The 144179-nt window shown below is 43.4% G+C and overlaps 1 protein-coding gene across 3 annotated transcripts; it reads right to left on the bottom strand.

Moving 5' to 3' along the window:
• Nucleotides 22511–77393, bottom strand: WDR11 (WD repeat domain 11). 3 transcript variants are annotated; one of them, XM_005698549.3, is made up of 29 exons: nucleotides 77232–77393; nucleotides 76129–76240; nucleotides 70387–70540; nucleotides 69269–69442; nucleotides 66685–66871; nucleotides 63925–64090; nucleotides 63425–63539; nucleotides 60821–61016; nucleotides 60426–60526; nucleotides 57000–57176; nucleotides 53973–54057; nucleotides 47355–47461; nucleotides 45314–45389; nucleotides 42393–42501; nucleotides 40241–40365; nucleotides 39388–39535; nucleotides 35554–35660; nucleotides 35021–35135; nucleotides 34479–34650; nucleotides 32067–32175; nucleotides 30722–30784; nucleotides 29514–29579; nucleotides 28577–28754; nucleotides 27849–27944; nucleotides 27074–27239; nucleotides 26249–26346; nucleotides 25656–25801; nucleotides 24832–24911; nucleotides 22511–23457 (listed from the first exon to the last, which is right to left on the bottom strand). In XM_005698549.3, exons 1-29 carry the CDS (start codon nucleotides 77315–77317, stop codon nucleotides 23303–23305), a joined length of 3669 nt encoding a protein of 1222 aa, XP_005698606.2. In that variant the 5' UTR covers nucleotides 77318–77393; the 3' UTR covers nucleotides 22511–23302. The 3 variants fall into 3 exon arrangements, with proteins under 3 accessions (XP_005698606.2, XP_005698605.2, XP_005698607.2); XM_005698548.3 differs by having other exon boundaries at nucleotides 60426–60529; nucleotides 77232–77392; XM_005698550.3 differs by lacking the exons at nucleotides 70387–70540; nucleotides 76129–76240 and having other exon boundaries at nucleotides 60426–60529; nucleotides 77232–77389.

The raw sequence follows: 144179 nt of genomic DNA on the forward strand, positions 1-144179 counted from the left end.
AAAAGACTGGAAGACATGTGATGTTACAAAGCCTCCTACAGAGGCAGGAAATGGCCACCAGGGGCCCCATGTGGCCTAAACCCTGCACAGTGAAAAATCTGACTCTCCAGTAGAAGACCTGTTTTTACTTTCTGACCACTGTGCTCCCCAAGTTCCTAAAACCCAGACTCATTTACATCCTGTGGCTCAGTGGTAAAGAATCCGCCTGCCAATGCAGGAGACTCGAGTTCAATCCCTGGGTCAGGAAGATCCTCTCGAGGAGGAAATGACAACCCACTTCAGTATTCTTGCCTGGAGAATCCCCATGGACAGGGCAGCTTGGTGGGCTACAGTCCATGGGGTCCCAAAAGAGTTGGACACGACTCAGAGACTCAACAACAACTAGGCCCTAAAGGCATTTGATTTTGCAGCTTTACTTGTTTGCGGCAAACCAGTCAAACAGCAGCGATCTGCCCGGCAAAATTGAACCCCTCAGAGTTTAAAGAAAAAGCTCAGGATCTCTGAATAGTCCTAATTGGGAACCAGCCTCCTTAAGGCTTGGAGAACCCCTGAATCTTCGAGGTCTCTACCATCTTTCATTCAAACTGATGCCCCAGGGTCTCCTCCCCTCAAGCTAGTAGATGTGGGACCCCTGGGTTCTCATCCACGGATTCCCAGTCCAGAAGCAGCATGCAGGCAGTGGGGGGCAGCATTTGGGGCGAGGGGAGAGTTGGTGAGCTCAGGGTGGGTTGGAAGCAGCCTCTGTGGCTGGGTATCAACCACTGCAGCAGGTTTGTGGGGTGATGTCAGGGTTGGCAGCGGTGAAGAACAACTTTGTTGACAAGAAGATTAATTAGACAAACGTGGTGCCCATCAGCTATTACCACCCCTCCTCGGGGTCAGCTCTACTCAAGCCTTTGCAAGAGACTTATTTTGTTCATCTTTTAAAATGAAAGCCTAATCTCCTCACAAGGCAGCCTGAAAACAATTCATGGTGTGCCAGAGAGCAAGTACCTACAAGCAAGGACTGGAGAGGAAGGGTTCCTGCAAACTGCCAGGCCTCAGGCTAGCCCCGCCTGGGAGCGACCCGGCCTCTTCCTTCTGCCTGTACAGACCCGGCCCCAGGAAGCATGTTGAGCCCTGAATCCCTCCTCACAAGGGAGGACTCCCCGCTGGTGAGCTCTCTTGATCTCGCTTCCTCTCTCCCTTTCATGGGAGAGAGTCCCTGGAGTGGGGCTGGCAGCCAGCCATACCAGGTCTGCAGAGCTTGGGGCCTTCCGCCACCTACACCTTCCCTCTTTTCAAATGCCCTCTTTCTCCCAACAGGAGCCTACCCCATTGTCCTATTACTGGAAGAGACAATGAATCAGTAAGTCGTCATGGCCTCATTCATCATCCGATAACTGTTCCTTGAGCCTCTTAAGTGCTAGCAACACCAGGGAGGAAGGGCCGATCGTGATATGTCCCCTTGCTTTGGGGGCAGAGGCTTATATTCTGGAATGAGAGACACAGCAGTGAGTAATATAAACGCACACAGGCACCTGTGGTAAAGGGCCAGATGGAGCAAAGTGAGGGGATGTGGTGGAGAGGGCCTGGAGGTGGCAGCCATTTTGGCAAGGGTGTTCCAAGGAGCTGAAATTGCAGGTGAGATCTGAGGAGGGAGGGAAGATGTGGGGGAGAGGTGGCATTCTCTCAGCTACAGGGGACAAGAGTCCGGTGGTGCCAAGGGAAGGGACTCTCTGTAAATACCTATTGACTGAATGAATTAAAAAATATTTCTGAGTTAACATTTTAATGTGAATTAGAACCTTCTGGGGACTTGCAGCCCCGTCAGTCCGGTCAGGTCTCCCTGAGGTTCTGGAAAGCCCTCACCGTCAGGCTGTGCAGGGCTGGGCTTAATCGCTCAGTAATGTCTGACCCTCTGTGACCCCATGGACTGTAGCCTGCCAGGCTCCTCTGTCCATGGGGATTCTCCAGGCAAGAATCCTGGAGTGGGCTGCCATGCCCTCCTCCAGGGGATCTTCCTGACCCAGGGATCGAACCAGGGTCTCCTGCGCTGCAGGCGGATTCCTTACCAGCTGAGCCACCATGGAAGCCCCCAGAGTCAGGCTATGGACACCCAAAGCTCATGGACTTCAACAAGCCAGTCCTGGCAGCTTGTCAGAGCCCAGGCAGGCCTAGGGGAAGGCCCAGGCCCCAGGCTGTGCGTGGTGGGGGCAGCTGAGCTCATGGAGGCTCCAAGGCCCAGAGGTCTCCTTGGTGAGGCAGATGAGCTGGCCTTCTCTTTCCCGGGCCTCTGAAAGCCTCCTACGGCTGGGCATGGCTGATGGCACTTGATGGCTTTGTCAACCATTTTCTTATTAGACTCCCCAAAGCTCCACAGGTCCCCCCGCAGCCTCCTGAAGCCATATCTACTTCCTTTTGGACAAAACTGAGAATCCTGCCTGCAGGAATCAGCTGAAGGTCTACATTCTGCTTTGATAGCAGATGGGAGCCTGGGACTGATGGGCGTCTGCACCCAGGGCGATCCTGGGAGCCCAGAGGTGCGTCCCGCCCTTTGAGGAGCAAAGCACAGCGGTCATTGCACAGTCCTCCTTCTTCCACGGAAGGAGGAGCCGGTTTGCGGCCTTGAGGCTGTCCTGTTGGAGACCCAAGTGGGAAGGGGCATTTGCGCTGCCTCCTGGGGCCACGCCCCTCTGTGGGCGGAGTCTCCGACCTGGGGGCGGGGCCTGAGTCCTGTCCTGTCAAGGTCATCTTGAGTCCGTGGAGCCCTGAATTGGCCCCAGGTCTGTGTGCCTGACCCCCCCATCTGTTTTCCTCTGGGTGACACAGCAGCTGTGTGTGTGTGTGTGTGTGTGTGTGTGTGTGTGTGTGTGTGTGTGTGTGTGTGTGTTGGGGCAGGGGGGCAGACAGAACTTGGACACGTGAGGCTGATGGGCACACACTCATGTGCCCTCGCACACATGCACAAGACCCCTTCAGTGGGCCCACAAAGAGCTGGGGGTGGACCTCCAAGGGATGGGCTACAGCCTGGCTCCCCGCACCACTGTGTCCTGACAGCCCACTCCTGTGCTTCGTAAATTCAAACCTGGAGGAAGATGTTTATCAAGGTAGAAAAATAACACATGTTATCTCACAACTTACTATCTTGATTAGGAATGGCAATCGACACATGGCAGAGGGCCTCCACATTTACTCTTCTCCTGGCCTCCAAAATGTCAGGAAGTCTTGGAGTAATTTATCAGAACCAAGGAATCCTCCTCCTGGGGACAGCTGAGTCCGCGCCCCTTTTCTTGCATCTTCCCTGAATGAGCCTCTGCACCCTGATCCTCCAGGTGAGGGCCAGCCTGGGTTTAGCATGAGGTCCCAGGGCCGCCCCCAGATCTGATGAACAGGGCCTCAGGGGAGGGTCTTGGGTAGCTGTGTCTTTCGCCCCCGTTCCCCTTCCTCCATCAAGTGGCTCAGAAGTGTGAGCCCTTCGTGGGGAAGGGGACAGGAGTTCTCTGTTTAAAGCCCAGCAGGGGGCTTGCCTGCTGTCTCTGAATAGATGTTTGGGGGCCCTGGGGTCAGATCCTTGTAGGGAACCCCCTTTTCCAGCTGCACATGGAGGGGGCTCCAAACTCATGGGGCCTGACTGAAGAAACCACTCTTGTCTGTCGTACACCCTGTCTGGAGGCCCCCAGAGCCCCACCTGGCCTGATTCTCCTCCAGGAGGGTGTGCAAAAGTTAGAACAGGAGGCAGTGAATGGCCTGTGTATTATGCTGACCTGCCACCGACGTGTGACCGTGGGCCTTTTTTCCCCCTCTCCAGGCCTCAGTTTCCCAGGGTTATATAAAGGTCATTTCAGAAAACAAACAAACAAACAAACAAACAAAAAACCTTCCACATAAGGAATCATTTCACCTCTCCTAGTCACAAGACAGGGCAAATGGATTAGAAAGTTTTTTGTCCTTTGGTCTAGTGGTTTTTGGAGTTGCCAGAGGAAGTGAAGCCACTCAGTCTTGTCCGACTCTTTGCGACCCTTTGGACTGTAACCTATTGGGCTCCTCTACCCATAGGATTTTCCAGGCAACAGTACTGGAGTGGGTTGCCATTTCCTTCTCCAGGGGATCTTCCCAACCCAGGGATCAAACCTGTGTCTCCCATGTTGCGGGCAGATGCTTTATTGTCTGAGCCACCGGGGAACAGATGTTCAAACAGAAGACTCAGTGCCCGCACACTGTTCAATGGGCTCATCCAGCTGCCCGACTCTTCTCGGTTTCCTGGTCTCTGCTGCCCTCTGCTGCCCAGAGCAGGCTGGGCCAGGCCGATGCAGTCAGCAGGCGTGGAGCCCAGGAGCCCTTTCTAAAGGCTTCTCTTTTCACTTGCAGGAGACCTGAGGCTCAGAATGGACAGCGTCTTCCTTTAGGCCACACACCAGCTCAGCAGGGCAGAGGGTCCTCTGCCCCATGGCCCCTTCTGGAGCCTGGACCAGCCTCCAGAAGGGCAGCTTCTCAGGCCTCATTCCAGACCTGACTGAAACAGGTGGCTGCCGCTCAGCTTTCAGCATCTTCATAAACCCTCCACATGATTCTCATGCATACTCCAGATGAGAACCTTTGCTATGGCTCTGGACCTGGAATTTCAGAGGAGGAATAGACTTTTAAAACGAAAATCATATTGTGCATCAGAGGAGCCTGGCAGGCTACAGTCCTTGGGGTAGCAAAGAGTCAGACACAATTGAGTGACTAAACACACACACACACACACACACACCCCTTTAAAATTAAAATGAGACATGAAAATGCAGAAGTTCAACTGCTTGGTTTTTATTTCATCCTTAAGTTCAGCGCTGTGAGAATGTGGATTCTCATAGCACACAGGCGGGTTTCGTTCAGGCTTTTGCTGAGACTCCTTGGGGACACATAGAAAGTTTTCTCTGATCTGGGTGATGTGTGTGTCACTCCAGTGAGTGACAGAGAGCTTCTGCTATCGAGCAGGATTTCTGAAGTCTGGAGGGAAGCATGTGATGATCGGCAGCATCAGGGGAAAGTCTTTGGACTTGCCAAGACAGTCCCGATTTGAATTCATTCGTCTATATATTCACCCCTTCACTTACACAACAACTGTTTATCAAGTGCCAACTATGAATTCTGCAGACTGTGCTGGTTGTTCAGCCTTTGGTCTCTACCCTTACTGATACAGTCCAGTGGGAAAGACAGACAGGAGGCCAAAAATTACACAGAAAAATGAATTCCACTGAAATTAATTAGTCATAATGATAACAAGCTCCCTGAAGAGGACTTTCTGGGTGTCCTGATAGTCAGGAGGGCACAGCCTAGGGAGAGGATTATAAAACAGGGTGACGATATGTCTTATGAAGAAGGTGGTCCCGAGGGATATGGGAGGGGAAGGGATGCCCTCTTCCCATGGGAGCTGCAAGGGGAACCCAGAGAAAAGACCTCACGGAGGTTGAGGGTTGGTGGGCTGAGTCTTTTTACTATGAGAATTTAAACTTGACTTTTATTATGAGACAACATTTTATTCTTAAAAATGTTTTGAAAATAGATAATACAGTAAATGTCTTAAACCACAGACAATCCCACTATGTAGACATAACCACTGACAAGAGTTTGCTCTAGAGACTTCTGAATATCTTATGTCAATCTGTGTGATACTGAGTTATACTATGTGAAAGTGTTAGTCACTCAGCCATGTCTGATTCTTTTGTGACCCCATGGGCTGTAGCCCACAAAGCTCCTCTGTCTGTGGGATTCTCCGGGCAAGAATACTGGAGTGGATTGTCATTTCCTTCTCCGAGGGGGTCTTCCTGACCCAGGGATCGAACCCTGGTTTCTTGCGTTGCAGGCAGATTCCTTATTGTCTGAGCCACCACTAGCCACCATACTATGTATTGTTTGGTGAGTTGCTTTTTAAATGAACAGTGTACATGGGCATTCTTTGTTCCTGCCTGCTCTTCATGTGTGAATACCTCTCTGCTAGTAGCTGGCTGTTTCAAGTACATCCAATGCTGCTTTCATTTTAATACCTGTCCAGTTGTCCCCCCTCCCCTAAGTGTACCCTGAACACGTCAGGCCACTGGGAGGCGATTTTTCTTATGAAAAATGCGGTAGCTTTGGGACTTTCCTAGTGACCCAGTGGTTAAGATTCTGTGCTCCCAATGCAGGGGATCAGAGTCTGTTCCCTGGTCAGAGTAACTAGATCCTGCATGCTGCAACTAAGACCAGGCACAGCCAAAAAACAAAAAACAAAAACAAACAAAAACCTCAAAAATAAACATGTGGTAACTTTAAGATAGCAGTGGCGGTGTTCTGGGGCTTACTGTGGAAAAAATCGTTACACACTCACAGAGATAATAATCCCCCAAGGGCCAGAAGAGCATAAAATCGGACCAGAAGCTCCAAGCAAGAGGTGGAGGGGTTCCTCCCAGGCACAGACTAGGAGGGAGGAGAAGGGAGACAGCGGTGTGGGTTTGGGGTGTGGGGGGTCACACTGGGATAGGCAGAGCCCGCTTGGGAGCAGAGAGATCGGGGCTGAGGCGCTCACTGCCCACTTGCTTTTCTGGGTGGACACTGAAGGGACCAACGTTGTAACAAGGATCAAAGTCTCCTCCCCACAGACTGCCAATCCACAGTGGAGCCGTGTGCCCTCACGGTGCCCTGGACCAGACATGGCCCCGGGACTCAGCGCCTGAGGGTGAGAGTCTTCCACAAGGTTCTGGTGACAAGAGGCAGGAGCCGGGGTGGAGGGCGGGGAGAGCTCCCAGCACACGGGTCTGCTCCGGGCAGCGTGGGGGTGCTCATGCAGAGGGCAGGGTGAGAACTCAGGCACAAAGAGAGACTAGGAGCAGGAGAAAGCTCAGAGACGGATGTGTGCACGTGTGCTGTGTCCACAGCGACCAGCTGCTCAGAGCATTCTGTATCAGTGTCAGAATGATGACTGCGCTTAAACTGGGGCAAACCAGATCACATGGCAAAGCGCTCCAGCCAGCCAGCCAATGACGGAGGAAGCCCCTACCTGGGTCTTCACCCATCTCTGAAGGGTCCAGAGACTCGGCCAAGGGGAAGAAGGGGACACACCCCTGTGCTGAGAAGACAGTCCTTTGTAAGCCATCGGGGTCTTTTATGAAGGGGGTAGTCTGGTAGGCATTTCAACTCTTAGTTGCCTTCACTGTGATGGGAGGAGAACAGAGGGATAAGCAAATAAACTCTTTCCTGGCTACATACTAAAGTCACTTGCGGGCAGTGTGCAAACCTCAGATGCTCAGACCCCAACTCTTGAGACTCCAACTGAACGAGGCTGTGTGGTTATATGATTTTTTAAAAAGAAGTTTACACACACATATCTGATAGCCAGGCGTGAGGCAGAACAGCCTGGAACCCTACTCTCAGAGCCCAAGTATATCAGGGAGAGGCCTCGGTAGTTCAGAGAGACCAGGGTACTCCAAACAGCTGCATATCTTTTAGCATTTTTTTTTTTTTTTTTTTTTGCCTTTTAACCTAGTAAAGCTAAGAGATGAAGTGTGGTGCTGATTGTTTCTTATTTTTATGATTATGGAGTCACAAACTGTCGGCACAAAAGCTGATTTTGGCCCAGAGATGTATTTTGTTTGGCATGCACTGGATTTTTTAAAAAACTCAAGCCAACTTTAAAAATCTGGATATTTCATGGAGTTATTTGGACTTGCAGCTTCTTTTGAAAGATCAAAAGGTCTGACATTTGGTGCCCCAATGGCACTGTCTCTGTGCCAACAGATAGCAGGTGCTGAGTAGTGGCTACTACTTACTTCCCTGAGCCTGTTGCCCTGGGACCCTCTAATACAGGCTGGGCTTCGGCACTGCGGTAAGACTGCAGTAAGACTGCCAGTCTTACTGGCACTTATGGTTGACTTTCTGATTTGTTCTGGAGCATGTAGATCCCAGAAAAATATTTGGTGCATCAGAACCTAATCTGTACTAAAATCAAGCAACAAAAATCGAGTTGCTCACAGTTCTTTGTGCAACACCAGAAAAGTGTATACACTTCGTTTTGCCCCAGGAACCAGCCAAACAACACTAGCCAACTAGTCAAAATTACAGCAACACCGTAATTCACTGTGAAAAATTAAAACACTTTTCATTTTTAAAATATCATAACCACAAACATAACTAGAAAAAAAAAAGCTGCTGACTTTGACGTTGTTGGTCATTTCCAGTTCCCTGTTGTACCCTGTGTCTGCTCCTCTGCTCACTAATGCAAGCTAAGTGTTATCAAAGCCAACGGGAGATTCGACAGTGACATGCTTTCTCTGGCTGCCTTTGGGGGAGGGTGCCTTATGTGGCATTTACAGTGTGCAGTGAGGCCCGGAGATCATGCACGTGAGGGACCAGGGCTGCTGAATCTCATCGTTTTCTTCAAGCAGCCAAAATGTTTTTTTTCTGGGTTTATACCTGGAAGGACTGATGTTGAAGCTGAAACTCCAATACTTTGGCCACCCGGTGAGAAGAGCTGACTCATTTGAAAAGACCCTGATGCTGAGAAAGATTGAAGGCAAGAGAAGGGGACGACAGAGGATGAGATGGTTGCATGGCATCACTGACTCAACGGACATGAGTTTGAGTAAACTCCGGGAGTTGGTGATGGACAGGGAGGCCTGGCGTGCTGCAGTCCATGGGGTTGCAAAGAGTCTGAGTGACTGAACTGAACTGATACCTGGTGACAGAGAGGATGAGAACCAAAGTGAAACTTTCAGCAGACAAAAGGGGATTGAGGGACCCTGAGAGGCTTGGGAACCTGATATAATGTGTGGGGCTCAGAGGTGGGGCACCTGATCTGGGTCGTGGGGGAATGGGAGGCGTGAGGTGGGAGAGGTTGCTCAGCCTTGACGATGTGAGGATGGGTAGATGTTCTCCAGGCAGATGAGGCAGGAAAAGCATCCCAGAGAGCAAGGACCAAGCTGTGACTATGTCACGTGATCAGGAATCACAAGTGTCTTGGGTTGGTCGCGTTGTAAGGTGCAGAGAACAGACGCTGAGTGAGAGGCGTGGCCTGACCCTGGATGATGAAGGGTATTTCATGTCATTTAACCTGAGCCTAGGGGGTTCAGTGACATAGTTACACTGATTTATGGGGAAGACTGGAGGAGCAAAGTGGCTTCCTAAACTTGGAAGAGAGAGCTCTGGTAGCAGAGAAGGAAGGGAGGGACATCTTCATTGTTGAAATTCAACAAAGCACAACTGTCTAAAAGCAAGCAGAATGTAGACAGAACCTGTGATCAAGCAGGTTTGGGAACCCTGAATACTGTGTCCTTTGCTTGAAGGGACTCAAAGTCCCAAGAGGGTCTGCAGTACGGTAATCTGCTTAACTATGTTTATTTTGGCAGTTCCCAAACTTATTTGACTATGATGTTTAAAACATTTATTAATATTTTTGCAGGACATTACAGTTCTAAGGAACACGTACTGGGATAAATTGGCAAAATGGATTTTCAGTTCCAGAAGCCTGGAAAGCTAAAACCACAGAGAATCCTGGACTCTAGAATCTTCCCCGAGCCAGAATCATGGGTCTGGATGGCTTTGACTACCCAGGGCTTCCCTGAGCTGTGGGTGCTGAAACTGTTGCTGTCCATGGTTTTCCCTGATCCACAGTGGGCCTCGGAGAGAAATGCCAGCAAAGCATCACGAGGGCTTCTGGAAAGATGGAAATGGAAGGCTGTCAACCTGGTTGACAGTGAAATTTCTAGTCCAGAAGAAAACTGAAAACCATTTCTCTGTTTCTGGAACCGTGGGCTCTTCCCTGACAAAGCAGATTCAGTAAAACAAACATAGGCAGAAAGCCTCCTCCAGCTTGGCCAGGAGACGAGGACGGGGGAATGGAGGCAGAATTCTTACCGTTCCGGGTGATGAAGGGGAGCATTGGCCCTACAGCTTGAGGCCCCTGAGGAATTCCCGGTCCTCCTTTTTGCTCAGAGGAGGAGGTGTCTTATTTGGCCAGGATTGCCATTAAAAAAATAAATAAATAAAGCACAAACTTAGTGGCTTGAAACAAGAGAAATTTGTTCTCCCAGGGTTCTGGAAGCCAGATGTCTGTAATCAAAGTTGGTAGGGCCATGCTTTCTCTGCAGGTTCCAGGGAAGAATCCTTCTTGCCACCTCCCAGCTTCTGTCCTTCCAGTGAGCCTCAGCGTCCGTGGCTGGCAGCTACATCACTCCAATCTCCATCTGTCTTCACAAAACCTTCATCCATGTGTGCCCTCTCCTCCTCCTATAAAGACACCATCATTGTCTGATGATGTCATCTCAAGGTCTAATCACTTCTGCAAAGACCCTATTTTCAAATAAAGTCACATTCTGAGGTTCCAAGTGGAACCTCAGAATTTAATGGGAGGGGGATACCATTCAAGCCCCTACAGGGAGCCAGCAATTACCCAGCAGTCTCCAGCAGGCCTCCCCCTTGGCAGAGGCTGACATATGTGTCTGTGGGGCCCTCTCTTTCTATTTTGATTTGGATTCGATCATGGCCTGAAGGTCTGGGTGCTCAGAGGCAGGACTGCAGCCCTGAAATTGACCAAGCCTCTCTGTTACTCTGTGAAAAGGCAGAGCCCCCACCTCTCAGACACAGCAATGCCATTCACATCCCCACCAGCCGGCTGAGGCACGAATGATTGAAATCTCATGGGGAGTCAAGTTTGGCTCAAAAACTTGAGTGGGCAGGAACTTAGGGTAGTGATGGAGCTTAGAGGTTTTCCTTTGTCTTTTTGCTTTTTTAACCTGCCATCGTGTTCTTAAAGTTGTGAGCTGGCTCTGTTTCTAGAAGTGGTTGGAAACTCCATAATCACCTTGGGGATGGACTTTCTTTATTGCTGGACAAAGTGGCTCCAAGGGTCCTGGGGAGCCCTTTGGGGTATTCTGTTCCTTCCCCAGGCCCTGAACTTGGAAGCTCAGGGGGAGAATTTAGGAGAGGCTTTGAAGCAGATTGGGGGAGAATTTAGGAGAGGTTCCCCACCATTGATAGCTACAAATGCACATAGGGTCCCAAGAGATGGGGAGGCTCATGTCCAATTCTGCAACCCCATGGACTGTAGCACGCCGGGCTTCCCTGCCCTTCATTATCTCCTGAAGTCTGCTCAGGTTCATGTCCTTTGAATCAGTGATGCTATATAACCATCTCATCCTCTGTCTCCCCCTTCTTATCCTGCCCTCAGTCTTTCCCAGCATTAGGGTCTTTTCCAATGAGTCGGCACTTTGCATCAGGTGGCCAACGTATGGGAGCTTTTAGCTTCAGCATCAGTCCTTGCCATGGGTATTCAGAGTTTATTTCCTTTAGGACTGACTGTGGCTCAGACGGTAAAGTGTCTGTCTACAATGTGGGAGACCCGGGTTCGATCCCTGGGTCAGGAAGATCCCCTGGAGAAGGAAATGGCAATCCACTCCAGTACTATTGCCTGGAAAATCCCATGGACAGAAGAGCTTGGTAGTCTACAGTCCATGGGGTCGCAAAGAGTCGGGCACGACTGATCGACTTCACTAGTGGAGGGTCCTAGACTGCAAGGAGATCAAACCAGTCAACAGCCCTAGCGGGGCAAGTATAAGTCACCATCTCCATTTGGCAGGGGACTAAACTGAGGCTCAGAGAGGTGTAGCTTGCGGCCCGTTGGCACACAGCTACGATGGAGCTGGGATTCTGACTAGCCTGTTTGATTCAGAGTTCAGGTTCTCACCTGCTACACTGCACTGCCGCTGCCATGAGGGGCCTCTGGAGTCATCCTGCTGCCACCTAATGCCCATTCTAGTGGCAGAACTTATGATTGGCTCCCAGGGGACAGCCTGGGAGGTAGTGAGCACCCGTCCCTGGAGGCCTGTGAGCAGTGGCAGGACGGCCGCTTGGAAGAGACCACGGCAAGGCTGGCTTCCCACCCCCGGGGAGCCTGGGAAACGAAGTGGAAAGCAAGCTGCAGTGGCATGAATTATTCAGAAACTCCAAGGGCTAAGCAATCTCATTAAGTGTGTTCTGTTCTCAGGGTTTGTTCTTTGGTTTGTTTTTTATTTGAAGTGTTTTTGTTTTCTTTCCTTCTCATGAAACTTCTGGACCTGGAGGAAATTGTTTGATGATCTCAATCCTCGCTTTGTGTGTGTAAAAGAGTTAGTCTCTCTCTGGGAAAAAGACATTAAATTATTTTGCTTCAACTGAGGGCAAATCAGTTCAAGGGGAGCCCTGAGGCTTGTTCTGGGAAGGCTCCATCTGTGTGGCTCAAGGGCCAGCTTCCTGCAAGTCCTTGGGTCACCCTTGGTCCCTTCGCATTGGAAGTCCCAGAAATCCTGCTGAGAGTGTGGAGTCATTGCTCTGACCCCTGAGAATGACATCCCATAGCCTGTAGGTCTCCATGTATCTCAGGTGACCGAGTCCACATCAGTCCCTAGCACAGATTCCACGTGATGCTTGGAGACAGCAGAGGAGAAAGAGAGGACGAGCAAAGTGGGGAGACAGGCATTCCTGGTTAAGTGTGTTTAGCTATTGTTGGTTGAAACACAGTTATGCAGGATTCTTTATTACAGGACTTCTCAGAGCCTTTAGGTGCCTACGTGCGTTGTGACAAGGAGACTTTAGACTATCTTGTTTTCCTGAATTATTTAATTCCTGCCTCCTTTTTAATAGACTTTATATTTGGTGCCCCCATCCCCTGCTGAGTTTTTTCCTGAAGGATGAATCATGGGACTATCTCTTGCACGTATTCCTTGGCATTGCCTTTTGGAGGAAATAACCTTAGACTGTCATCTCTGAATTAGGAGCTTTGCTCTCCACAAATGTTTTTCTCCACAAATATTTATGGAGTCCCTACGGTGAGCCAGCAAGGACACCATTTGCTCTGGGAACATCTCAGGGGAGGATTCATCTCTCCTGTGGTTTTCTGAGTTCGGTTCAGAACTCAAGGCTAAGGCTTCTCATGGGCCTCTTTGCTCAAGGAGGGGGCACGGCACCCCTTCCCTCCTTCCACAGGGGCAAAATGTGGAGCTCCGGGCTAGACCCAGCGAAGGAGGGCCCTTTAAAGGTCCCCTCCCTCCTCTTTGGCCTCCTCCTTCTGTCTTCCCTCTCTTCCCCGACTCCACTTCATTCTCAAGCGTCCAGGCCTCCAACACCTCCCCAGGGCTGGGAAGCTGTTTTCAGGGCTCAATGCCGTGGGGCGCTCCGAGCCAGACGGGGTGATGAGACTTGGCTCTGGCTGTGGAGGTGGCCCCGGCAGGCACCACCCCAGTGAAGCAGGGAGAGGGCTGCAGGGCTGCAGGGAGCGGAGACCCCCGATGGCAGAACTGGGTCTGAAGGCGGGGGCTGTGTGGCTCTCACCGCAGACCAGTGCGTGTTATGGGGGAATGCTGACTCCCTGCCAGTTGTGCAGGGAGCAGAATGAGCATGTTGGTTCTCTCCCAGCTCCTTCCTGATGATTCGTGAGGCCACTGAGAACCTGAGGTTCCTGGGGCTACACAGGCAAAGTTACCCCTGCTCACGAAACACAGGACACCTCCCTGGGCTCCGCTGATGGAGAGGAAGAGGAAGTTTTCCAGGGACACTTGGAGGCTCACTAATCAGAATGTTAGGGATGTTCTGATCCTCACTTGGCTCTTTGTGGGGAGAACGCAGAGGAGAGGTGGTGAGTCTTCTCAGAATCCTCAGGTAAGCTAAGCATGCAGCTCCCCTCTGGAGCAGAGGGGCTCAAGACTCTTGCAAACAACCGTCTCCCCCGAGATAGTGCCAGAAAGGACAGCCAATATTCGTCAGTATTCATCCTGCCAAGCTATGTCCCAAGAGCTTTTCAACTTAACGAGGGAAGGACTATCATTGAACCCATTGTAAAGATGAGGAAACTGAGGCATAGGGATGCTAGATTCGCTGGTCAGGGATAACAGAACTAGCAAAGGCAGAACCAGGAGTGAGACGTGGGGTGGGGAGTCGGGGGACAGGGCCAAGAGTCCATGGAGGAGCAGCTCGGGACAGAGTGGGAAGAGCCAGCACACCAAGGTGGCAGGTGACAGCACTCAGGGGTCACTCAGCCTGCTCTGCCTGCGCCCCCTCCCCGCTTCCCCCACTCCCCACAGTAGAGAGTGAAGTACTGGCTTTCCTGGACAGATTGCATCTTGGTTATCTACAGATTTCAGAGAAGAAAAAGCAATGAGTATCATTTTCCTCTCTCAAAAGTGCTTTTTTTCCTGGACTCATCAGCCACAGTAGAGATACTGTCCAGTTAGTGACTACCCTTCAGTTGGTATCAGATAACCGCATTTAAATAAGATACCGTGTGCATTTGCTAGAGGAAATTAAATGTGAGACAAAGATGTGTGAGGAGGCTTGTCCTGCTGCAGGTGCCAGGGAAAAATGGAAATTTTTGGAACATGATTGCCCAACACCTGTCGGGAACATTTCTGGAACACTGGAGAATGTGGGGCCCACCCCAGGGCACAGTCAGATGGGAAGGCCTTTGGTGCCCTAGGGGTGAGGACCAGGCTGGTACCAGGCTGGTCTCAGAAAGCTGTCCGAGCCCTCTGGAAAGGCCCTCTGGGCAACCAGTGTGGCTGAGCCCTCCCCAGTCCAGACCTTCTCTGGGGACTTTAGTGTGAGCCTGTCCCCGTCTCGTGGGCCAAGGCTGTCTCAGTCCTGTACCAGCCTCCACTCAAATCCAGCCTCCTCCCTGACTTTTCCCAAAAGCCTAGTCGCATCAACCACAAGGTGAATTTCCTACTTTTATTAAAGATTTGTGGAGTCACAGGAAAGAGTGCATTGCACACGGCATTTCTGAGAAAAATCCCCATTTCATCTGTCTTCTCCCAAAGCATCTTGATGACAGCACTGCAGATGGGGCTCCAGACAAGGCTGGGTGAGCCGGGCTGCTATCTCCAGCTTGTGCTCCTGGAAAGGCAGCGAGGCCGGCCTGGCTCTGCCTCCGGAAAGCAGCCCTCTTCATCGTCCCCACCCGCCTCGCCCCCTGCCCCGAGGCAGTTCAGTTCAGTTCAGTTGCTCAGTCATGTCTCTTTGCAACCCCATGGACTCTCTGTCCATCACCAACACCTGGAGTTTACTCAGACTCATGTCCAAGTCTGTGATGCCATCCAACCATCTTATCCTCTGTCATCCCCTTCCCCCGCCTTCAATCTTTCCCAGCATCAGGGTCTTTTCCAATGAGCTGGTTCTTTGCATGAGGTGGCCAAAGTACTGGAGTTTCAGCTTCAGCATCAGTCCTTCAAATGAATATTCAGGACTGATTTCCTTTAGGATGGATTGGTTGGATCTCCTTGCAGTCCAAGGGACTCTCAAGAATCTTCTCCAACACCACAGTTCAAAAGCATCAATTCTTTGGTGCTCAGATTTCTTTACAGTCCAACTCTCACATCCATACATGACAACTGCCCCGAGGCAGGGACGGTGATAAATAAGCCGTCCAGGCTGGCTTCCTGCTGCGAAGACAGGGGCTCCCAGGACCCTCCCCTCTGGTATCCTGACTTTCTCCCTCAGTGGCCCACTCTGCCCTTGTGGCTGTCATTTCTCAGGCTCCTGGAAGGCTGAGGCCGGGGCCTCCACATCCTTTCCTCCGGGATGACAACAACGATGAGGTTTGGCACATGTTCACACTGAGCAAAGGCTCATTCACAGGAGAGGAGACTTTGATGGGCGTGGGCTTCCCGCAAGGGCACCTTGCCTCCACCTGCTTTTGTTAGAAGCCAGACAGGGCAGGCCAGCCCCTGCCTGGAAGGGGAGTCGCAGACCTGACACCGAGATGATTCTGCAGACCTCTCAAGGCCCTTCCTGGACATGGCTCAGGTGCCACTAAGAAGCACGGGCTCCTGGACAGGGGACCCAGGACAGAGACCCAGGGGGTATCTTAGATGACGGGGGGGTGGGGGGAAGAGGACAGGAAGCAGGTCTCAGGGGCTGCCAGGCCCCCCAGAGGAGAGGTTCTCTGCCAGCTCTCACCAGGACAGCCCAACCCTCTGCTTCTCTTCTAGCTCCCCCAGCCCCCTTCTTCATGCATCCTTTCACTCAGCATTTATCCATCAAGGGCTTTCTGTGTGCTCAACCCTCTGCTGGGATCTGAGGGTTCAGGAAATCACAAGACAGACCTAGCCCTGCCCTCGAGGAGCCTACAATCTCATGAGGAAGCCAGGGGTTCCGGAAAAAGGCAAGCAGGATCAGGGCTAGTGGAGTATGGGACCCTGCTTGTAAGAGAGGAGAGTGGCCCAGCTGAGGTTGCGGTGACATCTGAGCAGAGGTCTTGGGGAAGGAAGAGTGAGCCCTGTGAGCAGCAGGGGACGAGAGACCCGGGCAAAGGGCACAGCGAGTGCAAAGGTGCTGAAGTGGAATGGATTACATTCAAGGGTTGTGCTGTCCCGGTGAGAGCTGGCAGGGAGCTCTCCTCTGGGGGGCCTACATTCAAGGTCAGAGGTGAGTGGGCAGGGCTAGGCAACACATCTGCTGCCACTGCTTGGTCACTCAGCTATGTCCTGATTCGTCTGTGACCCTACGGGCTACGCCTCGCCGGGCTCCTCTACCCATGGGACTCTCCAGGCAAGAATACTGGAGTGGGCTGCCGTGCCCTCTTCCAGGGCATCTTCCTGACCCAGGGATCGAGCGTGCGTCTCTTGTGTCTCCTACATTGGCAGGTGGACTCTTGGCCTCTGCAACACCTGGGAAGCCCTTAGATAAGGCAGGGCCTCCCTCGCAGTGGCGGGGGCCACGGGAGGGATGTGGCTGGGGCGGCACTGACGAGACTCTTGTGCCTCAAGGATCACTCTGGCTGCTCTCGGGGCTTCCCGGGCGGCAGCAGTGGTGAAGAACCTTCCTGCCACTGCAGGAGACACAAGAGGCCCAGGCTCAATCCCTGGGTCGGGAAGATCCCCTGGAGGAGGGCATGGCAACCCACTCCAGTATTTTTGCCTGGAGAACTCCATGGACAGAGGAGCCTGGCAGGCTACAGTCCATAGGGTCACAAAGGGTTGGACACAACTGAAGTGACTTAGCACGCACGCACACACGCTCTATGACTAGACCTCCGGACTAACATGGAAGCAGGGAGCTGGCTAAGCTACTGTTCTCTCTACCAGTTTTGAACTCCCCTCTCAGGGGCAATAGGCTGGCCCCACCACAGCAGTCAGACAGACCCGCGGCCTCACAGGCCAGGAGCTTCTGCTCTTTCCTCTTCACCCCTCTGTCAGAGAAGCAAATGTCAGCTGCCACCTGGAACAGCTGGTGGGAGCTGCTGCCCAGCTCTCTGGTGAGCCGGCCCCCAGCTGGGCCCTCATGGGCATCCAAGCAGCTGGTCCACACATTCCTCCCACCTAGCCCTGCAGGAGGTCCCACATTCCTGAAAAATGGAACCATTTGCTCGGTTGTAAGCCTGCTGTCCTGACCACATCTTTCCTTGTGCTTTTTATCTGCCTGGAGGCCCTGGGCTTACCCTTGCTCATCTTTCAAGGCCATGATGACACCCCCCTCTTTGGGACCCCCCAATGAGTCACCTACTCCCTGTCCTTTCTGAACCCCAGTGCAGCTGCTGTGGGCCTCCCCGGCTCTGATGTCCACTGTTTGCTGTGTGTCCTTTCAAGGCCACTCCCAGTGGATTCTGTTCTGTCCTTCTCTGGTTGGGGGTGTCCTTCCCTCTTGGGCCTGGGGTTGCTCTTCACCTCCCCGCTCCATCCCAGCCTCCTCCAGTTTGAGGGAAGTGCCCCTGTCCCCTGACCAGGTGTGCTGAGTCGCTGGCAGAAGGTGGTGGCTCAGTCGGTACTTGGAATTTGGTGGTTCCCATAGGTAGGGATGCGATGGGAGATGGGGAGGCATCAAAGGGCTGGGGTGCAGGAAGGGGAGGTGAGTGTCAGGCAGGAGCAGGCTTGCTGAGTGTCCAGGAGACAGTCAGAGAGGAACCACTGGAAGTGGACAGAGCAGGTCTCCGGAGATGCCTCACGGAGAGAAGGAGGTCCGCCCTGGCTCCAGACCAAGTCTTTTCTGCTCAAAACAAGCTTTCCATGATGCCAGTGGGTGACGTTAGGGATGCCCAGAGTCACTTCCCTTCTTCCTTTTCTCTCTCCCTTCCTCCCTGTCCCATTCTGATCTCTGCTCCTGGTCTGCGTCACACAAGCAATGACTCTCAGTCCAACGACTCTCAGTCCTGAGTGCAAGCTGACAGTCTCATCCGTCTTCTCACGAACAGTGACGCGGGCAGATCACACATGTCCCTGAAGAACTTATAAAGACCTGAGCAGCCTCTAAACTAGTGAGCCCTCACATCTGTCACCCGTCATCTCCGCTCAACCATCTTGGGAGGCAGGCAGTATCATCCCCCTCTTACAAACGAGGCTCAGGTGACAGCTTGTCCAAGGTCAGTCAGTTAGGTGGCAGGGACACGCCATCCCCAGGCCACGCTTTCCTCTTTGTTCCACACTGTGGGCACTGGTGTTCAGAAGCACGGCTGAGCAAGTTTGCAGAGGCAAAAAGCAAAACTCAGAGCTTGACTGACAGTTACTCTGCTGGCCAGAGCGTGGCTCCAGTCGGCCCTCTGCAATGTGCCATGGCATTTCCAAGAACACAAATAGATCAGATTCTCAACATCCTGAATTAACTATCATTTACACTTTTGCTAGAATACTATCCTCCAGGACAGCTGTCAAGCTGCTTCATGGGACACAGTCTATTTTCCTTGGCCTATTCTTGCCAAACATTAGCACCTTTAGCAAGGGCCTATTGGTCAATTACATTTCCAGCTCATGTGAGCTCTAGACCACGGGGCAGTGAACTTAATCTGTAGAACTATATTTTGTCCTTGGACAGCTGGTTCTTTAAGAAAATAACCTGAGTGACTTGCATCCAAATCAGGAGACCTGGCTTCGATTTCTGGGTCAGGAAGATCCTCTGGAGAAGGAAATGGCAACCCACTCCAGTATCCTTGTCTGGAGAATCCCATGACAGAGGAACCTGGAGGGCTACAGTCCATGGGGTCACAAAGAGTTGGACATGATTGAGTAACAAACACTTTCACTTTCACCCTGCCTGAAGCACTAAGGCTCTAGATGGTAGAACGTCAAAATATTGGAATAAAGTGAGCTCTTACTATAGCAGAACACATTAGGAGGTGCCTGGAGTAAAACAGATTTATTTTAAAATGCTGATAATGAAACCGCTCCTGGATTTAAAATTTTCTATCACCTGTTGATGTCAGCTATCATCACCTACCATCTGTTTGCTCAGAACTGTCAAAAATAAGACTAGGTCAGCCAGAGTGATGCATGTTCTAGGCAGTTTCCCAGACCCACTGCCATGGGAATTGGGGTCCGTGAGTCAGATGAAAGTGAAAGTCACTCAGTCATGTCTGGCTCTTTGCAACTCCAAGGACTACACAGTTAACGGAATTCTCCAGGCCAGAATACTGGAGTGGATATCCTTTCCCTTCTCCAGGGGATTTTCCCAACCCAGGGACTGAACCCAGGTCTCCCGCATTGCAGGCGGTCTCTTTACCAGCTGAACCACAAGGGAAGCCCAAGAATACTGGATAGTATTCTATCCAGTATTCTGGCTAATAGGGGTAACCAGATAGGCTACTACTTGGTAGCCTATCCTTTCTCCGGGGGATTTTCCCGACCCAGGAATCAAACCAGGATCTCCTGCATTGTAGGCGGATTCTTAACCAACCGAGCTATCAGGGAGGCCCTGGGATGATGCTAGTAACACCCTTCTGAAAAGAGTGAAGTTATAGTGCGTCAGGGCCTCCCTGGTGTCTACAAAGAATCTGCCTGCAGTGCGGGAGACCTGGGTTCAATCCCTGGGCCGGGAAGATCCCCTGGAGAAGGGCATAGCTACCCACTCCAGTATTCTTGCCTGGAGAATTCTGTGGACAGAGGGTACAGTCAGTGAGATCACAAAGAGCTGGACACGACCGAGTGACTAACACTTTCACACCTAGTCAGAGGAGGACCACTGATCTGCACCCACAGAGACAACTGGGTGCCGCTGAAGTTTCATCTCAAGTTGGCATTATGGACCTAGAGTAGCAGTGGGTGAACTTTTTCCTATAAAAGGCCAGACAGTGAAATATTTTAGGCTTTTTAGGACATACAGTCTCTGTCCCAAGCACTCAAATCTGTCCAAGGAAAGCAGCCACGGGCAAGGAACAAATGGGCGTGGCTGTTCCAGTAAAACTGTTATTACGAGTCAGGCAAGGAGTGGGGTCAGCTCTGCAGGTTGCAGTTTGCAGTCCTTCACCTGGAGGGTCTTGACGAGAGGTCTCTTCCTGTGCAGCCCCCCACCGTCTGCCCACACCGGCCCACCCTACTTCAGTTTCAAAAAGGCCATAAACACAAGGGAAAACTGGTCCAAGCTACGTTTTTAAGGCAGCGACTGGAGAATATCCTTTTATCTCATCTTAAATTCTTAACTATTTGTTCAGTCCTTCTGAAGCTGTACATCACAGGGTTTTTAACAGCCTTCTTGCCTAACTACACTTGGCTTTGCTAAAAATAAACCCAAATCACCTATGGAACCTAGAATATCATTTCTTCTCTTGTACTTGGAACAGGTACTTTCACCTTCACTAAGTCGTAATTCTCAGTGTCCAGGAAAAAAAATAAGGAGGGTCAGTAGTGTTAGTTGGCCTTTTTAGGTAAAAGAGCCAAATACTGAAGCAAGATGCCTGCAAAGACTCATCTGAAAGCCACAGTCACAGAAAATCTCAGTGGGAGAGAGGTGGGACTTTCACGGTGTTATTTTGTGTGGGTCTTAATGTGGCTGACGGAGCAAACACATGCAACCTTTGACAGGAAAGACAGTGGGGCAATATGCTCATCCAAGTGCCCACTGGACCTGCCCATCTAATTGGATTCCAGCAGTTCTCAGGAGAACTGCATTCCTAAAGCCTAGCTCCTTAGCTTTTCTTCTTAAAAACACCAGCACATTCAAGTATTGATAGAGCTAATTTAGCGGAGAAGGCAATGACAACCCACTCCAGTACTCTTGCCTGGAAAATCCCATGGACGGAGGAGCCTGGTAGGCTGCAGTCTATGGGGTCGCAAAGAGTCGGACATGACTGAGCAACTTCATTTTCACTTTTCACTTTCATGCGTTGGAGAAGGAAATGGCAACCCACTCCAGTGTTCTTGCCTGGAGAATCCCGGGGAGGGAGGAGTGTGGTGGGCTGCCATCTCTGGGGTTGCACAGAGTTGGACACGACTGAAGTGACTTAGCAGCAGCAGCAGCAGCAGAGCCAATTTAAAATGCCTTTACATTTTAATTGAGGGACTTCTTTCATTCACAAAATGAGAATGAGTCAGTCAAATCAATTGTAAGCAAGATCCCAAAGAAATAAAGCCCTACTGGCTCAGAGAATATTTTCACTTGTCTGTCATTTATTTTCACCCTGCAGGATTCTTTTATTCTAGTACAACTGCCAGTGTGTACCTGAATACGTTACTTCAATTGCAAAGTGCTGCTGAGGAGCATGAAATACTCTGGGTGATCACAAGCTCAGGAATCACAGACACCTAAGACTGTCCTCATGCAAGATGGAATCTCCAGGCAATCAAGAGCCGAGAGAGGCACCGTTCTATGGAGGTGAGGGCTACTCTGTAGAGAACTTCTGATCCGGTGCACATGGGAGGGACGTGAGGCTGGTATTGACACTGCTCCACTATTGGTTTTGGGAGAACAAAATGTCCTGCTCCCACCTTCAAAGTGATGGAAAAACCTAAAGCAAGAGTGCGGCGAGGCCCAGGGCTGGTCACCATCTGCGAAACAATCAGCATCAGAACAGTGAAAGGTAACAGTGAGCGACTCTCTGGTGAGCTGCTCTGCCTGGTCCTGCCAGCACTCCCACAATCCAGCAAAGGACCACCGCCTATCTGTTGGCCTCCAGTCTCGAGCACACTGAGCTTTCAAACGCCCTCTGCTGGAATTTCTACTTCTTTCTCTTTGCTTACTAAGGCCAGCATTCTTTCCTCCCTTAGCTAGTTGATGGTTGAATTAATAAAGTCCATCCTGACAATCATTTTACTACTAAACAATATAAAGATAGACGGATTTGCCTGTGGCCTTTAAAAATTTGGTGGAATCTACCCAGGCAAAGGGCAGGCAAGAAGGTGACCAGTTATAGGACCAATGAACAGATTCTGGGTTTCTTCTAGGACATTTAGCAAAAGCACTGGGCTGGGAACAAGCATTCCTGGGACAGGCCCTTCCTCTCCATGGACCTCAGTTCCTTGTTCGAGGGGGGTTGATATCTAAGGGCAGGGACTCCAACTCTATCTAAAAACACCTCCCAGTGGGTGTTAGTACAGATGTCACCCTGGACATCCAGGGGAAAGACAGGAAGGCCATTTCCTCTCCTCTCAGAGCCACAAGCTGAGCCCTGCCCACCCAGGAACCCTGGCGGCAGGTGTTCCACCCTGTTCTGTGCCGCGGCCCTGAGTTCCTACAGCCCGGTTTCGGATTCAACAAAGCAGCGCTGGAGGGTGGGCAGCTGAACCAACTCCTGAGGCGCCAGCACAGCACCCAATGTGGTGCACAGCAGCTCAGAGGACACAAGGCCTGGCTGGGATTAATTCCCTTTTTATTTATGATTTCTGTAAGTTACGCACATTTAAAGTTTTAGCAATAATTTACAAGTCACATCTCATATAGTTCAGTCATTGGAAGAACACCAAGACAGAAAATTATTAGAGCACTGAGCCTTCAAAGAGGAGGTTACTGTAACACATCACAGCAGGAGCTAAAATCTCAAATATCCAAGACTCCACAGACAAAACCTAAAGCTTAGAATTTCTCTAAGAGCCTATGCACTTGAAATTACAAAATTCAGCAACTGCCTAAACCAAGATATGAACAGCTCTGTTTCCAAGGTAAGAAAACAAGGAGTGCTGTGGTAAGTCACCTTGACTGTTTCAATGTTTCTGCTCTGTTTATACCTGGAATGACTGTATATACACACAGGCATAATACATATTTCGGTACAGCTCTCACAAACTGCTTTTACTACAGATTTAAATCTAGTCCATGAGAAAAGCAATTCAATTGCTTGGATCTTAAGTTTTAAAAAAATGAAAAGTATTTCTAGGGACTCTTAAAGCTGTCTCCAAAGTATAAAATGTTATACTTTAAATATCTGAAGTGTGCCTGTCTTCCTCTGAGATGGATGCAGGTCCTGGCTTCTTACAGCATAAACGCTCATATAGGGTTGTGCATACATGGTGAAACAGCCCACGAGGGCCCTGGAGAGGACGGCACCCTCGTGGGTCTGGGCTGTGACTGTCCACAGCCAGACCAACACCCCGGCCGCTGCTCTTGAGGCCGGGTGCCCTGGGGCGCGGAGACTGGCCCCTCTTCAGTCAGTCAGTTCTTGCTTGGGGGATTCCAGTTCATTCAATAAATCTCTGCCAGCTGCTCCAGCCTTTGAAGCAAAAAGAACTGCTCCCTGTTTAAAACCGAGGTTCTTTAAACTTCGGGCATAATCTGCATATATAGCAGAGATGAGCTTCTGTAAACTGCAGTTAAGGAAGAGAAGGGCAGAGAGGGCTCCAGCAGGTTCCCACAGGCCAGAAACAAGGTCCAGCTCTGGAGAGTGTCCAGGGGAGGGCAGCGCAGGAGGAGCACTGGGGACTCTTCTCAGGGAGGGCAGCTGCTGGGGTTGGGGAGTGGGAGCAGGGAGGTGAGGTTTCAATCTGCAATGTCCCTGCACTGGCACCAGCTGAGCCCAAAGCCTGACCTCCTACAAGACCCAACTAACATCCCCTCAGATGCTCCAAGGTCTAAATGCACTTAAGGAGTGGAGAGGGACGGATGACAGAAGAGAAATACATGTGCAAACCCTTGGGCTATTTGCAAATCTGAGAGGTTGGCGTTTAAGGGGCAGATCCAACCTCACTGAGTGGCTCAGATGGTAAAGAATCCGCCTGCCATGAGAAAGACCTGGGTTCGATCCCTGGATTGGGAAGATCCCCTGGATGAGGCCATAGCAACCCACTCCAGTATCTTGCCTGGAGAATTCCATGGACAGAGGAGCCTGGCGGGCTACAGTCCACGGGGTTGCAAAGAGTCAGACACGACCGAGTGACTTTCACTTTCACTTTGGGGATGTTAGACAGCCCTGTTCCACTGTGTTCTGATATCCAAAACAGAGTCACTGAATCAGAGCCAGCTTCACCAGTGCCGAGGTACATGACACTGAGTTCAATTTTCTGTTAAAAAATATATACAGAAAAATTAAAAAACATGACATGTAGATATGAGGCCACAATGTAACAATTCAAGAAAAAGTGCAATGAGAACAACAAAGCCTCTGCAAACACAAGGACCTGAGAGGAGGATTCTCAAGCTCCTTCTTTTCCAAGGAAAACATGTGACTCAAGTGACGGGTGGCGGAGCTGAAACGCTCCTGGGCACACGGGGCCACCGTGACCTGCCTCCGTGACACGTCTCTCTGAAGCGCCGCTGCGTCTTGTTCCACGTTAGCCCGTCCCTGTGGGTGACAGCCAGTCTTTCTGTTTAATCTCTTCTGGTATGCATTTATTCCAGCAGAGCCTCCTATAGCTTTCCTATACTAGTTCCTCTATTTTCTTTTTAAGTTCGAAGAAAACATTACAAAATCTGGGCTCCCTCCACTTCACAGCCCTTCCTGGCTCTCCATTTCTCTCACAGCTGATGCCAGTGGGGCAACAACCTTCTTTCTGATTTGTCCCCTCCCCACCCCCACCCCCCACCCCGTTTCTCCCTTTTTCCTGGCTCTGGGCAGTCAGAACACGGATCTTTCTCCATACAATAGTTTCCTCCCATGCAGCACAGCCAATGGGGATGCTTAAAACCCACTCATGGCATCTGGTTCCCCCTCAGCAAACACGTCCCAGTAAAGGATATCTGTGTCCTCGCTGACTTCGATGGCTCCGTACTTGAGACAAGCTTCCATAAACAAGGCCGCTCTGTCGAAGTACCTCATGCTGCTCAACAGAACACAAAGCACGTCAGGAGCTGTGACTTTCATCATCTGGAGGTAGGACCATCCCAGGGAGTGTTTCTATACAAGGACGTGTGCACACTCTCCACAGAAGCCCGAGGGCTGTGTGAGGCACACCAGCGCTGTTCTCTGCCCCAGTTTAGAGGAAGGGGAATTCTCATGCCCCAACCCTTTGCTCTTTTCTATTAACTCTTATAAAAATTTTGTTAAATCACTGAAATAGAGACAGGACAAAAATCCACATACCCAGGGCCCAGATTTCACAAGTAACTTTCTGTCATATCTGCCTCAACCTACTTCCCTTAGTTTTAAATAAATAAAATGTCCTGTGGTAAGTGATTAGCATTAATTACCCTTCAAGGTTCTCAGAACGGACACCTCCAACTTGCCACACTTTCTTCCCCCGTGCTACTGCTTTTCTGCTTTTGTCTCAGTTGTTCTACTCAGAGCTAAATTGACCTCAATTCTTTTTAAATATTCTTTTTAAACAGGTAACTATTAGGTTTGACTAGCACATTGGCAGAGAAGTAGCAAAGTTCCTAGACCAAAAGAAGAATGAATAAGCATGGACTGTTCCACTCCCTTTAGGTTTTTTTCTAAAAACTAAACCTGAAGTATATGCTTCTCCCTTCACTCCCAACATCAAGGACTACCAGCCTCCTGGCAGAGCCTCATGAGCAGTGGTAAATCCTGGGTGGTTCTGACCAGCCATTGACAGTGGGCATACCTGTGAAGCGTCTCGGCCACGCTGGAAAAGCAGCCCAGGGAAAGGAGAACCAGGAGGGCCTTGGACTTCTGGTTCACTTGAGGGGAGCAAAGGTGGTCGACCCACCGTTTCAAAACATCAGCGCACTCTTCAGAATTTAAGCGGACCTGAGGAAGATGCCCACGTTAAAAAGGACACCCTGCACTACACAGAAGGAAAAAAGAATTCAGTTGAAATGGGATCTATTACCATGAAACAGAGCTCATCTCTGCTTTGCAACACAGCCCCTGCTGCTGCAACACTGTGACCAGAGGTGACAGGGATCCACACCTCGGGATCAATGGGCCCGGGACCACCTCTGGGCTGTATGTAGTCTGGACTCACACCCCAGCAGGGACAGGAGGCAGCTGCTTTCACTTAATTGCTAACCAATGCAACCTCCACTTTACAGTAAGAAGAAATGTAATTTATAGGCAAAGAAGAAGATGAAAGTTGCTAAGAAAATATTTGTAAAGCCGCTTTGCAGCCCCCCAAAATACCTCCAAATCATGAGTCAAAAATTCAAGACTGAACTTTCTCGCCCGAAGTTCCAGGCGCCTACTAGAATCACCTACTTTGGCAAGCCACGCTGCCCGGTTCCACTCGCCGTAGGTCTGCAGGTAGCGGCAGGCGTCCGCAGCTTTGTCTATCAGGCAGAGCAGCTGGACGCCCTCTGGAAGATAAGACAGCAGCCCTGTGAGTGACGCTGGAGCTGTCTCTCTGGCGAGTCACTGAAGGGTAAAACCACCATTTGACTTCACCTGGTCTTGGACATTTTATACCTACTGGAGACATGACTGACTTAAATTTTAAAATGAAGTATTAAAATAGGGTTTTACAATGTTATTACTCAAGTAACCTGGGTTGGCAGTACAAATACAGTCCAGGAAACAAACAAGTCAAGACTATCTCATTCCCTGGTTTTAACATTTAGGGTGCCCACATTTGTCCAATTTATGTCTATTATTTCAGCCATTATTAATAACACCCCTTTTATTCTTTAAAAATGCACTGGTCTAGATGACTAAATTATATGGTCATCTTATAATATGAGGGCTTCCCTGGTGGCTCAGATGGTAAAGAATCTGCCTGCAATGCAGGAGACCCAGGTTCGATCCCTGGATCAGGAAGATCCCCTGGAGCAGGGAATGGTAACCCACTCCAGTATCCTTGCCTGGACAATTCCATGGACAGAGGAGCCTGGCAAGCTATAGTCCATGGGGTCACGAAGAATCAGACACAACTGAGTGACTAACACTTTCATAATATAAACTGCTAGCAATAATTTATTTTTCTCCAGGGTATATAAAAAAGAAATATTCCTAATAACCAAATACTTTCCTAGGAATGGGTCTGATTTTTCAGAGTACTGACAAATATACCCCTAAAGCATGCCTCACCTGCCAGTTTTCCATTGGCGATCATATTAGTTGCCACGAGCTTGATGGTGCTCTGGGAGGGGCCTGACGAGGTGACGGTGGTGACCAGACAGGCTTTCAGTGAATCACAGTAATAATGCTGGTTGTCTGCGCTGGTTTCCAAAAGCAACTGCACAGCTCTGTCTGTCTAATAAGGGAAACAGTTCTAGTTATGAGGCCATTTTCCTCCAACATAACCTTTCAAGATTCATAATTTGGAACACTGAAGTTTTCAGTTTAAAGAAGATTTTCATTGTCAAAAATTATCCATAAACACCTTGATTACATGTATACAAGCTGAACAAAAGTGCAACACTGCTACTTTAGGACAAATGTAAAACCACAGGTACACCGGTTTACACAGGTACTTATTTAAGCTCTGTACTAGTCAGAGACAAAACCAAACCAAACCAAAACAAAACTAGGCAGGCCTCATGTGACATTCAGTTCATTTCAGGTCAGTCCCTCAGTCATGTCCGACTTTCTGTGACCCCATGAATTGTAGCACGCTAGGCCTCCCGGTCCATCATGTGACATTATGGAAGCCAAAATTACAAGTTGGTTTACCATGTATTTTTGCTTTCTCAGAACGTCTGTTGGTCTTATTTTGAGGGAAGGCATATATTTACACCTATGCTTTCAGGGAAATGCTATAGTGTGTGTGCACAGTGACTGTATGTGATATAAATGATGCTGAAAAATACTAATCAACTAGCAACTCCCTGAAACATGAGAAGAGTTATAAAAACTGACATACTTGACCCAAGAGAAGCAGCTGGTCTGTACATTTCCTTGTATGATCATAAGTTGACCGTTTTACTTCCTGGAGATTAACCCTTTCCAACTGAAATTTCTAGAGCAGGAAAAACAAACAAACAAACAAACAAAACAAAACAGAGAAAACTGAGCCTGGATTTTAAAACTTTTGAATTATTTAACTATTAGTAAACATTACTTTGACTTCTGAGTCAAAGAAGAAGTCCAACAATTTAATAAGAATTTGAGAAGGAAAAAATGTTGAAATGTACTATAGTCTATGCATAAGTCTGCCTGCTTACAGAAACTGGCACTTTAGTAGAGCTGGAAGAAAAACCCCTATGTGTAATTCAGTACTCTACTGGAGGTTAAACAAATTATGAAACTACCTTTATATATATAGAACAGCAAATTCAAACCAAGTAAATTAAGTATTTATTATTTATAGAAAATTAATAACATGAGAAAATTAAAACGAACCAAGTTAAAATTTTTTAAGACCCCCTCCCAAAATTAAAAGGCTGTTAATTATAAAATTTTAATGTCTACTAAAAACTCAGTAAGCGTTTATGAGCTTTTCAAGTCCTGAATCAGGCCTTTTTTATGTGACTGTGCCAAGGGACTCATTTCTGTTATGCGGACCTTTACTTAGTACAAAGTTTCCCAACTTTAAGATACTTACAAAGAAAGATATAGCTTTAAAGGTTTTTAATGTATGAAACATAATACCTGAAAATAGGCGTTTTCACAGAGGACGTCGTAACATATGTCTAGTGGGTTGTTCACTCTGTCCCGAGGAACAGCTTCTTTAACCACTGGTGTGCTTGCGGCCTTTTCCTGGGACAGGCTGTGCAGATAGTGGGCGGCAACAGTCCAGAAGTGCAGCTCCGATTCATCACCGTAAAGCCTGGCCAGGGTGAGACCACAGTCTCCACTGACCTCACGCAGCAGCGTGGGGCCTGGACGGGGGCTCCCCCAGGGCAGCCTGAAGTGCTGGGAGCATGGTGCTGGCCCATGAGAGACCAACATGCCAGCCGGTGGAAGAGCTGAAGCTGGAAGAGTCTCCAGACCTGTTGCTGGGTCTCAAATAGCAGAGGGCCCTGACTGCAGGGGGCCCCTTCCGACCCAAGCCTCCCTTTGTTCTATGTTAAGAGCCACACTGTGGTGCTGTAGCCTGCTATTATTTACCTGGTTTGGCATCAGCACATCTTTCAATCTGTACCAGTTAAGGAAGAAGTTCCTCTGGGATCACTGACTAGATAAGGTGTGGAAATAATATGCTCTTTATTCTCTGGGGAGTGGAGGGAAATGTCTTTCTTATAAGGGATGGCTCTACTCTAAGTAAGAATATATAGGTTATTACTTCTAAATATAATCTAAATATAACTTATGGGTATACTTAGGATTTGCCCCTTGTAGCTGATATTTATAAAGCTATCTGTAGAATGGAGTCTTTTCAATAGCGAAGGCCTAGATCTCCATGTCTTTTTCTTTTTCCTATTTGTAATACTACTTTCAAAATGATCTGTAAGCCAACTATAAAGGATGAACTGATATATTTTCTAAAATTCCAAAGAGTTTGGTTTTAACTAACAACTCTTGATGAAAGGAGTGAGTTAGCCTGAAATTCCCCGTCTCTTACACAGAACACTTCAAATAGTGTTACCTTGAAACAAGCAGGCATCTCTGCAGGAGAGTAAACTCCGGATCGAGCAAGAGCTTCTTTATGTCACTGCAGGCAGGAATCCAGACAGAGGTAAGACAAAATTTTTGAATCCAACAATAAAGGAGATAAATCAATACACTCTTAAAATGGAAAATTCTACCCAAAAGATGTGATAAGAACCTACAAAAGAAGTCACTTTGCCACGGCCCTGAAACTGCAAGAGCTTACAGGGTTTAGACAGTATCTAGGCTTGGAGAAGTGGAACCCATCAACTACCACAGCTTAAGGTTCTAATTCTGATTTACCTTCTTGAAGCAGCTCAACTCCCATTCTAAAAAATATGAACAGCTACCTAACTACAGGAATAAGAAGGTCATTGTTGATAAAATGATTTTACTAAATGATCATCAGGAACACTCTATACTTCAGAGAAGATACACTCAGAATTTATTCTTCAAAGTACTGAAAAATTAAAATATATAAGGAAGAAAGGATAGTGTTTCATAAATTGATATTTCTACAATAGCCCATTATAGACTACTTATAAATCAGGAAGAAGGGGAGATAGTCTTTAAATCTATTCTTTTCCATTTAAACATAAATGCTAACCTTGGGACAGAGAAGAGAAAAAAGTAATTATTTTGAATTCGACATCAATATAATATTCCTTTAGCATTAATTTATTAAGTATTAAAATATATGTGATGGATTTTAGATTGCCAAGATATGTTTTCCCAAGAACTCCTTGTGGAGTCAAATTCTCCTTCTTCCTTTCCAGTGTTATTCACAGTACCTATCTGTAAATGTTCTTGACTCTAGGGAGCATATTAATTTCTTAGAATTGTGCACACACAGCACCTGACACAGAGAACCTATCTTAGCAGAGAGAAGCTGACACACAAGAATTGCCCTGTGTACATCCATTCTCTAACGTGAGGCTTTGCAGGGCATTTGTGCTGGAGGCAGGCTGGCTACAAGGCGGCTTACCCCACTGCTTCTTCTCCTGCCCTGACATGAGACCACAGCAATCTGAAACTTATTTCCACAAAACAAAGACTCTAAAGGGAAACAAACCGAGGTAAAGAGAAGGGTCTCTCCGTGGGCCACTAATATTTTCCAAAACAAAGCTTAATTTTTAAAAGTCTAAATAATTATGTTTTTCTTTTTCATAGTCTTATTCTCTAATAAAACACAGTCAGAGTGCTTACTTAGACAATGAGTTCAACTGCTCTTGAAGGAGATTCTTTATTTCTTCATTTTCTGGATAATCACTGTACCAAGAAAAGATTTTTAATGAGTTAATTTTCTCTTTATTTACCACCATTTATTTCTTCACCAGGAAAAAAGTTGTGTTAATACAGAAATAACTTCTTTGTAGTCCTTGGTTAAAGCAACAGACCACTCAGGAACCGACCAATTATCTTTAATGTCTACTTTTATCTCATTGAAGCAAAACTGAGAAATGAGCACCAAAAGTTTCTCTGGCTTTCAAGAAACCAGAAAATTTATTAGTGAGCTGTTACTAAGGAACTTAGCAACGACTACAGGACTCTGCTAGTTCTGCTCTGCAAACTTAACGTTCATTTCTCTGAGTAGATACTTCTTGGAGAAAGAACATCTCATCACATTTATTTTTTTAATTCTCCTAACCCAGGGCTTCACTGGTAGCTCAGTGGTAAAGAATCCACTCGCCAATGCAGGAGATGTGGGTTTGATCCCTGGGTCGGGAAGATCCTCTGGAGAAGGAAATGGCAACCCACTTCAGTATGCTTGCCTAGAAAATTCCACAGACAGAGGACCCTGGGGGGCTACAGTCCATGGGGTCACAAAGGGTCAGACATGACTAAGTGACTGAGCACACACACAACCCATGCCTATCTGTGCATTCCACACAGCAAAGGTCCCATAACACTTGTGGGAGTTTAACTAACAACCACCAATAATGGTTTCTGTGACTATTTTTTGCAAGGAGGCAGGCTATAAAACATAAAACACTTCTGAAGTAGATTCCTTTATGCTGCTTCTAAAAAGATTTAATCTTGTCCCCTCACCCTCATGCTGGGAAAGCTTGAAGGCGGGAGGAGAAGGGGATGACAGAGGATGAGATGGTTGGATGGCATCACCAACTCAATGGACATGAGTTTGATTAAGCTCCGGGAGTTGGTGATGGACAGGGAGGCCTGGTGTGCTGCAATTCATGGGGTCACAAAGAGTCAGACATGGCTGGAGTGACTGAACTGAACTGAATCTTGTCCCCAAATTCCTCTTGGCCTCAGTTGGCCCTCTTCACACTCAGTATGCCATGCCCAGGGTTCAGACCATAAGATGACCACAAAGCCACCTGAGAGACCCATGTGTACTCACAGCTGTGCCCAGGTCTCCAGAGTGGGAAAGACAAGAGGCAGATCAGCGGCTCTTTCAGGGTCTCTGCCATCACTGCTTTAACTCAGTGTTAAGGTTCCAATCCCTGTAAGCCCTGCTACTAATTTTTATGGAGTGTCCTTCAATCTTAAATCAATTAAGAAAGGAAAACAACAATGCAAAAAAACTTACACATGAGAAATGTCCAAAGAATACTGTCCATTCCAAGGCTGATGTAATAAGAAAGCTTTCAAGGTGAGAGCAGCCCTGGGAACAAGGAGATATGGGCACCACACAGGCTCTAGACAAAAACACAGATTTTGCTTTTAACAAGTAGAATTGTATACAACTATAAAGTTTCCACTGTAGACAGTTCACAGAGAAGTCAGCAGAAAATGATGTATAAGTCTGGTGGTGGCAACTCAGAGAGCGTATTAGTGTAATCACTGCTTAAGACACAGGGGCTAAGTGTCAGGCAGAAAGTTAGACTGAAGAGTTTCTGACCCCACAGAGACAGTACCGAAAGTTCTTGGAAACAGCATCATATGAAATGTTATTAAACAAGTCTCATAGTTCTGGATTCCTTTTAGACACTGCTAAAAAGAATATTATTTTATGCCATTTTATGCCCCTGATCTAGGCAGCAGGTAAGAAGGATTCTCCAACTTAAAAACAGGGATTCCAATTTTCTACATTTGTCTGACTTCCCCTTTTACTGGGAGAAGAGGCAGTGTCAGAAAAATGTAAATAAGGGGCGGGGGTGGAGGAAGAAGACCAAGCTATCCTAAGAAAACAGATTTGAATCAACATATTATGATCTTCTCTACTTTTCATAAAGGAGAAATGAAGCAAATATACTAAATATTATATCAATGCATATGACCTCAAATGATTTTATTATCCTATATCAGTAAGGTCCAAAATACATTTCTAATTCCTCAGAATAGAAATATATTACATCAAACATATTTTTCCAAGCTCAAATCAGCACATATCTGGCAGCAAACACACAGAAATCTTAGTCTAACTCCATGTTTACACTCTCACCAGTCTGTATTCTTTAATATTTACTGAGTGTTGTTCTGAGTTTAAAGTTCAATTTGGGGGAATATATGCACAATTTCATTGACTTTCCCCATTATTATCTTAAAACTTGCCCTTTTTGGCTGAGGTTGCACCACTAGAGAGTCGATAGGATTTTTTTTTTATAAGGAAAATTTTAAAAGAAAAATGTAATCTAAAATCTGGTTGAGAGTCACCTGTTCATTCATGGTATTAAACAGTCATGGTACTAAACATGGTAGCCCATTAAGCTAACAATGGGTTCTCATTAATTATATAAATAGTTTAACTTAAAAACAAATACCTTGGCTTTGGAGACTTTTAGACTCAAATTTTAACATCAAGGTCAAAGAACAGCTTCTCGAACACCTAGATTATATTTGCATACTTCTTTACCTAGAACTAATAACTAAATTAAAATAAAAAATCATTCTTGAAATTCCCTTAATTTCCTCAATAACTTCATGTTTCAAGTTAGTATCTATGCTTGTCCTTCCCTAGAGGGAGGCTCTGCTACTTCTGCAGAGCTGGCAGGGATCCTGAGGACAGATGTGGCGATGCATGTTCAACTGCAGCTCACCAGACAGCACTCACAGCCGCAGAGCAAGAAGTGATGGCTCCCAATGCAGTGGCAGGGGTGGGGCAGCGGCACAAACAAAAGCACCTTCAGCCTAAGTTAAAGGCAGCCCAGTTAGCACACACAGCGACTCGGCAGTGCCTCAAGCACAAACGCAACAATGAAGGCTCATGTTTTTAAAACCCTACTGTCTCTGAATGTGCCAAGGACTGACTCTGCGAAGGTACAGACAACTCCCAGAGCCGACAGTTTCTATGATGAAACTCTGTAAATGACTAAACAATTCTCTTATGACTTTTTTTTACAGATCAGATAGCCCAGTGTATACGACAAAGGTATGCCTGGAAAAAATTTAATGTAGGGACATCTCATTTTCAAATAGATTGATGAGTGCCCTCACAAACTTCTCATTCATAGCTACTTTTTACTAAAACAGCTTTCATTCTCAGAAAAAAAAATCTCAAAACCACCATACAAAATAGGGCAGGGTAGTGCAATCATCTAACTCTGTTTTGACTGGCCCTTTAACAAGTCATAAGACAGGCATCACAATTCATGATACTTTCCAAAGTTATTTTTCCATGATATATGGTTGCAAAAGACACAAGACTCACTATTAAAAAACCAGCAGCACTTAACCACTAGATCCGTGTCCTCTGATGACCTCTCCTGAAGTCTGAGGAAGTCATTTTTATTCATGTAAACATCTTTGATCTTTTGACAGAGCACTCAGAAAGGGGTCAAGGAAAGGGCGCTGAGTAAATCAGCCTTGGGGAATGACTGACATCTAATTACAGAGTCTAGCATCTCAGTAGTATCAACATTCAAGCTTTAAGTTAAAATACATTCTTAAACGTAGATTCCTAGGAAGAATGAAATGAAACAGGAGAAGCTCTCTCCCATGAAAAGAACAGCTGATGCAAAATAAAGACACTTCCAAGCATCCTTCCCTTAGAACTCCATACCGGTCAACTCCTGCTCGTCCATCCTAAAGCACGTGGACTTCATGGACATCTCCAGGACCCTGATACACCCGTCATCGGAAGCCAGGATCACTTTATCTGACGTGCACCAGTCCACGTCCAATATCCGAAAGGTTACATTTCTTCCACTTCTTAAACTGCTCACCATCTGAACCTTCAAGAGTGAATTTGGTTGTCACTTTCAGAAAGAAAAGGAAGATGTTTATCATTCCAGACTAAACGAGCAAGAAAGACAGTGCCTGTGGCGAAGGTCCAGTTCATGTTTAAAACTGAGCAGTCGTGGGCAATCTATCTTCCACATGCAGACTACATTTTGAAGGTCCCAGAGATGGTGATAACATTAACAATCTGTTGAGCTGTCACCTTTAGAACAGAAATACTATAAAAGAAAAATTTTTAAAGGAAGAAAACTGCTCTAAGAAGCTTGACAAACCCATTTATAAATCAGAAGGAAGGAAAACAAGTACATAGTTCCTGTGACCAGCAGCTTCATTTGCAGTGAACCCACGTGGAGCTGGGCTTACCTCTTTAGAATCCCACACTTCAGCTCCATCATTGTACATTGCTATTAATTTTTGGTTTCCTTTACCAGGGGCGAAACGAATCTTCTTCACCCAACTTCGGTGTGTAGGTATTCCTCTGAGGACAAACAGAAACCAAAACACCAATATGAAGTAGAGTAATATCTTGTCATTTAGAGATACGTCCAATGTCTCTTTCTATTTTTGCTTTTGACAAGGTCTAGTGACATGACAGGACAACCACTCTGCTTTCTGGGACAGGGGTCACATACGACAGACATGGTCTGCTCTTTAACAGCAGATGGAATAGTGCCCCAGCACTTCTGTGTGAGCCCCCTGCAGGTAAGGGTCATCTATGAATATTCCAGAGTTTAGCTCAAGGCCGTTCCTCCCAAGTTCTATAACAAGAGACCCAAGGATCCAACCTGCACATGACTATATTTAATGACACTATTGCCAAGTGGCAAGCCTCTAATGGAACTATACCAAGACTTTTTGTTTCAGCCAAATAATACACTTGAATTCTTGACACATACCTGGATACTCTGCCTTTCAAATCCCAAAAATTTAAATTTCCATCCATATCTCCAAGAACTAACGTATCACCTTTCCAAGCAATGCAAGTAATGCTACCCATACTCCCCTAGAAAAGAACAGCAACAAACACACATCAATTTTACCACTTATAAGCAGTCACAACAGAGGAATACTTTTATTTAACAACTGTGCTGAAATAATAAAGATATCTGGCTGGTGGTTTAGTCACTAAGTTGTGTCTGACTCTACGACCCCATAGACTGTAGCCCACCAGGCTCCTCTGTCCATTGGATCTCCCAAGCTAGAATATTGCAGTGGGTGTTATCTCCTTCTCCAGGGGATCTTCCCAACCCAGGGATGGAACTTGGGTCTCCTGCATTGCAGGCGGATTCTCTATAGACTGAGCCACCAGGGAAGCCCCAAAGATATCTTAATAAAACCTAATTAAAGTATGAACATCATCAAACACTAACAGAGAGTAGTCACTAAGAGGGCTACCTAGCATTTCAATTTCAACTAAGAAGAAACAGAAGATTTCAATTCAATAGACATTATTATCAGAACTAGATTAATAGAGAAGGGATGTCTTTTGAGGAAGAACTACTTCAGAGAAAAGAAAATTAAAAGAAGAAAAAAGAGAAGGAAAGGACGTCCTTTCAGGAGCTCCTGTCTCCGAGTTATCCCGCACTGCTAAAGGATGAACACACTTATTCTGGGGGAACTCAGAGCTGTCTCACAACTAACTGTTCAGCAATTCCTCTACTGAGGATCCATCACTACGCAGTACACCTGAAACTAACATAATAGTGTATATCGACTATATTTCAATTAAAAAAGAAAAAAGATTCATAGCTTCGCTGATACCTTCATGAATAATGAAGGAGAAGAGATACTATGCACTGAAGGCATCTGTAAAATCTGAATTCACAGAAGGTTCTGCAGAGAAGTTACACAGGGAAACACAAATATAAGAATAAGACACGTCTGTAATAAATCACAGTGGGTTGGAAGGAGCATGCAGCTCTAACACACGCACAGAGGTATTGTGATGGAGAGACGTGGAGTTGGGGCTCTCAGAAAAGCTGTGCGGGCCTGAATCCTAGCTGCATCACTGAATCTGCTGTGTGATGTGTGGCATGCTTACTTAATCTTTATATGTCTGGATTTATAGTCGATAGAGTAAGGCAAGCTCATAAAATTTGAGGAGTTCCTATTAGGGTTAATAAATTTTTACAGGTAAAGGCCGTATGACAATGTTTGCCACAGAGTCAATACAATGCTAGCTATTCAATAATATTTCTCAATTACTTTTCTACTTATATTCTTATATTCAAAGAAATCTTATTTCCTCATTTATAGAACAATATTAAAAATTCACGTTTGGTTCTCACAATATTGCTAGTAAGGAGTAGGAATACTCCAGAGTTTTGCTAAATTGGCTGTTGAAAGACTTGCACATACACCAAATACTGCATAAATCCTAGTGGTAGTCAAGAAACAAAAGATAAAATTGGATTTAAAATAATTATTTTAATGATTCAATTGGTAAAAAAACTTAGAAAGCTATGTTAAATAAATAGAATTCAGTACAGTATAAAGCAATAGTCCAAGATCTTATTTTTATTCTTCTGATCATATTAACAGAATAGAATGTTTAAGAGTTTGCCTTTAACTTTTTTAGTCCTGAGAGCTTTTTTTTTTTTTAACATTTTTACATCACTTTCTAACTTCTAAAAATTAGAATATTAAAAGTTCAGTCCAGAAATCTGTCACCAGCTTAGAATTACAAGTGATGTATTAGAACTTTCTACCTAAGAGTTTGTTGATGGGATACAAGCCATATGAAGATTCTAAGGTGCTTTCGGAGAAATGTGGGACAAACTCGCTTTCTGACTCCAAATAATCCCGAGAACAAATGAAAGATTTAAAACTCAGTAGAGTATTATTAGTTGGCACTGATACGTTGCTTACATGTAAAACACGATGTTCAAAGGATCGAAGTAAAGCTGGCAGCAAACAGATAATCATTCTTTCCCACAGTTTTCTGAATAAAGGCAGTCAGTCAACTATAAACTCTCCATGGGAATTAATTTAAAATATATCAGGCTTCTTCTTTTTACCATTTTTATATGCTCTATTGTTTGGGGCCAAAATTTAAAGGTAAAGTTCCAACTCAAAATAAATGGCTTAGTGGCTTAGTACTTTATATTTGGAAGGAAGGTAAAGAAAAATATTAAGATTAAAATAAACAAAACCTCTGCCTCAATTCTACACACTGGTCATTGAAAAATATTTTGATTGCTAAAAATAAACATAATGAACCCACATCAATCGTTCATGTTTTATACAGTAGATACATAACTCTCTTCCTAAAATAATCTGCTCTAAAATATGCACTAATTTCACTGGAGGCTGGATCCTTATTAGGCTGGTCATTCTTTGAAGAAACTGCTTCCAGTTGTGGAATAAAAGGATCTGGCAGGCAGAATTAAGACTTGCTATATCCTGACCAGACCTCCATAAGAAGAGGCAGAATCTTAAAAGCTGTGTTGTGCAAAAATCCTGAAAGCAGCAGGACTTTTCCTTCTCCCTTTCTTCCTTACAAGAAGGAAAATTCATGTGTCTAGTGTTCAAAAGTTTTAAACTTTTTTTAGAGTGGAGGAATCTAGAATCTCAGAAATTATTGGATTATTTCTATTCTAATCTCAAACACAAATTATTCTTTATACCACAACTGAATGTTTACCCTGTACAGAAGAATGTAGTGATCTAGACTTCACATGGGAAAGGTGATGTAATCAGAAAACAAAGAAAATGAGCTATTTGCAAGTGGCACTAGAGGAGCTAAGGTGGGGCCTTCTCTGAGGTCTAGAGGAGGAGCTCTGCAAGCAAACTGATTTTCCGGAGTAGAGCTCTTTACACTGCAACTCTTATGGCCACGTTCTTAAACTGCAGTGTTTCTTTCTACGCACTTAAAATTAGGCTACTGCTCCTATTATAATGCCAAATATCAATCTTTCACATTTGCATTATTTTTATCCTTTCAAACTAGTGAAAACTTTTGGCACTATTAAGAGTTTAAAATAGACATTACTAAATCTCAGATATGACTCATTCTATATAACAGTAAAACTGGAATTACAGCTTGAAAAGCACTTTCACATGCTAGTTATATATAATAAGTTGTATATATATACACATATATATATAATCTCATCCTCTACTTAACAGTTATAGTAATATTAGCAAAAACATTTTCTTCATCCACTCAGTAAAAAAACCCCATGAGGTATATGCTGACACAAATAATTAACTATAAATCCTTAGAGAATTCCACAAGGCCATGAGGGATATATATGTTAGTAAAGATTAATAAATACCTTTACACCTATAACCTGATTACTGTTACCTAAAAATAATACTAGATTTTAAATAAAATCTTTCAGGGTAATACTTGAAATGGAAAGAGGAGAGACTATGAGTCCAACACATAGACCTGGGTTTAAACACTGCTCTGACATGTCACGAGGCTGGGCAACCTGGGGAAAGTTACTCATTCTCACTCAATCCTATCACAGATAAAATGGAAATAGTTCCTCATGAATTATTATAATGACAAAAATGAGTGGCACATGATATGTCATCAAAATAGTTATAATGCTATTCTCCAAAAATATGGGACAAATTTAATCAATGGTAATATCTCCTTAATAAAGTTTATTTAAACTTTTCTGAAATAGTTTTCCACCTTAACTGTGGCTTCAGTGGATATAGAACTAATGAGGTCTATGGTAAGAAATCTTCATGCAGGTTTAACCACAGTTTGGACTCACGTCTGGTGGGATCCGAGCACTGTCTTTCACTGAGTTTCCTTCAACAGTGAGATGATAGACTTGGCCGTCATTATCAGTGAACACAAAATGCTCCCGGGCAGAGATGTTCTGACTGAGTTCAGATTTACTTTCAGCCTCCTGCAACAAGCTTTGGGATAAAGGAAAAGAAGATGAAGATTTTTTTCCCTAGAGTGACATAATGAATTAACTCACTCAAAATACAGATGGATTAACAGGAGGTCAAATCATTTAAAAAAAAAAAAGGCTGAAACTAATCTTTGCCTGGCAATAATAGGAAAACACAAATTATTCTTTATACCACAACTGAATGTTTACCCTGTACAGAAGAATGTAGTGATCTAGACTTCACATGGGAAAGAAGCCTCTTTGCTGTTTCTGCTGCAAAACAGAGGCCTTACCTTGGCCCATCATTCTCTGAAGTTTTTCATTTGTAAATCTGGTGGGGACGGGGCAGTACAAAAGTTAGAATTCCTAATATATTTTCTGCGGTGAACATAGATGACAATAGGGTCTACCTGGGTGTTCACGCTACGTTCATTTGAACTTCAGAAGCTGAAGTCTATGCAGCCAAAGGGCACTGAGAATCGATCATGCTCACTAACAGGCTCTGACATGTAAACTGCACGCTGCTCCCCATGCAATTACTAACTAACTCTTCAGTCATCTGAGCGTGTACAGAACCATCAAAGTCTGCTCCAAAGCGGACTAGAGATGCCTAAGGATGCCACCCATCAAATTCCCAACCAGGACTTAGCAAATTTCCCAACCAGGAAATTCCTGGTTATCTGTAATAACCAGGTTATTACAAATGACAGTGGTGGAAGCAGGGCACCTGATCACAGATGACTCAACAACACTCAGCTCTGTATCTGAGACCACGGTCTGGCGGGCCATGGCCTCTCGGGTGGCCAGCTGTTTCTTCCGCAAGCTCTTCAAGTTGTGAGAAGGTGACCATTCCTGTGAATTAAAGGCAGACACACCCACAGGTGCTCAGTCCCTCTTTCTTCCAGAAGAGTGGATCATACTCACCACTGCCCAGCATCACTTCTTGTTACTACACATGAACTCACAATTTGTTCTTAGGTTTTACTTTAATTTTTAGAAAGGCTGAAGGCATGCATTTTTATTAAAGCTTATGATAGAAGGTTTCAATAATCCATCTCTATTTCCTTCCTCCTCGAATCTTCAATTAGAGCTTAAGGGAAAAGAGCTTGATGGCAAACTCCTAAAGACTTAAACTTTTGGATGCTTTCCATTTTTCAAAATCAAAATAATACATTTAGTTATGGTACCTCCCACTCCTTACCTCCCCACCTCCCCCTTAGATGAGCTGATCACACACTCCTCCAGTCATCGCCCATTATCACCTATAGGCCCACCCCAAAACTCTTTTATTTATTTACTCCTGTTTATTCTAAAGCATTTAATCTAATACCCTCTCATATGTATAAATTCTTAAACATGTAGTTATTTTACATGAAGGTATTTGTGGTCTGCATGAACAGCAGTGGATAATGTATCTCATCCCATTGCTCCTTTTACTGGGCACAATGTATTCAAGTCCCACCTCTGTTGTTTCTGTACGTTACAAAGTACTTCGTGGGCACATCTGCCAATTTTTAGTCTAGTTTTTAGTTTAGCTTTCCTAGGAAAGGACACTCAGATTGTCTCTATACTCTCATCATGGGAAATTACACTGCACTGAAATTTCAATGTCCACACAGAAGTTCCTGAATGACCAGAAGCTGACCAACTGGGGCAAAGAGGATGTCTGTGTTTGATTAAGCCAGCTTGCTCTGCAGAATGGCTTCACTGGTCTACATCCTTACCAGCAGTACCTAAGAATTCTTACAGCCGATATCTCACCCACATGGGATGCTACTGGCATTCCAATTTCTGTTTGTCTAAAAGGTTTATCATGGCCATTTTACTTTGCACATCTCAGACCCAGGATTCTGAATATTTTTCACATGCTTGTTGGCCTTTTAGGTCTCTCTGACATTCATTAACTGGTCACATCTTTCATCTTGTCCATCTTCCACTGGGGCTACTACTCCTTCATTGCAGGAGTTCCCATAGCAGGAGTTCCCATAATACTAACCCCTTAGAGAATTAGTTAGCCCTCTGTCCGTCTTAAAGACACTGGAAAAATTCTTTTTTTAAAGTTGTCTTCCATATTTAACTTTGACAGTGGTATAATTCATTGACTAGAAAGCACCAATCTTGATGTAATCAAATTCATTAATTACCTTTCTGCCTTTTGGTTTGAGCTTCCGATATTCTCTTTTGCCCCCAGAACAGGAAAATATTCTTCTGTATTTGATTATATTAATTTTATAGCTGTAGTTATTTTCACATTTAGGTCATTAATCCTGTGGAGCCCACCTCTGAATATGGTATTATGCATAAATCCAGTATTTCTCTCTATTAAGTGAGAGGTTCCCCAATACTTTCTACTAAACAGGCTGTTCTTCCCCTTAGGTTTGTAAGTTACTTTGCTGTACTGTAAGTTATTTTGCTGTACATTAAATTATCAAATACTTATGGGCCTATTAATGAGCTCTTTATTATACCGATCCATTTCTCTTACTTGGGCCAGTATGACATTACTTTATTTCTATGGTTTTATATCTACTGTATGGAGTGGGAAGGGGCCTACCTCCCCTATACCGCCTATATTACTCTCTTTTTTCCAAGGTTAACTTAGCTACTAGGACTTTTATTTTTCCATAAATATTTTATAATGTTTATCATGCTCCTCAAAATATCTAAATTAAATTTTAATTGGACTTTAACATAATATTAGCTTAACCCAGCCAAGAAAATAAGAATTATCTCCATTTGTTTAGATCATCTTCTCTGAATATACATTTTTTGCAATAAAACATACAGTAGTAATGATTTTAATTTGAGCTAAAGAAAAATATTCACCATGTATATACATACCCAAATAAACTGTTTACTTCTTTCAAACTGTAACTTACCAAAGCAGTTATTGCAGGGAAGTTTTTGGACATTTCTCTAAGAATGGTGCAAGTCCTAACATCCCATAACTCCAGGGGTTTATCTTTAAATACTACTGCCAAATACTGCCTAAAATAAACAAAATTACTAAATGAAGCTCTTTTTGCAGTGTTTTCACCATAAGTAGTACAAATAAAAAGTTCATAAAGCTCAGATGACACATTGTAAATGAAGAGAATTTAAACTAACTTTTAGCCCTGTTGATTAGTAGTTCTAAGAAGGTAAAGCTCTAAGATGACTTGCGAGAATCACACACACCATCAGGGCAAGGAGCCTAGCTCAGAATGAAGAATGAGAAAAGGCATGAATTCACATCCAAATTTTAAAATAACCCTCCTGAGGCTCAATTTTCTCATTGAGACATGAAAATACCACTATTTCCATCAATGGGCTGATTGGTATGCAGGTTATGGCAAAAACTAAGTGAAAAAGTAAGTAAAGTTTCTATCATGCCACCTGTGAGGAACTGTGACAGAGTGGGAAATGTGACTTGTAGCTCAGTGTATCTCAGGACTTAAGATTCTCCCACGTGAGAGTTATATGACCTCAGACAAACCATGTGACCTTTTGAGTTTTAGTCTACTTACCTTTAAAATGGTGTTAATAATACCTGCCTCATCAACCTCGCTAAATACTACAAGGATAAAGAAAAAGGGACAGCACACATGAAAGGATTTTATAAATCACAAGGGATTATGTAAATGAAATATGTCACACTTTTATTATATCTAATATAAAAACAAGTAGAGACATGCATGTAAATAACTAATATAAACAAAAGAGAACCTGGTAAATGCTATAAAGATTCACTATGAAAGCTGATATTAACTTTGACAATAGGGAAATGGCATTCTAGGCAGAGTTACAAGTGTGATAAATGGCAAAAGACAGAAAAGGAGACAGGGTGTGTGGGGGAAATGTGCTACTTGAAATGCCGAGTGTGTGAGATGAGAACAATCATCGTGAGAAAGAAGATTAACATGCGAATTTTGGATTCACATTAAAAGCCCTAAGACATCCTAAATGCAGTGCTATCGTGAATACAGATTCATTCTGTAGAGAACAGGGGATCCTTGAGTTTTGAGGCAGTGGTGATAATGGGACCAGATGTTTAAGACGTATTAATTTAGCAGGTTTGTGTACAGTCAAGACTGACGAGAAATAGACAAATCTGGCATCCAAATATTTTGAGCAATTATCAGACTTTTTCATGGCAGGACTCCCTTACATTTGAAAAAATTATTGATTATCTCCCCCAAAGAACTTTTGTTTATGTGGGTTTTACTGATATTTTGCCTGTGAAAAATTAAACCTGACATAATTATAAACTATATTTATTTGCTTAAAATGAGTAAAGAGAAAACAACTACCAAAATGGCAGATGAAAACATAAGCCATGTTGATAACTGCATTAAATATGAATAACTTAAACACTGCAATTAGAAGCAGAGATTATCAGATCAAATAGTAAAATAAGTCCCATTATATGCTCTCTTTCAGAAATCAACTTTATATACAAAGACAGAGATAAGTTACAAATAGGAGGAAGGAAAAAGATATACCAGGCAAATACTAATCAAAAGAAAGCTAGAGTGTCTATACTAATCAGACAAATCAGATTTAAGCTTCTGAGAAAAGACAAACAGGTTATTTCAGTAATAAAGCAGCCAGTAACAACAAGATATAAGCATGGCAGTCAGTGGAACAGAAAACAGAAAACCACAAAGAAAAATGAAAGAAGCCCAAAGGATTTTCTTTGAAACAGTTAACAAAATTGATTGACATAATTTACTGATATACAGAGAACAAAGTAGTGATTACAATAGGGAAAGACACAGGGGAGAGGGTAAAATGGGTAAAGGAGATCAACTGTATGGCGACAGAAAATAAAATTTGGATGGTGAGCATGTTGTGAAGTATAGATAATAGAAGTAGAAATATAGTGTTGTACACATGAAGCTTATATAATGTTATAAATAAACATGTCAAACTATTTTAGTGTATGAATAATTGAAAACTGAAATTAACAGAAGAAAATATATAATTTATAATAGCATCAAAGAAAAAGCAAAATATAATTCACAAATGATGCACAGGACCTGTATACTGGAAACTACACATTATTATTGAAAGAAATTAAAGAAGAACTAAATAACTGGAGAAATACACCATACTCATGAATCACAAAACTTGCTAAGATGTCAGTTCTTCCCCATGTTGATCCACGGACTCAATGCAATCACAATCAAAATCCCAGTAAGCTTCTATGATAAAACTGGTTAAGTTGATTCTAAAATTTATATGGAAATGCAGAGATCCTCAAAAAGCTAAAGCAATGTTAAAAACAATTTCATTGTGCTTACTAATTCTTTCTTTGTTCTTCTGATTAGTTTTCAGTCAATCTCTGTTGTCAATGATTCTGCTTTACATATATTTTTCCTTGGAACAAAAAACTTCTAGAATTAGAGCTAAGTTATAAATAAGGAAAATGAGTTCTTTCACTCAATAAGCACATACTGAGGTAGAGGCTGAACAAAGAACTTCACCAAATAACTAACATTTCTTAGTGAGTAACAGGTACTTCTATCAATATAGCTATAGTTCAACAAAATGGGGTTACTCGTTTTACCAATCTGATGAAATGTTAAGATTCAGATAAGTCATCTTGTCTTATGGTGACTTATCTGAATGGAGAATTAAAAGCAACAGCAACTTAATTTTACAATTAAAATATTTTCTGTGATACAGCTGCACAATTTGCTGCCACTAAGAAATTCTATGCACACGCATGCATGTTCTCATTTCCTTAAAGATAAAAAAAAAAGAAAATGCTTGAGATTCCTTTGTGATAACACCAGATTTTTTTTAAGCTGACACTTACTTCAAATGAGATACTTTAATCATTTCGATGGGCGACTCATCATTACCTCGTTCACCACGGAAAGCAATGCTCCTGCCTTTAATTGTAAAATTAAACAAAATGTAAAAACAACACATGAAACGCGTAAGAAACTAAAAGCTATACCAATGTAATTTGATCAGTGGTACCTTCTCGACTCCTCCTCACTCCTCCATTTGCTTTAAGCTGTTTCTAATGATCTAAATCCAAAACTAAATCAAAAGTATTATAAGACCAACACTGTATTACTTGCATTCAAATATCTACTTTATAAAAGGATATTTTCATTTTTTATAGAATTTCTTAACGCCCTTCTGTGGTACCTTTCAAATAATTTAATTTTAGAAATTTAGAAACATCAATTTCCAAAGTTCTAAGGCATCTATGGTAAAGCAATTATCTACTATAAAAACTACTTGTACATTCAAAGTATTATAAACATTTTCCATGTTTACAAATATTAACTAATGGGGAAAACACTCTTTGAATAGATATTTAAGATTTCTTGTCCCACGTGCAAAATACTCAACTACAATATTTTGACATGTTCCTCCAAAGGTCTCTATAAACTGAAATTGGGGAATATTAAGAATGAGTTAACAGCCAAAGAAGTTAAACAGTTTTCTACAACTAAAAAAAAAAATTAACAAGTTCTACCTTATGTTTGAAAAAATATTTTAATAGCATCTCCTAGATTTCTATTTACATTAAACAAAAGAGAGAAGAGACTCAATTCAAAGACAAATGGATGCCTACATGTCTCCCTGCTCTTCAAGGCCATCACACTGAATCTCACTAATATTATTCGCCAAACACACTACACCCTTTCCTGGCTCTGCTAGTCTGCTGGTCTCCTTAGAAGACAAGCCTGTAAAAATCTGTAATTTATAAACTTAAATGTCCTACCTAAAAAAAGTCCGTATCTTTTACTTAGAAATCTGTTTGTTCGTCAAAAAGAAATCTGTGAAAGACAGATTCTGAGTTATCTAAGAGTTCTGAACCTGAGCTGATGGGAAAAATGCACAGGCATGTTTTTAGTGGATGATACTACAGGACAGCATTTATCCCTGGGCTACCATGTGACTGCAGTGACCAGTGTCAGTTTACCGACAAATCAGGAATGCAGGGGTGCGGGTCACCAGGCAGGTCATTTCCAGTTAGACTGGAGCAACACTGGACTAACAGGAGCTAGGTCTCTGAGGCTTAGTAACATACTCTGATACGTAAGAACTATAAATTGGAAACATGTATTGACAATACAAGGAAGCAACCATAAACATGATTTACTACACACACATATAACTTCTGGTTGAAGCTACATACATTCATATTGCTAAGCCATTAAAAAAACTCCCCATAATTTTGTGAAAAAAAACAAAACAAAACAAAACTTGAAATCATTCCATGTGCTGTATAAAAAATAATATAAAACCTTCACCTTACTCTGCTTTTAAGTTCTTATTTTGAAACTCACTGGGTTGCAGGTTTTTAACAATTGTGAACAAGTTACTTTACTGGAATATTCCCTATTGTAATGCCTTTAAACTTCTAAATTAAGTTTTCCTACTAGTCTGCCAGAGAATATCAAAAGTTTCAAAGCTGAGCATTTTACAACGATCCTTGTAAGATTTTTAAGGGTTTCCTAAAAAGGCCAAAATTTTTTAAAAAGATTCGAAAGAAGTGTAACTACAAAGATTTATTTTAAAACTGTACTTCTGGTTATCTGGAACAATGTACTTGGAAGTAGAACTGATATCCCATTTATGAATCTGTCCATTTGGGCTAATGGTACTCCATGGACTTGTGTTAGCACAATTTGCAAACAAACAATGATGAGTCTTTTCTAAGTCAATTATTATAGAGCAACCAAAAAATGAATACATAAACATAAAATATATAAAAATGAATACATAAGAAAAAAATTCCAAGGTGAAAGAACTTAGAACACGTCTTCTAAACAGTAGCCTCTCTGATCAACATGATGGTACCATTTTAAATATTTTAATAGTCTAAATATACAAACCTGTTGGAAGATCAACCAGTTGAAGTTCATTTCTCACTAATCCCATGTTGTTTGGTGTTGAGGTAGCAAAAGAAAGAAAACCAGTTAAACTCGTCCATTCAATACCCCTATATAGAGAAATTAAACAAAGATTAAAATTCTTTGTTTGAAAAATTTATTTGAAAATTAAGTTTTTTCTATGTCCTAAATTTTATTATACAAGTTAATTAAAGAACAATATTAATACAATATCTGAGAATTATATATTTCCAACATGTAAAAAATTATTTCTAATTAAAACTTTATCTCCAAAAATAGCTCAGTTATCAGAAGTCATGGCATTAAAATGACTATTAAAATCTGGCAAAGAAGAGCACCAGATCATTGCCAAGAACTCCATTGTTTAAAACAAGTGGTATAGAAATATTCTGAGCAGACTGCTTAAAGTTAAGTACATGAAGGAACTTTATCAAATTTTATCAAAATTCCTAGCTGGTTAGGAAGCCAAAATTCCTGAAGAAATACAGACTGAACTGTTAGATTGGAAGAGGGTGAATGCTCGAACAGTTTATCAATTAAAGAAAAGCACAAAATAAAAAAAATAAACATGTATTACAAGGCACTAACCTATCAACCTAATGCCCTGTGAGTTCCATTTCCTTGGGACTGGCAGTGTGAGTCCATGTTTTTTTTCACTGACATAACTGGCTTAACCATCAATGGAAAATGAGGGGACTCAGGACATGTGAATTCATCACAGTAGTCACAAAAAGAAGGGAGAAACACTATTATTACTCTACACTACTTACAAGGTAATGGGGTTTCCCTGGTGGCTCAGCAGTAAAGAACCCGCCTGCTAATACAGGAGACGCAGGTTTGATCCCTGCCTTGGGAAGACCCCCCGGAGAAGGAAATGACAACTCATTCTAATACTCTTACCTGGGAAATTCCATGGACAGAGGGGCCTGGTGGGCTACAGTTCATGGGGTCACAAAGAGTCTCTACTACACAAGGTAACAGAGCTGGCTGGGAGACAAGTCTAAACCTCTGTTCTATATGCAATTGCTCATCAGCACTTATAAGACAATATAATATCAATGGCTGCTTTCACAGTACAACGGCAGGGCTGAGGAACTGGGCCAGAAACTTTATGGCCTACAAAGCTTAAAATATTTGCTTCTGTCCTTTATGGGAAATGCCTGCTGACTGATCTAATTTTTCCATGTCTACTCTAATTTGGAGGCTACTGCTCGAGTGAGCATGACTGCTCTGGCAGCCTCTCACCTGCCCAAGAAGAGGTGTGATGGCTCCTGCGTCACATCCACGCTGCTCTGTGATCTTCAAAGCTACCCAGCAACACAGGTACCTCCCAGTCATCTGAACCTGTCTGTTAGTTCAATAAGAGTAACTTTTTCTCACTGATCCCTGTGTATCTTATCTGTCTACTTGTCTTTTCTCAGAGGAGCAAAGATAATCCCAAGAGAACTGAAAATGACATTTGCAAGAGCTGGGAATTCCTGTTGTTATCAATTTATACCTCTTTAGATGTAAACTTATATTGAAACAATCAAATTAGAGTGCTGAAAACTGAGTACTCATCGGGATTTTCATGCCTGGAGTGGCCCCTTCTCCTCCTCTCCTCGACCACTACCGAGTTCAAGTCCCAGCTCCAGCACTTACTGGCTCTCTGCTCCTCTACACCTCAGCTCCCTCCTCTGCTGTGCAGGGGTGCCAACACTGGGTGCATTAAGAAGGCCGACACAGAGTCCGCGCTGTACGGACTCATCATCACCATCAATTACTCTTTATTTCGAGATCTCTAACTCAAGCCGTGTTTTTTTTTTTCATTAAGCCTCTCCATGAACTACACTCAAGCCACAGCCATAGTGCCTACAATCTAAGTTGGCTAATTATTCACTGGAACAGTCCCTTTGTCTCTTGTTTCTCTTTCTTTCCCCTAACATGGAGTACTCATTAATTTTTCTATTTAGAGTGAGCACAATGAGAGAAGCAGCATTTTGGACTTCTGCTCTCTACATAAGTCTGGTAGGTACAATCAGATCTGTTTACCCACAGAAACCTTAAGATATACTTTTCAAGTCTTGTTGATGGAAATCTGATACTCCGGTATAGTGATGCCGCTATCTCTAGATAGGAAAAATTTCAGTCCTCTCACTTTTCAATTATTATGTTAAGGATACATCTGTTAAGTACCCCATAAATGCTGTTGCCAGTGCTATTAAGTACCCAGGACATGTGACCAACTTGCCAGGCTAGGGAATACAGCTGCAAATGAGGCAGACTTAACTGCTGTCCTTCAAGAGCCCTGCGATCTAGCAGGAAAGAGAGATTATACAAGTGCATCTGGAGTTATCTATCACAAAAGGGAGCACTGCCAAGTTTAACGGGAGCTTGCACGAGTCACACAGAAATCTGGTCTCACGGGCCACACAGGGCTTCCTGGAGAAACATTAAAGCTGAGACTCAAAGGGCAAATAGGATTTTGCCCGAGAGCCTGAAAAGCTGAGGAAGCAGTGCAACTGATGGAGAAGCACTGCCCTAGACTGCGCTCTCTCAGGAGGGAGGTGCCTGCCCTGGCAATCCAAGCACATGACAGCTACTCAGCGAATTCTGTCAGATTAAAAGAATGATGTCCAAAAAAGCCTACCACGCCTCCTTATGTTTCTAAGTGCCGTTCATACCCAGAGAAGGGCTTTCCCCACTGTTTACAGGCTGCCCCAGTGCTGAGGAGATAACAGAACATGGGCGGCTGCTTATTTATAATTGAGCACCACAAGTATATTGCTTGTGAACAGATTCCAGCAGCAGCTTGTATATCTGACTCCTACTGATCGACTAAAAAAAAAAAAAATCGCGTTGGACTTCAAAGTGTATGAGATAAGGAGGAGATTATTTCTCAAAAGAAAAGAATGAAAACTCTTGTTAAACTGCTGAGCACAACACTGCTCCCAGGATTAGAAAATCACTGTCCATCTAGGTTTAATCATACACTGAGCTCTATTAAAAACAACTTGTAAGAACTGTAGCTCATGTTCTGACTCAGATAATCTAAGTTGGTTTTGTAGCATTCCTCACTATTGAACAACTATAGCCTTAAAATCTACCAACAGATGTTCAGGCTCTGGCTCTTACAGAGTCCCAAGTTCTACCTGCACTGGGGATGCTACACTGGCTACCTCCCAACACCAGGTAGTCTGAGGGGAGCACACACTTTCTGAAAAGCTTTGAAGTTCTATAATGATATGAAACTAAAGTCTGCAAATTTACAGATGAACAAAATGGAGATCATTTTACTTTCCACAAATAACTCAATGTACTCAAAGCAATACTGAGTCCATCAGTGTTCTGATACCCATATACATTTTAACAGTTTTTGACAATGAACATAGTATTGGGCTATATTATTGTAATTTTAGTCTACAGGACAAAGATACCAACTAATAATATAAAAACTCTAATAATCTAAGAAAACCTATATGTACCACTCCACATTGTTTACTTCTAGGTATCTTCCACTGGATTATAAGCCTCCAAGATTTTGTCTGTTTACAGGCATAGAGAAGAGATTCAATATAGATTTCATATTTATAAAGTGTAACTGGTTAAAGCATCATGGTTTTGACAAACACACAGATATAAACTATCTATAGTTAGGTAGTCCCAGGCCATGTGTATGCGTAAGACTGAAGTACTTAAGATTAGGTGGTTTTAAAAAACACATTTAGTACAGGGTAGAAAAACCGCCTTTTAAAAGTTGGCCTTTAATTTGCATATGAGTATCTAGAATGTATTGGGTTTACTGCTAGTAAGTTGAGCAATTTTTATAACACATCTGTGAAATTTTCATAATGGTTTTTAATTATAATACTATAATTGCATTAATTGAAACACAAAGACAGCAGTATTTTAGCATCCTCTTGAGCACCATCTCTGAATGTAAAATGTGAATTATCTTTAAAATAGCAATTAAGAGGAAAATTTATATTTAAAAAATGAGCATACTTACGAGATCATTCACAACACTAGCCTGACTGAGTAGCATACCCTCGAGAGTTATTTGGTACCCCAAGCAACACTTTATAAATAGTTTTTGTGTCAATAACAAATACTACCATAATGTGTAAATCATGTTCTTAGTGACATCTACAACCTGAGCAATCCAGAATAACCATCTTACTTATAGCAAACAGCTCACTGATTAACTAGCTATTATGTCTTTATTAAAGACTTCATATTGTGGTGATCATTTCACCACACATATAAGTATTATTACACTGTACATCTGAAACTAATATATCTTACTGCACCTCAATGTAAATAAATAAGATTTCAGTGTTCAGAAAAAGATGAAAATGTGCTTGATTTCCCAGAAGCATGTACCAAATTCTTGGTATTAATCTTGGCTCAGTCAACATTTTTATCTTACTGCCAAACTGTTTCCAACTAATCTACGTGAATTTTTTTATCTGAAGACCCAGCACAAGGATGCTACGAGCTCAGTTCTGAAGCCTAAAAGGCCTAGACTGAATTGCATATATCTTTTTCACAGATGACTCTATAATACTGTTTCTTCTTCTGTAAATTGGGAATAATAATAGAGCCTACTGCATAGAGCTGTAGTGAGCAATCAATAAAACAATGAAAGCAAAGTATTAACATTTAACATAATCCTCAGAACAAGTATTGATTAAATGATGAGTTTTGACTCATTGCTGTTTGCCATAAAAGGGAACGATGCACACAAAATCCAAGAGTGAGAGGAAATGTCAATACACGTGGGAAAGAAAGGGAGAGAAAAGGAATCAGTGGCAGCAGAGACTACTGAAAGGAGAGAAGATGACCAACAGTCTGAAAGGATCCCAACAGATACCTGATGCTTCTGAAGACATTATCCCCCATGTAGGTGTATTTAGGGAGATACTGGGGGGCGGGGGGAATAGCATAAAGTGGCAATAAACAGTCACTTAGGCTGTACCGAAAGATCATGCATTTGAAAGATTAAATCAACATTAACTCTCAGAAAGTGAAGAGGAACTAAAAAGCCTCTTGATGAAAGTGAAAGAGGAGAGTGAAAAAGTTGGCTTAAAGCTCAACATTCAGAAAACGAAGATCATGGCATCTGGTCCCATCACTTCATGGGAAATAGATGGGGAAATACAGGAAACAGTGTCAGACTTAATTTTGGGGGGCTCCAAAATCACTGCAGATGGTGACTGCAGCCATGAAATTAAAAGATGTTTACTCCTCGGAAGGAAAGTTATGACCAAACTAGATAGCATATAAAAGGAGAGATATTACTTTGCCAGCAAAGGTCCATCTAGTCAAGGCTATGGTTTTTCTAGTGGTCATGTATGGATGTGAGAGTTGGACTGTGGAGAAAGCTGAGCACCAAAGAATTGATGCTTTTGAACTGTGGTCCTGGGGAAGAGTCTTGAGAGTCCCTTGGACTGCAAGGAGATCCAACCAGTTCATCCTAAAGGAGACCAGTCCTGGGTGTTCACTGGAAGGACTGTCATTGAGACTGAAACTTCAGTACTTTGGCCACCTCACGTGAAGAGTTGACTCACTGGAAAAGCCTCTGATGCTGGGAGGGATTGGGAGCAGGAGGAGAAGGGGACGACAGAGGATGAGATGGCTGGATGGCATCACCGACTCGATGAATATGAGTTTGGGTGAACTCTGGGAGTTGGTGATGGACAGGGAGGCCTGGCGTGCTGCGATTCATGGGGTCGCAAAGTGTCAGACACGACTGAGCGACTGAACTGAACTGAACTCAAACTTCCATCACAATCAGAAGTTGTGATACTTCAAGCACTGACCCTTCCCATTTAGAAAATGCATTTATTCAGAATAATGTATACACTAAGGGTTCACTAAGAATTTTAATATATACATGAGGCCTATAATTTATATAATGCACAGAAGTAAGAAAATAGCCTGATAAATCTGTTCCAGAATCATCCATAAATAACCAAAAATTAATAAATTTATATTTTACATGTGTAACTTTATAATCCATCATTACCAGGGCAAAGAAAATAATATAGTCATGTGATCAGAAAAATAATGCTATGGAGCAGGTAGGTATGTACTTTTTTATTTTTATTGGAGTGATATATAATACTTTAAAACATAAAGCAAGAGGCTTCCTTCTGTCCTGTTAGCTTTCCCTCAGATACTTCTGCATTCAAAGAGCTCATGAAACAGATCATATATCAAATGAAAGAATAAATGAGATTAATTAAAAATTAAAGTGACTTTACTCAAATTTTTCATCAGAAGTCCTACTATAAGATCTTTACAGAAATGGAAAAAAACTATATAAACTGGAACAAGGGAAGAGAATTATATCCAGTAAGAAAATAGCCTAGAACTTAGGAGAAATAAATAAGATGTAGAAATAAAGTAAGGAAAAATTCTTCACTGAATTAAGGTCCTCTATGACTAAACAATTAGTACTCATCCTTGATGAACATAGCCATTAGTTGGACAAGAATATCTATTATTCAAAGCTTTCAGTCAAATAATCACTGCAGAGTATTCCATGTAGAAAAGTCCATAAGAACTTTTTTGATATTACATATGTTTATGAGCTCAATATCCCAATGACAGACTCACTTGACTTCACATGAATGGATGCTTAACTCCTTGTGCAGCAGCCCACTGGTGAGATGGTACACCAGGATGGAACCATTGCTTGTACCTATCAAAATGACATGATAGAGGAGATTTAATCTAGTGGAAGTTTCATATCTAACAAAAGTCTTCTCTCAAGATTTCAATCATTTTAAAACATCTATCTTTTATAAAAGGAACCTAAGGTAGGTGTGAAGGAAGAGTATATTTCTCTGTCTTCCCTCTTTTCAAAAATGGGTCTAATCTCACGGACTCTGTGCTGTGTTGTAATCAGTCACTCAGTCGTGTCCACCTCTTTGCGACTCCATGGACTGGAGCTCTCTAGGCTCTCCTGTCCATAGGATTTTCCAGGCAAGAATACTGGAGTGAGTTGCCATGCCCTCCTCCAGACAGTCTTCTCATCCTACGGATCAAACCCAGGCCTCCCACATTGTAGGCAGATTCTTTACCATCTGAGCCACCAGGGAAGCCCAAGAATACTGAAATAAGTAGCCTATCTCTTCTCCAGGGTATCTTCTGAACCCAGGAATCGAACCAGGGCCTCCTGCATTGCAGGCAGATTCTTTACCAGCTGAGCTACTAGGGAAGTTCCATGGACTCTGTAATCTTACCTAAACCCAGAAACAGCAAAATCTAATTCAATACACACAAAATTTGATGATGCACTTTCTTAAACTTTTTGAATGTTTATTATTATAACTGGTCCTCAAAAACACAACCGTGCAGAACTCATTAACCAGATTTTTCTAATTTTCTTTACAAAGATTTTTTGCTCTGTCTTTAACATTAAATACATCATAAAGAGATGATAAAGTACAGTGGCTAACTGTGGATTTTACAGTTAAAGAAGCCAAAGTTTAAGCCCTGGCTCTGCCCTACACTCTTGCAGTTTTCTTGCCTGCACTGCAAATCTATTTATTTATTCATTGGGGATTAAGTGAGAAACGTATGTGTAAAACACTTAGTACAACACTCACCACCATGTAAGGATGTGATTATTATTATTACTGTAATCACTGTATTATGATTTGTAGTGATTATTATACCTAAAGCTTTTCACAGTCTCACGTAATCAGTCTAAAATTTAACTAGAAGGGACATGGCCACTTGAGAAAGTAATATTTTCTTCAGAAATTAAAGTTTCAGCCCTTAATATGTTTTTATAAGTGAAGCAAGAAAAGTGAACAATGTTAGTGGTTGTACAATCGCTCTCTCATTACATATGACTGAAAGAATTAATGGATTCATACAAAGCAACAGATTGTAGATAATGTGAAAGTGAAAGAGAAAGTCACTCAGTTGTGTCTGACTCTTTGCGACCCCATGGACTACATAGTCCATGGAATTCTCCAGGCCAGAATACTGGAGTGGGTCGCCTTTCCCTTCTCCAGGGGATCTTCCCAACCCAGCATTTTAAAAAATGCTAGGCAAATTCCAATCTTGGCTAACTTGCTGAATAAAGCTTCAGAAACTTCTTGCAAAACTATTCAAGAGAAATATGGTATTATAACTTTATATTTATTACCTATGCCACAATATCTTCTAGTTCTAGTCCTGAGAAAATATCTAAATTACTCAAACTTTTCAATTAGCAAATGTTCAAAATAATTATATGATTTCTATATTCTGTACATTTTGATGTCAAAACTATGATTTACAGGCCCTAGAAGGAGAAGTAAATCCAGCTGAGCTCTGTTTGTGTTTCCTAATGACTCTGGAAGACTTCAGGCACATATATTTTTCGCTTTTACTTTGCTATTATACTAAATTCAATAAATGACTTGCTATTCACTATATACCACTATAATATAGCTTATTCTACAATAGAAATCTCAGATTCTGATCAACTCTTATTACCTAACTATCTCAAGACATAATTTTCACCAAGAAATTAATAAAATCCTAATTGACAAATAAGGTATACTGACATTCAGAGACATACATTCTATATACATTGACAAATTCCAACTGAAATTTCAATAAGAGGTTTAATATGAATCAATAGTTTCTAGAGCAAAAATTAAACATCTATCTGTATTTATATAAATCTGGATACCTATAAGCACAGATCACCGAATCTTAAATTCAAATCACTTTCAAAAGATGATAATGGAAAAAAATGGGGAAATAACAGTACCACCAAACAGTAATACTCAAATGAGCCATTAGGTCTCACAAGCCAGCCACTGAGCTAAGACACAAGGGCTGCAAGATACATGTGATCAGATTTTCATTTTAGGAAAAAAAAAACAAAAGAATCACAAATCACTTGTTTAGAGAACTGGGAAAAAACAGAAGTCAAACCAATAGCATCTTAAGAAAAGTAATGACAATTTCAAACAAATATTCTATTTTTCAAAATTTTAGAGAAATGAATTTTTAACCTTATATACTTAAAAGCAAATTAAAATTGGGTTTTCTCTGTAAAAGAAACCAGGTTAATCATATTACCATGAAATTACTGTGACAGTAAGCTGAAACCCAGATGTTAAAAAATCTAAAACATAAAAATTGCAATTTCAACCCAGAAGGCAAATTTTTAGTTTACAAAGACAAGAGCCACTTTGAACAAAATAAAACCAGATTTAACATACAATTCTTAGCAAATATAGATTCTTGCTGTTACTAAATATTAACTCTGACCACATTATTAGTTAACAAAAACTCAAAACAAAATGACACGTACAGGAGAGCTTGAGACGGTCCAAGAAAAGACAAGCAGTCTGGTTTCAGCATCACACAGGAACTACCCTCCTGACCTTTCAGAAACACATCCATGGTGTCAGAATCTCTGTCATCTGCCACCAGTGAATGAGTTACTGTTGTGATTTAAAAAGATTAACAGGAGAGGGGAAAAAAGCATTTCAAGATGAGTATTTACACAATTTCATGGAGCTTCTTCCTCCATTTAAAGCATTCTAAAGGAGAATACAGGCTTTTCTAATAATCAGGAAACTTTAATGTCTTAAAAATGTAAAATAGACATTAAGAGTTAAAACAAGAACTCACCAACAGCAAGCAATGGCTGATACATCTTGATGTTTTTTGTGGTCAATGGGGGGCACATCCGGATAGCGAACTGTGGGGAGGGCAGTCCTGAGAGCAGACCTGTTAGCAGGAACTTGAGCTGCACTTCCTGCAGAACGGAGCCTTTGGGATGTTCTTCCCCAGCAATTGCACTCTGCCCTGGTTTGTGATAAAACAAACAACAAAAAAATACATTAACTGCAACATATGCTAATCTTAAAATCTAAAGGAACTTCACAGTGGAAGTACTCTTCAGATGTCACATAGCACTCTGAGGGCGCAGCTATACACTGGGTCTTATTTAGCTACGGGACTTAATTTGCATCATCTAATATCTCAAAGGTTAAATTACTCCAGAGTATTGCTATCCATAATGAAGGGGCCTTGGTCTTCTAAGAAACACTGTTTTAGCCAAAGTTGCTGGCTTCAGGGCATCAAAGGCAAATCGAGAAGGACTAGGGTTAGAGAAGTTTCTGTACATGACAGATTATAGCATATTCCCGTCTCACTGCCTTCCTTAAGGGTTATGTTTTGATTTGATGCTCTTTAAAGTGCACATAAAATTGGTAATCACAAATAGGTTCAAAGAGCTCAAACCAGTCAAACCTAAAGGAAATCAACTCTGAATATTCACTGCAAAGACTGATGCTGAAGCTGAAGCTCCAATAATTTGGTGACCCGATGCGACGAGTTGACTCACTGGAAAAGACCCTGATGCTGGGAAAGATTGAGGGCAGGAGGAGAAGGGGATGACAGAGGATGAGAAGCCTAGGTGGAATCACCAACTCAATGGACATGAGTTTGAGTAAACTCAGGGAGATAGTGAAGGACAGGAAAGCCTGGCTTTTTGCAGTCCATGGGGTCACAGTCAGACACGACTTTGCAACTGAATGACAACAAAATGTGACAACAAAGAGTGCAGCAAAATTGAAACTTTAACTCACTGATAAGGGTTTAAAATATTTCTTCCTTTGTATGTGTTAAGTTGCTTCAGTCCTGTCCAACTCTCTCTGACGCTATGGACTACAGCCCACCAGGCTCCTCTGTCCATGGCATTCTCCAGGCAAGAACACTACAGTGGGTTGCCATGTCCTTCTCCAGGGAATCTTCCTACCCAGGGATCGAACCTGTGTCCCTTATGTCTCCTGCACTGGCAGACAGGCTCTTTACCACTAGCACCACCAAAAGACTGGGATAAAGTTATCATACAAGAATATGTGTGAGTGTATGTGCATGTGTGTTTATCACAGGTGGTGCTACTGGTAAACAATCCACCTGTCCATGCAGAAGACACAAGAGATGCAGGTTCAATCCCCTGGGTCAGAAAGATTCCCTGGAGTAGCAAATGGGATCCCACTCCACTATTCTTGCCTGGAAAATTCCATGGGCAGAAGAGCCTGGCTGGCTACAGTCCACAGGGTGACAAAGAGTTGGACAAGACTGAGCACAAGCACATATTAGTGCATATGTGTGTACATATACATATACATATATATATATGTACACACACATATACACATATTGTGAAAAGGAAAAATGTAAATAATTATTTAGAGTGGGTGATGGGATTCTAAATAAACCTCTTAAACCCGTCAAGTTGTTTTAGTAAAATGCTATTATAAAATCAGTAAGATATACACAAAAAAAGGATCAATCTGAATAAATGATCCCTTAGGATAAGCCATACAACTGATACTCATTTTTAGTAACAAAGATGGGGTCTAAAGCAATGGCAACAAGTAGGTGCCATGTTTACCAACTTTTGGCAGCTTAGAGCTGATTCCAGGAAACTGCATATTTCTCATCCAGCATTTTCTATGTGAAGTGATTCACAAAGTAGGGCAGATTAGGCCTTAATAAGCAACAGCCTTTATTCAATGAATATAAATCAGACCTCTGTACTTAACTGAATTGCTTTCAATTATCACTAAGTACATAGTGAATTTCAAATTAAAAGTTTAAAGTTTTAATTAAAATGTTTTCAAGTAACAAAGATTTAATTATTTAATACTTTCAAATCAACAACATTGTCAAGAACTGCTATATAATCTGTACCATTCTGTCCCCCCAAAAATGTAATTTATATCACTTAGATACCTAAACAGCATAAAATTTCAAACTCCTATGGGCTTCATATTACTGATTAGTTCTGTGCATGTGAGTTCATAATTCTTTTCACTTTAATAGTTTATGTTAAGTGAAGACAGGGTCAATTAACTCAGAAAATTATGTTACTGAAAATAAATTTTGCAAAACAATTATGTGTCTGAACTTCTTCATAGGGATTTATGTTTGAAAGGTGAAAAGAAAAAATTTTAAGTATGTAAGTTAGCATTAGTGAGCACAAAGAGTCCAAAACTGGCAGGAATTATGAGAATACCAGGGTATGGAGAGGTCAAACCTTGCTTTGGTCACAGTGAAGCAGCCAGGACTAGAGGCCACGGCCAAGAAGCAGACTCCAGACTGGGATGATTATGAGCACATTTCCACTGACTGGCTGTGTACTTTGGGGCAAGTTTTTTAATCTCTCCTGGTCTTAGTTCCCACATATATAAAATGGAAATAATAATAATAGTACCTAGTCCGCAGGCTTGTCGAGGTATTAAGTAGAGAATTTGGCACAGCATTTAATATAGTACTAAGCCCCCAATAAATGTCATCTCTGATTAAGATCAATAAGCTAACGCTCTTCTTTCTAGTATATCATTTATCTTCATAGCATTTAAACAAACAAAAAGAAACCTAGTAAATAATGTCCATGTTTAATTACATTATGGAATAACAAATAATGGTAAAGAAAATCCTTTATAAACCACTGGCCACAATTTTAAGTGAATTACATGTCAACTCCGTTTGGCATATTTATAATTCCTAGTTGTATAATATTTGAAATCACCAACCCTCATTCTTCCTTGACTATAATCTGGCTCTATAATAACTAGATAAGTTTGAAATAATATTTTATTTGCAAATAAATATTTGGTGAAAGTAAGAATTCCCAACATAAATATAAGAAAATGTAAGTCAAGAAGATGACTTTTTTCTAGTATTGCTCAGTTAATTATTTCTTCAATAACTATTTATTGTACACCTAGAATGGGCAACACCCTGTGCTGAGTGCTGGGGATGCAAGGCTGAGTTAAGCTCTGTCCCACCCTTGTGGTGCGTATAACCTACGGGAAGAAACAGACAAGTAAAATCACGATGACAATCGGCAGATAACTATTAGGGACCACATAAATTTTATTTTATACCCCTCTGGTTTATTCAGAAAAGAACAAAGTTACATTTTAGTTTTCTGAAGTACTAACTTTGATTTAATAGTAACAACAATTACTGACTATTAATTTTGTCCTTCAAAAAGTATACCTAACATGGAAGTCAGAAGGGGAAAAAAAAGTGGCTTACCAATCATGTTATCTAAGGAAAGGTCTGGGAGTTTATTCTGTAGGATTCCTCCAGGAATTCCACAGAAAGACACTGGTGAATACAGAGGTGACAGGCCAGAACTGCTGCAAAGATATAATAATTAGACAGTTCTTACATGTTTACAGTCTGCATCATATGTTAGTAACTCAGACTACTAACTTTCTATCATAGTATTCTATCCATTTGTTACACTAATCATTAATCTAAACCACAAGTGAAATATCTCTAGCAGGTTTACATAATCCACTTATAATCTAATGTCTAAATATTTTTTACAGAAAAAGGCCTTGCTATTTTTATATGATTCTGGCAATCTTAAAAAGGCAGGGAGGAAGCAAAGCAAAACAAAAAAGAGATCCTATTGGTTCATTTACCTGCTCCGTGAATTCCGATTACAAACAGCCGACTTCAGTTCCCATATCATGACCCTCCCATCGCTCACTATGAGGGCAGCTGCATTCTCATTAACCGGACAACACACCATACTGAAGGGACGGACAGTTTTTGTCACCCTGATTGCATCACACTGGCTTCGTAGGTCATAGGTAAGCTCCTGGACAGGATCTGGATCTTAACAAGAGTATTGTTTTCTTTAAATATTAGAAAGCAACCATATTCATGTCACTGCTACTTGTTTCAATGTAAATAATACCACAATCAAAAAGAACATCATCCCTTCAACTAAAGCAAAGTTTGTCAAAAATGGCTTCCCTGTGTTTACAATTACTAATTTCTTCAGGATATAAGACAATTAACTTAGTGACTGTCCACACCAAGTTTAGTGTCCAAAACAGCAATTATCAAAATAGATTATTTAATATTTTTTAAATGAAGAAAATCTTTCAAAAAAAGACCAACAGATATATGATTAAATAATGAACAGCCCACCTGTAGCCTATCATAATTTCCTGTGCTCTACATCACAATGGTGTGATCACTCACCTAGAGCCAGACATCCTAGAATGCAAAGTCGAGTGGGCCTTAGAAGGATCACTATGAACAAATCTAGTGGAGGTGACAGAATTCCAGCTGAGCTATTTCAAATTCTAAAAGATGATGCTGTGAAAGTGCTGCACTTAATATGCCAGCAAATTTGGAAAAAGCAGTGGCCACAGGACTGGAAAAGATCAGTTTTCATTCCAATCCCAAAGAAAGGCAACATCAAAGAATGTTCAAACTACCACACAATTGTACTCATCTCACACACTAGCAAAGTAATGCTCAAAATTCCCAGGCCAGGCTTCAATAGTACATGAACTGAGAACTTCCAGATATTTAAGCTGGATTTAGAAAAGGCAGAGGAACCAGAGATCAAATTGCCGACATCCACTGAATCATAGAAAAAGCAAGAGAATTCCAGAAAAACATCTACTTCTGCTTCATTGACTATGTGAAAGCCTTTGACTGTGTGGATCACAACAAACTGTGGAAAATTCTTAGAGATGGGAATACCAGACCACCATACGTGTCTCCTGAGAAATCTGTATGCAGGCCAAGAAGCAACAGTTAGAACCAGACATGAAACAAGAAACTGGTCCCAAATTGGGAAAGGAGTACATCAAGGCTGTACATTGTCACCCTGCTTATTTAACTTATATGCAGAGTACATCATGTGAAATGTTGGGCTGGATGAAGCATAAGCTGGAATCAAGACTGGCGGGAGAAGAATCAATAACCTCAGATATGCAAATGACACCATCCTTATGGCAGAAAGTGAAGAGGAATTAAAGAGCCTCTTGATGAAAGTGAAAGAAGAGAGTGAAAAAGATGGCTTAAAACTCAACATCTAAAAAATGAAGATCATGGCACCCAGTCCCATCGCTTCATGGGAAATAGATGGGGAAACAATGGAAACAGTGTCAGACTTTATTTTCTTGGGCTCCACAATCACTGCAGATGGTGACTGCAGCCATGAAATTAAAAGAAGCTTACTCCTTGGAAGGAAAGTTATGACCAACCTAGACAGCGTATTAAAAAGCAGAGACATTACTTTACTGAAAAGGTCCATCTAGTCAAAGCTATGGTTTTTCCAGTAGTCACGTTATGGATGTGAGAGTTGGACCATAAAGAAGGCTTAGCACTGAAGAATTGATGTTTTTGAACTATAGTGTTGGAGAAGACTCTTGAGAGTCCCTTGGACAGAAGGGAGATCAAATCAGTCAATGATAAGGGAAATCAGTACTGAATATTCATTGGAAGGACTGATGCTGACACCAAAGCTCCAATACTCTGGCCACCTGATGCAAAGAACTGACTCACTAGAAAAGACCCTGATGCTGGGGATGATTGAAAGTGGGAGGAGAAGGGGAGAACAGAGGATGAGATGGCTGGATGGCATCACCGACTCTATGGACGTGAGTTTGAGCAAGCTCCGGGAGTTGGTGATGGACAGGGAAGCCTAGCATGCTGCAGTCCATGGGGCTGCAAAGAGTCGAACATGACTGAGCGACCAAACTGAAGAGTAAGCCTGAAAATGATTGTATTTTACAAAAGATGTGAAAGTCACTTTCACCTTTACACAGCACATCATTCCATAAAGACATCAGTTTTATTCTCCAGGATAAGATTGGAAAAGACAGCCGAATGCCCTGAAGACTTATTACCCTCTGTCACCTTACCATGGAAGTGACACAGGTTTAAGACATTCCTTGCTAAAGCAGAAGAAAAGTCAAAGGGGTGTAATAATAAAGGTATATACAAGGTTGGACTCGTGTAAAAGAAATAGTCACAAAAGATAACATGTGCTTGGCTCATGGATACAGTCAAAAAGGGATTACAAAATACTACTATTTTTGCTGCATACAGGAGGTGCACTGTTATAATACCCAGAGATTATCTTGGGTTTGTGCTTTCTTATGTCTCATACTATAACTGGGATTATCATTAACTCCATGCTTTGGCTAGTATTTGCCACATAAAGCTTTAAAAAATAATTCTGAAAAAAAATAAGTGAACATTATTGTGAGATATAAACTTACCTGGTTCCTCATTTGAAGTGGTGAAAATACTACTGTAAGATCTTCGAACACGTAAGGTTATACAACCATTTTCATGTAGGCAAAATAAACCATCACGTTGAAAGCAGGGAATTACCTTTAAATAGATGATGTATTTATTTTTTAAAACCATAGATTTTAAAATTATATATACAGTGAGACTCATAAACTCATATTTACAGAATACGGGCAAAAAAACAAAAACACAAAAGCACACATATAATCCCCTAATTCATCAATCCTAAAAAATTTGTCTTTATTCGTGTAACTTAAATAGTTCAGTATCTATCTCCAGATCTGTCAGTAGAATTTCTAGGGTTAAATCAAACCAATCAGAAGTCCAGAAAAATAAGGAATGTAAAATAACATTGTCAATCTTTAAATAAAAAGAAAAGAAGTGAAACTAATGCAAAAGTATAGATTATTTTCTCTATATAATTCATAATCAACTTTTGGTGATGTAATTTGTAAGCTGTAGATACCTGCAGAAAAGGAACTCCTGTTCGCTCTATTGCAATCACACCCACTGTCTGATTCACCTCAAGATCAAGGATTAAAATCTCACGAGGATAGAGCAGCAACATGTGATTCCTTTTGGAAGGCAGGTATGCCAACTGAAGGCAATCATTGAGAGTTATGAATTCTGCACTGGAAAAAGTAAACATTTACTTCAGGCATCAAGAAATGAGTCAGACTCACATATGAACATATGTACAAAACAGATATAGACCCACAGACACAAAAACAAACTTATGGTTACCAAAGGTGGGGTGGCCGTGAGGGAGGGATAAATTAAGAGTTTGGGATTAGCAGATACAAACTACTGTATATAAAATAAACAAGGTCCTACTATATGGCTCAAGGAACTAGATTCAATATCCTATAATAAACCACAATGGAAAAGAATATGAAAAAGAATAGTAATATGTATAACTGAATCACTTTGCTGAGTGTGTGTGCAGGTGTGCACGCACGCGCTGCGTCACTCACTCAGTCATGTCTCACTCTTTGCAATCCCATGAACAGAGGAGCCTGGCAGGCTACAGTTCCTGGGGTTCTCCAGGCAAGAATACTAGAGTGGGTTGCCATTCCCGTCTCAGGGGATCTTCCTAATCCAGGGATAGAACCCACGTCTCTTGCATTGCAGGCAGATTCTTTACTGTCTGAGTCACTAGGGAGGCTCCATATAATATAATATGTATAAGTGAATCACTTTGCTGTATATCAGGAACTAACACAGCATTGTAAATCAACTACACTTCAATTTTTAAAGATGAATCAGATTTTATTCATATCAGAAAAAGCTAAAAAAGGATTGAATTTTGTACTTTTCATATAATAACCATCAACGAGAATGTACAACTGTCTCCTGAAATAACCAACATGAGCTAGCATCTAAATATTAGATCTCTCCTTTGTGCCAAAATCCAAATTATGACAATAACACTAGATAGGCTGGAGAGATGTTTCTAAATCATTGAAAGTTTAAAGTAAACTAGTAAGTCTACGATATGAGATGGTAAGTGACAATACTATACAGCACTCATAAGGTAGTACTGTCATTCTTATTTTGTAATCAGAAGTACTAGATGGACTGCTAAAAAGCAGCCTTGGGATTAAAACAAAAGCATTTAGAGTAATTAGGGCTAGAGAACTGGATCAGGAGTCAATGGACTATCTGTTTGGCCTTGAGCAAGTCACTCCCTCTACTCTGCCTTCCTTCACTCTTCAGCTGTCTTAAAGATTTTTTGGAACGAAGTTGGGTATTTTATTCACTTACCACAGAATTTTCTTCTGTGTAAATAAAAGAGATGAAACAATATGAGGATTGTAAAGACTGTTGAAGAGTCTCAAAAATCATTTCAGTAATTCGTGATTGTTGTATATACTTAATCACAACTTTGTATTTATAATAAATTTACATATTTATTTCAATAGGAATGGGCATATAATTATGTACCATCTTCTTTTTACATAACAATTTTATTAAGGTTTTGAAATTTAAAGTAAAGTTAGATCAGAGGACCATGGAGAGGGATGTGGACTGCATTAAAATTCTGGCTCTGCACTTCCCAGTTGGGCAAGCTTAAGTAACAAATTTAAAACAATGTAAGACTCAATTTCCTCACACAGATGAACATATGATTCATGAGAGAAAATACAGTATGTAGGTCTAAGTTATAAAACTATGCAGCTTAAAAATAATTATTTATGATACAGAGTTACTGAAAAAGAAATAAGTTCTCAAGTACTTAAGGAGTAATCTTCAATCGTTTCAGCATAGGGTGGGGGATAAATTAGGGATAAATTTAACCAGCCTATGGTTTAATATATAAAACTGATATTTACATATCAATTCAGAATTTATAGAGCAATTTGTATTTTACCACATTTGTCAGGTAATTACCCACAAAGTCTAGATAGAATAATCTTAGTATATTAAAAATAAAAGCATTTTTAAAATGAATTCCAAAAAACTACCAAAGCAATAAAAATATAAGAACCACAGCACTGGGAAAAAAATAGAAATCTATTTTTAATGCATAAAATTAGTCCTTCAAAGTAAAATTTTATTCAGTTGAAATTTCTGAAATAAACAAAAATATAGCATTTACCAAAAGAATGCTTATTAAGTATCAGATACTATGATAAGGACTTAAGTTTCTGAATCTATTAATCTTTATAACAGCCCTATGAAACGCTTTAACACACTATCTTGGCTGTTGGAAGAGTGAAATCTGAGAAAGATTAAAATATACTCCAAGTCACAGAGCTACAGTTCCCCTAGAATCTTGGCCCTTAACCACTATGGGAAACCATCTTTACATGCAGAATAAAAACATTTATATTTTACTGGCTAATGACATTACACAGCATTTAAGTCAGGAAAATGTATTTAAAATCATAATCCAGCTTTTGCCCCCCAGTTTTTAATGTGTTCAGTGGCCCCCACCTTAGAATCGTTCTCTCTCACTTTCAGGAGTCAAAGATGTTCACTGAAAATTAGTGGGGGTTGTTTACTGCATTACTGGCAACAAAGGAACCATGCTAAGTGCTAAATCTCTTCTTAGAGGAGGAAACAAAAAATATTTTTCCTTTTTACAAATTCAAAATTAGAAACAAGAAAGGGTAACATGAAGAAGAAAATCAATCTTAATACATCTCCAAAAATGATATTTTCAATGAACAGATGAACACTGAATTACACGAATGTTGCTGCTAGTTTTATACTTGCAACTTACCTAGGTTTCTCTTGAGTGATTAAGATTTTCACTTTATTAAGAGCCTTCTTGGCCCCTGTGGCTGCAGCCAGCTTGTTGTGAGCTGGGCTGGAGTGTGGACTGGATATGTAAACTTTTTTCCCAGGGCCTGAGGGAGGCTTGGATGGAGAGAAATCTGAGATGAATACAATGCCCTCGCTGGTGAGTACTGTACTGAGAGAAGTGAAACTCTGATTAAAGTTTAATCAAGTTTAGCATAGAGTTTTATTCCAATACATTTTTGAGAGCGAGGTAATGATAATTTTAATAATAAGGAACTGGCAGTGTTATGCAGACATAACATAACGGGAATGTTCTCCAAGTTAAACGGAAACAGGTGGTCCATTACAATTCATCAGAGGCCTCCAAGCTCAGCACTCAAAATTAATGTTTTATATTAAAAAGATATCAGAAGGTTACTGGCAGAAAGAACAAATGTTTGTTCTTCCAAATAAATTCAGTGTACAGACTTTCATTAGAAACCTTTCCTCATTATATCTCATAATTTCAAAATCCAAAGACTTTCAGAATATAAAATTCACAGAAGAGGGAAAAAAACCCATATACGAGGTTCTTCATATCACACTTGGCAAATTCAAATATTTAACTTGTTGATACTAATTTTTTATCATTATCATGAGTTGCTCTGTCTAAATTTACTTCCTTTTTCTTCTCGAGTGTCAAACTGAAGCTTGGGATGTACGAAGAGTGTTTTCACTTAATATCTAGAGTAAAAGTGCCAACAGTGGCTTACTAAGTGTACAGGAAACAGAAATATTTTATGCTTTTTTATGACTGAAAAAATAATCCCCCTCACAACTGGGGCCGACTAACATCTGCTGCTGCTGCTGCTAAGTCGCTTCAGTCGTGTCCGACTCTGTGCAATCCCATAGATGGCAGCCCACCAGGCTCCCCCGTCCCTGGGATTCTCCAGGCATAAACACTGGAGTGGGTTGCCATTTCCTTCTCCAATGCATGAAAGTGAAAAATAAAAGTGAAAGTGAAGTGCTCAGTCGTGTCTGACTCCTCACAACCCCATGGACTGCAGCCCACCAGGCTCCTCCATCCATGGGATTTTCCAGGCAAGAGTACTGGAGTGGGTGCCATCGACTTCTATCTGATCATAAAAATCTTATCTACCCTGGCTCTTGGCAATGAGTGAGGCTGCTTTAAAGACAGGGGACAAACCATTCAAGAATTATGACAACCCCAGCACATTCGATGAGCAAGTCAAAGATGTTAGGTCAACTGATGCTTTGAAATTTCGTGCTTTCATCAACTAAATTACAGAGATGCAGTAAATTAACCTGAAGCTGTGTCTCCATTTCAGATTATAGAAGGCATCCTTCAAGGTCGAAGTCTGTCCCCTCCTTTTGTGATGTCCTCACTCCCTGACTCTGTCAGCTAAGCCTGCTCTCCTCAAAGCACATAATGCCTTCATAGCACTGCCTTCCATAGCAACCTAGTGAGTGCATACATATGTTCACATATACACATTTACACATACAAAGCCTAAACACACCCTATTGCAGTTATTTATACAGCTGTGTTTCCCATTTTAATTTCTACTTGTCTGACCTTCTGTCCCTCCATCAACTCACATACCCCTCAATAAATATTGGAGGATACAAGTTGGAATTCTGAGTCATTCAAATCCAGGGAAAACATTCTTTACCATAGTAGATTCCCTCATCTCTTTGAAGTTGTTTATCAAATATCAAAATGAAGCCTACCTTGACCACTTTATCTAATACAACAAGCCCACTCCCACTCCCTTTATCTTGTTTTATTTTTTATACCATTCATAATACATTGCAGTGTACTAATTCATTAAGCTTATAGGTTATCACCTAATTCTTGCTCACTAGAATGCAAACTTTATGAAGGCAAGAATCCTTTTGGTTTACTGATATATTCCAGGCTCCCAGAACACTCCTGGCATATAGTAAGTAAAAGCTCAAGAAATATTTGTTGGATAACTGAATAAAAAATATTTTCTAAATAATTTGGTCACAAAAATATCTGGCTAGAATCTAATTTTTAGATCAGTGGCTCAGTAAAACATTAAAGTATATTGGCAAAAACAGTCTCTGCAAGAAAAACCTCCCTTGGGCTTAGTCTATTCCTGACATGCATCTGTTTATGGCACTCAAAAGGCTTGGAATGAATTAGAACAATATTTTGAAAAGGAAGAAATGAATTTGGCCACAGACTAAATGAAACCCTTGACTCAGATTCTTTTGATGTTCCTAGAAAAAAATTTAATTAAGTCTGACTTAGAATAACACAGCAACTCTCTCATTCTCTGACTAATCTAATTCTGATCACAAATTCCATACACTGAAGGTCTAGCTTGCTGATTTAAATTTCTAATCATCAGAATACTTGCAAAATATATGGGTTATGATTTAGTAACTGTCCTAGGAGCTGAAAAGATATGAACTAGATGTGCATCTCATTTTAAGATGTATGATGGGTGTGTGTGTATGTGTATCTTATGCATATAGCATTAACCATATATATTACAAATACCTCAATCCATTTTCCACAAGAAACTAGTACTCACAGGTTAAATGTGAGGGATCAAAAGGATCAAAAGAAAAAGAAAGAATGTTATCAGCATAGCTCTTCTTCCAGAGTTTGGTGCCAGTATCTGCATTCCAGAGCACAATGTAATTTGGCGGATGGATAGCAAGCAATAAATCCCGGGAAGCATCTTGATTCCATAACCACTGAACATCTGCAAAGACCAGATAAATAAAGACAAAATTCAGAAATCACCCACTTTAAAACACTTGGTTAATGTATCCTTTATATCTAGTTGTGTATGTGTTTTCATAATCCTTAAAATCTTAACTTCCCCCCTTGTCTTCAATGTTGCATCCAAGTTTATGTGTCAAGATTGACAGGGAAAACTAACTTTACATAAAAATGAGCTGCCTGAACATTAGAATCTAGAGGTCAACATTTCCAAGTACTCTGAAATATTACCTCAAAGAAAATACAAGGCAATTTACACTATTCATTAGTTAAAACTTTATGTCAAAGACTTGTCCTAGCCATGATCAATGTTAGATTCTCCTAATGTTTTTGTGGAGTTACTTAATGGGACTTTACAGAATTGCATGTTTTTTCACAACAAAAGAGAAGATAAAGATCTAGTTCAATAGGTACAGTAAGTACTCAATAAATATTTTTTTAACAGTCACTTAAAAGATTCACCCAGTCAAGAGAGCCACTCGGTCAAAGCCAGGAATACTGTATTGATTAGGTCAGTAACATAAGCAAGCAAACAAATGATCTACTGATACATGAAAATGATAATAACATTTTATCTCTATTAGCAGAAAGTAAGCATTGTGGGCTAATTCAAAGGAGCAGTTCAGGGGAGTTTACTGGTAGCTTAGATCTACAAGACCCTTTATAAGGAGCTTAATTTTTCTCATCATGCTCAACTGAAATGAATGCATTTTACCAAAGCACAAATCAATTGAGATCTGAGGAAATAAGCCCAGGAGCATATTGATAGGGAAAAGAAAGCTAGATTCAGATCCACAGAACTGGCTACACACAATCAAGAGTTAACTGAGAAGTGATGAAAGTAAATGAAAGGGACAAAAACCAACTGCTCTACACAGTAAGTGTATTTACACAGACGCTCAGTGGAGCGTGGACTTTCCTCACCCTGAATAGGCTTGGCATGCTCTTGGATCTCACACTGCGCTACTCCTGCAGCTACATCCCAAACGATGATCTTTCCATTGACATCAGCAGAAGCTAAGCGCAAGGAATATGGCGAGCCAATGTTATGATGATAATTTTCCCTGGCCCATTTAACCTAGTATCAAGAAGAAACCAAATCAAGTAAATATTTACAATGGATGTAAACATACATAATTTTCATAAAACACTGACCAGAACTCAAGCTACATTCTACATTTATATTACAAAAATAGGAAATTAGCTTCCTCAAAAGTCAGACATTTTTATGATTTTTTTTAAGTCGCAACTAAAATAGTTTTGAAAACATCACAACTTTCTTGCCTTTAAAATATCAGAAATGAGACACAGCCTTAATAATCTGGAGAATTCAGGTAAAAATTCCAGAATACCATCTCTTAAAATGGTATGATCACTGGTATATCATCTAATCACAGTAAAGACCATAAAATCTAATTCTGACATAACACATAAAATCCTAAATTGTTAAGAAGAATCTTCTCTTGCACTCTATTCTTCTAATTAAAAGGAGACAACTTTGAGCTACCAAAATCTTGCAAAAGGAAAACACAAAAGCAAACAAAAAATCTGGGTATCCCTCTCATAAAATCGGAAAAAAATTGCAGCAGTTTTTTCTCTAAAAAAACTAAATTTATGCATCATACTTTTATAATAACATTAATAGTTTTTAAAATAAAAAATACGAGAATCCCAGCACAAATCAGGTTAACTCCTGAGCACTGACAAAATAAGGAATGAAACAGAGTCCTTCCTCTGAGCCAAGGTCTTCCCTGGCCACAACATCCCTTTTTCAGCTCCTACTTGATTACTTTGGATCATTTCCCACATAATACTCTGTAATTATTTTATTTACTTCGTTTTGACCTATCACCAGTCCTGCTCCATATGGCAGGATCATGGGGGCCTTGCTCACATTTCTATTCCCAGACCCTAACACAGTGCCTGCAGCTGATATTCAAGTATGTGTTTAGTTAACAAACTTTACACCACAGACTCTTCAAACATATACCTATATTTGAATATATAGGCATATACCTATGTACACAGACACACACATGTATGTACACATAAAAGTAAACACATTCAGAGAAAATGCTAAGGTAGGGAAGCACGCTAATCAATTCTAACAGCATTCATGAAAAAGATGGCAAAAAAGTGTTCCGAACTTCAGTGTTAACGAGACACATCGTTTCCTCAGGCAAGAGTTTTTTTAAAATGAAAATGTGTGTCTGCACATATGCATGTATATATGTTTGAATGTGTATATATGTGTATGTTTACTTTATACATGAGTGAAGGTATGTATACTCTCCCTCCTCGTTATTTACAGAATCTGTATTTGTGAATTTGCCTACTTGCTAAAACGTATTTGTAATTTTATTTGTAGAATCAGTATTTGCAGTACTTTTATAGCCATTAATGGACACATGCAGAGCAGTGAAAAATCTGAGTCACTCAACATACCAGAGCATCCCAGCTGCGGCTGAACAAGGTGCTCTTGTGTCAGTTCTCATAATGTAAACAAATGTCTTTTCTGAGGCCTACTTACTACTGTGTTTTTGCATTTCTGGGCTTCCAGTTGTGACTTCACTGTTTAAAACGGTCCCCAGCACAGTGCTCAAGTGCTGTCTAGTGCTCCTAAGCACAAGAAGCTGTGCCATGCATTACAGAAAAAACACATGAAATAAGCTTTGTCCAGGCATGAGTTATGGTGCTGTCGGCCGTGAGTTCAATGATAATAAATCAACAGTATAAAATAAACAAGATGTCTTTTAACAGAAACACATATAAAACAAGGTTATATATCAATCAGTTGATGAAAATATTGCAACTAGAGGCTCACTAGGAACCAACTGCATTATTTCCCCTAGGAGCAATCAGTGTTTCAGTATTTGCTAAATCAGTGTTTCCAACAACTTTACAGAATAAAACTACCACAGATAAGAATTATTGTAGGGTGTGTGTGTGTGTGTGTATGTATGTGTAGTACTTGAATTCCATCTCTGAATATATAAAAATCACCTAAACACATCATAATCAAACTGCTGAAAATCAAGATAAGGAGATGAGAAAAGATACAATGCATACATATTATGCATAATTTTCCCAACAAAAATTACTCTGGGAGATAATGGAGTGATCTTTAAAGCACTACAAGGAAAAAAAAAAGTACTGGTGAAACAGTTTCTCAGAAAATAAAATCAGAAAGGATCAACCAATACCAGATACATGCCTCAAGGACTTGAAGGAAATTCTTTAGCCAAAAGGAATATGACACCAGACTGAAACACAGATCTATACTAAGAAATGAAAACTCCAGAAATGCAAAAAAGACAGAAATGGGAGGAGAGATAATATTTCTTCCCAAAAAACAAAAAAATTAAAAAACAAAACCTATACTTAACATTAGACTTGATGGTGAAAGACTGAATGCTTTTTTCCTAGGCTCAGGGTAAGACAAAGGCATTCTCCCTCAGCCCTAAGCATTGTAGTAGAGGTCCCAATCAACACAGGAGGATAAGGAAAAGAAAGAAAAGATATCAGATTACTAGTGAAAAATCCAAGCTGTTATCTTCAGATAACATTATTGTCTATGTAAGAAAAACAAAACAATAACACTCAAGTTACTAAATCTAATGAGTTTAGCAAGATCATAGGATACATGTAGATATTAAAAAAACAATCCCCTGTATTTTTCCCTATTGCACATTACATACAAAAATTAACTCAAAATAGATCTGAAACCCAAATATAAGAGCTAAAATCATAATATCCTTAGACAAAAACAAAGGTATAAATCTTCTTGACACTGGGAAAAGCAATGGTTCCTGGTTACAGCCTACATCAAAATTTAAAACTTTTGTGCTTCAGAGGGCACTATCACAGAATGAGAGAAAATATCTGCCAAGCATATAGCTGATAAGGGACTTGTATCTAGAACCATAAAGAATTCTTTCAACTCCAAAATTTTTAAAAATACAATTTTAAAATGGGCAAAGGAATGAGTAGACATTTTTCAAAGAATATCTACAAATGGCCACTAAGCACATGAAAAGATGCTACACACTATTACCCATTAAGGAAACACAAACCAAAACCACAATGAGAACCACTTCATTCCCCCTGCTGCTGCTGCTGCTGCTAAGTCGCTTCAGTCGTGTCCGAATCTGTGCGACCCCAGAGACAGCAGCCCACCAGGCTCCCCCGCCCATAGGATTCTCCAGGCAAGAACACTGGAGTGGGTTGCCATTTCTTTCTCCAATGCATGAAAGTGAAAAGTGAAAGTGAAGTCGCTCAGTCGCTCAGACTCTTTGCGACCCCATGGACTACAGCCCACCAGGCTCCTCCATCCATGGGATTTTCCAGACAAGAGTACTGGAGTGGGGTGCCATTGCCTTCTCCTAGGAGGGCTCTAATCAAAAGGACAAGTAACAACAGATGTTGAGTTTGAGGAGAAATTAGAGCCCTCATACACTGCTATGGGCATGTAAAATATTGAAGCCTCTTTGAGAAAAAACAGTCTGGTAGTTTCTCAAAAGTTAAATATAGTTACCATGTGAGTCAGCTATTCTACTTTGAGGCATATACTCAAGAGAAATGAAAACACAGGTTCACACAGACAAACTGTACACACACGTTCATGGCAGCATTGTTCGTAATATCTAAAAAGTAAGATATGCCAAATATTCATCAATAAATAAACGTTGTATCAGTGGACTATTATTCAGTGATAAAAAGGAAGAGTACGGACACAAGCTGTGTGACACGGATGAATCTTGAAAAACAATATGCTGGGCGAAAGACGCCAGGCACACGCTGCACCATCTCACTCATCTCAAATGTCTAGAACAGACAAATCTACAGAACAGAAAGCAGATTAGTGACTGCCCAGGGATGAAGTGAAAGGGGGTAGGTGGCAACTGCTAAGGCGTACAAGGTTTCTTTGGGGGGGTTATGAAATTGATCGTGGTGATGGCTACACAACTCTGGATATAATGAAAGCCATGGAACTGTACGATGCTTTAGATGGGTGAATTTTATGGTATGAGTATCTCAGTAAAACAGTTCACAACCAATAAAAGACCCCAGATCTCCATCTCCAATAGTAATGTCTTTCCTAAAATTTCAGATCAGTATAATTCAATTGCCCCAGGTGTCTCAGACTTTGCACCTTAAACACTGACTTCACACACTTATGTCATCACAACAATACTACCATTCAGTTACTCATACAGAAACCTCGAGTCATTCTGATTCTCCCTTAAGACTGTTCACTGTAAAGTTCACCTCTAAAGTGAAAGTTGCTCAGTCACGTCCAACTCTGCAAACCTATGAACTATTGTCTGCCAGGGTTCTCTGTCCATGGAATTCACCAGACCAGAATACTGGAATAGGTAGCTGTTCCCCTTCTCCAGGGGATCTTCCCAACCCAGGGATGAACCCAGGTCTCCCATACTACAGGAGGATTCTTTACCTTCTGAGGCACCAGGGAAGCCCAAAAATACTGGAGTGGGTAGCCTATCCCTTCTCCAGTGGATCTTCCTGACCCAGGCATCAAACCGGGGGCTCCTGCATTGGAGTCATTCCGCCGATTAAGACTGTTTACTATAAATGCTATCAAGTTCACCTCTTAGAGAGCTCCTAAATCTGACTCCTTTATGTCTCTTTATTTTAGGCCCTAAGGATTTCCTGCCCAAATTACTACAACTGTCCTACGTGATCCCATTGCATTGTCTTGCCCTTTTCCAACAGATCCTCCACTACTGCCAGAGTGAGTTTTTCTAAAATGCAAATATGATCAAATCAATCTCCTACTTAAAAATCCAAAATCCATCTTAATCTTATAAACCTTTCAGGGTAGGTGACTTTCTCTGGCTGCCTTCTTTCATCACTTCTGATTACATGTGTATTCCATCTTTTACACACACCGCTTCCTTTCGAGTCTATTCTCCTTTTCTCCTGCAGCGCACTTCCTAATTTTTCACTCAGCCAGCTACTGTCTACAAGTCCCTAAAATGAAGAGAATTCTGAACCCTCCTCTGATCCCTACAACCAGGTGACCTGTAGTTCCTTTGTCTTCCCATAGCATATGAAAGCGGTCTCACTTACCACACTGTATTTGTGAGTTTTCTTTTCTCACTCTTCCTCACTAGACAATGAATTGCTTGAGGGCTTTCATCTCTATACTCTTAGCACATACTAGATGCTCAAAACTAATGAGTGAAATGAGTGGTGCAGTACAGGACAAAATTGGTGTTTTCCACTAGCATTAAAATGACCTAAGAACTAGCAGTTAATAGTTCAATACTGATGCGACATTAAGCATATATGGAGACAGTGCATATGCATGTGTGCTTAGTCTTGTCCAACTCTTTGTGACCCCATAGCCTGCGGCGGGCCAGGCTCCTCTGTCCATGGATTTCTTCAGGCAAGAAGACTGGAGTGGGTTCCATTTCCTCTTCCAGGGCATCTTCCTGACCCAGGGATCAAACCAGAGACTCCTGCATTGGCAGGTGGGTTTACCACTGAGCCATTTGGAAAACCCGATATGGAAATATTAGGCTAGCCCAATTAAGAGAATCGCATGTAAAATCTACTCAACATTTCTACATATGACTTTAATGAGATTCCAGCGATATTTAGAACAGACAATTTATGATAGGGTGGAAGTAGGATCTGACTTACCTTGACAACATCCGCTTTATGCTTTTCTAAAACTTGAAGCGTTTGAGCAGTATTGGAATCAATCACTACCACAAGCGAATGACATCCATAAGCAATTAAACCTTGCCAGCCCCTAACAAAAAGTGTTAACATTTAAAAGCAAAGCAAAACAACTTCTTTCTTGCCAAAAGAACAGATAAATCTAACCACTTGGCACCACCATTAATAAAATTATTATGTAAGCCCAAAGGCCAGCACTTTACATTTTACCATTTAAATAGAAAAGGTCTAGCTAAGCTTTAAAAAACAAAACTTGTTGAAATTCTTTTTTCTTTTTTTTTCGGATTAAAAAAATTAAGTTCTGACAGATATGCCTGTAGAGGTGTAAAGACATACAAAGCGACTCCGGTCGTCTGCTTGTCTTCGAGAGCTTATCCCTCGTCTTACTCAACCCTGAATCCCGAGCATCCACAGAGTGCGTGGGATCACACTCCACGCTCTGTGATAAGCACTGGTCCCGCCAACCAGATAAAAAGATGAACACTCAACAGGAAGTTTCTGTACTCTTGCCAACCTTCCCAGGAGCCACAGCTACCAAGTAGTCTGCTTTATATTTGCCTGGGTTGTTAATTATCGGTGTCATTTTATAGTAAAAAGATAAAGGTGAAATGAAGAGCTGGCGAGAGCCCAGGGTCCTGGCACAGCGTCCAGCACATTGTTGAATGGATACAGGTTAAGAAACGGGGATGAGAGAAAAAGAAGACAGAACTGGGGAAGAACGGAACTGACATGGGGGCGAGAAGCCCGGAGACTTGGGAGGAGAGGGTAAGAGTGGGGAATGGGGACGGTGAGGAAGGTGAGGGGAAACAGCGAAGACAAACAAGAGATGAGAGAACGAAGGCAAATATATCCACCCAGGGCAAGTTCCCACATGGGGGGTTTTTACAGCTTTTATAGTAACAACAGAAAGCCAGCATTTAAAAATGAAAATCTCTAAAGTGTGAAGGCAGCGTCCAGTCTTGAAGAGAAAAAATTAAGCGGGGGGATGAAACCTCTTGTTCTTTCCCCCTTCCCCTCACAGACTCCTGGCCGAGCCTGGCGGCCTCGGAGCCCGGCGCCCTCACCAGTCCACCGCCGCCTTGTTGTGGGCATTGAGGGCCCCGGTGAGGGTGCGCGCCGACACCTTAAAATTCACGGTGTAGGGCAACATCGCCACGGATAAACTGGGCCCTTAGAGCCGCCGCGCAACCAGGAAGCCGGCGGCCACTGGGCTTCCGTTCCAAACAGAGTCCGGGTAGCTCCTTGGGCGCCGCACTTTGGTTCCGCTAAATCCGAGGTTCCACCTTTCCCTATTCCGTTGCCTTCAGGTTCCGTCACTCCTGTTTTCCGCCTGCTTTAGGGTTCCGCCACCTCGGGGTTCCGAGGCTCTGTATAGGATCTGGTTGTGCCTTGAAGGAAAAGGTGTTGCCTGGGGTCACATCTGTTTTCTTAAGACTGAGACTGCGTAAGCCTATGTGTCCTGATGAAAATGGTGAAAAGCAAGAGCTAAAAATCCGGATTAGCCTTCTGCCTTCTATCAGTTAACTTAGGAAAACTACCAATGTCTAGTCAAGGCTATGGTTTTTCCAGTGGTCATGTACGGATGAGAGAGTTGGACTGTAAAGAAAGCTGAGCGCCGAAACATTGATCCTTTTGAACTGTGGTGTTGGAGAAAGCTCTTGAGAGTCCTTTGGACTGCAAGGAGATCCAACCAGTCCATCCTAAAGGAAATCAATCCTGAATGTTCATTGGAAGGACTGATATTGAAGCTGAAACTTCAATACTTTGGCCACCTGATGCGAAGAGCTGACTAATCTGAAAAGACCCCGATGCTGGGAAAGACTGAAGGCAGGAGGAAAAGGGGAAGACAGAGGATGAGATGGTTGGATGGTATCACGGACACAACGGACATGAGTTTGAGTAAGCTCTGGAAGTTCGTGATGGACAGGGAGGACTGGCGTGCTGCAGTCCATGGGGTCGCAAAGAGTCAGACACGATTGAACGCAAAGTGTCGGACACGACTGAATGACTGAACTGAACTGAACTGGACTGAACCAATGTCAGGCACTGTTGTAGGTGTTGGGGATATAGTGAGGAAGAGGACACAAAGTCTCCGCCCTTATGTGAAAGGTAAGGGCAAGGTCGGACATGTCGGGACATGTCCCGGCAGAGAGCCGCAGACAAGCCCAGGAGGCGGGCCGACAACCAAGCCATCCAATCAGGAAGCCGACACGGAGCCCTTAGACACCGCTGAAACCCACGCTTTCTTCCTTATATGGGAAGCCGGCCGTAGCTATAAAACCTGTCCTCACCCTTCCTACCTCGCAGACTCCCTTTGTCTCCTTGCTCACCCGCCCCCGGGAGTTCTGCCCGAGAGCGACCGCCCAATAAAGGCCTTCACCAACGGTCCATAGAGGTGGCTCTTTCTTCCCGCGGCGTTTCTTACATCTGGCGCCCAACGTGGGGCTCGAGGTGAGGGCTTCCAGCACTCGCTGTTGAGGCCCCCTCGAGCTCCACCGCCGCGGTAGCCCCCCTGGACCCGGGCGGCTGACCAACCCCCCGGATGGCAGGATACGGGGTAAGTCCCTTCGGCTTTGGGGCCCACCCTCCCTGGCGACCACTTCCTAGGACCCGGTAACCAGTGGCCACTTACTGGGTCCTCCCGGTCACCAGCTTGTAAGGGAGACGTCCCGAACGGCTGTGTAGACCTCCGGCTTCGGCCTCCGGCTTCGGCCTTCCTCGGTCCCCAGCTCAGGAGGGAGACGTCCTGAACGGCTGTACGGACCCTCCCGCTTCGGCCTTCCTCGGTCCCTCAGTACGGGAGGAAGACGTTCCGAACGGCTGTGCAGATCCCCGGCTTCCCTTGGCACCCGAAGACGTTCGGGCAGCGAGGGTTAGTCTCCGTTTGGTGATCGCCATGGGATCGACGGCCTCCAAACCCGATCCCCAATATTCCACCCCCTTAGAGTGTCTGCTGGCTAACCTGCAGACCCTAAAACTAAAGGGATACATCTGCCATATTGGCTCACAATGGCCAGCCACAGGGACATTTGACTTTGACGTCCTCCGTGATTTGGATAATTACTGCCGGAGAACGGGAAAATGGTCTGAGGCCCCCTATGTTCAGGCCTTTTGGGCGTTGCGCTCTCGCCCCACCCTGTGCACCACGTGCACTCCCCGCCAAATCCTGCTTATCCTGGCTCCCCCTATTCCACCCTTCCGGGCCAAACCAGCTCCTCCCATCTCTGAGTCCTCTGCTTTCTCTGTTCCCCCGGAGGACCTGGTGGCCCTTCCTCCCTATACCTCTCCCACGGCCCTTACCCCTTCCACTCCGGTTTCTGCTACCACCCCCTCCACTCCGGACTCTCCAACCTCTGCTCCCGCCCCCGAGACTCCACGGCCGGTCCCGGATCCTCCGGCCCTTAGCCCTATCTTGTATCCTCCTCTTCCCCTCATCACTCCCTCCCCTTCCCCGGTTAGCTCCCACACTCGCTCCCACAGCAACCCTCCGGGAGCCTCCCTTCCCCCTCCCCCAGCCCTGCTACTCCCTCTCCGACAAGTAGCCGGAGCTGAGGGTCTAGCCCAAGTCCATGTCCCCTTCTCCCTCCAAGACTTAGCACAGATTGAGGCCAAACTGGGTTCCTTCTCCTCCAACCCCGCTCAGTACATTAAGCAGTTTACTGGTCTGACCCGTGCCTACACCTTGACATGGCAGGACATATATGTCATCCTGGGGTCTACCACCACCCCCGAAGAGAGGCAGGCTATCTGGACGGCAGCCAAGGCTCAGGCCGACCAGCGGCACTATGCCAACCCCTCCCCCGAGCGCCCCCCGGGGGCTCAGGCGGTTCCCGACACTGACCCTGATTGGAACTACCAGGAGAGGGGTGGCGGCCAGCTGCGAGTACGCTATATGACCCCTATTCTAGACCTGGTAAAAATGGCTTTTAAGGTGTACAATGCCCGTGAGGAAACTGCTGAGGCCAGCCGGAAGGCAAGGCTCAAGCAAAAGGCCGAATTTCAGGCAAGCCTCCTAAACCAGCAAACCCAGGCCTTGGTAGCGGCCCTGCGGCCGGCAGCGGGCTCGGGGCCCCAAAACCCCCCTCCGGGGGCCTGCTTCAAGTGCGGCCAAGAAGGGCACTGGGCCAGGATGTGCCCCATCCGCGGCCTCCTTCCAAGCCGTGCCCGTTGTGCAAACGATGAGGACACTGGGCTAGTGACTGTCCCCAGGCCTCTCGGGCCTTGACCTCTAGGGGCCGGGGACCAGAGCGCCCTAGGGAAACCTCCTGCCCTCCTTCGGCTTTGGAGCTGCTGAACTTCAAAGGTGACTGACGCCACCCAGACTCGGGGACCCCAATAACCCAAGCCGAGCCCAGGGTAACACTCCAGGTAGCGGGTAAGTCCATCAATTTCCTACCTATTTGGTCCTTTCCTCTTTCGGAGGCACTTTACGTCCTTCCCAGGTTTCGGTTATGGGCATTGACGGCCAACCCTCATGTCTGCTCCAGACTCAGCCACTATCCTGTCGGTTAGATTCCTGTCTATTTACCCACTCCTTTCTGGTTATCCCCTCCTACCCTACTCCTCTCTTGGGAAGAGATATACTGGCTAAACTGAAGGCCACTCTTCAGCTAGCTCCAGGATCGGCTCCCACGTCAGGGGCCTTCCTAATGCTACTTGTTGACCCTCCAACCCCTTCTGTTAATCCTGAGGTCTGGGACACCCAAGTCCCGGTGGTGGCTCGACACCACCCTCCAGTCCTCATCCGGCTAAGGGACCACACCTGTTTCCCAGCCCGGTCCCAGTTTCCTTTATCCACTTGCAACCTCAGAGGGCTAAAGCCCACCATCGACCGTCTCATGGGACAGGGTCTCCTGATCCCCACGACCTCCCCCTGTAACACGCCTATCCTCCCTGTTCGGAAGGCTTCAGGAGGCTACCGGCTAGTGCAGGATCTCCGCCTGATCAACCTCCTCAGACTTCTCATTTCACCGTTATTGACCTCAAGGACGCCTTTTTTACCATCCCACTCCACCCCGACTGCCAATTCCTCTTTGCTTTCACCTGGACTGACCCCGACACCCAGCTGACCACACAACTCACATGGACCGTACTCCCTCAGGGGTTCAGAGACAGTCCCCACTACTTCAGGCAAGCTCTGTCCCGGGACCTGGCCAGATGCCTGCTTCGCCCTAGCACCCTCCTCCAATACGTAGATGACTTGCTCCTTTGCAGCCCCTCAGAAGAGACCTCCCAACAACATACTACAACCCTCCTCAATTTCCTTGGTTCCCAGGGTTACAGAGCCTCACAATCCAAAGCCCAACTGACTCAGACTTCTGTCGTCTATCTGGGCCTCCAAATCACTCCAACCACTAAAGCCTTGACAGCAGACTGGTGTAGCCTCCTCAGGTCCATCTGCCCCCCAACCGACGGAGACCAGATATTGTCCTTCTTAGGCCTGACGGGATTCTTCCGACACTGGGTCCCAAATTATGCTACCCTGGCTAAACCTCTATATGCGGCAGCTAAAGAGACTCCCACAGGGCCGCTGTCTTCCCCCACTGAAGTGACTCAGGCCTTCCACGCCTTACGCTCAACCCTATTGGCTGCACCCCCTCTCTTTCTCCCATATCCCAACTATCCGCACCATCTATACACTGATGAAAAGGGAGGGATAGCCTTTGGAGCCTTGGTGCAACCGATTGGCCCCGAATTGCTGCCTATTGCTTACATATCCAAACAACTTGACCCCACAGCCAGGGGATGGTTCCCCTGCCTGCGGGCGCTGGTGGCAGCGACCACGTTGTACGCCGATGCTAAAAAGCTGATTCATGGCCAACCCCTGACCATCTTCTCACCTCACCGTCTCGGAGACCTTTTAGCCTCTAGATTTCTCCCTCATCTGTAATGCCCCCCACATTACTCGACTGTTGGATGCCCTATCCCTGCCCAAAGAGGTCGCTATCATACACTGCAAGGGACACCAAAATACCCATGACACTGTCGCTCTGGGTAATAATATGGCAGATCAAGTGGCTCGACAAATTACCTTACAATAAGCCCCTGAGCCTCTGCTGACTTTGAGATCCACCCTCAACCCAGATTATTCCAGCGAGGAAGCCAGAGCCTTGCTGGCGCAAGAAGGGGCTCAGAGGCACCTGTCGGGATGGATATTACTCCATAATAAACCGGTGCTCCCTGAGCGCCAGGCTAAGGCCATAATATCCCAAATCCACAATACCCTCCACATCGGACCAAGGGCTCTCTTTTCCTTTCTCAGCCCTGTCTTTTCCCCCCTACATCTCAGACAGACCATACATGCTGTCCACTGCTCCTGCCTGACATGTGCCTCCACCTCTCCCCAGGGAGGACTCTGACCCCGACAGGGGACTCACCAGTTGAGGGAACATATGCCCGGGCAGGATTGGCAGATAGACTTTACCCACATGCCCAGACATCGAACCTACCGCTATCTGCTGGTCTTGGTGGACACCTTTTCAGGATGGGTCGAGGCCTTCTCCACTGCCCGGGAGACGGCAGCGGCAGTGGCGGAGGTCTTGACGGCCCATCTCGTTCCCAGATTTGGGTTGCCAAACTCTCTCCAGTCTGACAATGGGCCGGCATTTATCTTGCAGATCTCTCAGCAGGTAGCTGCGGCCCTAGGTATCGGCTGGCATCTTCACATCCCCTATCGGCCCCAATCGTCAGGCAAGGTTTGACCCCTTTTGAACTGCTCTACGGCAGGCCCTATCTCCTGACTCACCTCCCCGAGGGAGAGGCTCCCCCACTCGCGGGGTACCTCCCCCTCTTCTCCCTCCTACGATCCTTGCTGAGGGAACACGCAGACCGGGTCCTGCCACAACCGACAGACGACGAGGGGCCCACCCGGCCTCTATAAACCCTGAGTCCCCGCCCACTACAGCCTCGCTGGATGGGACCCCATACTGTAATCCTCACCACTCCTACAGCAGGCAAACTCCTGGGACACGAGCCCTGGTACCACCTGACCCGACTCAAACGAGCTCCCCCGGGTCTCCCAGAGACAGGGGTGGCCCCGGCCCTGACCCCTCCTCCCGGTCACTCCTACCGCTCCACCCTCATGGGGCAGACCAAACTGACCATTACCCGAACTCCTCTGTCGCCGATTCCTGAGTGACTGAGAAACCACCGTCCAAATCTTTTATTAAGAGGAGAGGGAGGAACACCTTAGGGAGAGCAACAGAGAGAGAGGACAGAAGGAGCAGGACAGAGAGGAGGAGACGCAGAAAAGGAAGGAAGAGAAAGACTGAAACTGAAAGAGTGAGAGACGAGAGACAGAAAGGAATTAGAGAGTGTGACAGAAGAGAAAGGAAAGCAAGGCAGAGAAGCAGAAAAGAGAGACAGAATTGAAGGAAAAGAGAGAGAGACGAAGGCAGAAACTGCCAGGAAGGAAGGCAAAAGGCGAGAGAGAGAGGCCCAGCAGGGCTGGTTCGAATCCTGGTTCCAGAGCTCCCAGAGCTCCCCTTGGCTGACAACTTTGCTATCTTCCCTAGTGGGACCGATCATCATTCTCCTGCTGCTCCTGACTTTCGGGCCCTGTATCCTAAACAAGCTTTTGGCCTTCATCAAACAACTGCTCAACATGGTCCAGCTGACGGTGCTGCGACAGCAGTACCAAGGGCTCCCAACAAGCACTCCGTCGCAAGATTAACGGCAGACGCCCCCTGTCATCCTGGCCATACCCTACCCCTCGTAGCCCCCGTTCAGCAGGAAGTAGCCAGAGAGAGTCGGCGCCCCTTGTCCTATATCAAAAAGGCCGGGATGAAAGGTAAGGGCAAGGTCGAACTTGTCGGGACATGTCCCGGCAGAGAGCCACAGACAAGCCCAGGAGGCGGGCCGACAACCAAGCCATCCAATCAGGAAGCCGACACGGAGCCCTTAGACACCGCTGAAACCCACGCTTTCTTCCTTATATGGGAAGCCGGCCGTAGCTATAAAACCTGTCCTCACCCTTCCTACCTCGCAGACTCCCTTTGTCTCCTTGCTCACCCGCCCCCGGGAGTTCTGCCCGAGAGCGACCGCCCAATAAAGGCCTTCACCAACGGTCCATAGAGGTGGCTCTTTCTTCCCGCGGCGTTTCTTACATTATGGAGTTTATAGAATAAATGAGATTGTGGATTTAAGAATAAGTTTCCATGATCTGGAAAAAAAGAGTAAGTGAATGTATAGGATTCACTGGATGAATGGAGAGAATGAATGAGATGAATGGCCAGAATTTGAAAAATTTTCAATGGCAACCATGCAATGTATGTGATCCGTTAATGGTTCCTGTAATGAACTGCTATTACTAATACCAGATATCATTTGTTGGGAATTACCACATGCTACGGAGAAGGCAATGGTACCCCACTCCAGTACTCTTGCCTGGAAAATCCCATGGACGGGGGAGCCTGGTGGGCTGCCATCTATGGGGTCGCACAGAGTCGGACACGACTGAGCGCTTTCACTTTCACTTTTCACTTTCACCTTTCACTTTCATAGGGTTTCCCTGGTGGCTCAGAGGTTAAAGTGTCTGCCTGCAATGCAGGAGACTGGGTTCGATCCCTGGGTCAGGAAGATCCCCTGGAGAAGGAAATGGCAACCCACTCCAGTATTCTTGCCTGGAGAATCCCATGGACGGAGGAGCCTGGTGGGCTACAGTCCACGGGTCGCAAAGAGTCGGACACGACTGAGCAACTTCACTTTCACTTTTCACTTTCATGCATTGGAGAAGGAAATGGCAACCCACTCCAGTGTTCTTGCCTGGAGAATCCCAGGGATGGGGGAACCTGGTGGGCTGCCGTCTATGGGGTCGCACAGAGTCCGACACGACTGAGGCGACTTAGCAGTAGCAGCAGCAGGCAGTAAACTAAGGACTTTCCTTGTTAGCTAAGCCTTTTCTTTGATCCACACACAGGATTTCCTTCTTTTGGTCCTAGGTGTCTTGAAAGGTTAGTATCAGTAATAGAAGGGCGTTTATTGTGACTTTGGGCAGATCACTTGAGTTCATTAAGCCTCCTTTTCTTCTATTATATAGAGGGAGGGGTTAATTATCCTTAGATCATTAAAAGCATTACATTAGGTAATATATTAAAGAACCTAACACAGCACTTAGATTCCTAAGTGCCTTATAATTTACTGACAGAGCTGGAATATAAATATAGGTCTTTTGGGGGAGTAGGGGGTGGGATAGCACTGGCCCTCTAAGCTGTGCTGGGCTTAGTCACTCAGTCGCGTCCAACGCTTTTCCACCCTGAGGACTGTATAGCCTGCTGGGCTCCTGGTTCCTCTGTCCATGGGGATTCTCCAGGCAAGAATACTGGAGGGGGTTGCCATGCCCCTCTCCAGGGGATCCAACCCAAGAATCGAACAGGAGTCTCCTGCATTGCAGGTGGATTCTTTACCAGCTAAGCTACCAAGGAAGCTTACCTACCCCCCACCCCCAGCTAAGCTCAGTCAATTCAGTCACTCAGTCGTGTCCAACCCTTTTTGACCCCATGGACTGCAGCATGCCAGGCTTCCCTGTCCATCACCAACTCCTGAAGCTTTCTCAAACTCATGTCCATGGAGTCCATGATGCCATCCAACCATCTCATCATCTGTTGTCCTCTTCTCCTCCTGCCTTCAATCTTTCCCAGCATCAGGGTCTTTTCCAATGAGTTTGCTGTTTCACATCAGGTGGCCAAAGTAGTGGAGTTTTAGTTTCAGCTTCAGTCCTTCCAATGAATATTCAGGACTGATTTCCTTTAGGATAGACTGGTTTGATCTCCTTGCAGTCCCAGGGGCCCTCAAGAGTCTTCTCCAAGACTCTTAAGAGTCTTGGAGACCCATTCCTTGGCACCACTCATGGGGTGCCCAAGTCCCTCTGCTGCTGCTGCCAAGTCGCTTCAGTTGTGTCTGACCCTGAGACCCCATAGACGGCAGCCCACCAGGCTCCCCTGTCCCTGGGATTCTCCAGGAAAGAACACTGGAGTGGGTTGCCATTTCCTTCTCCAATGCATGAAAGCGAAAAGTGAAAGTGAAGTTGCTCAGTTGTGTCCGACTCTTAGCGACCTCATGGACTGCAGCCTACCAGGCTCCTCCGTCCATGGGATTTTCCAGGCAAGAGTACTGGCGTAGTTGCCATTACCTTCTCCACGAAGTCCCTCTGAGCTACCTTAAATTTGAAGAAAGATCTTCCCTCTCTAAGTTGTATCCTGCAAGAGAAGAAGTAATGAGAATTTGGTTAAAAGTGGAGTTGGATTTACTGAGTCACTCACGGGGATACCAAAACCACAGTGATTTGCTTTAAGACCAGGGCTTTAAGGGATCCCAACAGTGAACATATCAGACAGGGTTTGGGGAATTGCAGTTCTGGATGGACCATGATGACCTTGGCCCTGAGGGGGCTAACTCAGCTCTTTCTAAAAAGCCAGTCTGTCTGTATTCATAGCCAAAGACATAGGCTGTTTGAGCTGCCAGGCAAGCCCTAACCAGTGATCTTCTGACCATCCTGCAGTCATATTATGCTTACAATGCCGTCTGGAGCTCAAGTCTGTAGCCTCAGGAGTTAGCTTTAAAAGACTGCGACTTGCGTATCTTTCAGAATAACGATGTCGCCTTCTTTTCCAGACTTGGGTCTCCTGAGCTTCCCTTCTCAGGCTGTGTCTTTACTCAAACCCTTCTCCTGACATTTGGTCACTCAGCCTCCCACTACTTCTAGCATCAGTATGGGCCATGACGTTGACTACATTAGTTAGATTATTTTTCTTATAACACTGCTATTTTAAATTGGTCGATCCTGTCTTATTTTAAATGAAAGCATTTGAACTGCAAACCAACCCTGTTTCATCAGTGGTAAGTATTGCCAACTCCAAGTTCTAGATGAAGAAACTCAGCCTCAGAAAGGGGAAGTGACTTACCCAAGATCACTTCTGGCCAGTGAAAGAGGTGAGCTTCCACCCACTCAGGGCTCAGTCCAGGATACAGAACTGCTCTCATGTGAGGTTTAGGTATGGTTATGCATTGTCGCCGGGGATGAAATTGGGACCATGTGTGCACACTTTGTGCAGTCAATGCATTTTAAAGAAAGGAACCCAGTAACAGTAACAGTAACACCCAGGCACCCAGTAACACCCAGTAACCAGTAACAGGCATCCAGGCACAGTCGGCAGCTGAGTGGGGGACTGGATGAACAGAAGGGAGTGCTGGACTGACAGTCTAGACTTGGCATCTATTTATCTTTCCTGGGTTTTTCCTTAAATACCTTCCACCCACCCTTTACTTCCTTGTGGATGATCATCAGTCCGATTTATTGTCTGACTACTCTTGTTATTGATCTCTTTTTTGTGTCTGCACATATTATGGGTAATTATTACAGTACAATGGATCAGTCACTGCACTCTATGACTTGGGGTTTATTAGACTGAAGGAGGTTTCTGAGAAAAGCGGTCATGGTGAAATGGATTTCTCTGGAGGAAGCCGTGTGAGGAATGTGTTTTTCTTACATCCTGAGCACAAGGAGAGGCAGTCAGGTGTTGCTGGAAATGGCAAGAGCTTTGGTCAGACAGACAGACAGACAGACAGGTAGGAGTCCTGCTCTGGTCCAGCCACCTCCTAGCTCTGTGACTTTGGGCAAATTTAGGGTTTTAAATATTGTATGTAAGATTCTCCAATGTGATGGTTGTCTTGGGTATTAAGGACAAGGAGCCAGGTGTGTACCCATTCGGGCCCCTTCTCTCTTTCCAGCTGATCCACATAACTAACCTGCAGGCAAAACTAATTCCTGGGGTCACTGGGGCTCTGTCAGTGTGTGTTTGTCCAGTTATTGGCTGTTTTTAATGGAAGAATAAGCTAGAGGACATCCTTATTTGATTCATTCATCAGAATTTTATTAGTCCAAATAAATAATGTCTTAATACTGAGCTCATGGAATAGCATTTCATAAATTAGATTAGCTTTACAAACTTGTGGCTGGTGCACAAGCATGCTTTCTTGAGAAGAAGTAATTCTATTGATTACATATTCTTAACGAGCTTGGATTTTGGTAGACATAGACTGTGAGCAGCTCTAACAGGCTTAAGGGTTTCTGGTCTTTCACAGAATCTTCCAGTTGTTGCAGTTAAAAACAAATGCCAATTTGACACTTCCAAGTGTCATATTTGTGTCATGTTTGTGTTCCTTACTCAGGGTATATGGCTGGCTTGTAATTCAAAGTCTGCCCTAGAATAAGTCTTGAGTGTAGACAGACTAAATCCAGAGTCCTAGAAGCCAGCATAAGATAAAAAAGTGAACTTGTAAGCCCCCTGGTGTATCCTGAAAGTGTTTATCTAAGAGCATCTCATTTTACTCTCTTGAAATATTAAGAACAATATCAGTTTTTAAAAAGAGAAAAATGTGTCCATAATCTTTACTTGCTAATGTGAATTTTATATTTAGTTAAGTTCAGTCATTCAGGCGTGTCCAACTCTTTGCAACCCCATGGACTGCAGCACGCCAGGCCTCCCTGTCCATCACCAACTCTGGAGTTTACTCAAACTAAAGTCCATTGAGTCAGTGATGCCATCCAACCATCTCATCCTCTGTCATCCCCTTCTCCTCCTGCCTTCAATCTTTCCCAGCATCAGGGTCTTTTCCAGTGAGTCAGTTCTTTGTATCAGGTGACCAAAGTATTGAAGTTTCAGCTTCAGCATCAGTCCTTCCATGAATATTCAGGACTGATTTCCTTTATGATGGACTTGCTGGATCTCCTTGCAGTCCAAGGGACTCTCAAGAGTCTTCTCCAACACCACAGTTCAAAAACATCAATTCTTCGGCACTCAGCTTTCTTTATGGTCCAACTCTCACATCCATACATGACTACTGGAAAAACCATAGCTTTGACAAGACAGACCTTTGTTGGCAAAGTATTATCTCTGCTTTTTAATATGATGTCTAGGTTGGTCATAGCTTTTCTTCCAAGGAGCAAGAGACTTTTAATTTCATGGCTGCAGTCACCATCTGCAGTGATTTTGGAGTCCAAGAAAATAAAGTCTGTCACCATTTCCATAGTTTTCCTATCTATTTGCCATCAAGTGATGGGACCAGATGCCATGATCTTCATTTTTTGAATGTTGTTTCAAGCCAACTTTTTCACTCTCCTCTTTCACTTTCAGCAAGATGCCCTTCAGTTCCTCTTCACTTTCTGCCATAAGGGTGGTGTCATCTGCGTATCTGAGGTTATTGATATTTCTCCCTGCAATCTTGATTCCAGCTTGTGCTTCCTCCAGCCCAGCATTTCTCATGATGTACTCTGCATATAAGTTAAATAAGCAGGGTGACAATATACAGCCTTGACATACTCCTTTCCCGATTTGGAACCAGTCTGCTGTTTCATGTCTGGTTCTAATTGTTTCTTCTTGGCCTGCATACAGATTTCTCAGGAGGGAGGTCAGGTGGTCTGGTATTCCTATCTCTTTCAGAATTTTCCACAGTTTGTTGTGATCCACACAGTCAAAGATATTGAAATAGTCAATGAAGCAGAAGTAGATGTTTTTCTGGAATTCTCTTGCTTTTTCTGTGATCCAATGGATGTGGGCAATTTGATCTCTAGTTCCTCTGCCTTTTCTAAAACCAGCTCGAACATCTGGAAGTTCTTGGTTCACATACTGTTGAAGCCTCACTTGGAGAATTTCGAGCTTTACTTTGCTAGCGTGTGAGATGAGTGCAATTGTACAGTAGTTTGAACATTATTTGGCATTGCCTTTCCTTGAGATTGGAATGAAAACTGACCTTTTCCAGTCCTATGGCCACTGCTGAGTTTTCCAAATTTGCTGGTATATTGGGTGAGGCACTTTCACAGCATCATATTTTAGGACTTGAAATGACTCAGCTGGAATTCCATCACCTCCTCTAGCTTTGTTCATAGTGATGCTTCCTAAGGCCCATTTGACTTTGCATTCCAGGATGTCTGGCTCTAGGTTAGTGATCACACCATCGTGGTTATCTGGGTCATGAAGATCTTTTTTGTATAGTTCTTCTGTGTATTCTTGCCACTTCTTCTTAATCTCTTCAGCTTCTATTAGGTCCATACCTTTTCTGTCCTTTATTGCACCCGTCTCTGCATGAAATGTTCCCTTGGTATCTCTAATTTTCTTGAAGAGATCTCTAGTCTTTCCCATTCTATTGTTTTCCTCTATTTCTTTGCATTGATCACTGAGGAAGGCTTTCTTATCTCTCCTTGCTATTCTTTGGAACTCTGCATTCAAATGGGTATATCTTTCCTTTTCTCCTTTGCCCTTAGCTTCTCTCCTTTTCTCATCTATTTGAAAGGACTCTTCAGACAACCATTTTGCCTTTTTGCATTTATTTTACATTTTTCTTGCAATCCCATTCAAATAAAGATATATTTCATACTTTCATAATGCACAAACGTTTTATTAATCTTTTTTTGACCCTTCTGTATTAAGTATGGGGTTCCCTAGTGGCTCAGACTGTAAAGAATGTGCCTGCAATGTGGAAGACCTGGGTTCAGAAATATCTCCTAGAGAAGGAAATGGCAACCCACTCCAGTACAGTTGCCTGGAGAATTCAATGGACAGAGGAGCCTGTTGCGCTACAACCCGTTGGGTCGCAAAGAATCAGATGTGACTGAGCGACTAACACTTTCACATCATTAGTATACTAATAATACTTATATAGTCATCATAATTATCATTCAAATTAATTCACAGTATTTCATAGAATAGATAAACAATTATTTATTTAGCTATTTCACTATCTGCTGATATTTATTTCCATTTTAGTAAAAACAATACAGCTACAGTAAAGATCTTCATGCTTAGAGTTGGTTTTAATTCTGTTATTTCCCTAAAATAATCCACAGGAGTGAGTATAATTGTCTTTTATTTTAGTATTAAATTTTTTCTAAATTACAAAATAAATAAGTGCTTATTATAGAAAATATGCGACTTCCAGAAGAGCATAAATACAAAAAAATATTATTATATGATTACTGGTAATATTGGCTTCTTTTAAGTGACTAAATATTTCTCCCTTTAAAAAATGCATATTTTTTTTATAAAATTGAGGTCATCGTCTAAGAACTAATTTTACTCTCTTTTCCACTCAGTAATGAGATGTAATCATTTGCAAATATTTCCCTAATTTAATATGCCCTTTATTTGGTGAATTTGGGGAAATACAGAAATTTAACATCTTCTATGGGAATCAAGTGCATCGCCCATTGTATGCCCTATTCATACAACAAAAGCAGGTCTTTCGTTTCTTAACTAGGAGACTACCATTTGACAGTGCAGTGTTCTGTGTTTGTCATGACACACCCAACTCTAGGCCTGGTGTCAGTCAAGGAAGCTGAAGAAAAGGAGCCCTTTCTGAAGTCCCCAGGTGCTTCCCAGTCTGGAGCTGAGCCAGGCGCCAGGACTGGGAGTGTCGTTCCTCCTTCCCGCTTATCCTGCTCCCCTCACTGGCCTGCTCTTTTTCCCCGGGGGACGCTGGTGCAGCAGGAGCTGTCTCCCAGAACCTGTACTCACTATCTACATGGTCCCCATGGGGAGCCTGGGATTCCCTGTCTTTCCTGGTCTTTCCTGGTCCCTTGGGTGTCACTGAGCTCAACACCTGGGAGTCTGGTCCAGATGGCAGGAGGCAGCTGTCAGACCCATGAGTCTGCCTCAAGACAGACCTAGCAGGTGGTCACCAAACAAGCTGATTATTGAGAATTCAGCTCCTGCCTTTGAAGGATGCTGTTTTGAGGGTAAAGTTAATGCCTAGGGTTCCAGCCAAATTCATTAGGAAAGTGACACCTGACTATTTTGTGGGCCATGTCTCTCATATCTGTCTCATTTGCACAAAGGGTTTCAATAAAGAGAAGGGAAAGTCAGAAATCTTCGTACAGTATGAGGTGGTCATGAAAGTTAATTCTCTGTAGGACAGAGGTTTAAACTTCACTGAAGGTATTTTAAAGGGAAAACCACTAGGATTCTTGCATAATTGTACAAAGCGACATTTTATAAATCTTGATGAACTGAGTAACAATGCTGTTTATTGAGAAGCAGTACACTAAAAATTATATTTCTGACTATGTACGTGTACATAGTTACAAATACAAATATTCTCTCAAAGTTACTCAGTAATGTCCAACTCTTTGTGACCCCATGGGCTATAGGTCACCTGGCTTGTCTACCCATAGAGTTCTCCTGGCAAGAATATTGGAGTGGGTTGTCATTCCCTTCTCTGAGGAACTTTCCTGACCCAGGATTGAGCCCTGGTCTCTGGCATTGCAGACAGCTTTTTTTACAGTTTGAGCCACCAGAGGGTAAGCGTTAGTTGCTCAGTCGTGTCTGACTCCGTGACCCCATGGACAGTAGCCCACCGGGCTTCTCTGTCCATGGAATTCTCCAGGCAAGAATACTGGAGTGGGTTGCCATTCCTTTCTCCAGGGGATCTTCCTGATCCAAAGATCGAACCCAGGTCTCCCACATTGCAGGCAGGTTCTGTACCATCTGAGCTACCAGGAAAGAATGTAGTAAAATGGCAGTGATATTAAAATGTTCTCCTACTGAGTCTTGCCTGTCCTGGCTGAGCTCTCTCTGTGGGCTTGGGAAGCAGAAGACGTGAGTTACTGCTGAAGCCAAAACAGGAAGGGCCAATAGAGCAGCCATTATTGAAGACATTTGTGGTGTCTGTGATTGAGGAATCTATTAACTCTCTGCTTTATTCAGCTCATAAGAAGAGTCTTTCTATGGTAATATATTCACATCAGGGCTTTATTGGTATTGCAGGATTTGCATTAGGGCTCATTAATCTATAACAGGAGGTAGGAAGTACCTTAATATAAACTTAAGTGATTCAAGGAAGTGATAATAACACATCAGTTTTTAAATTAAGGGGAAATTGTCCATCCCTGAACAGTACCTATTCCTCTAAAATGGAGTGTGTCAAGTGCAGTAAAAATTTCCTTTATGTTCTGAAAACTGCACAAGCCTTCCCGGTGGCCCCCATGAATCAGATCTATCCTCCTGGGAAATCATGCTCTCCCCTAACTGCTGCCCTTCCCCTCCTGCTCCTATATGAGGCCCAACCTGGGCAGCCAATATGACTAGGGGTTCCTTCCACAGGCCCCATCACATTGGGAGTGAGGATTCCTACATATGAACTTCAAGTGGATACAAGCATTCCATCCAAAACAGAGAAGCGGAAGTAAGAATTAAACTAGAAAGAGTATTTGTGTTGACAGTGCAGCCTGGAAAGGAAAGGGGGCTGTTCAAACTTTTAGCTAGTTAGCACTAGCTAGATATACAGCTGCCTGTCATGTAATTCCCTTGAGTCTCATCTAATAGGACTCAGACCTGATTCAGCTGTGTAAGTGTAAGTAAGTGTTAGTCGCCCAGTCGTGCCCAACTCTTTGCGACCCCATGGACTGCAGCCCACCAGACTCTTCTGTCCATGAGATTTCCCAAGCAAGAGTACAGGACTGGGTTGCCATTTCCTTCTCCAGAGGATCTTCCCAACCCAGGGATTGAACCCAGGATTCCTGCACTGCAGGCATATTCTTCACTGACTGACCTACAAGGGAAGCCTGTGTACCCCTTCCCAAATGATCCATAAACCTCAGGAGACACTGACTTCACTACCCTTGGCTGTAAGCTTGGGCCTGATCGGTTCAAGTGAGTCCTCTTCCTCTTTATCAGTGGTTGTTTCAGGAATTGACATGAACTATGCTTCTGCCTGGGCTTCCCAGGTGACTCAGTGGTAAAGAACGCACTTGTCAATGCAGGAGACACAAGATATGCAGGTTTGATCCCTGGGTCAGGAAGATCCCCTAGAGGAGGAAATGGTAAGCCACTCTAGTATTCTTGCCTGGAAAATTCTGTAGACAGAGGAGCCTGGCAGGCTACAGTCTATGTGATCACAAAGAGTCGAATATAACTGAACAACTGAACACACACACACACACACACGTACACTTCTGGAAAGTAAAATATGAGAAGTGTTTTGCTGGAGATTTCTGAGAACATTTTTCCTTGGTCCTCTGAGAGACTTTGAGAACAACTCTCCGTTTCTCCTTTTGGATATGAACAAGGAAGAATTAGTCCTAGTTACTTCTAAAGCCACCCTATGAGCAGGAGGAAACCCCAATTTAGGATGCAATTGACTCTGGACATCAGAGGAGAGTCATGGAAAGAGTCTGGGGTCCAGTTATATCCTGAACCTGATGTCAGCTACCCTAAGGCTCACCCTATCTTCAGACTTTCTCTTGTGCAAGTGGATTTTCAGTTTAATCCAGAGTTAGTTGGTTTTCTGTTACTGAAGCCTAAAACACCTAAAGGCTGACATATTTTGACAATGGAAATAATACATACTCAAAAGTTAAATCATAGCAATAGAATATTGGTGCAAGTGGTGTCTGAAAGCATTCTTTGATAAGAGCCGATGAGCAGTCCACACTCCCCGTCAGGGATGTCATTAAATGCAGAAGGCAAACACTGCCTCCTATCAGGAAACATCAAGCTCCTATGAAAGCAATTCCTGCTCTGTGGCATCTGAGTCTGGAAGACCCTGTCTTGACCAACATTTCAACCACTCAGCTATCATCTGGACACTCACCCTTGAGTTGTGCCATTGATTTTCTTAAGACTGCTTTCAGCTCTCCATTTCTCCACTACTAACCTAGCAGGCCCAGGAGGGCAGCAATCACTTACCCTGAGAAGCATTTTCATTTATATTCATGATTAATTTGTGGGGAGCCAGCCAAGAGTCAGCAATAGAAATGCTGTTGCCTGGGAAACAAGATTCTTCTTGGAATTTTTTGAGAAACGTGCGGTCCTTGATGCTTCATGAAACACTCAACTTCCTCTAAGAGCTGAGCCACCAAGGTAACCCTGCCGATCCAGTTTAGAATGCAGAACTCCAGAGCCTGAAGTCATGGTTGACTTTTTACTCTGCCTAAATGTGGCATCACTGACTCAATGAACATGAGTCTGAGCAAACCCAGGGAGATAGTGAAGGACAGGAAAGCCTGGCATGCTGCAGTTCATGTGGTTTCAAAGAGTCACACATGACTTAGCAACTGAAAACAAGAACAAAAAAATAGGTCCAAATCTCCTGGAGGAGCACTTTGTACTTCCTACTCAGAAAGTTAAATCTACTCTGTAATAAACTCTACATCCTATAGGCATAACTGAAGATAACACATTCAGAGCCACTCCGGACTGATCTGTATTCTACCTGCCAGGCTGGTGGCGATGAGTTCTTTGTCAGACACTCATGGTGAAGATAGCTTTTGGCCCTGGAGATGGAGTATTATACACCTCCAAGTTTTCCCTGGAAGTAATAGCATGTTGCAACAGAAGCTGAAATTCAAGAGTAGCATGCTAGCAGATTTAATAAAATATTAAAAACCATGCCATCCCACCAAGGTGTACTAGGGTTCCAATTTCTCCACATTCTTGCCAACATTTGCTGTCTTTTTTTTTTTTTTTTAAACAATAGCCATCCTAGTAAGAGCTGTGAGATATGAGAGTTGGACCATAAAGAAAGCTGAGTGCTGAAAAATTGATGGTTTTGAACTGTGGTGTTGGAGAAGATTCTTGAGAGTCCCTTGGACTGTAAGGAGATCAAACCAGTGAATCCTAAAGCAAATCAGTCCTGGATATTCATTGGAAAGACTGATGCTGAAACTGAAACTCCAATACTTTGGCAGCCCTTGCAAAGAACTGATTTATTGGAAAAGACCCTGTTGCTGGGAAAGACTGAAGGCAGGAGGAGAAGGGGATAACAGAGAATGAGATGGTTGGATGGCATTACTGACTCGATGGACATGAGTTTGAGCAAGTTCCAGGAGTTGGTAATGGACAGGGAAGCCTGGCGTGCTGCAATCCATGGGGACACAAAGAGTCAGACATGATTGAGTGACTGAACTGAACTGAACTGATCCTAGTAAGTGTGAGATGATATCTCACTGTGGTTTTGATGTGCAGCTCCCTGAAGATGAATATCAGTTACCTTAAGCATCTTTTCATGTACTTGGCCATCTTAAAATTTTACGTATTTATTTATAAACAAAGACCTGCATCAGGTCTTAGTTGCCGCAGGATCTTCATTATGTCATGCAGATCATTCGTTTCAGCGCCAGCCTCCCAGTGTGGCTCATGGACTTAATTGCTTCACGGCAAGTGAGGTCTCAGTTTCAAAACCAGGGATCAAACACCCATCCCCTGCATTGCAAGGCAGAGTCAACCCCTGGACCACCAGGGAATTCCCCATATACTTGGCTATTTGTATGTCTTTTTTTGGAGAAATATCTATTCAAGTCTTTTGTCCATTTTTTAAATCGATTTATTAGGGTTTTTTGTTGGTTTTTTCTTGAGTTATAGGAGTTCCTTATATATTTAGAGATGAAGTCCTTGTCAGATATATGGTTTGCAACTATTTTATTCCATTCCAAAGGTGACCTTTTCCACTCTATTGACTGTTCCCTTTGCTGTGTAGAATCTTTCTAGTTTGATATAGTTACACTATATTTTTGCTTTTATTATCTGTGTTTTTGATGTCGTATCCAAGAAATCAGTGTCTAAATCAATGTCAAGAAGGTTTTCCCCTGTTTTCTTCTAAGAGTTTTACAATTTCAGGTCTTATCTTTAAGTCTTTATTCATTTTGAATTCTATTTTTTTGATGGAATAAGATATAAGGCTCAATTTCATTGTTTTGCAAAGGGATATACAGTTTTCCCAAAATTATTTATTGAAGAGACTATCCTTTCTCCATTATGTATTCTTGACACCCCTTTCGAAGATCAGTTGATAATACATTGTGAAAGTGAAATTGTTAGTTTCTTCAGTTCAGTTCAGTTCAGTCACTCAGTCGTGTCTGACTCTCCGCAACCCATGAATCACAGCATGCCAGGCCTCCCTGTCCATCACCAACTCCTGGAGTTTACTCAAACCCATGTCCATCAAGTTGGTGATGCCATCCAGCTATCTCTTCCTCTGTCGTCCCCTTCTCCTCCTGCCCCAAATCCCTCCAAGCATCAAGATCTTTTCTAATGAATCAACTCTTCACATGAGGTGGCCAAAGTATTAGAGTTTCAGTTTCAGCATCAGTCCTTCCAGTGAACACCCAGGACTGATCTCCTTTAGGATGGGCTGGTTGGATCTCCTTGCTGTCCAAGGGATTAGCAAGAGTCTTCTCCAACACCACAGTTCAAAAGCATCAATTCTTCGGTGCTCAGCTTTCTTCACAGTCCAACTCTCACATCCATACATGACTACTGGAAAAACCATAGCCTTGACTAGATAGACCTTAGTCGGCAAAGTAATATCTCTGCTTTAGAATATGCTATCTAAGTTGGTCATAACTTTCCTTCCAAGGAGTAAGCTTCTTTTAATTTCATGGCTGCAATCACCATCTGCAGTGATTTTGGAGCCCTAAAAAATAAAGTCGGACACTGTTTCCACTGTTTCCCCATCTATTTTCCATGAAGTGATGGGACCAGATTCCATGACCTTAGTTTTCTGAATGTTGAGTTTTAAGCCAACTTTTTCACTCTCCTCTTTCACTTTCATCAAAAGGCTTTTTAGTTCCTCTTCATTTTCTGCCATAAGGGTGGTGTCATCTGCATATCTGAGGTTATTGATATTTCTCCCGGCAATCTTGATTCCAGCTTGTGCTTCTTCCAACCCAGCATTTCTCATGATGTACTCTGCATATAAGTTAAATAAGCAGGGTGACAATATACAGCCTTGATGTACTCCTTTTCCTATTTGGAGCCAACCTGTTGTTCCATGTTCAGTTCTAACTGTTGCTTCCTGACCTTCATATAGGTTTCTCAAGAGGCAGGTCAGGTGGTCTGGTATTTCCATCTCTTGAAGAATTTTCCAGTTTCTTGTGATCCACACAGTCAAAGGCTTTGGCATAGTCAATAAAGCAGAAATAGATGTTTTTCTGAAACTCTCTTGCTTTTTCCATGATCCAGAGGATGTTGGCAATTTGAACTCTGGTTCCTCTGCCTTTTCTAAAACCAGCTTAAACATCTGGAAGTTCATGGTTCACGTATTGCTGAAGCCCGGCTTGGAGAATTTTGAGCATTACTAGCGTGTGAGATGAGTGCAATTGTGCGGTAGTTTGAGCATTCTTTGGCATTGCCTTTCTTTGGGATTGGAATAAAAATGGACCTTTTCTAGTCCTGTGGCCACTGCTGAGTTTTCCAAATTTGCTGGCATATTGAGTGCAGCACTTTCACGGCATCATCTTTCAGGATTTAAAATAGCTCCACTGGAATTCCATCACCTCCACTAGCTTTGTTCGTAGTGATACTTTCTAAGGCCCACTTGACTTCACATTCCAGAATGTCTGTCTCTAGGTGAGTGATCACACCATCTTGATTATCTGGGTAGTGAAGCTGTTTTTTCTACAGTTCTTCTGTGTATTCTTGCCACCTCTTCTTAATATCTGCTTCTGTTAGGTCCCTACTATTTCTGTCCTTTATCGAGCCCATCTTTGCATGAAATATTCCCTTGGTATCTCTAATTTTCTTGAAGAGATCTCTAGTCTTTCTCATTGTGTCATTTTCCTCTATTTCTTTGCATTGATTGCTAACTCTTTGCCACCCCAGGTACAGGCTCCTCTGTCCATGGAATTCTCCAGAGAAGAATACTGGAGCAGGTTGCCATTTCCTCCTCCAGGGCATCTTCCCGACCCAGGGATCAAACTCTCATCTCCTACATTGATAGGCGAGTTTGTTTTTTTTTTTTTTTACCACTTAGCCACCAGGGAAACCCATGTTGTATACTTAGACATTTGTTAAGAGTTAGATATTATTTTAAATGTCCTTCATAATAAAATAAAATGTAAACACAAAAACCTATACAAAGAAACAACCCCATGTCATCCCAAATAAACACGAGGGATGTTTAGATCAAATAAAAATGGAGCTCCAAATCAGGAATTTTGGTTGCAAGGGACAGAAATTCAACTCAAACTAACTTTGGCCAAAAGAAAATTCTTTGGCTCATAAAACCCAAAGGAAGGAAATACTCAAACTATAAGGAGGAAAGTGATGCAGGCAGGCATCTGGTGGAACTGAATTAGAAAGTCAAGTACTGGCTAGACTCAGCACCCTTCCTGCATCTTTGCTCTCTGTTTCTCTCTCTGCTGGCTTTTTTCTTTCTCTCGTTGTAGCCCTTTTCCTACCAGATTGCTGGCAAGATGGCTGTCAGCAGGTTTGAGCTAAGTTTCATTGCTCCCTGAGGCTCTTTTTCAATTCCAAAATAACTGATGGAAATGAACTTTGTTTTGCTTTTTCTTTTGTTTTGATTGGAGCTGGACTTTGATTCACCTGTTTGGGTCAGGTACTAGGAAGAATCCCCACTGGCCAGGGTAAGCCAGGCTGTGTAATAATGTAAGGGACTCCATATAGTTGTGTGCATGGGGGAGATGTTTCTGGAAAAAAGGAGAAGTTTCATGCAAACGATCCCTGGAAGTTTCACGCTACAGAGCCTCGGCTATGAAGGCGGCAAATGACAGAGCTGGGAGGCAGTGTGGGGACCAGCTGGTCTGAATAACCAGGAACCAGATTGCCCAGGGGGGCTTATCAAGGATTACACAGAAAATAAGAAGTAAGAAAAAAAAATTGAGTCTAATTCTCCTGGGAAGATCATACTTCTCAGCTTCTTAGAACCCGACAAGAAACAGGAATGTGTAACCCGTGACAGTCTGTTATTGCTATTTAAAGAGGAATTAAGAATACTTTCCTTCCTCTGTATTAGAAAGGAGGAAAGGGGTGGGAACAACCTGCGGAAGCCAGAGGCTGCGTTGCTGTGTTCAGTGCTCCAGGTTCCTCATTTCGTTCAATCCTCGGAGCACATCCTGCGGAAGCATCCGCATTTTACAGACGAGAAAACTGAGGCTCAGTGGAACAAGAGAACTTGCCTAAGATCTCCTAGTAAGAAAGGGATGGAATTTGCTAGCAGGAAGCAGGTTAGAGACCCTCTCCATGGATCACCCTGGGGAGAAGGGGTGAGGATGGTGGTAGCTGGCTTAGAATCTGCTCAGCCCTGATATGGTGAAAATATACTTCTTTCATCCATCCTCACAAAGGATTCTTCTTCTTCTTTCTTTTAATAATAGTTTGTCTGCTGTGGCTGAGACTATCACAACCTTGTTGATTGGCTATACCCCAATACAAAATGTTTTTGGTGTTAAAAAAAATTAAAACATTAAAAAAATTTTTTTAATAACTTGTATACATTCTATAAAATTTTTTATTTAGTTAGGTAGTTATTAGGATTTTTTTTATTTTGACTGTGCTGGGTCTTCATTGCTGCTCGAGCTTTTGTTTAGTTGCAGTTGAGCAGGGAGTAAGTACTCTTCGTTGCAGAGCATGGGGGGGCTTCAGTGGTTGTAGCTCCCGGGTTTGAGAGCTCAGGCTCAGTATTTGTGGTACATGGACTTAGCTCCTCCACAGTATGTGGGATCTTCCTGGACCAGGGATTGAACCTGTGTCTTGTGCACTGGCAGGTGGACTCTTTACCACTGAGCTCCCAAGGAAGCCCTGCAAAGGATTCTCAATGAATTTCTGGGGGATTTTTAGAGCTTACGGATTACTTGCCCCCTATCTTCCCTGGCCCACTGGGTCAGGTCTGGATGGAGCATAAATACCCCTGCTTCCCACTTTGTTGTCCGGGTAACTAGAAGCCACCTCCAACACCAGGCCCCAGAATCTGCCTGAGAGGGCTCTGACCCAGCCCCGCACACTGCCTGGGCTTTGAAGTCAGCTGCATCTGTATAAATCCTTGTTTGGAAATTGTCATGTATATTTTCTCCCTTAAAATGAGTAGGACTATTTCATTGATTTTTCAGAGATTTGAATTTCAACCGTAAGCACATCATAATGAAAGGAGCGGATTATCTAGGCTGGACCTTATTGCAGTGTCTTCCAAATTATATTAAAATATTTATTTATACCCTGAATAGTCCACGGAGCTGCTAATTCCTTTCATAATGTCACCTCATGCCAAGGCTGACAAAGCTAATGAAATAATCTTCTCCAGTGCCCCCCTCCCACAAAGCAATCATTTCTTATCATCGAATCTCAGAAACTGTGCACACAAAACCCTTTGAAGTAGTTTTGGGGACTGTATTATAGAGATGGATTTCTGCTATGAGAGTGAAATTCAATTTAAATATTTTCAGCTGGCTGTCCAGGTATGAGAAGGCTTTCCCAGTGTTTAATGGAGCCATTTGTCTCTAGAAATAAGCACTAATGCAATGTGACATGTATAGACCCAGAGTTCTGCCTGTTTATTTTTTTTTCCTCTGGCTTGAGCCGCCAGTGGGGGAAAGAAAGACCCTAGTATCAGTGAGAATCACAAAAGGCTGCTTTTTCCTTGGAGAAACAGTGAACCTCCAGTGGCCTCCAAGAATAGCTTAGAAAAGTGGGGTCTTATTTCCCCCATCAGGAATCAAACCCTGCATCTTGCAAGGCTTCTTAACCCCTGAACCACCAGGTGGTAAAGTCCCAAGAATGCCTGGAATTTAGACCTAGGAGAAAGGCTGGCCCAGAATATAGCTCCATTCGAGTACTCTTACAGCAATTATTGAGGCTGTCGTGGTCACTTCAGTCTCATGTAGAATTGGCAACATGCTTTGTAGTCATTTTATGCCAAAAATCAAGAGCTGACGGGCTCTTGCTAAAAAACATTCAAAAGTTGCTGACAACTAAGGAAAGATCCACTCTGGTGAGGAAGTAAGTAGCTGGCACTCATTATAGAAATTTAAGAACAGATGATATGTGCAGATGATAATAACACTGTGCTTGCTGCTGCTGCTGCTGCTGCTGCTGCTGCTGCTGCTGCTGTTAAGTCGCTTCAGTCATGTCCGACTCTGTGCGACCCCATAGATGGCAGCCCACCAGGCTCCTCTGTCCCTGTGCTATGCTCTATCATTTAACTTGTGTGATCCTTATCACTTCCTGTGGGGACAGGTATGGGGAAACTAAGGCATAGAGACTAATTCAAGGTCACTCAGCTTCTTATTCAGTCTCTTGTTTTGGCCTAGTTAATCTCCATTGCTGCTTTTGGTAAGAATACTCCATTGACCCTTGGGGAGCCTCCCACCCATCCCCTACTCTCACTGCCTGTGGTTTGCTTGAGGTTGTCAACTCCCTCTGCCGGCTCCCAGTCTCCCCCTCCCCTCCCCACCCCCCAGTGAGTAGGATGGGTGGGTATGTGACTCAGGCTTGAGGCAATCAGCAAATTCTACTTCCGGCCACAATGTCTGATTCAGGGAAAAGGGCCACGGGAACAGTCAAGCCCTGAAAACTTCTCTGCAATGTTAAGAGAACCCGTCTTTGGGCTTGAGGCAGAGCACAGAGCAGGGAGGATGTGTAAGCCTGGGGCTGCAGGAATCGCACTGCACCCCTCCCCACCCTGACCGCCCCCCCCCCCCACCCAGTGAGAGGCGGTCTTTCTAAGTGTGGAACCACCCACCCAAAGCAGAGCAGAGCTACAGAAGGAAAGTGATGGGGCTTATGGATACTTGGAGACTCCATGCATCCTGCCATTTCTAAAGTCTGCACTGGGCCTGTCCCACCTTCACTTTTTTTTTTAGTTCAGAGGGTTTTTTTGTTTTGTTTTGTTTTGTTTTGTTTTTAATATTAGCAAGATTGTGCAACTATCATCACCATCTAACTCCAAAAGTTTCATCAGTCCCAGAAGAAACTCATTAGCGGTCACTGCCCACCCGCCCTTCCAGCAGCCTTTTGCAGTCATGAGTTAGTTCTCCAGTCCTCATGCAGTTTGCAGGTTAGAACCAATGCTCACTTGGGCTTCAGGGCTTCCTCTCTCTGGCTTCCATCCCAGCCCAAGGAGAGCATTGGTCTTCATGAGGATCATTGAGGATGTCTACTGGGGATAATGCGCACCAGGGATGCCTTCTCTGTTATACATAAATACATTAGGAAGTAGAGACTCCACTGTGAAAGTGACAAGCAGAGAAGAAGGGGGATAAGGTGTTCGCGACATGTGACTCTGATGCTGGGTAGGACCACGCCACCCCTTGTTGTTTGAATAAGATAGTCACTGAATCCCCAAATTTAGAGCCTTTCCAACCATTACCTTGAGTCACTGATGGTGCAGGGTCTCCAGACTCCCACCCTGGTGTTGGATCCTCCTTTTAGACTGTGTTTCTGACTTGGCATCACTTGTGTCAAGCTGAAACTTGGCTCTTGTTCAGCTTCTTTTTCACTTAAACTCCACTTGCACAAAATTTACTAGTAGAATCAACTTTAGGATAAATTGAGAGAGAAATAAGGAAAGTGATTTTGGGGCCCCACAAATAACTCCCAAATAAACATCAAGCCCTCAAGCCAATCGTAAGGTCTTCCTGAGACCAACTGAATGCTGAGCTGTGAGGCAGGAACAGATGACTTCAATGTGCCCTCAGCACTTTTACTTTCATGGGCCACCTCATCCATTTATCCATCGTTATATATATTTGTATTTATATATATGTAATTATTTTTATGACTGGGATTTTCCTGATGGTCCAGAGGTAAAGAATCTGCCTGCAGTGCAAGAGACACAGGAGATGCAAGTTCACTCCCTGGGTCAGAAAGATCCCCTGGAGAAAGAAACAGCAGCTCACTCCAGTATTCTTGCCTGGCGAATTCTGTGGACAGAGGGGCCTCGCAGGCTACAGTCCAAAGGGTTGCAAGGAGCACGACACGACTGAGCACAGAGATTTATGACTACATTGGTATAATAAAAATGTAATTTTAGTTGTATTGTTGTTTTTTTTTTTTTTTTTTTACTTTAAGAGAAATTAAAACTTGCTGAGGAGAACTTCCCTTGTGGCTCAGACAGTAAAGAGTCTTCCTGCAATGCAGGAGACCTGTGTTTGATCACTAGGTTGGAAAGATCCCCTAGAGAAGGGGATGGCAACCCACTCCAGTATTCTTGCCTGGAGAATTCCATGGACAGAGGAGCCTGGCGGGCTACAGTCCACGGGGTTGCAAAGAGTCGGACGCAACTGAGTGATCAACGCACGCACAGGTCCTTAAAAGTTCCATTGGCCCTGGGCACCATTCCTATTGGCTAAGTTGACCCTGCCGTTAAGATAATACCTTCTCCTTCCTGCTTTATATATGAGTGAGGTGGGATCTTCAATCAGTGGAGAGGGGGTCTCCCACCCACAAGGCCTCTCTCACAAATTGGCCTTCTTGGTGCTCAGGCTGGAGCCGTGGTGAACTTCGCCCCACTGCCCCTTTTCTCTCTGCTCCTCCACTCACCTGGGAAAGGACAAGGAAGCTCAATCTAGGTACCCCAGGGTCCCCAGCAAAAGCCGCACTGAGGGTGTTAAAGGAGTAAGGACCGAGGGGTGAGGGAAGGGGTGGGAGGGGCACAGTGGGCAGTGGTCAGCACTGCTTCATTTCACATCCATGAGCATCTGAGAGGCAGACAGACGACAAGTACGTGTAAGGCTTTACTATTCCTAGGTGCCATGCTGATGAGCTTATTTAATATTCATGGTCACCTGAGAAGTAGGCAGTATCTGTCTTTATTTTACAGGTGAAGATGTCAATGTTCAGAGAGGGTTAAGTAAACATTTATAAGCACAGCCAGGTATAAAGGCAAAGTACAGGATTGGTCATGATAAGTTGAGTTTCAGGGACTCTCCAGGGACCACAAATGGCTGATGCCCTCTTGGCATTTCCCAGTCTGGAGTAGACTTTGATACAGGACTATCACCTGGAGAATGAGACATTGTGTGTGACAAAGGGTTGACAGTTTAGTCCTGGCCTCAGGGTCTCAGTGACTGTCTCCCTGGTGGAGACTTAGGCTAGATTTTGGGAGAGGTAGGGTTGTACCACAGGGGCCAGGCTAAATTGAGGCTTATTCACCATGAGTCTCAAGAATCCTTTAATACAATAAACATGTACCCACTTGTTGACCGAATCAGATACCTGGAAAGCAGGTCTCCAGTAGAACTATATGACAGGTCCAACTATTTAATGTATAATTATTTTTCTTTCAAAGGGCCTACTCCTAAGAAAAATTGCCTTGTCCACAGTACCTTCCAGAATATAGCAGCCCATTCAGCCACCCTATGACTGTCCAACGTCTAATAGAGCTTCCCAGGTGTCACTAGTGGTAAAGAACCTGCCTGTCAACGCAGGAGGAGATGCAAGAGATGTGGGTTTGATCCTTGGGTTGGGAAGGTCCCCTGGAGCAGGGCATGGCAACCCAGCCCAGTATTTTTGCCTGTAGAATCCCAGGGACAGAGGAGACTGGCAGGCTACAGTCCATGGGGTTGCAAAGACTCGGACACGACTGAAGCAACTTAACAGCCGCACAATGTCTAATAACAATAACAGTTAACAGCAACCATCATCATGGTTACAATATTATTGGGTTAAAACGCTTTGCATGTCATGTCTCTTTTAATCCTCCTAAGTACCTTGGGAGATAGAGTTGTTTTTTTTTTTTAATCTATTTACAGATGAGAAAACTGAGGCTGAGAAGGGTTGAGTAATTTGCACAAGGCTACATAGTAAGTAGTAGAGTCACATCTCCAATTCTGTCTGATTCTGAATCTTGAGTTCAAGATTCTTCTAAACCCTAGAGGTAAGTGTGTCTCATCCTCTGTTTGTGTGCTAGGTTGTGTCCAACCCTTTGTGGCCCCATGGACTGTAGCCTGCCAGGCTCCTCTGTCCATGAGATTTCCCAGGCAAGAATACTGGAGTGGGTTGCCATTTCCTTCTGCAAGGGATCTTCCGGACCCAAGGATCAAACCTGAGTTTCTTGCATCTCCTGCAGTGGCAGGTAGATTCTTTACTGCTAGCACCACCTGGGAAGCCCTCTGAAGTCAGTCCCTTCATCCTCTAAAGTCAGGTGCTATTTCAGCTAGTCATGACTATCTAAGGCTTGATATGTCCATACTCAGATTTGTGCATGGAATGCTATTGTAAGAATCTTCACATCAGTGGTTTTCAAACGGGGGTGACTTTACATCTCCAATGGCTTTGACAATGTCTGGAGATATTCTTGGCTGTCACAAACGGAGCAGGGGAGGAGGGTGCTGCTGATATCTAACAAGAAGAGGCCAGGGATGCAGCTTAATATCTTACAGTGCACAAGACAGACCCCACAGCAAAGAATTTTTATCCAGCTCCAAATGTCAACAGTGCTAAGGCTGAGAACTCCTGCACTTCTACATAAAGTAGCACTTGACTCTAAAATACACAAATCATCCTACTTTGTCCCTCTTAATACAGTGTGTCATTTGCCAAGAGTGCAAAGTACAGTCTTCGAAGCATCCATCAGATATGACTCTTAAATGAATGGTTTTCGAAGGGTCCCACTGGGTAGGATGGCCAGATACGTTATCCTGCTAATCAGGACACTGACTATGAAAGACGATCCTATTTACAGTTACTCCATGATATCAGGTGTACACCTGGACAAATGGCCCCCTTAGTATTGAGTTCACTATTAAAACGGGCTTGTGGCAGAAGTCAGTGCAGCAGTAAAGATGAAATGCTGCCTCCTATGTCTTGGCAATAACTTCAGACCTTTGCCTCCCAACTTAAAGGTGCATTTTCCTCCAAGATCTCCAGAACCCTTTAGACACCCAGAAGCCATTCTAGGTCCCTCTGTCACCCACACAAGTGGCATTCAGCACCATCCATTGTTTTTTCAGACACCACTCAAAAGCTTTTGCTCTGCAGCCAGTTTTCTTGCTAGTTTAGAAAGTTCATCACTTGAAACTTGGCAATTGTGTATCTTCTACAGGTCATTTTCTCTTGGCAAGCACCCTGTGAGGGAGGTCATGTGATATGGTCACCTTTAAGAAGTGTAAAGTGAGACACAGAGAGGTTGGTGGCTCTGGGGAGCAAAGCAAGTCCCAGTCCAGTAACTCTGTCATAAGACAGGAGACAGATAGCGTCATATTCTAAATGCACCCCTGTGGGTTTACCTGGACTCCAAGAAAAACCTAAACATCTTTTTTCTGATAACCCTATCTAACTACCATCTTTGTTGACAGGTGTCAGTAAAGGCATGTCCTGAGCCAAGGAAGAGCAGAGATGATGGAAGGGCCCTTGACTCTTTTCCCTTCCACTCAAGAGCACATATCAGAAATGCAAGTGAAAGCAATTTCTTTGGAAGGATAACTTGACTGCATTCTGTTTGTTAGAAAAAAGATTTAGTCACAAGCTTTAATTTGTCACAGGAATTGCCTGTGACCCATCTTACGTTCAGCCATGCCTCACCGACACACTGGGCTCCGTGCTCTGGCTTGGGGCTCTCTTCCACTGGGCTCCATCTCTGGGGAAGTGAACTTAAGAAGAAAGCAATAAAAGAAAACACTGTCACTAATCGAGTTCTTATCTTAGAACCATTTCATCTCGATTTCTCTTTTGAATCCAAGATCAAATCCCCTGGTTAAAGCTTGTGGGTTTAGGGGGAAGATAACAGTAGATAATTCAGTAGATAATTTGAGGCATAAAGTGTCTGTGTTAAGACTCTTAATGGATAGAACAGCTATGAAAGGTAAAGAAGCTACAATTCGAGGTGAGAGCTTATGAAAAGAAGTGGACTCCCCCACCCCAATGGGGAGGACGTGATATTGATGTAAAAAAAAATTAGGTTGTGAGATTCATGTAGGGCTTTATCATACATCCTTTTAATTCTGCAATTAAAACAGGGAAATATGTGTGCTGTGTTTCTTTCTCCTTCAGAGACACGATGGAAGCTGGGGGCAGAGATGCCCACTGACAACCAGAAGAGGAAGATGGATGATCCCAGCTCCTTGGAGAGGTCGTAGTGGAGTTTTCTCCTCCACTGCATTCCATTTTTCCTTGCCACACATCCTGAGTTCTCCCTGTCCCCAGCTGAAATACAGTCCCTTCTGTTTGCAGATGGCAAACATGACAGTGCAGTGAGCTGTGGGCCATCATCCAGTCTGACAGGCACCCAGGTCTGTGAGGGGAAGCCAGAAACAGGGCGGGAACACAGACCATGGAGTTGAGCTGGCTACCTGGAGTGCTAGAGAGGCCCCGGAGAGCGCTGGAGGGTGGCTTGGCAAATCAGCTTTCTTCTTCTTGTCTTCCATTTTGTGGGGGTGGGGGGCGGTTCTTTTTCATCTCCCATCTGCCCTCTCCAGGCTCTTCTGTCCCAGCGATTCGGAGCAGATCTGTAGCACTTCAAGGTTCACCTAAATTAACTTCTGTTTGGGGTTTATGGGAAGAAGTGTGTCTTTCCATAGAATCCGCAGGGTCACAGGAGGCAAGGTAGTTGGGAGAAGAATGGGCCTGGGAACTTCAGCTTGTTGGACCTCCGTGTGCAAGAGCTGAAAGCACAACTTGTTTGCATCGCTGGTGCAGTGGGTTTGAATGTTACCCTATATCCGTGCACATAAGAAATGTTACAGTGTGTTCTCCTAAATCAACTTCAATTGGCTCTGAGCTCCCACCAACCAGACTGGCAGGAAATTCAGTCTAGCTCATGGGACAGGGGCCCTCATTTCCTTCCTGTGGGTGGTACCCAGGCTCAGAAGACATGGCAGAGTCCAGAACATTCATCGGAGGTGTCTTTTGACTTTGAATTATATTCCTTATTTAAGGGGTGCACTGAGGTGCCCTTGAGGACAGAGTTTCCTTGTGGAGCTTGGTGCAGAGAACGTTGCTGGGACCAGGAGGCTCACTTCTTTTTCCATTCCCATGGGTAGTCCTGCCTAAGCCCCACACACAACCCCAATACCAATGTGCTACATGGGAACAGGACTCAGGCTCCAACTGCTCATTCAGTCCTCCAAAGCCCCACCTCCTCTCAGAGCCTAAGGAAGCTCTAAGTGATCTTGTTCCCTCTCTGTGTCTTCACCATTCTGACTCCTCAAATTCTACCCCATCCCTCCCCTTATCTCCAACCATTCACCATGACTGCAACATGAGCCCAGACTTTCGCCAAAGACCAAGCTGTCATCAGGTTTGATTTCTTCTGAGGGCTGGAATAGAGAATCTGCTCCAGGCCCCTCTCCCAGCTTTCAAGGGGTAACTAGCTAGCTTTGACTGTCTTGACACCTGCTGATGCCAGCCTTTTCAGCCTTCATCTTCACATGGTTCTCTGTGTGCTTCCTTGTCTCCAAATTTCCCCCTTTTATAACAACGCTAGCCATATTGGATTAGGGGCACTACTCAGGGATGAACTTTTCTAATTACCATTAACTGCGTGCTGCGATTCATGGGGTCGCAAACAGTCGGACACAACGGAGCGACTGAACTGAATTACAGCTGCAATGACCCTATTTCTTAAAAGGCCACCTTCTGAGATACAGGGAATTAGTGTTTCAACATATGAATTTTGGGGGTACAGAACTGAACCCATAAGAGCGACTAGTTTGCCTCAGTTTTCCTGAGATGGTCCTGCTTTTGAAGTTCCAGGCTGGACTTCTCTGGTGGTACAGTGAATAAGAACCTGCCCACCAGTGCAGGGCACACGGGTCCAATCCCTGGTCTGGGAATATCACATGCCGTGGGGCAACTAAGCCTGTGCAATACAACTCATGAGCCCAGGTACCCTAGAGCCTGTGCTCCACAACAAGAGAAGCCACAGCATGAGAAACCCACACACGGCAACTAGAGAGTAGCCCCCAGTCTCCTCAACTAGAGAAAGCCTGTGCGCAGCAATGAAGACTCAGTGAGACCAAAAATAAGAAACAAAACAAATTATAAAAAAAGAATACAGTTCCCAGTCCTGGAAACTTCCTCAGTCCCAGGCAAATCAGAAGATCTGGTCCCCTTATTTAGAGACAATGCCAAATTAGTAACAAAAAGTGTCCCACCTCCCAGAATATTGGAAATAAAAGCAAAAATAAACAAATGGGACCTAATTAAACTCAAAAGCTTCTGCACAACAAAGGAAACTATAAGCAAGGTGAAAAGACAGCCTTCAGAATGGGAGAAAATAATAGCAAATGAAGCAACTGACAAACAACTAATCTCAGAAATATACAAGCAACTCCTGCAGCTTAATTCCAGAAAAATAAACGAGCCAATCAAAAAATGGTCCAAAGAACTAAATAGACATTTCTCCAAAGAAGACATACGGATGGCTAACAAACACATGAAAAGATGCTCAACATCACTCATTATCAGAGAAATGCAAATCAAAACCACAATGAGGTACCATTTCACACCAGCCAGAATGGCTGCGATCCAAAAGTCTACAAGCAATAAATGCTGGAGAGGGTGTGGGGAAAAGGGAACCCTCTTACACTGTTGGTGGGAATGCAAACTAGTACAGCCACTATGGAGAACAGTGTGGAGATTCCTTAAAAAACTAGAAATAGAACTGCCTTATGACCCAGCAATCCCACTGCTGTGCATACACACCAAGGAAACCAGAATTGAAAGAGACACGTGTACCCCAATGTTCATTGCAGCACTGTTTATAATAGCCAGGACATGGAAGCAACCTGGATGTCCATCAGCAGATGAATGGACAAGAAAGCTGTGGTACATATACACAATGGAGTATTACTCAGCCATTAAAGAGAATTCATTTGAATCAGTTCTAATGAGGTGGATTAAACTGGATCCTGTTATACAGACAGAAGTAAGCCAGAAAGAAAAACGCCAATACAGTATACTAACGCATATATATGGAATTTAGAAAGATGGTAACAATAACCCTGTATGCGAGACAGCAAAAGAGACACAGATATATAGAACAGGCTTTTGAACTCTGTGGAAGAGAAAGAGGGTGAGATGATTTGGGAGAATGGCATTGAAACATGTATAATATCATATATGAAATGAATCACCAGTCCAGGTTCGATGCATGATACTGGATGCTTGGGGCTGGTGCACTGGGATGACCCAGAGGGATGTTACAAGGAGGGAGGAGGGAGAGGGTTCAGGATGGGGAACACGTGTATACCTGTGGCAGATTCATGTTGATGTATGGCAAAACCAAGACAATATTGTAAAGTAATTAACCTCCAATTAAAAAAATAAAATTTTAAAAAGTGTCCAACATTTGGTCATTTCCTGGAATCTATTTCTTGGGAACTGCAAAGCAAAGACCAGCTAGTAGCAGATAAATTTGGATAGTTCTAGATTCCTTGGATGACTGTCACTTCTTTAACTGTTGACATATAGCAGATATTGACTAAATGTTGATGGAACATGAAGGAGAGGTGCAGAGAGAGCTGGGCCAATGGCCAAATGAGTGTAACAAGGAGGGGGTGGAAGCTGAAGAATGGTGGAGAGATTACTCTTGTAGAAGAAGAGTCTGGATAGTTGAGTTGTCTGTTTGAGATGCTAGGGTGCGGAGAGGAGGGCCTGTGGGGTGTGTACACCTGAGCCCGCCCCCTCACCTTCTTGAGAGTGAGCCATTGTGCCAAGGAAGCCCAGTTTCCAGTGGCTCTAATCTCCTCCATGTTTTCTAGTTGCTGCAGAGGAGTGGGAGCAACTCTTTAATTTTCCCATAAATTGAAGGTGATGAGGGTCACCTCTTAGAAGGTTCTGCTCATGCTTAGAACACATATATGATTTGCAAGTAACCATCCAGGACTGATTACAGAGAAGAAGGAGAATTCAACTTTGAGGAGGAAATCCATTTTATTTTTAAATTTTCATTTCTCTATTTAGGCTGCATTGGGTCTACATGGCATTGCCCAGGCCTTCTCTAGCTATGGTGTGCGGGCTTCGCTTGTGGCATCATGCAGGCTTAGTTGCCCTGTGGCAGGTGGGATCTGTGTTCTCCAACCAGGGACTACCTGCATCCCCCACACTGACAGGCAGATTCTTAGCCACTAGATCACCAGGGAAGTCCCCCAGGAAACCCACTTTAGAAGAGCAGAAACTGCATCATGGTAAGAGGAGGGTCCCCCGCCCCCAGCCTGCTCCCGCAGTGGTCAGCTGTTGCTGCTGTTTACAAGTTAGGTTTTAGGAAGCTTATGCAAATGCCTCCCAAAGGATCTGTGTGTTAATTTGGTGTGATATTGAAATAATCCCCACAAAATACGTTTTCTGATTACTGATCCAGCTTATAGAGAAATCAAAATAAACTCTTTTGTAAAAACCACTATCATGGATATGCAAAGGTGTCCTGAGCACATAATTTCAGAAAAAGGTATGATTTTGACAAATCAGCAACTGCTCTTGTCAGATAATCATTCTCCTTTCATAAGACCAAAATTAAGTCACAGTTCAAGAGAGGCACAGTTGATTGGAGAAGGATATGTTCTTATTTATAGCCAATCAATAATACTATAATCAAGCAACTATTAGGTACAGAGCAAAAATTTTAAGGATTTCAAATATTTGGCCTGGAATAGAGTTTCCCTACATTATCAGATATTTATGCCATGGTCCACATTATTAATGACTCAGTGCTAAAAGACAGTCTCCCTGGTTTAATGAAAATATCTTCAAAATTGCTCTGGGGCAACCCAGAAACCTATTTTACAGATGGAAACACTGAGGTACATTGTGCCTTATACAAGTATGACTAGAGAATCAACAGAAACAGAGTCATCTCTAAACTGAGCCTCGGAGTTCTGGGGACTCTACACCCCACTGATGCTGGGAGGGGTGTCTGGCTGGACAGTGTCTGTGGGCCTTGGTTTTAGAGGGTTTCACCACATGCCATCTGTTCACTACTTTTTGGGGTCAGTGCAGCACGCTCCCCTTTCTGATTAGCAACCACCACCTGCTGTTGGAAGTCAACCCAGCAGCTCTGGCTGCTGTCCTGTGACAATCTGTCACCTGGCCTGACAGAAACACCTCCAGCATGGTAAGAGTTCTCCAGGCGACAGTCTCACCCTGCCTTCCCTTCCCTTGTCTCTCCTCCATGCAGGAAAGGATCACAGGGGGAACCCCGAGAAAGGTGAGGAACAGGGACGACCAAGAGCTGTCCTGTGGGAAGGCACACGTGCAACTTAGAGGCATCAGATTTCTCTTGGCTTTTGCTGCATCAGATGAAGGGCGCTTGGCCATTGGGTTTTATATATGTATCTGTCATCTGTCTATCTCTTATCTATTTCTATTGAGCTGTGAAAGTTGCTCAGTTGTGTCCGACTCTTTGCAACCCCATGGAATTCTCCAGGCCAGAATACTGGAGTGGATAGCCTTTCCCTTCTCAGGGGATCTTCCTAACTGAGGGATCGAACCCAGGTCTCCCGCGTTGCAGGCGGATACAATTCAGTGGGTTTTACCATATTCACAGAGTCGTGCAATTACCACCACTAATTCCAGAATACTTTGATCACCCAAAAGAAAAACTCCATACCCAGTAGCAGTCACTCTGCACTAGCTTCCCCCAATCTTTGACAACCATTAACCTACCTTCGATGCTGGGAGGGATTGGGGGCAGGAGGAGAAGGGGACAACAGAGGATGAGATGGCTGGATGGCATCACCAATTTGATGGACGTGAGTTTGAGTGAACTCTGGGAGTTGGTGATGGACAGGGAGGCTTGGCGTGCTGCAATTCATGGGGTTACAAAGAGTCGGACACGACTGAGAGACTGAACTGAACTGAACCTACCTTCTATCTCCATGGATTTGAGCATTTCGTTATTAAAGTCCTGCTGACAGGGTCCTTGGCATCTGCCCATTAACAGCCAAGAAAGGGAAAAATTAAGGCCCACGATAAAAGATGGAAGGCCACTTTTCATGACCTTTCTTCTTGACTTCTGAAAGTAGCAATGCCCCACTCTTCTCTTCGCTAGCAATTCATGTCTTTCTTTTGTATCCTCTGCCTGCACCCCATGGCGCTGCCTGGGGTTCAGCCCTGCTCTGGGCATCTGTGTGTCATACCCTTCTTCCCTGTGTGGCTTCAAGCATCCCTCGTGGCCGTGACCGCACCGCTGGTCCCTCTGAGCCCAGTCCCTCCTTCTGAGCTTTGGTTTCACCAGATACATTGATAAGTGCTTGAATCAATTTCCTCTTGCTGTAACAAATAACCACAAACTTGGTGGTCTATAACAACAAGAATTTATTGTCTTAAAATTCCAGGAGTGAGAAATTCAAAATCATGTCACTGGACTGAAAGGCATTGAGAGGGCTTCACTCTCTCCAGAGGCTTGAGAGGAGAATCCCCTCCTTGCCTCCTGCAGTTTCTAGAGCTGCTTTCCTTGCATCTGTTGGCTCCTGGCCCCTTTCTCTACCTTCACAGCCTGCGGGGCAGCATCTTCCAATATCTCTCGGCTTTGTTGTCACATGACCTTCTTCTCGGACTCTGACTCCTCCTGTGCCCCCCTTAATCACATCTGCAGAGGCCCCTGTTGCCATGGAAGGTCACTTGGTCACTGTTCCCGGCATTAGGGCATGGACATCTCAGGGGCCATCATTCAATCTTCCACGGCACTCAATGTATGTTCACAAGAGAGATAAAAGGAGGAAGGAAGGCAGGAGAGGGGAAAGATGAAGACAAAGCATAGTGTTTCCTCCAAGAAGGTCTGATCCAGCGATAGCTCTGATGACTGAGGAAAGGACCCTGGAAAGGCAGGGTCTCTGGAAGAGCCCCCCATTCAGGGGAGGGGCGTGGTGGAAAGGTGGTAACAGGGCACCTCTGTGATGCTTTTGATTGTTTCTTCTCTCCTCTCATCAAACTGCTTGTATTTGAGGCCAGGCCTGGGGTGCAGGACATGGGGCAAGGAGAGAATTCGGGTAATAGCAGGAAGTCAGGCAGAGCTAGGGGACCTGTGGCCATTTTAGAAGTGGTGGCTGAGACCCGCTGCCCGAGCAGGGCAACTCTTTGCCCTATTTAACCATGTTTCAAAAGGCAGATCAAGGAAGCAACTGGAAGAAAATTAAGAAAATAATACACAGTGTTTTCTTCTCTGCTTCCACTAAATCAGAATAACTAAAATATGAAGAGTGTGTATAGCCCAAGGTGGGACATCCTCCCAAAACTTTCAGCATTTAGCATGATATTTTTGTGCAGATTCTTGCATGATGCAGCCATCCAAACTGAGGCACACACAGTTGAAAAAGTTGCTTAGGAAACCAAAGCTTGTCATCAGATCCCAGGCTTGGGTACATGTGGGTCAATTTAACAGACTTTTTTTGTTGCTGTTATTTTCCATTTTTCTTTAAATAAAATGAATTATTTTGCTGTTTACAGCAAAAATAATAATATACTGTGTAGCTTACAACATTTGCGTGTGTGTGTGTGTGTGTGTGTGTTAGTTGCTCAGTTGTGTCCAACTCTTTGTAATCCCATGAACTGTAGCCTGCCAGGCTCCTCTGTCCGTGGGATTTCCCAGGCAAGAATACTGGAGTGGGTAGCCATTCCCTTCTCCAGGGGATTTTCCTGACCCAGGGATCGAACACAGGTCTCCTGCATTGCAGGCAGATTCTTTACCATCTGAGCCACCAGGAAAGCCCAGTTTATAACATACGTTGAAGTAAAATGTATGACTACAATAGCACATAGGCTGGGAGATGCCGCAGGCAAGGCTCTACAGGAGATATGCAGAGCCGTAATAGTCCTTGAAAATAGACTGGGATAAGTTTAATAATTACAGTATATACACCTATTCATCTTGGTTTTATTTTGGAGACTATGTTGTTTTTAATAAAAAATTATATTACTTAACATGAATCAGGCTTATTACCGTTGTTTTAAAATACAGAGGAACCTGGAAGGCTACTGTCTGTGGGGCTGCAAAAAGTTGGACATGACTGACTGACTAACACTTTCACTTTCACTTGGGCTTGTTGTTTTAAAATGAATCAGGGAAGATTTTTAAAACTGCTTAGTTTTAATTTCTAAGATGATAAGTATTGATAGATAACCCACAAAAACAAAAGTCCTTTGCAGTCTTCAAGCTTTTTAAGAGTGCAAAGAGGGGCTTCCCTCACAGCTCAGTGATAAAGAATCTGCCTGCCAATGAAGGAGACATAGGTTTGATCCCTGATCCGAGAAGATCCCACATGCCACAGAACGACTAAGCATGTGCACCCCAGCTACTGAGCTTGTGCTCTAGAGGCTGTGAGTCCCAACTACAAGCTCATGCGTTGCAACTACTGAAAACCTCATGCCCTAGAACCCGTGCTCCGCAACAAGAGAAGCTACTGCAGTGAGAAGTCTGTGCACCCAGTGAGGAGTCACCCCAACTCTCCGCAACTAGAGAAACACTCGTGCAACAACAAAGTCCTAGCATAGCCAAAAATAAATAAATATATTTTTTAAAAAAGAGTGCAAAGAGATGCTGACACCAGCAAGACTGAGAACCATGTAACCTTGAAAAGAACTTGGCACCCAATGTTTATTATATTTGATACTGACTCTAGGGTCTGTTCTCTAATATGTGACTGCCCTGCTTCTCAAATGCAAAAAAAAAAATAGAAATTTGTAAAAAATAAAATTTCAGAATAAGAGGGGACATTATTACTTGATGAAGAGTTTACCTGAAATATACAAAGATATACCTAAAGAGGAGAACATGATACATATTCCCTCTAAACCCAAACCTGCATCGTTTCAACTACTGTTTCTATTCTACTGTGCATTAGCTTTAAGTCAGTATAATAAAATAAGAAAAACAAAATGTGTAAGAATTACGAAGGCAGAAACAAAATTGCCATTATTTGCATTATTATTAACTTCTCTGGAGCTGCAGAGAAGCTACAAGAACCAATAAGTTAGTTCTATATGATTGCTAGACAGAAGAGTAACACAAAAATCAATACCATCCTCATATCCCAGAAACTATTAAGTAGAATGCAATTGTTAAAAAAAAGCCTAAACTTCATATTCGTAACAAGACTTTTCAGATAAAAGGTAAAAAGGAACCAAAAAATACTTCCTTGAAAGTTATAGAAGATCTAAATATCCAGTTTGTAGGTGGGAAGATTTGATATTATAAAGAAGGCTTGTTACTTTTATTATTTCATTGCTTATCTAATAAAAGTCTTAAGATAGTTTTTCACAGAATTTGATAAAGTGCTAAGCACAAATTTGAAGAATGTGGCCGTGTGTGTGGTAAAGAAGAGAGTCGGGGGACTATATCTTGTCTTATTTGATATTAAAGCAGGCACGGTGAATAAAAGGGTGCAGCATTGGACTGGGGGTGCATACAAAGGCCAGTGAACCTGTGAGCAGCCTGGAAACAGAACTACGTATGGGTTCAGTCTGGTACATGACACGAGTGGCTTTAAAATCGGTAGGGACAGAGCAGCCCAAACAGCTAGTGTGTTGGAGGATTGACGGGAGGAAAAGCGTCCACTGAACTGAGACAGCATCTCAAGACTGAAAAGCGAGGCAGGCAGCTCCAGAGTCAATGGATCAGTTTTTTAGAGGGCACCTTACAGGGTGGGATGGGGTAGTTGGCTGTTTGAAATCATTAACAGCTGCACTCTGAACTACTGAGGAGTCATTGAGATAATTTTACCATTATCCTCGGCTATGGTAGTAGGGGCTCGGAAACAGGAAGTGCATTCCTAAGATTTATAAATGGTAACTAGTCTCATGGGTGCCTGGAATACATCAGCGAAAGTTTTCATCATTGTTTGGGGACTAACAGAGCATAAAGGCAACCTGGTCCCAATGATTATTAAACAGTATCTATTAACTACAAAGCCTTGATGACAGAGAAGTGATTTAATTCACAGTAAAGTCTTGGGTAGGGTCAATTGAAGGACAAGAGAAACTCTAATGGCCCAAGATGGTGTTGGTTATGCTGAGAGCCATACATAGTGATTCTGGAATAATGCGAAGTCTTTATTTTGGAAGAAGATAGTAACAACATTGAGCTTCCATCATAGTTAAGTTAATAAAGAATCTGCCTGCAATGCAGGAGACCTGGGTTTTATCTCTGGGTCAAGAAGATCCTCTAGAGAAAGAAACGGTAACCCACTCCAGCATTCTTGCCTGGATAATCCCATGGACAGAGGAGCGTGGCAGGCTACAGCCTATGGGGTCACAAGAGTTGGACACGACTTAGCGACTAAACCACAACCAGTAATAACATTAATTCATTATTTCTTACCGTATTAAAGTTAAATTCCATCATGTAAAAGATATTCAAGTCAAAAATAAAACTATAAACTTTTGGGAGAAAGTGAAAGTTGCTCAGAGTCCATGGAATTCTCCAGGGCAGAACACTAGAGTGGGTAGCCTTTCCCTTCTCCAGGGGATCTTCCCAACCCAGGGATTGAACCCAAGTTTCCTGTTGCAGGCGGATTCTTTACCAGCTGAGCCACAAGGGAAATCCAAGAATACTGGAGTGGGTAGCCTATTCCTTCTCCAGGGGATCTTCCCGACCCAGGAATCAAACCAAGGTTTCCTACACTGCAGGCAGATTCTTTACCATTCTTCATCAGGGAAGAAAGCACAGGCAAACATCGCTATGACAGTGAAGAAGGGACTGATTTTTTTAATGATAGAAAAAGCAAAAGTCACAAAGAGAAAGTTTGATCAAATTGTCTAATTAAAAAAATTAACTCCCATGCCAAGAGGCAGGAAAAATCATGTAAAAATAAGAATGAATTTTGCAATCCAAGTAATGACAAAATGTCAGTTTTGAATACATAAGGAATTTTTGTTTAAAAAGACAAACCCAGTAGGAATATGGGAAAAATAACACAAAAAGACAAGTTTTCCCAAAGGAGGAAAACTTCATGGTTAATAAGCATACAAAAATATATTCTCACTCTCTCACATGAGTGATCAAATTTACACATGAAACAGCAAGGAGACACATATCAGTTTAGGATAATTAATAAGCCTGTTCCAGCCAAGTGTTGGCAAATGCATACAGAAATGGGGGCTCTGTCCCAAAGCTAGTGGGCATGCTGACTGGTGAAGTGACCACTCCAGAGAACAATATGGCACCTCTTGTACATTCTCCTCAAGAGAAACTCACATTTGCACACTGCTGATGTGTACATGGTGGTCACCGCAGCTCTGTTATTTCATAGGATATAAGTGGAAGCCACCCAACAGTAGAGGAACTGATAAAGAAGGTCTGTTGGTTAAATGGAAGCTTGAGCTAGATCTGTTAAGACATGGAATCAAAGTGGGCGCATTTCTGACATGATGTTGAATTGAAAAAAAAGCAAATAGCAAATGGAAGGAACAGTGTTATACTAAATATTTGTCTAAATGCTTAAAAACATGAAAAATAGATGTGTATATGCTTTTGCAGGAATGGCAAAATTTGTTAATGGCAATGGTTCGCATCAGCTTTAGCATGGGGGCTATCTTTAAGGAATCATGGCAGGCGGCTGTTGTGGAATGAGCGGTGCAGCTGAGCTTTAGCTGTGTCTGCCATGTTTTGTTTCTGAGAGAGTTTGGAGGCCAAACATACACGGTAAAGTGCTTTGTTTAGCTTTGGTGGAAGACGCTGTATGGCAGCATATGGGTGGCCCAGAGCCTGGGATCCCTGTGAGTGAGTTCATGTCTGAGAGGGGACTCAGGTGGGTTGGTGGCTGGGGCAGTTGGCTGTAGTCCAGCCTGGGGTTCAGCCAGTGGCTTCAGCAAGTGGTGTTTTGAGATGCTTATAGCAACAGGCCTTGCTGGGCATGTAGAGGAAAGATACACGGCAGCCATTAAGAGTGAGAAAACCGCAGGACCACAGAAAGCATAGTTCAGTGAAGGAGTTTTGTGTAAGAGCAGCTCTAGAGCATAGGAAAACAGGTGGTGAGTGGAGTTAGGCTGGGATGGGCAAGGGATGAACTTTTGCTTTGAGGGGAGCCTGTGCTGGCTTTTGAGTTTGTTGTAATGTGGGAAGTGAGTAAATCTGATTTATGCTTTGAGATTACTTTGGTGTCATTTCCCCCTGAATTTCAATTTATTCAATATAAAAAAAATCAGCCTTGGACTAGCACTGTTTTCAATTCTTCAAGTGCATCTCCTTACAAATTCAAAGAGGTCCTTTGCTCTTAAAACATACACACACACACACATTTTTTTTAAACATTGTTTTACAGAGGGATGTAAAATTCTAGGTGATCTTGTTTCCATACAATTCAAAAAAAAAAGCAAAATTATTTATCAAAGGTATTCTTTAGGACATTGTGCTTGTCTTTTATTTTTTAAGTGTCCATCTGTGTCTACTCTAATTATTCAATACAGGCTTCAATCTAGTAAAGGCATGTTGCTGTCCCTTTGAAACATAAAAATGTCTAATGTCAGGAAACCATAAAGAAAGAGTACTCTCTACCCTCGATTTTGACCTATATGATTCTTTTCTTCTGTTTGGTTTTACTTAATTGAAAGACTGTTTCATTTATTTTTCTAGTCCCCTCATGACTATATTCATTCTTTCTAGTCTCATTTCAGAACTCATTCAACCATTTCTGCTTCTCAAAGCAATGCTATTCTGTTGGTAATAGAGAAAGCTCCAGGTGCAATGCTGAACTTAATTTTAGGATATTATTAAAAGCATTTAATTCACATAATTGTGTTTGATTTGAAAAAATGACTAAATCTTGGATTGAATTGACTGGGGCATAACTATTTTGGGGCTTGTTATTAAGAATTTAAACATTATTGGGTAATTTCTTTCAACTGTTTGAAGTGTCTGTTTTCACTTACAATAATAAATCTCCTTGTAAAACCTTCCACAGATAGCATTTTATACTTATCGGGGACTGGCCTGTTTTATTTGATATAATCACTTTAATGTCTTATTTCCAATGTTCTTTCATTATTTTCATTTTCAGGCTGGGGAACAGAAGCCTGAGGCTTAAATGACCTGCCAAAGTGCATCGGTAGTGGGCAGCTCCTTCACTTGTCTTCAGGTTTAAAAGTCAAGGTTCTTTTCATTGTCATCATGTGAATTCCAAGACTCCATCTTATCCCTAAACTTGTTTTTCCATTTATCTTCATGACATCTGAGGATTAAGCTGTCTGCCTACCAGAAATATGGTGTGATTGGTTGCTCAACAATTTCTAAAATTGAAAAAGGAGGGCAAGGAATGATTGTATTGGATATTGATAACTCTGTTCAAGTTGCGATCTTTAAATCATGATGCATTATCACTCATTTCAATTGACTCTTGATATTATGGTGTGCACCAATGTTAAGTTATGGGCTTTCCAGGCAGCACAGTGGTAAAGAACGCACCTGCCAATGCAGGAGATGCTGGAGACTGGGGTTTGATCCCTGGGTCAGGAAGATCCCCTGGAGGAAGACATAGCAACCCACTCCAGTGTTCTTGCCTGGAGAATTCCATGGACAGAGGAATCTGCTGGGCTTGAGTCCATGGGGTTTGCAAAAAGTTGGACACGACTGAGCACACACACACACACACACAATGTTAAGTTATAATTCTAAGTTATTTTCTCTACTGTGGAATCAATAACCATTTCCCCTTTATGATTTGAATTCTTTGGGTATTTTTGTAGATTGGGGTTTCTATGTAGAGGTAAATCTTCCTCTGTGGGGGACAGGGAGAGGCTGTCCTGAGCACTGTAGGATGTTTAACAGCATCCCTGGTCTATACCCACTAGATACCAATAGCACCGCCCACCACCACAGTTGTGACAAACAAAAATGTCTCTGTGGTGTGTGTGCTCAGCTGCTGTAGTCTTGTCTGATTCTTTGCAACCCTATGGACTGTAGCCCACCAGACTCCTCTGTCCTTGGGGATTTTACAGGCAAGAATATTGGAGTGGGCTGCCACGCCCTCCTCTGATTTTCCACACCCAGGGGTCAAAGCCACATCTCCTGCGTCTCATGCATTGCAGGTATTTGTTATTCACTGAGCCACTTGGGAAGCCCCCAAAATGTTTCTAGGCATTGCCAAATATTCTCTGGGACAAAGTCATCCTTAGTTGAGGACCACTGCTGTCCATGATACTGGCAGTGAAATGCCTTATTCTCTTAAATTATTGAATCCTCTAACCTAAAGAAGCATTATTAATTACTTATAGATGCACATTTATATATTGATCCTTGTAAAATCAATAGAAATCAGTTGAGAGAGTATCTCAGGAGAGAAAACCCCAAATCTAGTTAATTCAAGCATAACCCTTGGGACCAGGTAATTAAAGATGTAATTAACTGGTTGTCTTACCAAAATCAATACAAATTGCAGTTTCATCCATCTTAGCTATAGACCATGCTTTCTTCTAGTGATGTTCCTGTTAGAGATCTTAGGACTAGGAACTGAGAAAACCAGCTAGGGATGGCATCTTTGGCTGCATAATAAATGTGTTTGACTCACAACCATAGGATTGCTCTGCAACTTTGATCATTCTACTGATTCTCCTTTACAATTTGAAATGGAACAGTCGCTTACGATTAGGAAAAATGAAGAGAAGTCTCTCGGTAAAAAGGCATAAATAGGAAAGGGAGAATAAAGCAGTTCATTTCAACACAAAGTGCTTCTTATTTGTCTGTTTTGTTCAGCACATGGGCTACATTGCAGGCAAGGCAGTGAGTTCCCCATCACTGGAGGTGTGCAAACTGAGCTGTAGCTCGGGAAAAGATTAGGTCAGGCCAACCTTGATTTGAACGTTCAGCACCTTGCATGTAACTTGACTGAGCCTCAGTTTCCTATCTGTAAAATGAGACTAGCAGATGCCATTTACAGAAGTTCTGACTTAGGCTAGATAGTCAATAAAGGGCAGCTTGGTTTCTAATTTCTGTGTAGGCTCATGCTTCTGTTGGAGGGTTGGGTGGCTTCACTTCACTTCTAGGCTCTACCCGGGAAGACACCCAGGAATCATGGTTATGCAGGAATTGTTCCAAAATGGCTTTATCCATCACCAGAAAGCAAACATTTTGAAAAACCCATTAGATGCACATTGTTATTAACTTCCCTGAAAGCATCCTTGACTGTTTCATGGTTTGAGAAAAAGAACGAGCAAGAAGAATAACAGTTAAGCACTCCATCCACTGAATCCTGGTTTATGGCGGCAATAAAAGCAGTGTGTTATCCAACCATAGAGTGTCTATTTTTAAGTAAGCTAAGCCTAGCTTACATTATGCAGAGCTGCGTGGAAATGGGGACTTGAGTGTCTGGAAGCATCTCTGGGTGGGTTATGCCAGCTCGGCTTCCTCGCATGAGAGGGGGTTGAAGAACCACAGGCAAGGAGAGAGTGTCCTTCTACTGCTGGGGAACTTTGCCTCTGCACAACCCTCCAGAGCTGAGAACCGATGCCAGACCAGGAACACAAGAAACCAACCCGAAAGTGTTGACCACAACCTGGGTCTTAACTTTGTCATTCATCAAACTGTTTGCTATTTCAAAGTATGTTGGTCCCAAAGAGACTATTTCATCAGCAAGACCTCTAGCATGCTGGAGCAGGCTTCAGGCTACTGGTTTTCAATTACTTTCAAAGATAGGTAGTCTTCTCCATGTAGAGCATCTCCAAGAGGAGAGGGACCTATAAGACAAATGAAAGGAGACCCCTCTGGTTGAGGCAGAAGTTTGAACTGGTACTTTGCAGTGTCTGCCTCCGGAACCACCCTGCACAGCTCCCCCAAGTGGCCTAAAGGCATCCCTTTGAGCCTCTGAAGTGAAAGTGTAAGTGATTGAGTGGCAACTGACTCTTTAGGACCCTGTGGACTGTAGCCCTCCAGGCTCCTCTGTCCATGGAATTCTCCAGGCAAGGATGCTTGAGTGGGTAGCCATTCTCTTCTCCAGGGGAGTTTCCTGACTCAGGTATCGAACCCATGTCTCTTGCATTACAGGTGGATTCTTTACCGTCTGAGCCACCAGGGACAACCAGATCGACTCAGCCATTTCAGATCCCTTTGTTGTTTAAAAGCCATTGACTGCATTCTTCTGTACACAGTGGGCTTATAAGCCTTTATAACATCGCAGTTGGCAAAAAAAAAAAAAAAAAGAGAAAAATCCAAGGCATTTCAGTGCCAACTTGGTCTTCAGAGCCACCTAACCCAGTCTGTTCTTCTCCCAGAGAGTTTTTTGTAATGATGTTTAGTAAGAGCACTGCTTTGTTTATGTTGCTTCCGATGCTTTTCCCTGACTCACCATTATTTTCAAAACAGAAAGAAGGTGGTGGAGTAAATGGTTGCTCACTTGATGTTGCCACGATTTTAACTGTCTGGGAAAAGTCAGCAGAAGTACAGAATCTTGAATGTAAATAGTGGTTCTTCCATCTTTGGGAAGTTGGGAACTGCTCTTATGGACACTCTACTGACCCTGCTTAGATTTTGAAGTGTCTAGAACAGAGTCTGGTGCATGGTAGGTGCTCAACATGCACTGGCTGAATAAAAAGGAAGCCAGGGCATTAGAAGCATCCCAGCTTGATAATGCTCTCCATCACACAGCTAAAATCTAATTCTGGTGTGGGCATTGCTGGATTTTGCAGACTAATGATTCCACTCCCCACCCCCACCTCCCACCCCCCCCCACCCCACCCACCCCCCGCCTTCTGGCACTCATCTCCAGAGAAAATGAGGAGACAATATGAAATAAGATACATTTGCATTTTTAATTTTCTTTTAGCAGAATGGCTTTTTAATTTTTTAAAAACACGATCATGGTGGCAATTGGCACAAGTAGATGTTGGAGCCAATTAGTGGGATGACATGAAGTAAGACCAAAAAAAATGTAGATTTAATTGAAGAAAGTTGCAATATAAAATCCAGCTGCCAGGCTTTAAAATTGTAATTAATTCTAGGAGGAAGAGAAAGCTCATCAAATCATTCTGGCTGCATCCTCAATAGAGTGTTTGAACAACCATTTTTCTTTAAGGTCCTTTCAGGCATCATCTGATATGTGATAAACATTCTTCTCTGGCTGATGACTGGACAACTCAGTAACTATAGGGAAGCTCCTTCCTCTGGAGATGTCTTGGGTACTTCCTGTGTGAACAAAGCCACATTCTAAGTTCTTCTGGCTACTTCCAGAAGACATGGAAGGTGGCAGCCAACACCATCATGCTAGTAATTAGCATTCCAGGTCTGTCTGAGGTCAGAAACAAGGGTTTTGTTAGAAATGATGCAAAAACAACAACAACAAAAAAAAACCAGTTAATCAGAGAGCCAATGATATCAAATTTCCAGTCAGGGCTGGCATTCAGTTCAGTTCAGTTCAGTTCAGTCACTCAGTCATGTCCGACTCCTTGCGACCCTATGAATCGCAGCACGCCAGGCCTCCCTGTCCATCACCATCTCCCGGAGTTCACTCAGACTCACGTCCATCGAGTCCGTGATGCCATCCAGCCATCTCATCCTCGGTCGTCCCCTTCTCCTCCTGCCCTCAATCCCTCCCAGCATCAGAATCTTTTCCAATGAATCAACACTTCACATGAGGTACCCAAAGTACTGGAGCTTCAGCTTTAGCATCATTCCTTCCAAAGAAATCCCAGGGTTGATCTCCTTCAGAATGGACTGGTTGGATCTCCTTGCAGTCCAAGGAACTCTCAAGAGTCTTCTCCAACACAACATCAATTCTTCAGCGCTCAGCCTTCTTCACAGTCCAACTCTCACATCCATACATGACCACTGGAAAAACCATAGCCTTGACTAGATGGATCTTAGTCGCAAAGTAATGTCTCTGCTTTTGAATATACTATCTAGGTTGGTCATAACTTTTCTTCCAAGGAGTAAGCGTCTTTTAATTTCATGGCTGCAGTCACCATCTGCAGTGATTTGGAGCCCAAAAATACCTGGCCTATGAGAGAGTTTGGAGAAGGCAATGGCACCCCACTCCACTACTCTTGCCTGGAATATCCCATGGACAAAGGAGCCTGGTGGGCTGCAATCCATGGGGTCGCTAAGAGTCAGACATGACTGGGTGACTTCTCTTTCACTTTTCCCTTTCATGCATTGGAGAAGGAAATAGCAACCCACTCCAGTGTTCTTGCCTGGAGAATCCCAGGGAGAGGGGAGCCTGGTGGGCTGCCGTCTATGGGGTCGCACAGAGTCGGACGCGACTGAAGCGACGCAGCAGCAGCAGCAGCAGCAGGATGAAAGAGTTGACACTCAAGAGACTCACTAAACGGTGAAGGAAGTCTGGAGGGAAGCAGTAAGGATTCAAGTCTGAAAATTCTCCCCACAGCCCCCAAATCTCTCCCAACCCAGCCTCCCCAGTGCTTGAAATCTTTCCATCCCAAACTGGTACCACAGTTGATTTTTCCAGGTAATTTTTGAAAAAGGTAAAGACTCTGAGAAGGCACCTCCATATCCCAGCATGAACTAATTGATCAGATACATTTCCAGTCTGGCTGTAGAGATAGAGGCAAACGGGAGTTTTGAGTGGCAGGTCATTGACCAAGTCTTGGTTACCCTTCTCATTATGACCTTCCAGCACATGCTAAGTTGTACAACAAATAATATTCTAAAGATGACCCACTATATTTCTGGGAAAGCCATTCTCTGTAGCCTTTATACTCTCAGGATTCGCAGAGAAAGCAGAAACTTAAATCATGGGCTTCTTTCTCATGATTGCTATTCACAAAAAGCTCTGCATCGTGAAAAATGTTAGGTAATGTATTCCTGACTAGGAAAGGAAAGCAACATGTATTATAAGGAAACAGAGAAGCTGGGGCATGTAGAGATGATCATTTGGGGCAATAAATGGATCCTAAATTTGTATGCAGACTTCTCTGGTGGCCTGGTGGTAAAGAAGCCACCTACCAATGCAGGAAACCTGGATTTAATCCCTGGGTTGGGAAGAGTCTCTGGAAAAGGGAATGGCAACACACTCCAGTATTCTTGCTTGGGAAATCCCATGGACAGAGCAGCCTGGTGGGCTAGAGTCCATGGGGTCGCAATAAAGCTGGACATAACTTAGTGACTAAACCACAACAAAGGTTGCATGCAGTTCTTGGAAGTATTAAGGACACATCAGTTTTCATTTCAGAAATGCTATCTACATTCTCACAGATCTTTAATACGCAGTGGTTAATGGTTTTAACTTTCATTGTTCTTGTCCCTGAGCTTGTCAATGAAACAATGATCTTCCACAAAACAGGTCCATAATCTGCCCCCTGAAGAATTCTTATGCAAAATAAATCCTGATCCTCTAATTCACCTGTTGTATTAGTATTGAAATGTTTTAGTCACCAAGAAAATGAATAGGATAATTTGATGTGATTTTCTTTTTTAATGTAAACCTTTCTCCAGGGAGCACATACAACTAGGAAACTCTGGGGGTAAACAACAAATAAGGCTGAGCTTTTTCTTATAAGTGTCTGTAAAATCTACATGTCCCCTCTCTCAGTGTTGATATTGGCAATTTGTATTTTCTCTCTTTGTTTTCTTAGTCAGTGAGGGTATGGACTGTGTCAGGCTGTTTAGGCAAAATGATGTTCCCGTTTTTTCCCGGGTCATGGCTGTGCCCAAGAGAAATTCATATATTTGGAAGGCATAAGGAAACAGCACCCAGTTCATGGGCAGGCAGGCACTGGTCAGCTCCTGCTCCTTGTTGCTTCTTGGCCAGCCCATCTGATGAGTAAGGACAACAGCCCACTGGTCCTTCGGTTCCTGCTGGATCTCCACTTCAGTGTCAGTGAATCCCCGTCCAAGTACTTACGCAGCTCCAAGGCAAGCGCAGCAGTGGTTGGTCACTTGAGACACTGATGCTTAGCAACAGTGAAGACGAGCGCAGGTGGGGCTCCTGCGTTCCAGACGAGCCTCCCTGTTAGTCCTGGGTTCTCTCACTTCATGTCCTCTTTTCATTCCTGATGGAAGTGCCTGTAGGCTTCAGTCACTGAAACATTGCTCTTCAAGGACGGTTTAACCAGTTCTTCCAGTTGCATAAGGTCAGATTCCTACATCCCATGTTCTATATGGCTTCCCTGGTGGCTCAGACGGTAAAGCGTCTGGCTGCAATGCGGGAGACCCGGGTTCGATTCCTGGGTCGGGAAGGTCCCCTGGAGAAGGAAATGGCAATCCACTCCAGCACTCTTGCCTGGAAAATCCAATGGACGGAGGAGCCTGATAGACTAACAGTCCATGGGGTCGGAAAGAGTCAGACACAACTGAGCAACTTCACTTCACTTCACTTCACTTCACTTCACATATTCTATGTGATTAAAGATTGGCTCAGATTCTCTGATTAACCCTCAACTGATAAGACCGGTGTTGCTAAATGATAATGTTACCAACGTTTTCCAAAGAATCGACTGTTTACCTTGTTAACTTGTGTATCATTTGTCTATTTTTAAAAAATGTCTTCAATTTCTGCTCTTATCTTTATTTCTTCCCTCCTTTCTATGTACCTGGGTTTAATTCACCCACATTTTTCTAGTCCTGGAAAGACTAGATGTTTCCAGGACATCTAGAAACTTAAGTTCAGAAATAAGAAAGATTTCAAATCAATGATCTGAGATTTAAAGTTATGCGTTTGAAGTTAACACTTTGTTGAATTGTTGAATTTTTGATATGTTGCATTTTTTTAATTAACTTTCTGTGCAAATGTTTTCTTATCGCGTATGCTTCTTCTTTGACCTATATGTCATTTAGAGGTGTGTGGTTTAATCTCCAAGTATTTGGAGACTTTTTAGATATCTAGATATTTCTAGATATTTATAATTTAATTCTGTTGGGATTTTAAAATGTGGTTTTTTAAGATTTCAATATTTTGAAATTTATTGAGACATACATTATGACTGAGGTCTTTCTTAGTATGTGTTTCATGCGTTCTTGAAAAATGAATGTGTATTCTTCCATTGCTCAGTAAATGCCAACTAAGTCAAGTTTCTTGATAGTGTTCGTCAACTCTTCCATATCCTCACTGAATTTTCTGGACTACTTTGTCAGCTACTGCAAGAGAGATGTTAAAATCTCCAACTATATCTATTTCTCTCTTTAACACTGTTACTTTTTGACCCTCATAAATTTTGAAGTCCGTATATATTTGTACTGATTTTGAAGACGATATACATTTTATACTGTTATATATCTTGATGAATTGACCTTTTTATTACTACAAAATGCTCTCTGTATCTCTGCTCACAGTCTTTGCCTTGAAATTTATTTTGACTCATCTTAAGATTGCTGGGAGAAATATCAACAACCACAGGTATGTAGATGATATCACTATAATAGCAGAAAGTGAAGAGGCGCTAATTAGCCTCTTGATGAAGGTGAAAGAGGAGAGTGGAAGAGTTAAAACTCAACATTCAAACAATGAAGATCATGGTATCCAGTCCCATCACTTCATGGCAAATAGAAGGGAAAAAAGTGGAAACAGTGACAGATTTTATTTTCTTGGGTTCCAAAATCACTGGAGATGGTGACTGCAGACACGACATTAAAAGACGCTTGCTATGACAAACCTAGACAGTGTATTAAAAAGCAGAGATATTACTTCACCAACAAAGATCTGTATAGTCAAAGCTATGGTTTTTCTAGTAGTCATCTATGGATGTGAGACTTGGACCATAAAAAAGGCTGAGAGCCGAAGAATTGATGCCTTTGAACTGTGGTGCTGGAGAAGACTCTTCAGAGTCTCTTGAACAGCAAGGAAACCAAACCAGTCAATCCTAAAGGAAATCAGAACTGAATATTTATTGGAAGAACTGATGCTGAAGCTGAAACCCCAATACTTTGGCCACATGATGCACACATTGGTGAACCATTTCAATGAACCAATTCATTGGAAAAAACCCTGATGTTGGGAGAGATTGAAGGCAAATGAAGAAGAGGGCAGCAGAGGATGAGATGGTTAGATAGAATCACCAACTCAATGGACATGAGTTTGAGCATACTCTGGGAGACAGTGGAGTAGCCCACCAGGCTCCTCTGTCCATAGAATTCTCCAGGCAAGAATACTGGGGTGGGTGGCCATTCCCTTCTCCAGAGAATCTTCCCAACCCAGGGATCAAACCCAGGTCTCCCACATTGCAGGCCATCTGAGCCACCAGGGAAGCTGAAGAATACTGGAATGTTTTGTACCTATCCCTACTCCAGGGGATCTTCCCGACCCAGGAATCGAACCGGGAGAGCTCTCCTGCATTGCAGGCAGATTCTTTACCAGCTGAACTGCCAGGGAAGCCCTGGTATTATGTCTGGATAATGATAAACCAAATATTAGCTTTCATGAATTTAGGCAAGTGATTGATTAAAAATATAATTTCCCCCTAATTTGGCAGTTGCTCAGTTCCCCCATATCCCTTTGACAGCTGTTTCTTAAACAGTAGAAATATGAGACTGTCAGAGACAGTTTGGGTTGCTGGTGCTACATCTTGCAATAATGGCATAATTTGAATGAAATGAGAGGATCATAGCTGTTTGCTGCTCTCTCTGAACAAACACCGTCATCTTGTAACATCCCAGAGGCTCTGCTGACAGAGTTTGATGATGCTCATGGAAGTACTTGTCATGAGAATTGAGATGAAAAGACAAACAATGGAGAACAAAGCAATTATTCCACACAACAATAAGTGCCTTGAAATTAAACAATCATTAACAGTTAAATGACCTTATGGACCCGCACTCATTCCAGCTGTCACCAATGTGTGCTGTCTAATCTTTCAAATTGCTACCCTGAATTAAAATTTTTCTCTATACAGAATTAGAAAAATACAAAAATTAATATATTAATTGTATATTTTCTTAGATAGTCATTGCTATGATGATAATTATACTTTGTATTTATACTTTTCTATTCTGCTCCAGCCTTATTATTGTGGAAAACTGTTTCCTGTTCTCCCTCACAACTAGACTCTCCCATTACAGGAGACATCACTGAAGGCTGGTGGGAAATGAAAGAGAAACGTAGCACAGAGAATGACCAGTCAGCCAGCCTGCTACCTCAGGGCATTTCCTGGCCCCTGCCCACGTGGACACTCCAGATGCTCCCTGGTTGACAGAGAGGAAAAGCTGGTTTTCATACCCCTTTTTCAGTAGTATCTATGTCTCCTCTCCTGAGTGTTCATTTCCTGGACTAACTTCTTCATAAAGTGAATGACAGTGGGAACCTCGATCCCACCTGCAGGGCTGTGGAAGAATTCTCTGACCTGCACAAGGAACCCTTGAAATTTTCCTATACCAGGGACATCCTAAGTTGTGAAGCCTCACGTGATCTCATTGATGGGATACCTCATAACCCAGGTGAGGCAAGACTGTGCTAAGTTCAGTACAGTTTCTTTTTAGACCCTTCATTAGTGTTTGAAAATCTTGGGCTTCATCTTCATGAAGGTACTGTCATGACCATTTTACAGATAAGAAAACTGAGAAGCTAAGGACTTGAACAGGGCCACATCTCAGGAAGTGCTAGAGATTTCCACCATTCCTACAAATTTGGAATTCCTAAAGTAAAAATCATCCTGACCTACCCCTCCAACCACACAGGAATAACCAGACTCGACCCTCACCCCATTTCAGCACACAACTCACCCTTCAGTGTCATCAAAATGAACTGACTCTTCAAATTCCAGAAGGAAGCTTCAAACAAATTTCCAACCATCCTATCAGGACAGAGAAACATACATAAATTATTTTTTAATAGCCTTAACCTACTTCATAATGACTCTTCAGAGCAGGGAACATATCCATGGAGACTAACTCCATTCGAATAGAGTTTTAGAAAACACTACTCTTAGATAACGTAACAGGATCCAGTTTAGACAATACAGGAGAAAAAAAAAGAAAGAATAAACTATGCCCTAATGAAAGAGGCTGAGGATGGAGCAATGGAGAAGACACAAAGATTGGAAATGTTTACTGTGCAAAATGCTGGTTTTACATTTGGACAGGATCACTGATATAACTGTGTCTCAAAACATCTCCTCCCCCAAACAAATGAACAAACAAACAACCCAGCCATGTTGACACAGTTGTGTCACGATGTTCTGCTTTGGATCAGGGACTGATTAGAAAGCAGGAGGTGGGATGGATCAAGGGGCTGATTCGGGACAGGAAGGATGAAGAGGGTGAGCACTGGGGGCTTGTTTGGATTCAGTGCTAATACATCCTTTTTTTCTGGGGCTTCTGACCAGACATTTGGCCGGCAGGACAAGAGAACTTCCTCTCTCTGATCCAGGTCTTTTCCAGCACCGAGTCAGGGCACACAGCAGGTGCACAATGAATGCTTGTCAAGTGATTGCATTTCAAGCTTGGTAAAAGTGTGCCTATTTCTCCTACCAATTGCAACTAATATTTCTTACCCCTTCCATCATGGTATAAGATATAATCAATAAGAGTATTAACAGCAAGGGGTGAGTCCAGAGAGTAAATAAGCATGAACATAACGGGTTGAGGATACATTAGATTTAATTTTCCTTCTTTAATTTTATGTGTCTCCCATCACTTCATGGGAAATAGATGGGGAAACAGTGGAAACAGTGTCAGACTTTACTTTTGGGGGCTCCAAAATCACTGCAGATGGTGACTGCAGCCATGAAATTAAAAGACGCTCACTCCTTGGAAGGAAAGTTATGACCAACCTAGATAGCATATTCAAAAGCAGAGACATTACTTTGCCAACAAAGGTCCATCTAGTCAAGGCTATGGTTTTTCCAGTGGTCATATATTAATGTGAGAGTTGGACTGTGAAGAAAGCTGAGCACTGAAGAATTGATGCCTTTGAACTGTGGTGTTGGAGAGGACTCTGGAGAGTCTCTTGGACTGCAAGGAGATCCAACCAGTCCATCCTAAAGGAATGTTCCTGGGTGTTCATTGGAGGGACTGATGCTGAAGCTGAAACTCCAATACTTTGGCCGCCTCATGCGAAGAGTTGACTCATTGGAAAAGACCCTGATGCTGGGAGGGATTAGGGGCAAAAGGAGAAGGGGACGAGGAGAAGAGGATGAGATGGCTGGATGGCATCACTGACTCGATGGACATGAGTTTGGGTGAACTCCGGGAGTTGGTGATGGACAGGGAGGCCTGGAGTGCTGCAATTCACGGGGTCGCAAAGAGTTGGAACTGAACTGATGGACATATACGGGGTTTCCCTGGTGGCTCAGAGGTTAAAATGTCTGCCTCTGACAGACAATGCGGGAGACCTGGGTTCGATCCCTGGGTTGGAAAGATCCCCTGGAGAAAGAATTTGCAACCCACTCCACTATTCTTGCCTAGAGAATCCCATGGATGGAGGAGCGTGATACACTACAGTCCATGGGGTTGCAAAGAGTCGGACACGACTGAGTGACTTCACTTTCACATGGACATATAATTCATTCTTTAGAGGGAGAAAATGTGGGAGAGAGAAAATACAAGTGAGAAAGAAAGTGAATTGCTAGGAGTGGCCAGCTTCACAATTCTCCAGGGTGCTTTGAGGGGGAGTGCTGCAGAGAATCAAGAGTGAGGGTGTAAGTGGGGCGATCGTCTCTACACTTAGGAAGGTCTCACACTGGCTCCCCAACTCCAAAGAGGATAAAACTGCCAGCCTTGTGGGTGGGATGCCTCCACCCACCTGGGACGGCAAGCAGGTCCAGGACACGGAGGTGGTACCCACTCAAGAACAAGCATGATCACTGGTCCACCCCATCACTTCCCCAAGGGTAAGGTCCCAATATTGCTCATCCATCTGCTTTCCAACCCTGCACCCAGTTTGGTGCAATGTAGAAGCCCATGAGCCTTTGCTGAATGAACAGATGAACAAGCGAGTGAATAAATGAACACACTCTGTTCTTACATTTGTGGTTTGTAGAAACTGCTTTTTTGACTTTAGGAACCACTCTCTTTTGTTCTTTGAGTCATTTCCTCTGTGTTTTGTAACACTGCAACGCACAACCTCCCTCACACCCCACATTCAAACCCCACCTGAAATCCTTGTGCTGGGGACAAGTGCAAAAACATTCTTAAAAACACGGCAACCCTAGACCAATTGAATCCATCCATCGTGGCATGGCTTGAAGGTCTGTGGGAGGGAATTGATGTTTATTTATGTGCCTATGATGTGAGAGGTTTGTAACTTGCTTTATCCTCATTAGAAAAGACCCTGATGTTGGGAAAGATAGAAGGTGGGAGGAAAAGGGGATGACAGAGGATGAGATGGTTGGATGGCATCACCGACTCAATGGACATGAGTTTGAGTAAGCTCTGGGACTTGGTGATTGACAGGGAGGCCTGGCGTGCCACAGTCCATGGGTTTGCAAAGAGTCAGACATGACTGAGCGACAGAACTGAACTGAACTTATCCTCAGGAGTTTGTGACTAGTAGTCTATCTTTCATGATATTCTCATCCTCCGAAATTCCCTCGTTATACACAGCCATTTTGAATGCCTGCCTTGACCAGCTTTATGGATTTGATATCCTTATAGCCATAGACAGCACTTCTAAAGGACAACAGGAAGAACACAATGGGTCTTGACCACCTGGTATGCAGAGAAGGCTTCAGTGAAGTCAGTCTGAGGGTGTGCTGGGGCTGAGAAATGGTCTCTGGGGCCAGAAGCCCATCTCCACCCTCTCTTGATAATGACATTGAGTGAGTGATGACAGAGGACACCAGCTGAGTTTATCCACTAGTGAGGCAGTATAAAAGGCCAGCCAGCCAGCCTGAACCTATTACATAAGCTAACCTTTGTCACCCAGCATTGATTATGTACTCAAGCTGTTCTAAATGCTTTGTTCATTACCTCATTTAATTCTGAGGATCTGATGGGCTTGTCCACATCATCATGCTCATGTTACCTGGAAGACGCTGGAGCAGGAGCACTTAGTCCATCTTTCTGTTCTACGGCTTATAGGCAATGGGGCCAGGATGGTGCTCGAGTTAGGTCATGGCAAGGTTGCAGTTCAGTTCAGTTCAGTCATGCAGTCGTGTCCGACCCTCTTGTCAAAGACTGTATTATCTTTCCAGCTACAACCTCCTGGCATGAGACTTCACCTCTGACATCCATTACTTCCTTCACATGGGGAAGTAATTTGACAATAATATCTATTTCATCAGGTTGTGCTGAAGATGAAAATGAATCACATCTACTGATGCTTGGCCCATAGTTTCTGTTTGAAACAGGCAGCCATTTTATTAAGCTAAGAGTTAGGGATGGGAGAACCACGAATTTCAATGTTAATTTCCTTTGTATATAAATACAGTTTGGACTGACTAAAAATGCAAACCAGCTTATGTCCATTTTCCTTTAAAAATCACTTTTATAAAATTAATGTCTTAGGGCTATTTCTTAAGACACAGTTCCCAGGACGACTTTGGGTTTCCATAACTATTGGTCCAATGTATCAATGCATTCATCCATTGGCAGGAAAGTTTAGTACTAAACTTGGTAGTCAGGTCTCTCTGGGGGGCTCTTTTTCAAGCGTTCTTTTTGTGCACTGAAAAATAAATTAAATATCCTTCCTCCTTCCCCATCAGAGACTCATCTATTTGTTGATTGCCTAACATGTCCCAGGCAAGCTCCTTATCCCTAGTATTGGGTATGCTCCCCGTCACAGCCTTGTGAGGAAAGCATTATTAGCCCCATTTCGTAGAGGAGAAACCTGAGTCTCCACGTGTTTCTATGATCTGTTCAAGGTCACACAGCTAGTGAAGGGTGGTGTCGGGGTCCCAGCTCCCTGCCCGATGGCTTGTTCCCTCAAATGTATCCTGTGCGGTATGCCAGGCTTTCTATATCTTTGGATTTTGAAAATGGTAAGATCTTTGATGTTTAAGCCCATTTTTGAACAGAAGATTTGAAAAGTTAAAAATCACACACTTTCCTATCCTGCAATAGTAAGTAGGGCAAACATGAACCATTTCTTCATGATCCAAGTTTACCATTATTAATCATCATCTTATCTCACAGGGGGCCATTTCTTCTATACACAATGCCCCAGGTGCTATGATTTGGAATACTTTTGCCTATATATTTTCTTTATCAATTTTTGCTGAATTATTTTGAAATGCACTACAGACAATATGATGCATTACCTTTCAACACTTCAGTATATACCTCTAAAAATAAGGACATTTTCCTATCTAACCATGCCACCATAATCAAAGCTAACAAAGTGAATGTCATCTTATAGTCTGTCTACATATTCAAATTTCCCAAGTTATCCCAGCTATGTCCTTCTATAGCTGGTCAAATTCTCTTTTGAAATTCTTGCCCGTGGGAAAAAACAGCTGATCTTGTCTGAAAACTGGCATTTAGAGGCATGCCTCCATGCAGGGGGAGGTCAGAAGAGGCTTGGGTGACCCCGATAAAAGCAGCTCATTGAAACACAGCAAAACCAGATCTCATGGCCAGACTGGAGATGCACCTGTAATCAGGCAGTGTCATGTATACAAGTTAAATTTAGTATTCAGAACTCAGTGGGGTTTTCCCTGGACTTGTTACCTATTGTAGCTGGTGCTGAAACGTCTAACCACTCCAGCTGCCAGAAGCATGAGGCATCTTCCCCTCTGGTGGACACTCAAGGTCACAGTGAGGTGTCAGCTAGAAAGGGAACAGCCCCCTCCCAGCTCTGACTGCCTGCAGGGAGAAGTTCAAGGGCTGCCAAAGTTGAATCTCAGTGCTCAAGGTGGGCAGGTATAGATTCTGCAAAACCTCATCTGTCCACCCTACCAGCAGAGTGACCAGCATCTGGTTTCCCTGAGGTTGAATGGACATGGGACTTTTAAAACCAAGCGGGCCCCTTTGGGACTCCTGGGCACAAAAGCCTTTCTGTGTCCCCCCATTTCTTAGTTACAGGAAATAGGCTTCATTCAGCCTCCATGACCTTCCCTGAGATCCAAAGGCAGGTTCAAACAGTTGCTAATTCTGGAAGGGAAGGGATGCTAGAAAAGGCACTGATGCTAGGAAAGACCCTGATGTTGGGAAAGATGGAAGGCAGGAGGAGATGTGGACGACAGAGGACACGATGGCTGGATGGCATCACTGACTCAATGGGCATGAGTTTGAGCAAGCTCTGGGAGGTGGCAAACGACAGGGAAGGCTGGCATGCTGCAGTCCATGGAGTTGCAAAGAGTCAGACATGACTGAGTGACTGAATAACAACAAGAACAAAGGGAGCTAAGACGAGGGAGGAGCAGTCAAGAAACAATAGTGCAGCCTCAGAGCAGGGTCCTCGTTGCTCCTCAAGGGACACACATAACAATATCTTTGAGCTGGTTTACAGATACTGAAACCCCCACTCAACAGGTGGGAGAAGTTAACTGTGAGCTGCCCACAAGCAATGCCTGGTTCTCCAGACCAGTTGGAACCAGAAGGTTGATGATGCTCTTACCTCTCTCATCCCCAATGAGAAGAATGTCACTGAGCTGATCACACCCTCTTTAAAACTCTTCACTACCCACTCTAGGTTGGGACACACGGTTTTGGGGGCATTAATCCACTGTGGCCCCCTCTGCGTGGCAAAGCAATAAAGCTATTCCCTTCTACTACACCCAAGATTTAATTCGGTGTCAGGGTACAGAGGGCAGATTCGGTTTCAGTTTTAAAACTAGGACAAGCTGGCCAGTCTACTCCAGGGGACCCTCTGTTGGTGCCTGGTGGTGGAGTTCTCACCTTTCACTTGGGCTGACATATCCCAAGCATCATGTCGTGATTTTCTGAGCCCCCTTTCAAGTCTAGTAGAGCATTGAGGGGGGTGTTGAAAGAAGGGGGATGGGAACTGACATTGCTGACAAACACTCTAAGGCTCAGGGATTCACAGAATCAGAGGGGCGTGGGTGTGCTCCTCTCCTGTTCTTCAGCTCGTCTCCTGCCCATATGTTAGAGTCACTGGGCAGCTTTTAAAACAACAACTCCAGCATCTCAGCCCCCAAGAGTTATTTTTCAATCAATTTGGAATGAAGGCCTAAAAAATGCTTCCATATGATTCTGGATACTTTTAATCCACAGATTCCAGATTAGGCTTGTAAGTTTCTCGGTGCAAAACTCTATGCAGCCAACCTAATTGGCATACACAAGATAAGTGATTTGCCCAACTGACATGCAAGGTGGCTGCCTTCAAATAGAACCATATGAGACCAGCCTTGCCAGTGAAGGACAAGCTCATGGGTGAGGACCAGGCACCCTGTTTTGAAATACCAGCTCTTTGTAGGCTGCCCAGAATCCTTCCCCCAGAAAAGTGGGGAGGAAGCTCTGGGTCCAGTTGGCTTTTAATCTGTTGCTGCTGCTGCTAAGTCACTTCAGTCATGTCCAACTCTGTGTGACCCCATAGACAGCAGCCCACCAGGTTCCCCTGTCCCTGGGATTCTCCAGGCAAGAACACTGGAGTGGGTTGCCATTTCCTTCTTCAATGCATGAAAGTGAAAAGTGAAAGTGAAGTCACTCAGTCGTGTCCGACTCTCAGTGACCCCATGGACTGCAGCCTACCAGGCTCCTCTGTCCATGGGATTTCCCAGGCAAGAGTACTAGAGTGGGGTGCCATCGCCTTCTCCAGCTCTTTATCTAGCCAACTCCAAGTGAGCTACTGTTGTCATTCTCAGACAAATGAGCTTGTCACTCCACACTGTCTTGTAGGAAGAACTAAAGGTCACTGTGGGTGTCTGTTACCTAATAGCCACGCACATGTCTTGAATAAAAGTCAGTAAAATATGACAAGTGCTCATGAAAACATAACCAATACAGTCAGGTAGACAACAATATAGAAATGAAGCACATGGGTTCCTTAGGGCTGGGGTGGGCTTAGAAGTCTTCCTGGAGGAGATGGTATGGATAGGAGAAGTCAGGTCCTGCTCAGAAGAGAATGGATTTCCCCATCATTACAGAAACTCATTTGGAGGAAAAAATATGGGTGTCACTCCATTTTCAGACTCTTATATTTTAAGGTCACTGACATTACCAGCAACTATAACTTAGAAATTAAGAACATAAACTCCTGAGATCTACTACCTAGGTCTAAGTCTGGGTTTCTGGTTGTGGAACCATGGGTCAGACAGGGTCTTTGTCTATAAAACTGGAATAACAATAACAATTAAAATCTGCTTAATGTGATCGTGTCTGACTCTTTGTGACCCCATGGGGTGTAGCCTGCCAGGCTTCTCTGTCTGTGGAATTCTCCAGGCAAGAATACTGAAGTGGGTTGACATGCCCTTCTCCAGGGGATCTTTCCAACCCAGGAACTGAACCTGGGTCTTCTGCACTGCAGGTGGTTTCTTTACCATCTGCGCCACCAGGGAAGCCCTAATATGATTGTGGTGATGGTGATGAGATAATGCATATGGGGCGTGCAGTGCAGAGGGTGGGCCATAGTAAACTCCCAATAAGGGCTAGTGATGACTACTGCCATCATTATTCATCAAATGCTTAGTAAGTTACATATGAGTCCCATATCATCTCTCAAAAACATTAAGGAATGTTCTTGGTGGAATCATTACTCACAGAAGATGGCTCTCCATTAGGGGGATGGGGACTTAGCTGACATTGACATTTTTGCCATGTTTTGAGGGTCATCAGCTTAACTCTAGATCTCTTTGATGTTTTAGTTTGCCAACAGGAAGAATAAAATACCACAGACTGGGTGACCTAAACCACAGAAATGTATTTTCTCACAGTTCTGGAGGCTGGAAATGTAAGATCGAGATGTTGGCAAGTTTAGTTTCTCCTAAGGTCTCTCCGACTTGTGGATGGCTGCCTTTTCACCTTGATCTTTCTTGTGTACGCATGTGTCCGTGTCCTAATCTTTTCTCATAAAAACATCAGTAGGATTGGACCGGAGCCCATGGTAATGGCCTCATTTTAGTTTAATAATCTCTTTAAGGACCCTATCTCCCAATACAGGGCTGAGGTCCTGGAAGTTAGGGCTTCAGCAAATGAATTGGAGGATGGGTGGGTATATACAGTCAGCTCATAATTACTGAGTTCTGTTTTCCATTCTGCTTCTATTGATACAGAGCAAAAGGAAGTTCCAGTGACTTTTTTAAATTTATTGCCTGATTGGCAGGAAAACCTGGACTCCTTTAAGCACACATAACCCATGGTTCAATATGCCCGCTCAGCCTGGTGAGCCTGTCTGAAGCATTCATAGAAACAAACCAGCAACTATTTCTAGGATAAACAAACCACTCAGCACTAAAGTGCTTCTGAGAAGTGAAAATGAGTTTTTAAATATGAATCATTTGTTGAACACAGCTGCTATTATCTGCAGCCAATATATCTCATTAATGGATGGGCTAAAAAATGAATTTATAGCCAATCTTGCATAATGAAATATTTGTACTCTTTATAATTACTAATGATTTAAAGCAAATCATTCCCTTGCTTAGTACATGGAATTTTCAAGTCTTTTATATTAAATTAAATAAAAGAAAACCATGCTGATGATATTCAACCAAAAAGAAAGGCAGAATAAAGTTACCTTAAAAAAAAAAGGTTTGGGGTGCATATGTGTGTTATGAACATGTTTTTTTCAACTTTTACCTTGCTGACAACCTGGAAATTTTATAATGAATCATTCACTTGTGGTGTTCAAATGCAGAAGAGCTGTGCAAAATTATTGAGTTACTAAAATGTAGCCTTCCCTGGTGGTTCAGACAATAAAGGATCTATTTGCAATGTGGGAGACCAGGGTTCGATCCCTGGATCAGGAAGATCCCCTGGAGAAGGGAATGTCGACCCACTCTAGTATTCTTGCCTGGAGAATTCCATCGACAGAGGAGCCTGGTGGAGATCCTAGTCCATGGGGTCGCACAGAGTTGTACACAACTGAACAACTAACACACACAAAATTTAGTCTTGCAGGATCTTTTAGAGGTTTTTTTTCTTTTTCTTTTTTTTTGCTTTGTTTTGTTTTTAAGGTACTTGGGTTTTCAAAATGTTTAATCTGCACGACTATTTTCTTCAAGGCAGCACAAGAATGAAAATTAAATTCATTAAAAATAATTTTCTGTCATAATAGCCTGTTCGCTTTATTTTCACCAACACGCATGTACACACAGACACACTCTTAAGAGCTTAGAAAAACCAGAACATGAGATTTGATTCCAGGATTATTTTGGAGATGCTGTCAGGTTCTTTGGTAGCTTGAAAAGGTTGCCCCAATGAGGACCAAATGGTGCACCTTAGACCTTTGGATATTTTGGTTTACCTATGAAAAGTAGGGAAACCAGAGATCAAATTGCCAACATCTGCTGGATCATCACAAAAGCAAGAGAGTTCCAGAAAAACATCTGTTTCTGCTTTATTGACTATGCCAAAGCCTTTGACTGTGTGGATGACAAGAAACAGTGGAAATTTTTGAAAGAGATGGGAATACCAGACCACCTGACCTGCCTCTTGAGAAACCTATATGCAGGTCAGGAAGCAACAGTTAGAACTGGACATGGAACAACAGACTGGTTCCAAATAGGAAAAGGTGTACATCAGGCTGTATATTGTCACCCTGCTTATTTAACTTATATGCAGAGTACATCATGAGAAATGCTGGGCTGGAAGAAGCACAAGCTGGAATCAAGATTGCTGGGAGAAATATCAATAACCTCAGATATGCAGATGACACCACCCTTATGACAGAAAGTGAAGAGGAACTAAAAAGCCTCTTGATGAAAATGAAAGAGGAGAGTGAAAAAGTTGGCTTAAAGCTCAACATTCAGAAAACGAAGATCATGGCATCCGGTGCCATCACTTCATGGGAAATAGATGGGGAAACAGTGGAAACAGTGTCAGACTTTACTTTTTTGGGCTTCAAAATCACTGCAGATGATGATTGCAGCCATGAAATTAAAAGACACTTACTCCTTGGAAGGAAAGTTATGACCAACCAAAGATAGCATATTAAAACGCAGAGACATTACTTTGCCAACAAAGGTCCGTCTAGTCAAGGCTATGGTTTTTCCAGTGGTCATGTATGGATGTGAGAGTTAGACTGTGAAGAAAGCTGAGCGCTGAAGAATTGATGCTTTCGAACTGTGGTGTTGGAGAAGACTCTTGAGAGTCCCTTGGACTGCAAGGAGATCCAACCAGTCCATTCTAAAGGAGATCAGTCCTGGGTGTTCTTTGGAAGGACTGATGCTAAAGCTGATACTCCAATACTTTGGCCCCCTCACACGAAGATTTGATTCATTGGAAAAGACTCTGATGCTGGGAGGGATTGCGGGCAAGAGAGGAGAAGGGGACGACAGTGGATGAGATGGCTGGATGGCATCACTGACTCAACGGACATGAGTTTGGGTGAACTCCGGGAGTTGGTGATGGACAGGGAGGCCTGGCGTGCTGCGATTCATGGGGTCGCAAAGAGTCAGACATGACTGAGTTACTGAACTGAACTGATGAAAAGTATTCACCATTGATTATTTTATTCTTCTATCAATTTTCCTTTCTGGGAATGTCTCTGACATGGATTTCAAGTGTCCCATTAACTAGAATCTAATTTATGGCCAGCCATGAGAATTGGTATCAGCAAAAACATCTTTGTGATGTAGGCTTAATTTATGTGACTTTATTGAGTTATAAAGTATAGATTAGACCTCAAAGCATAAATCTGCCCAGTAATAGGATAGCCATAAAGAATTGCTGTGTTCATAAAAGTAATTATATTCCCTTTCTTCTCATTTATATTATATAAATTATTTTATGCCATAGCATCACTGAATACACACACACTAAAATGTTGGGATATTTAATCAGGAACTCCCTTTCTTGGCAAACATAATTCAGTCTGACTTGCAGTAGAGAGGCTAGGGGAGTGGTGGGAACAACAGTGGGTGTTGGGCCCTGGGGCTGAGCTAGGCGGATGCTTTGATATTGCATCCTTGCTGGTGACCTTTCAGGAGCTCCAGCTTCCATGAACTTCCTGACTTTTAATCTGTTTGCACTTGCCCTCTCAAGTCTCCAGGAAAAGAATGAGTTTATCAATCAGCCAGCTCCATAAAGGTCACGTGTTTTGGGAGGGGTTGTGTAGGGATGGGCAGGTGAAAGATAGGGTTTCTCAAGGCAGGTTCAAGGGTAACAGAACAGAATGGTGATCTCAAACCCAAGCCTCTGGACTAGGACCACTTTGGAGGGATTAAGAAACTCATCCAAAGCCACACAGATAATAAATATCTGCTGCATGAAGTAATGAGGGTTAAATGCCACCATATTAGTGTCTGGTACACTTAGTGATGTGGCTTTAATACTGTGCTCTTCGAAGGGCACAGCTCTGTGGAAACTTGGCCATCATTTGATGTTAGCAACATCGATAGACAAGGCAGTGAAACCAACCAGTTTGTGATCAACATGATTATCTCTTGCCAAATTTCCACTTCATTCCGTGCCAGGTAGATACACTTAAGTACAAAGAATTAGAGATGCTATAATTCGCTAATGTCTGCAAGCTGTTCCAAGCCTTTCAGAAAACTTAATGATTTCCAGTATTCACAAATTAAGTATCCTGCTCTGATGCCCACGATCTGAAGAGTTTTATTTCTGGGCAATAGAAGCCAGTTGGTGATTTGCAGGACCAATGTCCACCCGCTGATCAATGCAGGGGAAACAGCTTTGCCCAGGCAGCCTGAGCTGCTCGCCAATCTGAAGGCTGGATGGGAATCGTGGTCCTTCACATTTGGACCGGCTCTAGATTTTTAGGGCTTCACTCTCTCCTGGTACCCCAGTGAGAGAAAGCTATTTTGCTTCCACAGTAAGGGGTGAATAAAGCAGAGAAACACATTCCTTTTCTCATGCACAGATGTCAATGTCGGTACGAATCATGAAAGGGGAGTGCCGAGAGCTGGGGACATTAAAGCCATGGGGTTCTCCAGCTGGCAGCTCAGCAGCTCTTCTTTGCTGGGTCCTGCGTGGAGCCTGTGCAGTGTTACAGCGGGGCCCCACAGGGCATCATTCATCAAAGCAAAGACTGCAGACCTCCTTCTCCCTGCTGCGAGGCTCGCTCCCTGCAGTGGCCCCCACCATCCCAGGAAGACCTCTGTGAACAGCAGTTGGCACTTCTCTCTGCTACCAAGTCTCAGGGTTCAGACAACTCAGCCATACTCCACAGAGGCCACCTCTGTGGCTGGAGGGGCTGCAGTTCCCAGCTCACGACACAGGTCTTGCTGAGGGTCCAGAGGCAGCTCTGGAGCCTTACAGCTCCTTCAAGGGACCAGGTGCAGCCTCCTAGGCAGCAATGTAGGGTCATCAACACACCTCTTCCTGCCATTCCGCTCTGCCCTGAAGCCTCACTGATGTGGTTAAGATATCCTTTCTCTGTTCCTCCCCTTACCCCACCCCTGGGGGCTCCTAAGGGAATTTGAATTCTGGCCCTCAGGTACTTTGACAGGTCACTGGGAGCAGTGAAT

Source organism: Capra hircus, chromosome 26 (genome assembly GCF_001704415.2).
Source record: "Capra hircus breed San Clemente chromosome 26, ASM170441v1, whole genome shotgun sequence".
Lineage (NCBI taxonomy): Eukaryota > Metazoa > Chordata > Mammalia > Artiodactyla > Bovidae > Capra > Capra hircus.

Bases quoted from the DNA above. Each gene is read 5' to 3' on its own strand.
- WDR11 (XM_005698548.3), bottom strand. From the start codon at position 77,317: ATGTTGCCCTACACCGTGAATTTTAAGGTGTCGGCGCGCACCCTCACC. The intron at 76,241-77,231 runs GTGAGGGCGCCG...ACTTTTTGTTAG, and splicing joins AACAAGGCGGCGGTGGACTG to GGGCTGGCAAGGTTTAATTG. The intron at 40,366-42,392 runs GTAAGTTACAGT...TTTAATTCACAG, and splicing joins TCCCTGCAATAACTGCTTTG to GAATGGTCACCTTCTCACAA.